General features: G+C 38.9%; 13 protein-coding genes and 1 pseudogene across 18 annotated transcripts in view; 3 read left to right on the forward strand and 11 right to left on the reverse strand.

Annotated features, from left to right (window-relative positions):
- LOC146377481 (protein spire homolog 1-like) overlaps window positions 1-4,689 on the reverse strand; it is a 39,451-nt gene extending 34,762 nt beyond the window's left edge. For 3 of the 5 annotated variants that reach the window (XM_084942928.1, XM_084942927.1, XM_084942929.1), the window contains exons 1-2: window positions 4,070-4,688; window positions 89-117 (exon numbers count right to left, since the gene is read on the reverse strand). In XM_084942928.1, the coding sequence (XP_084799054.1) occupies window positions 89-117; window positions 4,070-4,412 (372 nt within the window). In that variant the 5' untranslated portion in view covers window positions 4,413-4,688. Of the gene's footprint in view, window positions 1-88; window positions 118-4,069 lie in introns of all 5 variants that reach the window. The other 2 variants (XM_084942926.1, XM_084942925.1) reach the window with 1 other exon arrangement.
- A 3,426-nt stretch (window positions 4,690-8,115) lies between these two features.
- LOC146377482 (chemerin-like receptor 1) lies at window positions 8,116-9,171 on the reverse strand. Its single transcript, XM_084944899.1, has one exon. The coding sequence runs from the start codon at window positions 9,169-9,171 to the stop codon at window positions 8,116-8,118; it is 1,056 nt and encodes a 351-aa protein (XP_084801025.1).
- An 8,249-nt stretch (window positions 9,172-17,420) lies between these two features.
- Window positions 17,421-23,605, reverse strand: LOC146377483 (N-formyl peptide receptor 3-like). 2 transcript variants are annotated; one of them, XM_084944641.1, is made up of 3 exons: window positions 23,520-23,599; window positions 19,277-19,305; window positions 17,421-18,376 (listed from the first exon to the last, which is right to left on the reverse strand). In XM_084944641.1, the coding sequence occupies exons 1-3, from the start codon at window positions 23,597-23,599 to the stop codon at window positions 17,421-17,423; spliced, it is 1,065 nt and encodes a 354-aa protein (XP_084800767.1). The 2 variants fall into 2 exon arrangements, with proteins under 2 accessions (XP_084800767.1, XP_084800766.1); XM_084944640.1 differs by lacking the exon at window positions 19,277-19,305 and having other exon boundaries at window positions 17,421-18,397; window positions 23,500-23,605.
- Window positions 23,606-30,785: 7,180 nt separating this feature from the next.
- On the reverse strand, window positions 30,786-34,957 carry LOC146377484 (chemerin-like receptor 1). The gene is made up of 2 exons (XM_084944353.1): window positions 34,646-34,957; window positions 30,786-31,927 (listed from the first exon to the last, which is right to left on the reverse strand). The coding sequence occupies exons 1-2, from the start codon at window positions 34,755-34,757 to the stop codon at window positions 30,816-30,818; spliced, it is 1,224 nt and encodes a 407-aa protein (XP_084800479.1). The 5' UTR covers window positions 34,758-34,957; the 3' UTR covers window positions 30,786-30,815.
- Window positions 34,958-44,410: 9,453 nt separating this feature from the next.
- On the forward strand, window positions 44,411-46,060 carry LOC146377485 (uncharacterized). Its single transcript, XM_084944538.1, has 3 exons — window positions 44,411-44,673; window positions 44,925-45,207; window positions 45,443-46,060. Exons 1-3 carry the CDS (start codon window positions 44,411-44,413, stop codon window positions 46,058-46,060), a joined length of 1,164 nt encoding a protein of 387 aa, XP_084800664.1.
- A 4,421-nt stretch (window positions 46,061-50,481) lies between these two features.
- LOC146377486 (chemerin-like receptor 1) lies at window positions 50,482-51,546 on the reverse strand. The gene has a single exon (XM_084944642.1). The coding sequence runs from the start codon at window positions 51,541-51,543 to the stop codon at window positions 50,482-50,484; it is 1,062 nt and encodes a 353-aa protein (XP_084800768.1). The 5' UTR covers window positions 51,544-51,546.
- An 8,784-nt stretch (window positions 51,547-60,330) lies between these two features.
- LOC146377487 (uncharacterized) lies at window positions 60,331-62,824 on the reverse strand. Its single transcript, XM_084942607.1, has 3 exons — window positions 61,966-62,824; window positions 61,763-61,880; window positions 60,331-61,631 (listed from the first exon to the last, which is right to left on the reverse strand). The coding sequence occupies exons 1-3, from the start codon at window positions 62,011-62,013 to the stop codon at window positions 61,348-61,350; spliced, it is 450 nt and encodes a 149-aa protein (XP_084798733.1). The 5' UTR covers window positions 62,014-62,824; the 3' UTR covers window positions 60,331-61,347.
- A 5,380-nt stretch (window positions 62,825-68,204) lies between these two features.
- Window positions 68,205-73,128, reverse strand: LOC146377488 (chemerin-like receptor 1). Its single transcript, XM_084944539.1, has 3 exons — window positions 73,047-73,128; window positions 69,373-70,399; window positions 68,205-68,343 (listed from the first exon to the last, which is right to left on the reverse strand). Exons 1-3 carry the CDS (start codon window positions 73,126-73,128, stop codon window positions 68,205-68,207), a joined length of 1,248 nt encoding a protein of 415 aa, XP_084800665.1.
- Window positions 73,129-83,947: 10,819 nt separating this feature from the next.
- Window positions 83,948-85,040, reverse strand: LOC146377489 (chemerin-like receptor 1; annotated as a pseudogene).
- A 1,253-nt stretch (window positions 85,041-86,293) lies between these two features.
- LOC146377490 (chemerin-like receptor 1) lies at window positions 86,294-90,848 on the reverse strand. Its single transcript, XM_084944135.1, has 2 exons — window positions 90,254-90,848; window positions 86,294-87,478 (listed from the first exon to the last, which is right to left on the reverse strand). The coding sequence occupies exon 2, from the start codon at window positions 87,456-87,458 to the stop codon at window positions 86,373-86,375; it is 1,086 nt and encodes a 361-aa protein (XP_084800261.1). The 5' UTR covers window positions 87,459-87,478; window positions 90,254-90,848; the 3' UTR covers window positions 86,294-86,372.
- A 4,170-nt stretch (window positions 90,849-95,018) lies between these two features.
- Window positions 95,019-99,831, reverse strand: fpr1 (formyl peptide receptor 1). Its single transcript, XM_084943653.1, has 2 exons — window positions 99,737-99,831; window positions 95,019-98,990 (listed from the first exon to the last, which is right to left on the reverse strand). Exon 2 carries the CDS (start codon window positions 98,977-98,979, stop codon window positions 97,843-97,845), a length of 1,137 nt encoding a protein of 378 aa, XP_084799779.1. The 5' UTR covers window positions 98,980-98,990; window positions 99,737-99,831; the 3' UTR covers window positions 95,019-97,842.
- A 5,764-nt stretch (window positions 99,832-105,595) lies between these two features.
- LOC146377492 (trypsin-3-like) lies at window positions 105,596-106,902 on the forward strand. The gene is made up of 5 exons (XM_084943654.1): window positions 105,596-105,685; window positions 105,819-105,972; window positions 106,073-106,335; window positions 106,437-106,573; window positions 106,652-106,902. The coding sequence occupies exons 1-5, from the start codon at window positions 105,646-105,648 to the stop codon at window positions 106,799-106,801; spliced, it is 744 nt and encodes a 247-aa protein (XP_084799780.1). The 5' UTR covers window positions 105,596-105,645; the 3' UTR covers window positions 106,802-106,902.
- A 2,902-nt stretch (window positions 106,903-109,804) lies between these two features.
- has1 (hyaluronan synthase 1) lies at window positions 109,805-114,556 on the forward strand. The gene is made up of 5 exons (XM_084945055.1): window positions 109,805-109,870; window positions 110,578-111,282; window positions 111,380-111,605; window positions 111,721-111,853; window positions 111,986-114,556. Exons 2-5 carry the CDS (start codon window positions 110,587-110,589, stop codon window positions 112,659-112,661), a joined length of 1,731 nt encoding a protein of 576 aa, XP_084801181.1. The 5' UTR covers window positions 109,805-109,870; window positions 110,578-110,586; the 3' UTR covers window positions 112,662-114,556.
- Window positions 114,557-128,871: 14,315 nt separating this feature from the next.
- On the reverse strand, window positions 128,872-135,004 carry spaca6 (sperm acrosome associated 6). Its single transcript, XM_084943922.1, has 9 exons — window positions 134,298-135,004; window positions 134,120-134,206; window positions 133,864-133,935; window positions 133,614-133,637; window positions 133,430-133,507; window positions 132,837-132,940; window positions 132,293-132,449; window positions 130,008-130,188; window positions 128,872-129,849 (listed from the first exon to the last, which is right to left on the reverse strand). The coding sequence occupies exons 1-9, from the start codon at window positions 134,509-134,511 to the stop codon at window positions 129,771-129,773; spliced, it is 996 nt and encodes a 331-aa protein (XP_084800048.1). The 5' UTR covers window positions 134,512-135,004; the 3' UTR covers window positions 128,872-129,770.
- Window positions 135,005-142,947: the final 7,943 nt, after the last annotated feature.

Below are 142,947 nucleotides of genomic sequence, written 5' to 3' on the forward strand. Positions count from 1 at the left end.
AAGTAAATACATCCACATACAAAACATGTGCAAGTGTGTGATGATGAAATAAAAATAACAACAGCAGTATTAGAGTGCAGTTACTCACCTCTGTTGTTGTGCAAGGGCTGTATTTACCTGCAGATTAAAAAAAGAAAGCACTGTTATCATGAGCAGCAAAGAAGCATGAGGTACTCGAACTTTGATGCATAAATAAAAGGTAGCATATTATTCAGCTACAAATCACCGGTTCAGCTACAAAAGTTCTTTTTGTAGGAATAAAACAGCACTGACAGGACTTCCAACCAACTACGAAAACTGATTTACGTCTTTAATATCAAGGATGAGAAATTCTCAGAGAACATAATATTACTGGTACAGTGGTGTAGTTGTTAGTGCTCTTATCTCACAGTGCTTCATTCATCCATCCATCCATCCATTCATCCATCCATTCATCTATCCATCCATCCATCATCCATCCATCCATCCATCCATCCATCCATCCATCCATCCATCCATTCATCTATCCAGCCATCCATCCATCCATTCATCTATCCATCCATCCATCCATCCATCTTCTTCCGCTTTATCCGGGGCCGGGTCACGGGGGCAGCAGCCTAAGCAGAGAAGCCCAGACCTCCCTCTCCCCAGCCACCTCCTCTAGCTTATCCGGGGAAACACCAAGGCGTTCCCAGGCCAGCTGAGAGATATAATTTCTCCAGCGTGTCCTGGGTTTGCCCCAGGGCCTCCTCCCGGTGGGACATGTCCGGAACACCTCACCCAGGAGGCATCCTTGTCAGATGCCCAAACCACCTCAGCTGGCTCCTTTCGATGTGGAGGAGCAGCGGCTCTACTCTGAGCTCTTCCCGGATGGCAGAACTTCTCACCCTATCTCTAAGGGAGAGGCCATCCACCCTTTGGAGGAAGCTCATTTCCGCCGCTTGTATCCGTGATCTTCCACATTCTGATGCTTAGTTTGAACTTCAGCAGGCTGTCTTGACCATATCTACATGTCTAAATACTTTAGATTGCTGACTAGTGATTGACTGATTAGATACGTGCATTACAGTTTTCTCCATCCCTATGATGGACTGGCAAACTGTCCAAGCATCAGGTGAGATGAGATGTTAGTCTGCTTGACAATAATATTAATTCATCTGTCTTACTCTTATTTGTTGTATAGATTTGGGGCATAATAATTACCAGTGTTATTGTTTCATAAGTCACATTTTACAGTAGAGTAAAGTATCATCACAGGATTTTTAATATGTAGCACTTGGGACTTATATGCAGTTCCTCTGTGGTCAAGCACCTCCTATTTATCAGTGATAACAAGTTTGATTTCTCAATAAACTGATTTTGGCCCTCTTTGTTCTTGCCATCATTATGCAAGCTGGAATCAATTTCAACAAAATCTCTAAGCTGTAACTTATTTATCACTTTGAGTATCATGAACAGTGACGACAAAATTCTCCAGTCGAGAACCCGCGTTGGATGAATGCGCTCCCTTCAAAAGGAAGAATGTAGCATTTCTCCAGGCTACATCAGCAGAGCTTTTACATCATGAGTAAACAGCCTGCAAACAGATGACCCTCTAAACAAACCCCTGTTTTGTATTGTAATACGCAGGAATGCAACATCATGGCACCACTGACATCAGCCCACAACTTTAACTCGCATCAGTAGATTTGAATGCCGTGCTGCTGAGGTGAAGATGTGTTAACTGCATCTAAAATGAGCAGACAATCAAATGTGCCTTCAAGATGAGTCAGTCAAGGAGAGTACTGGCATGAAATTCCATCTATTTCTAACAGGCATGAGCAAAAACATTTACAGTCATTGAGATGTAATAAAAAGTGTCAGATGGCCTGGTTAAATGCTGTATTACATAGCAGACATGATGTGGGTTTAAACGGCAACAGAGTCTAAAACAAACTGTGTTAGGATTTAACTTGAAGCCATGTTAGCAGATGATAGCTTCAAAAGTCCTTAACCTTTAAAACCTTTACCACACATTTATCTCATTATTTACATGAATGGCTTTGATTATTAAGCTTGTGCATTAGGAAGACAAAAGCACAGCACTTAGTACAACAGTTTAGCTCTATTAATCAATAAACATGCAAACACATTCCCAAAATTACAGAATATAATGGATAACTGAATGAAAATCCCAACTATGACTCCAAACAGTAGAGGTTGAGTAGAAGTAGAATGCTGAATACTGTATAGCCTACATTAACCATTTAAAACTGTTTAACAACTGTTACATAATAATATTTATGCGATTGCACTCGATAAGTTCAAAATCCGTTCATATGAAAGCATTTGGTGTGTTATGTATGTAGGTGGGGCCAATAAAGCAGTCTGGGGATCATCTGAAGAACCATAGGGGTATATATTTAAAAAAATAACCCTCTACTTTTCTCTGACAAACTTAAAAAATAGTACAATGACAAACAAATGCAAAAAACATATTGATATGCAGCCGCTATTTGCAGCATGATGTCACAGTACACAGGCAACAGAGGAATAAAGGCTAGGATGACTCCCCTCTCCAGTGGTTGCATCCATGTTCCTAAAAATAACCCATTCATTCTATAACCATATAGACATACAGGCCAAAACCAGCATGAGGATCACAGCTGAGCCTCTCAGATTTGCTCAAAGACAAAGCAGGATGTGAAATGTATTGAATCAAAGGCCATAACACTGACTCAGCAGGGTTGTGTAACAGTGCGTGTACGTTGGAGCTGAGTTGAGAGCACTTCCCTCAGGCCCTCAGGTAGTCAATTACAAAGACAGAGATGGATAGGCATTAAGTCAGTCTGCTCTGCACTCTTTGGGCAAATGTAAATATAGACGAACATGAACACGCCAGCTCTTAGTCTAACAACATCAGGTGCTTAGTTTAAGCAAATGTTCACAGACGCACCCACAGAATAAGGCAACACAAATATCACATAGCATGCAGTGTCACCTGTTTTGTTTTGGTTGGATTCCAGGCTTATCCCTCAATTTAAAAGCTCGACCGTGCTAGAAAAAATATCCACAAACACTAATTCTGCCTCATGTTACACATGACCTACCATAAAGTACAATAACATCAGGATTACAACACTATAGACACACTTTAAAGGCCCGTAGGGGTAGCTTGAGAATATTACAGCGGTTTTTCAGTTGGCACACTGCTACTACTCTCTCTCTGACTCTGTTATATTTCCAGCATGGCACTAAAAACACTGCTATAACTCTAACTAGCTCTTTTTGTTTTATTGCCTCTCATTAATTGTAGCCAATGAATGAGGCTCCCACAGGTAGAAGTAACAGCTAAATATAACCAAGACCTAAATGAAAAAAAAACAAGGGTGATGCATCACTAATTGTCCCTGTTCTGTTCAGGCACAAGCAGGGCAACAGTCCACGCCTTGATCTGATCAGTGCCCGCATTTCGGCTCGTAATCACATGCTTTAATCAGATGAAGCGGAATGAACAGCCTGATCTGATACGAGGTGACAAAACAGCCTGACGGGCTCTTCATAAAAAAATAAATAAAAGAGATGAAACCACATGATGCCCACACACGTGTGTTTGCTGAGGAGGAAACAGTGAAAATGAGCGGAGACGCATGAAGCCATGTGAGGGAGAGAGCGGCGGGGGTTTGTGATGGTATGTCTTTGTGTAGATGAGATCAGGTCATGGAGCCTTAAGTACTGGTTGTTTTGGTGCTGCATGATGCAGATTATGGACTAATCCTGACATGCAAACTGAGCACCTGGTCAGGAAAACACACACACACACACACACACACACACACACACACACACACACACACACACACACACACACACACACACACACTTATGAATCTTTCACGTGTGAGCTCAAAAACATGTGCGGAGCTATTTACAGGATATTTTTGCATCGCACCTCTATAATAGTCTCACTGGGGCCCTTTCTTTTAGGTCTAATGTTAACATTATACGAGAACGTGTTGGAACAACACACGTATATTATTTAAAAGACCAGTGATGGTTTGGCCTAGATCTGAGTAGCTGTAGGCACAATCACACTTATATAATATTTTACCTTCACAGCCCTGGTGGTCCACCCTCACAGACCCGTCCTTCTGTATCCTAACACCCCCCGGTCCGGATATCCTCCTCGGTGTAGCCGCTGATGATGCTCCGGTGGCGGCAGCGCCCCGGTGCTCCTTCGCCAGTGTTCTGCAGCACTGGTAGCACACCGCCCATGCCTGTTCCTCGTTGATGGGCTGGTTATAAAGCCTCAGTATCTCCTCCAGAGACAGATCATCCGCTCCCGCTTCTTCCGGCGAGTTCATCGTGTTGTGATGCTGCTCCTCATCCCGGCGAGTCGCTGCAGCAGCATCCTTCAGCCCTCTGTTGTCCCCGCCGCATCGTCGTCCATCCATCCTTTCATTATCTCAGTGCAGGAGGCCCGATGGCGAGAACAGGTCCAGTCTCATGAGCGAATACTGACTCGGAGGCATCGATGCTTCCCTCTTGCCTCCCCAGGTAACAGCAGCAGCAGCCAGTCAATCAGCACAGCACTGGATCTGGATCTTTCCCCGCCCGCCTGGTGTTCAGGCTTTGCTACCAGCAGTCATAAGATACGGTGTGTTTATGCGATTAAGCCCGGCTCGGTGTGTGTGGGTTTGTCTCACATCGCAATTCAGCAAGCTTGGCTCAGTCATTTGTCACATGATCTCTCTCTCTCTCTCTCTCTCTCTCTCTTTCTCTCGCTTTCTTTTTCTCTCAAAGTCCTGCGTGTGCACTGGCATCAAGTTAAAGAACTGTGGCCCCTGTAACACAGTAAGTTGTTTGGTATTTTGAGTAATCGCAAAAGGTCTGCAATATAAACTAATGTCTGCTCTCCGTTATTACCTGTTCACACGTGTTCACACGTGTCCCTGTAGAATCTGAGGTCTAATAGTCCTTTCTGAAGTTGGTCTCTGTGACTGATGTAAACATAAAATGTACCTACTCTGCTCGTTTACTGCTGCTTCTTCTTTCTTAATATCCTTTTTGGAGTAGACTCCCAGTTCATAACTTTCTTCTGCTTGGCCTGAACAGAACGTTTGAACGCATATCTGCCATTTCCCCCCCAGCTATTTATACATCTAACAGTGTATAAATAGCAGTGCTTTTATACACCATTTATACAACAGTTTAAAAGGGGAAAACTGAAATGCAGAAATGCAGGTGGAGAGTGAGTTTGTCATGGGCACTAGGTTTTATGCCTAAGTTTTGAATCGTTGCTGATTGTTTGGTGTTTATGGTGTTTTGTTTTCTAGTTGATATTCCCTGTTTGGTTCACCATGTTTATATACACGGGTTTTCTTTTAAATTCTGTCCCTTTTTGCTGTCTAGTTTCATTTTGTACCTAATTCCACGAGTTTTGTGATATCCTTTCTCCCCTGTATTTTCCCACTTTTAAGGTTTTGTTGTTTCTTTCAATGCCATTTCCTCATGTTATGTTTACTTTTTTATCCAAGTTCCCTGTTTAATTATTGCCATTCATTTCCTGTTTTAGTTTGCTAGTTAGTTGTCTCCTGTGTTTGGTATTTACTTTGTCACCTGCTATTTGAATTGTGTGCACCAGTGTCTAATTCCCATCCTTCTTCAGTGTGTGTGTGTGTGTGTGTGTGCGTGTGCATGTGTGTGTGTGTGTATAAGCCCACTCAGTCCTTTAACAGTGCTTCTCTTTATCCTTTTAGTGTGTCTAGCATGGCTTAGTTCCTTTTATTTCTACTTCTAACCAAAAAGGTGGATAATGTCCAGTTAAGGAACATTTTGACATGCTATCGCCTACTAATAACATAAATCATTCTCAGAGAGGATGGGTAGATGTGTGTGTGTGTGTGTGTCTGTTTGTGTATTTATATTAAACATACACATATGGGTATTCTACAAGTGATACATCATTACATATCCACTGGAGTCCACATGTATTATCAGAGCAGGGCTGCTGTAAATCGAATGAGCAGCAGGTGTCAGTACTGTGCTGTTGAACCGGGGTTCATGTGATCTGCCTTTTGGTGAAGCAATTGGCTGGAAAGATTCAACACCTTCATTCAAACATAAGTCTTTGTTTCCCTTTCGAAGTGTATCCACTGCTCTTATTTTAGTTGGATTAGCAGTCTATGATTACCGTCTTATAGTTATTTGTGTAAAAGGCCCTACTTATAGCTGTTGTGTATCATCTCAGGTTTTTTTTTCCCTTGTCTGATTAGCCCTCTCATTAGAATCGAACAGGCACTTGCACTTCTAGGTTGCGCTAGACTGTTTACTGCTCCCTTCACTATGGCTTACTTCATGCAGTGGCAGTTTTTGATATGGGCGACATGGGTTGTTGATCAGGGTGGCATTGTGGTGGGCATTAGCAAAAAAAAAGTTGCTCGCACCCATGCTGCCCAGACATCAAGCCAGCGCATTTTGGGGATTGCATAGGCACCGATCGATTGCATAGGCACCGATCGGTTTTCTAATAAGAGCTCCCTCCATTTGCGAGGAGCTCTTGCCGTGCAGGGAGGAGAGGGGCGAAGCGGCCAGGGATTCTCTGGCTGGCCGAAGTGGCATCTAAAAACCAGCTCGCAAAATAAAAGGAAATAAAAACAAACCACCAAACACAAAAATAACAGACATTATGATATAGACTTATAATTGGCACCGATGTGTTTTCTAAATTCTATCACACACATATACGCGAAAAGTAAATGTGAGATCCCTCGGTGCGCCTTCTTGCTACTGCTGTGCTTAAGTCTCACACACAACCTGCCAAAAGGGGAGGGGGCGGGCTGCTTCCAAATAGAGCACATTTCATTCATAATATTCGAATGGAAGATGGACAAGAAAAGGTCAAAGCCAACAGGTCCTCAGTTTAGAAAAAAAGAAAAGAAGAGGAGGAAAAACGAGCAAAAGATAGAGTTAAGCAGATGTGTCATTGGATAATGGCACTTATTATGCATCCTGAAACAAGAGAACATTCATTAGTAGGGATAGTGATAAAACTTCTGTTTACCTTTAGCCACTTGGCTATGATAACAGTAAACTGACAGTAGCCACTGAGATGTGGCTTATTGAATCTTTTGGACTATGTTCAGCATAATATTAATTAGCCATTAACTGGAAGAGGTGTGTTGTTGATGTGTCTCCTATTCTCAATATATCACAAATTATAATTGTAATGTCTGTTAGCTGTTTGCATATGATTAAATATTGTTATTATTATCCAATGTTTGGTGTGTTCAGTTAATACTACTGATACACATATCAGAGTATATTTATAACACAACACAAGAACAGTGATTATATGAGCAAGAATGATCACTACTGTCATTATTTACTGACATTCTTGGGGTTAAAAAAAGTTGAAAGACAGAAAGAAGCTATTAGAGAGACTGTTTAGCATAGTAACATCATGATAATTATATACTAATCACATATAATAATAATAATGAATAGAGTGAACTGTACACAGCAAAATCTCCAGTGTTAAATTAACACTAGAGAGTGTCTATATGGGTCCACACCTCTGAGTGTTAAATACAACACTGTTGAGTGTTAAATTAACACTTTTGACAGTGTTATATGTTTAAAAGTAACCTAGTCAGTTTTGAAGATTAACAATGGCTAACACTGAGCAGTGCTGATTTTCTAACACTGGAATATTCTAACATTTTGAGTTATTTTCCAGTGTTAGAAAATCAGCACTGCTCAGTGTTAGCCATTGTTAATCTTCAAAACTGACTAGGTTACTTTTAAACATATAACACTGTCAAAAGTGTTAATTTAACACTCAACAGTGTTGTATTTAACACTCAGAGGTGTGGACCCATATAGACACTCTCTAGTGTTAATTTAACACTGGAGATTTTGCTGTGTAGGAATGCCAAATATTTAATATAAAATGTAAATGTTTACATAATATTGGTAAGAACTCAGTGGTGAGCTCATAATAAGTTATTAACAAAACACAGTGATTATTAATAGCTAGAAGTGAATGGTAGACTTTGTGAGTTAGTTAAAGTAAAATAATCCATCCATCTTCATCCACTTTTCCAGGGCTGGATAAGTAGTACAGAATACAGTAACCAAAATACATCATATACAGCCTTATACCTCAGTAATCAAATCTGACTTCTCTCTGCTCAGCCTGGTGTTCACTGACTTCATGACACTGGGAGAGAGTGTCTCCTCTTCTTGGAAGGCACTCTCCAGCACATTCAGGATGGATTTTTGTATTTCAGCCTTAAAATCTTGTCTCAAGAAGACATACAGCAGTGGATTCAAGCAGCAGTGAAGAATGACCAAATTCTCGGCGACATACAACACAATTCGAAAGGCATAGCGAAATGTTTCATTTGGTGGAATAAATACCACCAGCTGAATTAGATCAATGATGTAATAGGGCCCCCAGCACAGAAAAAAAGTGATGATAATGGAAGCAATAACTTTAACGGGGCGACTTGATTGGCTGGCCAGGTTGTGGTTTGTCCTGAGACGATGGATGATGACAGCATAACAAGAGACAATGACAGTGAAGGGGACTGCAAATCCTAAAAGGAAGTGGGTGACTGAAATGGTATGAAAGACAGATGGTGTTGCATATTTAAAATCCTCAACACTGCTGAAGCAGTAAGTTGTGTTTTTAGACACTTCCTCTGTGTGCATGAAAAAAAAATATTGAATGTTGACAATCAAAGCCAACACCCAAACACACAGACTCACATAGAATGCGTTGCGTACATTTCGGTGGTTCTGAGCCCAGACAGGACACACCACAGACACGCACCTGTCCACACTGATCACCACCAGAATGTAGACACTGGCAAACATGTTCAGAGAGATTGTAGTGGCGTCCAGCTTGCACATGAAATTACCGAAAGGCCAGTGAAACCGCAAAGCCAGGAATGTTACACTAAAGGGCAGAAACGCTGCAAAGATGAAGTCAGCCACAGCAAGGTGGAGGTACCAAACTGTGTTAACAGTTTTCTTCATCCTGAACCCGGTCACCCAGATAACCACTCCATTCCCGACCACACCGAGGAGCGAGACCAGGGAGAAAACAGCGATAGATATGATGTTGAAAGACTGACGCAAGTTATCCAAAGACTCATCTACATCAGGTGCGGCACTTGTATTGCTTGGACTGAAATTTTCTGGGGTCATTGCAGTCATTGCTTTGAGACCTGCAGCAACAGAACAAAAACAAAACAAGTGAACAAGTGTGTTTTAAATTTCTGCTTGAGTCTAGTACAGCTGAAGTTATGACACAACTGAAGACTGTCCATATCAGACCTTAGAGTTAAATCAACATGAACAGTAATGAATTCACTTACAGATTTAAACGTTAAGGCAGAGTAAGGTCTAGATTTCAGGTGAGCCAAGAAGTAATTGAAGAAATTTAAGAGCAGTCATGAAAAAAAAAGAGGTATACCAACCAATTTATTATTAGCAATTTGTTATAAGATTGCATATCTCAAACTAAATTATAATTATGATACAGGGCTTACAAAAAAAGTAATGGGGATGACTGGGACATGCTTGTTTTTAACTCAAGTTATCAATAAAAGGTGCAGGAAAATAATCAGTAGTGTAAATAAACAAAAATCCACAGATGATGGATTTTCATGAAGCAGCATGACACAAATGAATCCCCATCTGTTCTTGTAATGAACTGTAATGACCTTTGTGTTTGGTTTGAATACACCTTAAACGGTACACCTGCATTTTTTCAACTATTAGGCAGAAAAACATACACACTGTCACTCTCTGAGAGTTTGTAGACAAGTTATAACTATGAAAGAAATGCAGTACTTTATTAGTACTCAATTCTATGTCACTGTAAGATAGTCTGACTCGAGTGATAAGGAAAGTGGTATGAGCAATATATTTACAGTGACCTCCATCATATGTGAAACTTGCTAAAACCCCTCATAATTAACTCAATTAACAAAAATCAAACGCACATGGATTGACACCTACAAAGCGCACACTGACATGACCCACACACACACACACTCCTACAGTACAGACAGGAACACACATACATTGCAGGCAGAGACATGTACATCACACACACACATGCACAATTAAGAAAGGGGTTAAAGATAGGGCAAGACCTTAAAAGGAAAGGTAGAAGACGAGAGATGAGGAAGAAGTTGTTTTGATCGAAACTGTGTATGACGTATAGGTGAACGTGATAACAGAATAACAGGAAAGGTGGGAGGTAAATAAGGAACTTTGGAATAGTATAGATGTACCCATGTATCTACATGGGTACATGTGACAGACAGGAGACATGGAATGAACACGAAGGGGGGGGGGCAGAAAAGGGCTACATGCATTTAACCCTTGTATGGTGTTCGGGTCTGTGAGACCCGTTTTCAGTTTTTTTCAAAAGAAAAATTAAACAACTTATTATTTTTTCAACCTGAAATTCATTGGCTTTGGCTTATTTTCTGTGAAGAACATAAATCCGAACTAATTTTCAATGACCTCATACTGTACCTCCCCCCACGCATTTACATTACATACAAAGTGTTCGGGTCCACTGGACCCAGGTCTAATAAAAGTGTTGAAAGTGTAGGTCCTGTTTTCCCATACTCTGTCTTCCTCCTTTCTGGTGCTGCTGATAGTGTTTTTTTCCCCTCCCGCTCCCGCACAAAGTTGCAACATTGTTGAAAATTCAACTATCAACACCGTCTGCTCTTACATTCCCACACATTTTACCCTCTTTCTTGAGGGATCCAAATTTTATTTTCTCATACCCTGTCCCACCTGCAAATTAGGGGAATAATACTATAAATAAGACTTTGCCAGTGTGGTTCTTTATCACAACTGATCAAGATGGCAAAAGATTATCTGCTGCGAGGGCCATCCAATTGATTTTGGAAGAGAGAGGGGCTTTGGATGATGATGTTGACAAAGAGGGTTCAGAATATTTCACATTTCTGAAAATTCAGAGTCTGACAGTGACTTTGAAGAAGAGGATGAGGTTGAGCACCATTTAGTAACAAAACGAAGACGAGTACCCCATCAGCAGACAGCTCCAAAACCAGAACAAGCCCACCAGACAGCAAGTGAAGAAATATGGATGTCAATAACTGGTGACATTGAATGGTCTTCTTGCCCAAGAAATGAGCCACCCTGCAGAGCTGTTACTGTGATAAGCCAGGGCCAACAAGCCATGACAGTTACTCATGTGCAGGACATCAAGTCTTCATTTTAGCTTTTCATCCCAGATTCCATCCAGAAAATTATTCTGGATTGCAGTAATCTAGAAGGAAGGTGTATTTTTGGAGAGAGGTGGAAGGAGATGGACCAAATTCATCTAAGAACTCCAAAGGCCTACTTTGGGGTTCTTATCCTTGCAGGAGTTTTCAGGTCCAAAGGGAATCCACAGAATCCCTGTGGTATGCAGAAACCTGCAAGAACCATTCCATGCATCAATGTCTCTGGAAACCTTCCACAAAATTTCCAGGATTATCCGTTTTGATAACCGAGACGACAGACCAGCTCGACTGCAGAGAGACAAGCTAGCTGCCATCAGGACAGCGTGGGATAAGTGTGTGCACCACCTCCCCCGTTTTATAACTCTGGGCCTAATGTCACCATGATGAGCAGCTGATCCCATTTAGTTGTGAAACATATTGCTTCACGTGTAAATGTGTTGTGTCTTTCACTCCACTTGATTATAACTGATTTATTTTTTTTTATAACATTTTATAAAAAACAAAAACAAAAAAACGAGAAGCACATTAATTCATAAATGTGGTCTAACAAAGGTAAAGGGAAAAATTAACCATGTTTGCTGTTCATATGGCTTGTAATTGGGATGAAGTAAACATCTGTTGAGTAATTTAACATAAAATTGTTTGATAGTGTTAATTTTGAAAGCCAAAACTCTAGCGGGTCCACCAGACCCATGAACACTGGCTGAGTAACAAAAATATGAACACCACACAAGGGTTAAACACACAGGGAGCCTACATAGACAAGGAGAAAACATATGACAAACAGGACTCATAAGCAAGAAGACATGGATGATAACATAAACTAGACCACACTCAACTACGACAAACTAATAAAAATACTAGAACTTAACATTACCACAATATATCATAAGGCACAACGGATTACAAGGTGCATTAAGCAAAACAAAACAGTCAGATAAGTCAAACTTTAATCAACACATTCTTTTTGTGAACTGATGAAGACACTTGGATATAGTGATGGGAATTCCATCTCTTTTTAGAGAACCAGCTCCTTGGGCTCCGCTCACTGAAAAGAGCCGGCTCTTTCGGCTCCCAACCGGCTCTGCAGGTTGTTTTGTTGCTTTAATTAATTTATTATCAACACCAATATAAAATTATGCACAAAAGAAATGACTAATGTTAAAAAAAAACCCGTGGTTTTATTTATATATGTTTATATATAAATATATACCGTGGTACGGTGGCCCCTAGAGACAAAGCACGTACAAACTCCAAAACACTTGCAAACTCCAAAACACATGCAAACTCCAAAACTCTTGCAAACTCCAAAACACTTGCAAAATCCAAAACACTTGCAAACTCCAAAACACTTGCAAACTCCAAAACACTTGCAAAATCCAAAACACTTGCAAACTCCAAAACACATGCAAATTCCAAAACACAACGGAAGTGCTCCAGGACGCTAGGGGCAGTGTTGAGCTCGATTTGCAAAATAAACGGCAAGTTTGTCTGTATGGGACGGTCTAGTCTCCGTCTCGCTTCCCAGGTTGCCTAGCAACCATGATACTAACCGCTGGAAACGTGTCATACAACTTTGTTTGACAGAAATGAAGGAGAACATATTTTGTTAATTTGTTTGTTTGTTTCTACAAGAGCTTTGTGTGATTTGATAAGTATCTGAGGCTGAGACCACAGGACAGTAAAACATGATTTTTGGGCTTCATTTCTGTACTGAACAGTCATTTAAGTTAGTTAGTAAATAACAATTAGCTAATGTTGTTCATGAGACTAAAGTCATATCACTTTGGTAATGTAAATATAATATGGCCAATATTATAGTTATTATATTAATCATTATTAGCTATTACAGCAGTGAACATGAACTCTGTGTCAAATACTGAGCCTCAGTACAGATTCAAGTTGCAGTTATTTATATGTCTTATCACCTTAAATCTTCACTCAAAGACAAGTGTCTTTGACAGTGTATATATAGGTGTATCATATATAAGAGACAAATGTTGTTCCTTCAGTATGTTAGCATTACTAAATTTGGCTCATTGCTTACATATATTTATAAAAAGAAAATGTACAAGCTGTGATAACTGTTTCTGATAAAATGAAGAGTAGACTGATATATTGAATATTCCTTTATTGGGTGAGAAAATCAGACCATGTCATAACTGCTTTAAGTCATACAGAATAGATATCAGAGCCTTAAACAGGCTGACTTCTGCTAAATGGGTCAAACTGGGCAGAAAGTATACAAACACATAACATCCTTATAAAATATGATGTAACACTATAGATCAACTTACCTCAGAATATATAAAGAATATAAACAATTACAGCAATATGATGCAACAAACACAGCAGTGCTACTAATGCAAAATACTCAAAGCTTCATAGAACTAAAACAAACATTTATTTTTAGGTCCATTCTGCTGCTGATACATACTTTAGGTTTCTGAATTTTAAACTTGTTGCTGCCTTTCATAGTGTGTAACTTGAAGGCCCTGAGTACTTTCTCCCACACTGAAAACACTGGGAGGATAAAATTATTTGAACATTACCTAATAAGACTGATTCAGGACAGACAATTAGTTATTCTAAACTTTTCTAGCAGTCCTTCACAAACAGGGAACAGTCTGTCTATTCTCTCCATCTGTCAGCTGCTACTGGCTCTTCCTCCTCCTCTTCCTCACACACTGCTGAGTTTGTCCTGGTGGATCATCAGGGATGCAAAGCCTCACAGATGATGTACAGCAGTGGGTCCCTCAGTCTGTCCTCACTCTGGACACTTGCAGTTGTCACACATGGAAATCAAATGTGTGATAAGCTGCAGGATTCAAACACAAGTGTAACTTATAAATGAATGTTCATACTTTTATTACACAATCAGAGAGAAAGAAACAGAGAGAGAGAGTGCAGGACAGACAGACAGACAGGTGACAGTCTCAGGTGTACACACTGCTACAAAACAGCACAAAAGAAGGAGGATTTAGTTTGTGTTATTACGAAACAAAAAGAGTTCCCAGATGGTACAGTGGACACGTGTGACTCCTGTGATTAAAGCATCTTTCTTTCAGCTTAACGAGTGAACCGTCAGCTCGTTCAAACACACGTTAAAGTCCGTTTGGCTCGACACCACCGAACAGAGGCAGCAATATAACACAGCTAACATTAACAGTGCAGTGAATCCTGCTTGTGCCGTGATATTCAGGACTGCAAACCGAGCAGCATCACTTACTTTCAGCTTGTTGTGTTTGTGGATATATGACTGACTTTATTTATCCATAAAATCATCACATTCTCTGTAAGATTAAAGTCAACTATTGAACGGCGTATATTTTGAAGTAAAGGCTTTAAAACTAAGTTAGTACAAACATCGCTAATGTCACATAACTTTCCCGACATGTGGCCAACAGTAATGTTTTAATGTTCTTCATTATAAAAACATTTGCGCATAAATAAGTGACATAATATTCAGTACTTACTTCTGAAAGTTTACTCTTCGGCGGCTCCGCTTCCGCCGTTTTTTTCGGCAAAATTATCCACACCACCGCTGCGCTATGAAATCTGGGATATGTTGGGCCCATCCTTAAAATTCAGGGAAATTAAGGACGCATTTGAGGGCCGCATTTCGAGCAGCCTTTGAATTGGGACAGCCTTCGTCGTGTCGCTGTGACGTAATTGGCCTTAAAATGCGGCCTTTAAGGCTGCAGACCCTGAATTGGGATACAGCCCAAATCCGGTCATTGGTACTTCCTGGCTTGTGTAGTTACTAGGTAACAAAAGCTCAACACTGCCGCTAGCGTCCTGGAGCACTTCCGTTGTGTTTTGGAATTTGCATGTGTTTTGGGGTTGGCAAGTGTTTTGGATTTTGCAAGTGTTTTGGAGTTTGCAAGTGTTTTGTATTTTGCAAGTGTTTTGGATTTTGCAAGTGTTTTGTATTTTGCAAGTGTTTTGGAGTTTGCAAGTGTTTTGGAGTTTGCAAGTGTTTTGGATTTTGCAAGTGTTTTGGAGTTTGCAAGTGTTTTGGATTTTGCAAGTGTTTTGGAGTTTGCAAGTGTTTTGGATTTTGCAAGTGTTTTGTATTTTGCAAGTGTTTTGGAGTTTGCAAGTGTTTTGGATTTTGCAAGTGTTTTGGAGTTTGCATGTGCTTTGTATTTTGCAAGTGTTTTGGAGTTTGCAAGTGTTTTGTATTTTGCAAGTGTTTTGTATTTTGCAAGTGTTTTGGAGTTTGCAAGTGTTTTGGAGTTTGCATGTGTTTTGGAGTTTGCATGTGTTTTGGATTTTGCAAGTGTTTTGGAGTTTGCAAGTGTTTTGGAGTTTGTACGTGCTTTGTCTCCAGGGGCCACCGTACCGTGGCCCCTAGAGACAAAGCACGTACAAACTCCAAAACACGTACAAATTCCAAAGCACGTACAAAGCTACCTAGATCACTTAAATTACATAATTGAAAGCATATGTGTATTGTCTGTGTATTTATACACAAACTAAACAGCAGTGACTTTTGTAGGGTCACTGACGTTGGGCTAGCTGGTATATAATAATGTGCTAGGTGATCGCTAGTGACATAGCTATTGCGGTTTGTGTATCTATACACAAACAATCATATATATTCAAATCATTTTAAAAAAAGTTCATTTACCTGTTACTACCACACACCAAATCCTGTCGTTGGTACTTCCTGGCTTGTGTAGCCACTAGGTAACAAAAACTCAACACTGCCCCTAACCTGCTATGAGGGGATAGTGGCTGCAACTGAACCTGTGTAAACCATAGTTTTTTTATTTGTTTAACTCTGATACAAGTGCTCCATTGAGTTGGAGCTTGGCACAATCTTGTTAGAGGAGGGCGCTCTTTCACCTCTCACTCTTTTGTTCCAGTGGAGCCGTAGGTTGAAAGGGCAGAGCAGGTCGTACACCATTGTTGTCTTCTTCAGCGTCAATGTGGAAATCTTTTCACCCTTTGGGTTATTACTGTGTTTGTGGAATCTTCTTGCAATGGCTGGCATGAACCCAAGTGGCTCGACCTTCGACCTAAACTGCTGTCTGGGTAGTCAGCTGTACCTGGAATGGTCCCTGCTTCAAGCTGGTCTGATCAGCACCTGGTCTCCCAGTCTGGGAATTCCCCACCTTGGGAGGATTTGAGCATTCACCATGTTATACTCACACATAAGGCCAAGTGTTGGAATTTAATAATCTTTAATACAAATATACCTCATTGTTATGTATCTCACAACTGCTTAATATTTAGCATCACGCACTTGTTTATGCTTTATTTCACACGGTTAAGTATTGTAAAGTTTTTTTCACAACTTGGCTGATAAATAAATATAATATTTATTCACCTAGATAATCCTACATTATTTATTTTTAAAAGTGATTATTATTATCCAATGTTTGATTATTTGTTCAGTTAATACTACTGATACACAGTTTATTTGTAAAACAACACAGGAACAGTGATTACAAGAATGATCACAGTTGTCATTATTTATTGGGTTAAAAAGCTTTTAAAGAGCAAAAGAAGAAGAATAAGAATCTGTGAGAGTGTTTGGCATCATAATATCATGATAATTATATAATGATCTTATATTATAATAATGAATACACTGAACTGTAGGAATGTCAAATATTTAAAATAAAATATTAAATTTTGCATGATATTGGTAAGAAGAAGTCATCTTACAATAAGACCTCAACATTACACACTGTTTATTAATACATGGAAATAAATGGCAGGCTGAGTGAATGAATTATTCTTACAGTATGTTTTAACTGCCCAATCCATGCTTATCTAAGATGGCATCTGTGGGAGCTGTCATGTCCTGTCAACTAAATTTACCTGGTACTGGTTTCACAAAGTGAACTGGACACAAAAGTAATACTGATTTTGATTTTGCTGACTGGTTCTTCTTCTAGGAAGTAACATTGTTATAATCACATACTACTACTACTAATAATAATAATAATGGCACAAAGATAATGTAGAGGCAGGAAAAGCAATACAGTGAAGAAATAAACCATCACAGCACCATTTAAACAATTAGTTGTTTCCATTAGATTCATTTTATAAGCACATAATTTGATAAAAGTTTATAAAAATTTAATCTGCAGTTATATTTACAGCTGGTAAAAAGTCACCCAAATTTTTCAATCAAAGATTTTAACATGTTTATTAATCTCATATACAGCTTTATACCTCAGTCATCAAATCTGACTTCTCTCTGCTCTGCCTGGTGTTCACTGACTTCATGTTGCTGGCAGAGTGTTTTTCCTGTTCCTTCAAGGCACTCTCCAGCACATTCAGGATTGATTTTCGTACTTCATCTTTAAAATCTTGTCTCAAGAAGACATACAGCAGTGGATTCAGGCAGCAGTGAAGAACCATCAAATTTGAGGCGACCTTCGACACAATTAGAAAGGCATAGCGAAATGTTTCATTTGGTGGAATAAATACCACCAGCTGAATAAGATCAATGATGTAATAGGGAGCCAAGCACAGAAAAAAGGCAACAATAATGGAAGTGATAACTTTAAAGGGGCGACTTGATTGGCTGGCCAGGCTGTGGTTTCTCCTGAGACGATGGATGATGACACCATAACAAGAGACAATGACAGTGAAGGGGACTGCAAATCCGAGAAGGAAGTGGGTGATAACAATGGTCTGAATGACAGTTGGTGTTGCTTTTTCAAAAAAACCGATGTTGGAGCAGTAAGTTGTGTTTTCAGTTTCTTTCTTTGTGTCCATGTAAAAATAATGTTGAATGTTGACAATCAAAGCCAACACCCAAACACACAGACTAACATAGGTTGCACTGCGTACATTTCGGTGGTTCTGAGCCCAGACAGGCCACACCACAGACACACATCTGTCCACACTGATCACCACCATAATGTAGACACTGGCAAACAAGTTTATAATGATTAGAGTGCCGCACAGCTTGCACATGAAATTGCCAAAGGGCCAGTGAAACCGCAAAGCCAGGGATGTTGCTCTAAGGGCTAGAAACACTGCAAAGATGAAGTCAGCCACAGCAATGTGGAGGTACCAAACTGTGTTAACAGTTTTCTTCATCCTGAACCCGGTCACCCAGATAACCACTCCATTCCCGAGCATACCGAGGAGAGAGACCAGGGAGAAAACAACAACAGCCCCGGTGGTAAGAGACCAAAACAAGTCAACCCAAGAATCGTTTAGATCAGGTGCAGCAGTTGTATTGATTAGACTGAAATTGATTCTGGCCATCTCCATTATTGTTTATCAAGAAACCTGTAATATCAAGAAAACAAAAAGAACAGAAAAGAGACATCAGGGTCTGTATGAATGTATGCAAAGTAATCTTTAATTTTCCTAATCTTTTAGATTTCTGCTTGAGTAGAGCTGAAGTTATGACACAACTGAAGACTGTCCATATTAGACCTGAGAGTTTAAACAACATGATCAGTAATGAATTCATTTACAGATTTAGCTGTTAAGGCAGATTAAGGTCTAGATTTCACAAGTGATAAGCCAAGAAGGAAATGAAGAAATTTCAAAGTGAATTTAAGAGATGAACTAATCAATTTAAGCAATTTTTAAAATAAGATATTGTGTCTCAAGATGAATAAGTTTTACAACAAAGTAATGGGTATAACAGGGACATGCTTGTTGTTGACACAGTAACTCATGAAGTTGCTGAAATTATCAATAAAAGGTGCAGGAAAATAAGGGGGTGTTTTTGTCTGACCTTTGATTTATGTAACAATTAGACACAAGGATGAAAAAAAGAACAAAATTTGGTGACAAAAGGTTTGATAAAATCTTTTAAATGATTTTAAACGAAGTAATCTTAAAAAGCAGCACTTATTGTGAAGCAAAAATATTTAAGATCATTCAAACTATGCTATTTTAATCTATTCAATGAGTGGTGCATATATGTAAAAATAAATCCATAGATGATGGTTTTCATGAACCAGCAGCCTTTTTCAGAAGTTGAAATATTTTGCCACAAAGGCAGATTCCCCTCTGTTCATGTTGCCCAGTGCAATTTCACATCAGTTGTAATTAAAGACTTTTTATGTTTATGTAATGAGGAGAACTGTAATGACCTTCGTGTTTGGCTTGAATACACCTTAATACAGCAAAGCGTTTTTTACAACAATTAGAAACAGACAGAAAAACATACGCACGATCACTGTCTGAGAAACAAGTTATAATATGACAGAAAACAATTACTTCAAGAGTTCTCATCAAAGCAGTGCTCTCTCTTAAATGCAACAGCTTAGCTTGTTTGCTTAATTTTAATAAATGATCTTATTGTATTATGTAAATACCAGGGTCAGTCTATTCCTGCATAGCAAATATGTGATGATTTTACAAACTTACAAAAGGAAAATATCAAAGATCATTTACCTTTAGGGAAGCTCTCTTGTTGGTTGTTGATGAATGCAATGCAGAAAAATGCCAGGTTAATATATGTGAGGTAAGACGTCACTGCCCACAAAGAAAGAAATTGAGAGAGAGCGAGAGGGAGAGAGAGAGCGCAAAAGATGTCTAAAATCTAAAATATAGTGTGCCACCAGTATAGCTCTGTTATCAGCATCCTGTTTTGCAAGCTTGGTCAGCTTTTGTATTTACTCTGAAAGCTGCCATTTTTGCCCTTACATTTATCTAATTTATTCTTTCTCTTTCTGTCTTAACGTTTACAGTGTTCAAAGAATTAAAGGGACACTTTGAAAATACATCAGACCTTAATGGAAAAACAATTATGCTGGATATCTATATTCATATGGACTGAGTAATGTGATAGGAATGACAGGACGCCACACTATTTGATGGAACTGAAAATTATCAACCTACACAAGGCTTAATTCAAAGGCACTTTGAAAATCAAAGTACGGCCAAAATTTCATTGCAGCAACTTAAAATGGTTCTCAGTAGTTTGTGTGGCTCCCTTGTGCTTTTCTGCATGCCTGAAAACATGAGAGGACAGATGATGTCCTGGGCGACCAGATTTTCCCAGATCTGGACCCAGGCATCACTGAGCTCCTGGATGGTCTGAGGTGCAGCCTGACAGCGTCAGATGGACTGAAAATTAATATCCCAGATGTTCTATTGGATTTAGGTCAGGTGAATGTGGTAGCCCCTGTCAGAGTTGGCAAAAGTACAGATATTCTGTACTTAAGCAGAAGTACAAAAGCTACTGTTAAAAATACTTCAGTAAAAGTTGAAGTACTGATTCAACTTCTTTACTAGTAAAAAAGTACAAACTCTGAAAAGTACTCAAAGTAAGAAAGTAAAAAGTTGCTCTTTGGTGGATGTTTCTACTTTTGTGCAAAGCTAATCGAACCTTTTGGTATATTAACATAATAATAAAATAATATCAGTAGACGGAAACAAAAACTACTGTGCAGGACCCTCAAGCTCCCAGGCCTCTGGTAGAGGACCCGAGCTTGAAGGACAGACTGCCCGCAGAGGCGAGAGGGGAATTTAAAAAAAATATTGTAGGAGGTGACTTTGCCTCTAAACAGGAAAATATGTACAGTCGGGGGTCAAAGTGGGTTCAGCAGGTGGGGAAACAATGACTCTCTTCTCTTTTTGCTTCTCTCTCTTTGCTTTTTGTTAAAGCAAAAATAATAACTTTGAAAATGGAAAATTAGAAAGAACAGATATTTATTTAAAATGTAGGGACCGTCACTCACCAGGAGAAATGCAGGACTAAGTGGACGATGGGCAGTGAACAATTTCATTACAATATCTAATGGCAGTCAGGGTGCTGTTACCTTGCCTAGAGGTGTGTGCATTACTTCAAAGATTAGCAGTACCCAGTAGAGGAGGCACCGGAAGCAATGTGAGAGAAGTGGGGCAAGCCTATTAGGCCACCTATTAGGTAATTCAATTACTTATTATTGCCAATGATTGCTCACTAGATCACAAAATATACCACATACTTTTAGGAACCACAAAGGTGAGGGACCGCTGTGTTTTCAATAAGTCTTGGACTCTGTCATTCAGCTAGCTGGGTTAACAAGCTACCGCACCAACTGAGCCTTAAGTTAAGACTCATGGCGGGGAAGTGTGTGTTTACATCATTGACACTTGGTGCTAAAGTGCTACTGTTGTGCACAAACGCTGTCCTCCACTGGCAGAGTTTATTATCATTGAGAAGAAAGGCAAGACCATCAGACCCTGCGTAGAATATATTGCATTTGTTCACATCTCCTTTTGAGTTATTACAGGGAGCAACCATCTTCAGTAAACATGACATGCAGAATACTTACCATCTGGTAAGAGTAAAGGAAGTGGATGAGTGGATGAATACCTCCACCAGGAAGACGAACTCAGCCGGCCTCACCTCTGCCATTTTGAGTATCTGGTGATACCTTTTGGTCTTTCGAATGTCCCCTCTGTGTTTCAGTCCCTCGTGAATAACATCCTCCAGGACTTCATTAATCGCTTTGTCTTCGTCTACATGCTTATCTTTTTGAAATCAGCCCAAGAACATGAAACCCACGTCAGGCAAGTGCTACAATGTTTGTTGGGGAATAAACTTTTTGTAAATAGAAAAAAATATGAATTTCACATTGACACAGCTTCCTTCTTGTGCTACAGAGTAGAGAAAGGCAACCTCAAACCAGAGCCTGCAAAAGTGAGGTAGTAGTAGACTTGCCAGTCCATCTAACCACATGCATCTCCAATGTTTCCAGAGTTTTGCTAGCTTGTATCGCTGTTTCATCGGAGATTTCAGCAAAATGGCCTTACTCTTAACACATCTAACCTCTCCAAAAGTCTCTTTTAGTGGTGTGCGGATCGATTTTGAAATATCGATTCTTCCGATACCAGTAATTTATGTTCTAGAATCGATTCTCATATTAAAATATTGATATTTTAGTACTTTGGGGTAAATTTTTAGTTTTTCATTAACAGGAACGCAGTGGAAAGAAACTATATCATTCGAATTGGAAGGAACTACTTCCTCTTACGCCTTTCATAGTCATGTGCGAAATACGGCTGTATAAATGTGTCGGAGCCCCTGGCGTGCGCACTCACAACAATGGCTGAGCGTAAACAGAGTCATGTGTGAACGTATTTTACCTCCACAAACAGTCAAGACGCGGTTTGCGATACATGTGGCAAGACAGTGAGGTGTTGTGGCAACAGCACTAACCTCGTCAAACACCTCAGAGTAAATCATATCACAGAATATGACGAGCTTATGTTGAGACAAACTGAAGAGGAGGACAGGGACAGGTGCTGCCAGGGCGAGACAGACGTCTCTCGCGGAGTCCTTTAGTGCTGCAGGCAGGCAACATGCTCAAATAGTGCACAACTTCAGGTTTTTTATTTCTGTATGATAATTCTGCATTATTAAGCAATGAGAACAAGTAGTCTGTTGTCCTGTAATCATTATGAAGCTATATTATTATATTCTCATTACAATTTCATAATACAATTATATATTGTATTATGAAATACAATAAAACATTAAGTTTTTGTACAGAGTATCGGTATCGGATCAGTATCATCGATACCACCCTGAATTTTAGTTGGTATCGGATCGGAAAGGAAATCAGTGGTATCGCACATCACTAGTCTCTTTCCAGTGGAATCCTTCAGCGTAGTCAGTGTTTGATCTCCTGAAGAAATGTTTCGCCACCACTCCAGTCCTGTCCCAGCCTGATATTAACTGCTAATTTATCATCGAAGTGGATGCCTCAGACTCTGATATAAGAGCAGTCCTCTCTCAGTAACGGGAAACTGCATCCATGTGCTAATTTATCCTAGTTGTCTCCTTGATTGCAGTGGGTATGCCGATCGCAACAGAACCCTTGCACCAACTTACACCAAAGGCCAGAAGGTTTGGTTCTCTACTCAGTAATTGGGAGTACACTCTCCCAGTTGGACCATGTGAAATAGAGTCTATGGCCAACCCGGTTTTGTGCATCTGAAGCTGCTTCTCAATATGCAAACTCATAATGCGTTCCATGTATCTCAACTAAAACCTGTCCACTCCACATTCTGGTGAAATCACTGTAAAGTGCACTAAACTGTGATTCATTTCCACACTGATCACTAGAATGTAGACCATGACAAATGTGTTCATATAGACCATATTTATGGTGTATCACACTCAGGGGTAGAGATGTTGCAAAGAAGAAGTCAGCTACAGCAAGGTTGAGGTACTGAAATGTATTGACTGTTTTCTTCATCTTGATCGTGGTCACTCAGATATCCACTTGATTCCAGAGCACGCCAAGGCAAGAGCCCAGGGAGAAAACAACAATACGGATGTTGGTGAGAGACTGAAACAACTCAGCATACACAGAGCCATTTGGATCAGGTGCAGCAGTTATATTGATTTGACTGAAAGAGTTAATTGTCATATCCATCATAGTCTTGAGACCAGTGAAGATGATATAAAGAAACAATATAAATGTATGTAAATCTTTAATATTTCTACTGTAATGCTTGCAGAGTAGAGATTTTCTATATGAGCACAGATTTAGGCACTGAAAGTTGTCTAGGCCTTCATACTGTGGAGCTAAGAAAGAAGCAAAGAAGAGTAAAAATTATCATAAATTAATGACATTAATGACAAAATAACAAAATTCAGAAAACCAGAATTTTTCACTCTTGAGATGAAAAATAACAATACAGGAGTGTGCCACGAAGTGATTTACATGTGTGGGAAATGTGGGGACAGTGTTAAAACAGTGACGTATGATATTACTGAAGTCATCTTTGAGTGGAGTAAGAAAATAAAAACATGTACACTTTCTCTTTGTTTGTCCTCCTGTACAGCATGTCGGTGTAATTTCACAACATGTAGACACAAGCATTAAAATGCAAGTATGAAAACAAGTTGATGACCAAAAATTCAGAAAGCCTATTTTGTAAACATTTTAAATATTTTATAAGCACTCATATACCATAATATACAACCTTGATGAGTGTCACTGATGTCTGCAGTTAGATGCTGCCAAAACAATAAGAAAATGTTTGCATATATTCCTGGTTTGGATACAGCTCTTTTTATCACTATTCTGCATAGTTCTTTTTATTGCCATTGTTTTTGTGTTTTTTTTTTCAAAGGTACCTTTAGCCCTTTTCAAAAACTGATTGTCATTAACTTTCTATGACAAATTTCTAATAACCAATAAAGTATCCTTTATCAGTCTTTATGTAAATTGGTTTATGTATTTCATATGGATATTGTCATCCTTTGATTTTTTATGGTAAATGGTAAATGGCCTGTATTTGTATAGCGCTTTTACTAGTCCCCCCTAGGGACCCCAAAGCGCTTTACACACCCAGTCATCCACCCATTCACACACACATTCATACACTGGTGGAGGCAAGCTACAGTTGTAGCCACAGCTGCCCTGGGGCAGACTGACATGTTTATGTTGTTATGTTTTTATTCCTTTGCGAAAATCTTTTCACTCTTTTTAAAAAAGGGAGTATGTGATCACCCTCAACAACTCATATCCCTCAAAGTTTTCAAAAACTGTGAGAAATTCTCAGCTGCTCTAAAGAGACAGAGACAGAAAAACGATTGTTGTCATGTCATTAATATACCATGCAACTTGTTATAGCGAAAAATTTCCGCATCCTGTTTTGCCATCTTGCTTGAAATTTCTTGTTAACTCTTACAGTCATCAATGTTCTTCTTGTGCTGCCAGAGCTGGGATTGAGACAGTCAGAGGTGGCCGTGTACCACCCAGAAAGAGGCCAAGGAGCTACTTGTGGAAAAGGCCTGCTCCTTCATGAGCAAAGCTAGGTGACTGGAAGCAGCCAGGAACTCGCCTGTGTGTCAGGGTCCCCAGATCATACCTGCATCTGAATGGCCAGTTGTAAGAGTAAGACAGACAGGCCTGAATTGCCACGGCGCTGTGTAGCCCAGCTAGCATGGTGTCCATTACCCAAGCGTCTTGGCTAGGAAATGAGCGGGCGACCAGACGGGCCAGGGGCGGATTCACTGGGGGAAGCAAGCCCCAAGCAATCTGCTCTCGCCTAGGCATGCAAGGAAATCTCCTGCAGGCACGGGACCACTGGTGCAAGGCTGCAGGGGAGTCAAACTGCCTGCACACCAGGCCCATGGGCCTGGGCAGTCTGCCATTGCCTGTAAGCCATCCACCTTCCCTACCTTAGCCTTAGGTAGTGGTTCCCAAACTGTATTTGCTATGCCCCCCTGTGTTTTACAAGAAAAATGTTCACCCCCCCCCCCCCAACAACTCATATCCACTCAAAGTTTTCAAAAACTGTGAGAAATTCTCAGCTGCTCTAAAGAGACAGAGACAGAAAAATGATTGTTGTCTTGTCATTAATGTACCATGCAACTTGTTATAGCGAAAAATTTCCGCATCCTGTTTTGCCATCTTGCTTGAAATTTCTTGTTAACTCTTACAGTCATCAATGTTCTTCTTGTGCTTGGTCAGTGTTAAGTTTTGAAAGAAGTCTGAGGAAATTCAAGGTGTTTCAAGTGGCAGTAACACATAATGTGATAAAGTAATTGAAGTAAAAGGTACTGTCGTGTGACCGAGTGTGTGGCAGAGTGTGAACCCAGATACAGGACTCAGCTGACTGACATAACTCAAAGTCACAGCTTTACTTAATGCTGGTAAAAAAAAATAATTCCAGAACAAAAACTCAAAGTCCTGGGTCAAAAACTCACGACCATAAGATATACACAGTGTCGCTTATTCTCCTTCTGTTAATGTTTCTCTCACAGCAATTCTTTCAAGAAGAGCATCCACATCCAATTTTAACCAACTGATAAAATTCCCTGGTACTGTGAGGTTTCCTAATAAGGTGTATTGTTTAGATATCTCTGAACCTCCAAACGAACTGAACTCAGGTTAGTTTACAGTTTAGCTTTCACTAAAACAGTCATAAATAATTATGAATTAAAGTTTGCCTGTCTACGTTAATGTAAAGAGTAAGTGATCAACTTTCACATTTGGTCAGTTAGTTTGAATCTTATGTTTAGTCTTTGCTTAAACTGAAAAACATTTCCACACGCAAAGTCATACAGTGGTGCAATGCTGAATGGCAGTCTACTTCAGGAGTTCCTTTTCCAAAAGATTATTATTATTCTTATCAGAATTTTGGTTTCCCAAGCGGGATGTCCCAGGCTGATATACTCATTGCCATGCTTACATTGTTTAATGACAATAACACAGCTAGAGCCTAAAAATACCTAATTTCTTCAAGTTAAACTTAAAATGATCTGAAGACAATTATATATATAAAACAACAACAACAGGGAAATGGGGAATAAACTAACCACACACAAGCCAATGTGAAATCCAGTTCCATTTCTTTTCATTTTGTTATTGACTCAGGAGATAATGAGCTGGCAATGAAACTGACTGTTGAGCCACAAGACAGAGAGCGAGAGAGATCACGCAGTCTTACAGAGCAATAAAAAAAGAAAAAGATATATTTGTTACCCTTGATCGCTTAATGTAATGTTATGTAATATAGCTCCCTCTACTGGTTGTATGTGTTCTGTTACGACGTGTCTCGTGAGATTGCTTGCTTTTAATAAGAAATTGTGAAAATACTAAAGTCATTATCTTAATTTAGTCAGTAGATAATGAATTAACATTGCAATGCAGAAAAATGATCCTTCAAGTGCACTTAACCCCCCCCCCCCAAAAAAACCCCCCATCAAATTTCTCAATGTTTCTGTCTTCCAAAATAAAAATGCTTAAAGGAATAAAACTATTTTCTTGTTTTAAACTGGAAATAAAATATCCCAAGACTGCTGATAACTTTATACAACATATGCAACTAACATCATTTCAAATTTTCTGTAAAACCAGCAGTTATGGTCTGTACATAAGTGGCACTTGACCTGTGGTTTTTCTTTTTAATTGCTCACAGAAGGGAACATTTGATGCTGTTTTTCCAAATTCTTCAACAGAGAAAATATGTTCTGAAACTATGGGGTTCTCTCTTTTAAATAATTGTATGCCCCACCTGTTTCTGACCTCTTGCCTGTGACCTTCAAATCTGTCAAGGCCGATGTCAGAATAGACAAAATCACATGGAGGCACAGGTTAGCATGATAACACAACTTTATTGTACAAAGCACTAAACTGCAAGGAAAATTCGACCGTGAACTATGAACTGAGAATTACTACATTTGTAAATGCACAGTAGAGTGCATTTAGTGGCTGAGTCCATACGATCCAGAGGAGTTATTATCAAAGCAGGTTTGCCTTACAGTTTGCAGGTGGAGAACTGGCGACAGGGGAGGTAGGAGGTCCGGGTGAGGTGGCTGGGTTCCGAGAGCAGAGAATCTGTTGAATGCAATGAGGGCGGCCGGAGGGCAGGTTAGTTTAGCAGACCAGAGCTGAGGAGAACAGAGCTGCCAAGCCTAAGGCCAGCAACAGGAGAAAAGGTGAGTATTGTCTGGGATGTAGCGTGGAAATCGGCTGAGCAGCTGCAGAGAAAAACACGAGGTAAGTTTCTTTCTATGACAATCTCTCTTTAAGCAAAAGCTGTCACGGCCAGCACTAACTGTGGTTAGCAAAACACTTGGCAAAGAGTAGTGCTGAGTGCTAATCTTAAATGCTGGGAGCTCAATTGCCCGCAGGTGTGGAGACACGCCAGAGTTCACTTGCCAGCAAGTAAAGATTTGTTGATACTGTTAATAAAGTTTACGATGTATGAGAGGCACAGAAAGATGTAAACATAAACATTTGTGTGTCGATCCTAACAGTGTGTCACTCTGACTTTTGATTTAGACACAAACATGAAAAGAGAACACCAAAGGTTTTGAAATACTGGGCAGCATGTTGCCTCACAGCAAGAAAATGCTGTGTTCTAATCCACCGTGTGACCAGGACCTTGCTGTGTATAGTTTGCATGCTCTCCACATGTCTGCATGGTGCCATACATTACATTACTTAATATAGCCTAGCTTGTATTATTCAGAGTATTCCTTTGTGTTCTTAGTGTTAATATCTCATCTTTGTATATAGATTCACCCCGTCCCCCTGAGCCTGTATGTGAGTTTGCCTTACTAATATGGGGTGTGCGAGAAGGCGAGCAGGTTATTTCAAATATCACACGCTTTGGTTACCAGTGCACATGAATGGTCAAAAAAAAAGAAAGACTTCACTGAGTGAAAAAGGATAAAGATACAAGCTGGTGATGATCCAGTGTAGCTGGTCTCAGGTGATGAAGAAACAGCCTGATCACCTTCTCTACAAAATCAAGATGAGTTTAAAAACTAAATTTTAGTTTTTCAAGGTATGTATGCTACTTTATATTTAAAGTGCTCATATTTCAACTGAATGCTGTTATGTGTATGCATCTCTACACATATTATAGGAAAATTTATAATAATCCACAGCAGATCTGATCAAAAGCAAAACTTTGTTCTTTCTTGCTGTCTTTCAATGTTAAAGTATAAAACCCCATTTAATTCAATATATTTTCAAGTCATATTCCACCACAGTTTTCTCAGTATTACATTTTGAATTTTTATTTATTTTATTTTTAGCTTAAAAAGTAAAAAACACTAAGAAGTATTAAAGTATACTTTAACACTTCTTAGAAGGGGACCTAGTACAATACACACACTCACAGATTTGTGATTAGTTCAATTGTTTTATTTACAGTGTGCTGTCAGACTGCAATATTCATGTTTACTTTTCTGCTCAGCTTGCTCTGTCACTCAGCTCAGCTGCACCATTATTTCTCTTGTGCCAAGGCTGGGGGTGGGTGGTGGGGCATGATTAGACAATTGTCATATGCTGTGTCTACCAGCTTCCCCTGACAACTCACTGCCCCACTCTTCCCCTGCAGCTGAGCATTTGATATCAGTGTAACACACTGCCTAGAATACAGTTATGTGACATCATCATCAATGAATATGAACTAGATGGAAGCGATCATGGCTTTTAAATTTTTTGCTGACTTTGACTACATGTCTGCTTTTACTTATTTCTGTTGCGCTCTCTCTCTTTGCCATCTTCATCCAGCTTTCCCCCTTTCTCTCCCACACGATCCCCTGCTTCAGTCTTTCTACTGTCACCAAAAGTTAAATAGAACAGTGAAACACTATTTACAAACTAATAAAGTTATAAACTGTTCTGTTTCAATTCATAACAGTATTCAAACTGAATACAGGCTGCTCTTGGCCACTGACAGGCAGCAGTCTTTTGATTTGTTGTCACTTGGCTCTGTAACTGTACTGCAAACAAACGATGAAACCAAATTTGACCAGAATGGGAATAGAGAACTTTAACAAACTAAGACAATAACCTCTTGTGATAATGGCCCATACTGTTTTTCACACCATGGCTGATAAATAAATAAAATAAAATGTATGTAAGTAAATATAATACTTTTTGTTCAGCGAGATAACACTATATTATTTATTTTTAAAAATATAATTATCCAATATTTGATGTGTTCAGTTAATACTAATGATGCACGTATCAAAGTTGACTTATAAAACAATACAGGAACAGTGAATAAATGAGGATCACTATTGTCATTATTTATTGACGTCCCTGGGGTTAAAAAAACTTTAAAAGAGAGAAACTATCAGTGACATTATCTGATATAGTCATATATGTTACTAATGGAACTGTAGGAATGTCAAATATTTAATATAAAATGTAAATGTTTACATGAAAACTCAGTGGTGGTCAGCTCATAATAATATATTAACATAAAACATAACACGGATTATTAATACATGGAAATGAATGGCAGACTTCATGAGTTAGTTAAAGCAAAAATAAAAAATAAAATAAATAAATAATAATAATAATAATAGCACAAAGTTAATGCAGAGCTGTGAGCCAAAGAGGCAAGAAAAACAACACAGCACAGAAATAATACATCACAGTACCATTTGTACCATTAGCTGTTTCCATAATTTTATGAGCGGGGTTTATTTGAAATTTTGTTTATTTGAACAAAATTAAACAAAATTTCATTCATTAAAGGTTTATAAAGATTTATAAAGATTTACTCTGGAGTCATGTTTACAGCTAGTAAAAAGTCTCAAAGAAATTTCTATTAAAGGTTTTAACATGTTTATGTACCTCATATACAGCCTTATACCTTAGTAATCTAATCTGACTTCTCTCTGCTCTGCCTGGTGTTCACTAACTTCATGTCACTGGGAGAGCGTGTCTCCTCTTCCTGGAAGGCTCTCCAGCACATTCAGGGTGGATTTTCGTATTTCAGCCTTAAAATCTTGTCTCAAGAAGACATACAGCAGTGGATTCAAGCAGCAGTGAAGAACGACCAAATTTTTGGCAACAAAGATCCCAATTGAATGGCATAGTGAATTTTTTCATTTGGTGGAATAAATACTATCAGCTGAATGATAGGGAGTCCAGCCCAGAAAAAAGGCAACAATAATGGAAGCAATAACATTGTATAACTGCTTTTAGTTCTATAAAAAAGTAACCTGAATGGACTGCTGTGATTCATAGATTCATACAGTCATGTATCAGATTAATGCTATGGCTAGTAAAAAAGCCCCAAAGCATTTTGAGATATTTTTGAAACATTTAGAATCATTTTTAAGATAGTTGTCACAATTGTCTGCCATTTACAGTTTAATTATTGGGTTTCTTATACCTCAGTATTCAAATCTGAGCTATTTTTGCTTTGACTGGTGACAACTGACCCTGTGTAAGTGCAAGTGCGTGTCTCCTCTTCCTGGAAGACAGTCTCCAAAACATTTCGGATGGATTTGCGGACTTTGTCCTTAAAATCATGGCCCATGAACACATACAGCAGTGGATTGAAGCAGCTGTTGAGAAAGGCCAGACTGGTGGCCAGAGGCATCCCAACACCTGTGACAAGATCTAATGTGTTGCTCTGAGTAGCAGACGTGAATTTCACTAGTTCAATTACACCAATTATGTAAAAGGGAGCCCAACACAGGAAAAAAGTGACAATAACAGCAGTGACAATTTTAAACGTGCGTGTTGATTGGCTGGCCATGGTGCGGTTTCTCCTCAGATGATGGATTAGGACAGCATAACAGGAGACAATGACAGTGAAGGGAACTGCAAATCCCAGGAAGAGACGAGTGATAGTCATGGCTAGATGACGAAACTGAATCACAGATGGTGCTGTATAGTTATCAGAAAGAGCATAGTTGCTGAAACAGAGGATTTGGTTTTCAGACATTTTCTCAGTGTCCCTGAAGATGAAATATGGAGCACTGAGAATCAAAGCCACCACCCAAACACACAGACTCACATAGGATGCTTTGCGTACATTTCGGTGGTTCTGAGCCCAGATAGGCCACACCACAGACACACATCTGTCCACACTGATCACCACCAGAATGTAGACACTGGCAAACATGTTCAGAGAGCTGATGGTGGTGTTCAGCTTGCACATGAACTTGCCAAAAGGCCAGTGGAAACCTGAAGCTACGTAAGTCACACTGAGGGGAAGAAATGCAGTGAAGAGGAAGTCAGCCACAGCAAGGTTGAGGTACCAAACTGTGTTAACAGTTTTCTTCATCTTGAACCCGGTCACCCAGATAACCACTCCATTCCCGAGCACACCGAGGACAAAGGCCACGGAATAAAGGATTAGAGACATTGTGTTGAGAGACTGTTTCAGCCCATCATACTTGTTACCATACACAGAGTCATTTTTATCAGGTGCAGCAGTTGTATTAATTTGATCGAAAGAGTTGTTGGTCATCTCCATCAATGTCTTCAGATCTGCATAGAAAAAAACATGAATTTATGTAAAAGTCATTTTTGATATTGATAATAATTCTGTCTTCACATATTGCACAGAAATATAAATTAATTACTCTTAAATTAATGTTTAATTTATAGTTAGTTATGAATCTTAGACAATAAAGGCTCAAAATGAACAGCAAATATAATGCATTTAGCAGTGAAGGTCATCACTTGTAGTTCAGAGCGCTGTTTTCAGCTCAAATTAGATTATAATCCATCCAGTCAGTGTTAATGGCTACTTCAGTTCATGATTGCACTACTGTGGCAGCAACATTCACAATGTGATATGAAAATTCTTAACTGGCTGCTGAGCATAATGTATTCATGTACTAGTCACAGTTATCAGGAAACTGAAGAGTGTCCAAATCAGCAATGATGTTACAACACTAAAAGAGTATGTCACCGTAATTTCCCAACAATTGAACGCAAACATGAAAAAATAAATATCTGACCAAGAACTTCAGAAAAACTTAAATTATTCTTAAAATTTGCAGTCCTCAAAAAAAAAAAGTATAAATTTTTATTTGTTGGAACTGATTGCAACAGAATTAGAAGAAAAACAATTCAGACTTGTGGAATGCAAAGGAACAACAAATGCTATATTGATAAGCGTCACAGAAAAAGCAATTAAACTTCAAAAATATCTGTACTCATGTTTTATTGATGACATGAAAGCCTTCAGCACTATCAGCCATAAAAATCTAATAGTTATTATTAGTTCTGAACAATGGCAAAAAAGACCTATTATGAAGAACATGCACTTGGAACAAACTGTGGCAATCAAAAGTGACAAAAAAATTTTCACTTCTGGTTTCGAAATTTGTCAAACTCAGAAGTGGTGTAGGGCAAAGTTGTGTGTTGTCAGCTGATCTGTTTCCTCTATACAGTGATTATATCTTGCGAGATTAAAGGAGTGCCAGGCATTGTGGTTGATGGGCACCTCATTAATAACCTGAGATGTGCAGACGACACTGTAATCAATTCAACATCTACAGAAAACAAATAGTTATTGTATATAAGAAGAGTGAAGAAGTGGGATGGACATTAAGTCCCACATTCATTTTCTTGAATCTCAAGTAAACTTAGACAATGATCATTTCCAAAAAGAAAGACAATGTAGTGCAACATCATACTAAAGAATTCCACACAACAAGGCAATAAGTTTAAATATTTGGGTATTACTGTGAGTAATGAAGATTGTTACATAAAATCAAGATTTGGATTGCAAAAGGAAAGAAAGCTACCTCTGCAAAGATTACAGTTGATTGACAAATTTCCTTCAAGACAAGAAAGAGAGTCCTAGATGTCTACATCACACCTATCTTCATGTATAGAAGCAAAGAAAGACCGACTAATGAAGAGGTTTTAAAATGCGCACACACCAAAAGATCATTAAATAAAACATCAGAGAGAGACAAGCAAGACTCTCTGGGACAAGTACTGAGAAAAGGACAATTGGAATTAAATCTGGAAAAGATTGAAGGGACCAAAGACAAGGCAGAAGGCGAGAAACCGTCACTGGCAGAATACAAGACCGAAGGAAGAAAACACCAAATGAGTTGCTGGACTGTATGAGAGAGAGGGCATCTAGTCTAATCGCCAATGCCATCCAATAAGACACTTAAGAAGAAGAAGAAAATATGTATGGCTCTTCTGTCAGGTGTGGGTGGATGTGCAGTAGAAGAAAATCAGCACAAACTGTGACACATTAATACAACCTAGACTAAACTATGTGTATTTGCTTTTCAAAATTAAACTTAATATGCTCAATTAAAAAAGATCATTTAAATTATAGGTGATATTTTTCAGCTTTGTTGGCCACTTGTTGACTGACCCATGAAAAGTAGTTTCTCAGTTTACTAAATAAAATAACTATTAAAGGGTTTTTGACAATCCAATCACAGGTTTACCTAATCGTCCATTTGATGTACTAAACGTTGGGCAATTACATCCATCATAATGGTCATGATGGCTGTGTGGGTTTGGGTGAGAATGTGGACTTTAATACTCACTGTGCAGTTGTTGAGCAACATTATGTCAGTGGAATTGGAAAAAAAACCAAATTAAATTACAGCTTGTTTTTCTTCAGTGAAAAAGACCTTTACTTAACCTTTAGGTCTGACAGATGATAACAAACTTCTGCAGTTACTCTAACTGCTTGCACCATGCTATGTTTGGCTGCCTACATTTATGTCTGCTTGCAGTTTGGTTTAGATGTATTAGTCAACACATTTTGATGAATAAAGAGGTCAAAGAAGTTATAACTGTGCAAAGAACCTTACCGGCAATTACTTTAAAAGTCACTACCCTCATGAAAGTAATGCTGTCTCTTAAGTTCAGTGGTTTAACTTAATTTTAAGAAATTAGCCTATTTGATTATTTAACATTACACTTCCAGTGAATAACTATCCCAGCAGTCAGTGTTTCTACGTTATGCAATAGTGTAAAAAATGAATTTCCTTTTTTTTAATTTTTTTTTATATATGTATAAATATATATTCCATCCATTCATGCATGCATATAGATATTCAGGGAACTGAATTTTTGGGGGCGGAATCTTGAAAATGTATTAATCATGAGTGACTTAGTAATTAAAAACTGGGAAAGTCTTAAGTGTCAGAGGTTTATCTATTAAAAAGTAAATACATGATGATTTTACAATCGTACAACAGCAAAGTAACAAAGACGGCATACCTTTAGTAAAGCTCTCTTGTTGGTTGTTGAAGAATCTTCTGCAGATGAATGCCTCATCAAACTCTGACAGGTTATTATAACTGAGACTAATTTGTGGGTAGTATTTTGCCATTCATAACAAGGCAGATCCACCGGAAGTTTGCAAAAGTTTGCAGACAAATGAAAGAGAAAGAAAAAATGAGAGACAGCACTGTTGCATTGTCTTCAGCATGGCCTTAGTATCACTATCTTATTTTGCCATTTTCCTCCAGTTTCTTTCTTAACTCTCTAAGGCAGTGCTTCTCATACCTTTCACAATGAGTATCACCTCATGACATATATGGCTCTTGAAGTACCACTCTTATGACCGACATTAAAGTACAGCAGTACACCACATACAGTTCACACGAGATAATTTTATTTCTTATATAAATGTTATTTATTTTAACTGTCAAAAACAGGATGTAACAAGTGATAATACCACTTGTCACAGAGGGAGCTCACATACCACAGTGTACGTGTACCACAGCTTGAGAACCAGTGCTCTAAGGCAGCTGTGCTATGAAACAATCTGAGGAAAACCAAGGTATCTCCACAGTCAGTGGCATATATTATAAAACAGTACAGATTGTAAAACATGAACCTTTCAGCTCATTGTACCTACATTCCTAATGGGTTTCTTTCTTTCTTTCCTTGTTTTTACTCAAGAGCATTCACACTGAATTAGGTTACAGACGTGGGTTGCAGAATAATTATTACCTCTATAAAGTCACCACCTATAAAAAGTATTTAAATGTTATAAAGCATAAAGGAAAGACTTACCAGATCTCTAGGAAAGTACAACTGAATTGGGCAGAGAAAGAACAAGGTGTTTAATGAATCCGCTGGTGTTGAAGTACAGAAAAGTTTTCAAAGGAAGAGGTTGTTAGGTTGGCTCAGGTTTACTGATTTGGAGATAAAGTTAAGGAGGTGAGGCTGAGATGGTTTTAACACGTGCAGAGGAGGTGGAGGTGGATAACTAAAGGGACCAACAAAAGAAGAAAATCGAGCATTGAGCAACAGAAATCTGAACGAAAACTGTTTTTCCCTGTCTATCAACATCCTGTTTTGCAGTCTTGTTTAACTCTACTTCTTACTCTAAAAGTCAACTCTCCACTTCTTGTATTTTTTCATGTCATGGAATAATCCCATGACATTGCAAGGAAGTGTAAAACTGCTTGTGGAAACACCTTATGTGTTGTGATCAGAATGTAAACTGTAGACCTACAATATGAGTGGGAAAGCAGTTAAGCTAAAAATATGTTATTTATCGAAATGTTATTCACAAAAACAACTAAAAACATTTTGTCAAGTATTCATAAATAAGTTTAAATTATATGGTAATATAAAATATATACCAAAGCTGCTGAGTTTGTTATGATTTTGTGATTCATTATTTTGGATTCAATAGATTTTAGGACTATCAGCTGTGTACCAACCTGACTTCTGCACAACACAACTGATGGAGCTCATCATGAAGCTCATTGAGAGTAGACCAAGAGTTCACAGCACTGTCAACAAAGCAAAGAGTGGCTGCTTTGAGTAATCTAAAATATAAGACATATTTATCAATTTATTTATCATATATTTAATGTCTTCAGTGTGTATCTACAATGTAGAAAGTGAAAATAACGAATTACATGAGAAAGTTTGTTCAAACTAATGACTGGTAGTGTATATATGAAACAATCCAAGAAATATAAAGTCAAACACAAGCAAGCAGTATTCAGTATGACATGAAAACTAACCCAAACCCAATATGACAGGGAAAGTAAAACTACAAAAAAGACACAACAATCAAAGTAGAACAGAAAGTCACTGACAAACATTTAGAGAAGACTCTGGTACAATACAATTCTATTAGTACCTACTCAGATTGACTTGACATGGTTCACCATGGTTTTCAGGTTTTTCCATTAGGCCATAGAACCTGATACCAGGTACATTTTTAGGACCTGCTCGGCTGGGGTTCCAAGCGATCCGACCAGGTACTAAATTGTGATGTTGTCAGACTGCATGCCACCGATTGGCTGGCTAGTAGTTTTCACTCGATGAGTCATGAGAGCATTTCGTTCACAAAAATCAAAACTTTTTTTAAAGCCCATTTTTAAGTCTATTCATTGTCGTCGTAATTTCTGAGATCATTCCACAATTTATTGATATAGCCTTTTCTTTTCTTTGCCCATCTTTACTTCTTCTGCTTATTTAAGGTAATCTTGTCTCAGTCTTGTTACTGACTTGTTGCCAGTTAACCCAATTAGTTGCAAAATGTTTCCTCAAGCGGTTTCTTTTTAGAATGACTTACTTTTCCAGCCTTTTGTTGCCCCTGTCCCAACTTTTCTGTTGCTGCCCTCAAATAAAAAAAAACAACAACCAATTTTTGTCATGAATAGTAAAATGTCGCAATATAAACCTTTTACATACTTTCTGTCTTCCATTGCGAATAACATATGGCTTTATGAGATGTGCAGGTTGTTATGTTTTATTTTTATTTCATACAGCAACACATTTTTTTTTTTGCAGGTTTGAGGTTGCAGGTCTAGATTCCAGTTAAGAATGTGATGAAGAAGCAAACAGCTGTGATGATGGCGAATTTATGAGATAAACTAAACAATCTGAATCTGCAAAGTTATCATAAATTAATATCTCTAGAAAATTAAAACCGCCGCCCAAGCATACAGATCACTAATAATTATAGCTCACTAATGATTATTTACTTTCCTTGACCGCAAGTAAAGACATGTTGATTCATAGAGTTCATGGAATTTTACGATTCATGAGAGGCACGGAAAAATTAGAATATAAACAAGCGTGCTGATCCACACCCGTGTGCACACAGGTGTACACACGGGTGTTCACAGACACAAACTACACCCTTCTTGGCTGCTACGTCAAAGCACATTGTGCGTTGTCAATCTTGCGTACTGCACAATAACATGCAATATTTAGTATCTACTGTTATCTACTGTTAACTAGTTTATTGTGATGGTGCTGTATTTATTATGTTGCTCTTTTTTGTTTGTTTTTTCTTGTCTCCATACAGGTGATCCAGGTGTTTTGTTTTTCTTTTTTTTCTTCCCCCCTTTCTCACATCTCTTCTCTCCCTCTCATTCTTTCATTCTTTCTCCCTCTCCTATCACCCAGTCATGTCTGTCCCGTCTGTAACAACCGAAAATCAAATCAAATAAATGCATAATTATAATAAAGGTCAATCAAATGGACCAATATGGCAAGGCCATGATGATCCAATTGGTAAAGTAAATCCGCTTGGCATCTTTCTTAGCCTTCAGACAACAATTCTGATGGCTAAAGATCCAAACGGTACAGGAAAGAAAAGAAAAAAAAAAGAATATAAACACTTGTGTGCCGATCCTAATAGTGGTAACATATCTCACAGATGTCACTGTGACTTTCAATTTGGAAATAAACATTAAAAAGGAACACCAAAGGTTTCAGGAAATAACAGTTTTGAAATATGGGGTAGCATGATGGTTAACACTGTTGCCTCACAGCAAGAGAGTCCTGTTTTCAGATCGACTGTGTGACCGAGGCCCTTTCTGTGTGGAGTTGAACCATGAGAAGTTGGTATTCATAAAACTATTAGAAACAAAAATAAGACAATGCAGTTGTTTGTTTTCTTTTTAAAAAATGGGTTTTTAATAAAAATGGAAGTGTAACTGCCTGTCCTTTGACTTGAATGTGTACTCAAAGTTATGTGTATCATAATAGTTGTCGCTGCCCGGAGTTGGGTGAGAAAGTTCAGTCCAATAATCACTGTGTAGCTGCTGAGCAAATGTACTTTAATGAATGTAAAACTAAATTATGATTCCCATCAAATAAGAATTAAATAAAGAAACAAAATGCCCATTTCTTATCCACTAGGTCTTACAGAGTTCAACCAAAACCAAAACTATATCATGAACTACCACAGTTACTCAATACATGTGGCTTCTTGCTCCATGTTGGTTTGCATGTCTGTATTTATGTGTGTGTGCAAGTTAGTTTAGCCTGTATGAATTCCTTTCTCATAGTCACATGGATATGTAACCTTTTTTTTCCACTTGTTTACTTTACGAAGAACTTAGAACTCTCAGGTTTTGATTAATCCCCTATTCAACAAGTTTCCAGTCTGATTTATGTGCAAACTAGATAATGGGTGTTTTGTTATATATGTTTGAAATTACTATTGTAAGTAGTTATATATTTCTTGCCTTATCTATTTTTGAAGAGGTTTTTCAAGCAGCCATGCAAAACCTATCTATTTACACGAGACACTATTAGAAACACATTTCAGTGCAACTCCTTGGTGTGAAGGGGGGTGTTGAAGGTAGACTGGTACACCCTGACACTAACACAGAGCATAACCAAGGAGCGGCTGCCTTAGGAATGTGTGGGGGTTATGGGAGGATGGTGTTCCTGTATTTGTCATACCGCAGCAAGGTACAGACACTTTAAGGCTGACCCCACCCTAGAGGAAAACATGTAGAGATAAAACCTATCCATAACAACTGCAGAACTAGGGTGGACTTTTCTCATACAGAACAAGACCCCTGACTGGAGGACAGGTACGATTGCCATGCGGAAAGGCCACAAGGAGGACTAACCAGGGAGGGCTAAAGTTTAAACCATGGCCTCTCTCCATTGATAGCCAATCACAAGTATTTTCTGTTTTGAATATATCATTTTAGTTACGAATTGTACAGGACTTCTGGGTGTGCACACTGCTTGACACTGAGAAGTCCACAGTCCTGGGGTATCGAAAAACATGGGGAATTTGTTTATTTCACAGCTAGTTGCTAGTCAATACAATATGCTGCCAGATCCCAGAATACACGTGTATGTTACAGTCACAACTTTTCTTTAACAGTCTCAGCATTTTTCCTTCCTTGTTTTAATGGGTATTTCTCCAAAACATGCATTAATCATAATTGCTGATTCTCTGGTATATTTAATTATACCACTACTACTACTACTACTACTACTACTACTAATAATAATAATAATAATAATAACAACAATAATAATAATAATACTAATAATAAATCATTCTTGAGAATTCTGCATTGCTAGCAATGCAATGGATCATTATTTCACAGGGGAGTATTATCAAGATGTGACAATAGCAAAAGTGGCCAGTAGGTGTCACTGTCAAGCTTGGTTTCAGATTGTTTTGAAACTTTTGCACAACGGCTTTGAATGTGCCATTTTTTTCACAAAGCCTTGCTTTGCTCATTACTGGCAAACACTGAAGTTGCTCCAAGAACAGGTGCATGATCACTTACAGATAAGTGGGGAGCAGTGTTGGTCAAGTTACTTGAAAAAAGTAATCAGTAACTAATTATTGATTACTTCCCCCCAAAAGTAATCCCGTTACTTTACTGATTACTTATTTCCATGAGTAATTAGTTACTTAGTTACTTTTTAAAAACTTGATTTACAACCTGAATAGGTGATGAAGCGATAGATATTTCACCCCAGTTCTACTTTTTCTGCATAATCAATCATATAAAATGTAATCAAATGGAAAAGACTCTTTTTAAAATTTATTTTATTAGTTTTAATCTAAATAAATAAAATCAAAGACTAGCGGTCCTGTTGCTCTATTTTCACCTGTATAGCAGGAGTGGGGTAGGCGTAGGTTTGCCATGGTGCAGGTGTGCCGCAGGGGTCAGTGGAAGAATCCGCGAGTTTATCTGTGAATTTCCCATTACGTGGTAGCGTACTCGGTGCTTGCTCGGAAGTTAAGGGTTTTTTCTCTGTAAAAATAAGTTTTCTTCCCACGCAGCGGACACTAATGTTTTTGTCACTTTTTATGGAATCAAACCCAAAGTAAGGTCAGTATGTCCACGCTTTAAGCGCTGCACGCTCATACTCTCTCCCGCACTTGATATATTATCCATTCTTGATTTGCACACAGCTGTTGCCACCAACGTCGCACTCGCTTACGTCATTGTCATGAGACACTCACAAAAGAATCACGGGTTTAGTAACGCAGTAATGCAGCGTGCTTACGGGAAAGTAACGGTAATCTAATGACCTTTTTTGCAATAGTAATCCCTTACTTTACTTGTTACTTGAAAAAAGTAATCGGAATGCGTTACTGTAATGGGCAGTAACGCGTTAATCTCTGGTGGGGACCAAGGACAGGAATCCAGGATACACACACACACACACAGATATATATGCAGTGACATGTAAAACAATAACATACAGTAAAACATATACATATTCATTCCTTGTGTTTTTCTTTATATTTGCTTTGAAGAAAAAAGAAACATTTATGTCACAATAAAAACCTAAAAAAACCCAAAACCTTTAACCCTTTACAGTTTTTCTCAGTCGCTTTGGTGCGTTCCTCAGAACACCATTAACATTTGCACAGCAGTTAGTGCATTTCCCAAAACAATTAGTGCAAACTGCAAAACCTAGTGGATAGCCTGCAAAAGCACGTCACATGCACAGAATTGATTATCCATACCTCAAAAGCAAGTATCCATGTCAATGAAACTGTCAGTGCCATCAAAATGAAAAGTCTTGACACCATCTTTATGAACAAGATAGTCAAATGGCATTGTCATGTTTCCACTATGACAGTTTATAATTTCAGTGTTTCCCATTGCAAAAACAATTGGTGACACCTGAAAATGCTGACGACAGCACTATGGCCTACCTGTACAGCCATCTGAAATGTGCAGTAAAGTCACTGTAGATGTTATGGGAGTCTTGGGAGTAACTGAGACACTGAATACGTACGTTTCACATTTCCATTGTGTAGAAGTGTTTGTAATCCTACAGAATTGTGCAAAAGAAAAATATGCTACAGTCACTTGTTCACTGTAGAATACATGTAAACATAAAATCACCCATTTGGTAGAGCTGTGCACTAATGTCAACAATAAACAGCACATGTAACAGTACAGTAAATCATTCTGGCACATCCAGACGTTCCTGTCTGTCTGGCCACATATTTTCATCTACATCACAACAGATGTTATCCCTCGCAATGCAGCGAGGAAAGTATCTCCTGGAGTGGCGAATCCATCCTCTGCAGGACCCTGCTGTGATGTCGTCACATGCTGCATCCATGGCTGCTAGCAGGGCCATTTGCTCATGTGGATGCCGGTCATAAACTTTCCACCTCCAGGCAGAGAAAAACTCCTCTATTGGATTAAGGAATGGGGAATATGGAGGGAGATATTCAACCAGAAGTCTGTCATGTGCTGCAAACCACTCTCTGACCTGATGGGAGTGGTGAAAACGGACATTATCCCAGACAACAACATACTTGCTGAGTTGGCCTCCACCTCTCTCATTCTCAGGGACTAGGTCCCTGTAAAGAGTGTCTAAAAATGTCAGGAGATGTTGGGTATTGTATGGACCAAGAAGGGGGATATGGGTGAGGACGCCGTTGTCTGAGATGGCTGCACACATGGTAATATTCCCTCCGCGCTGACCAGGGACTTCAGTGGTTGCCCTCTGTCCAATGCGATTTCTTCCACGCCTTCTGCCTTTGGCCAGATTGAAACCTGCCTCATCAACATATATGAATGTGTGCAGTGTTTCCCTGGCTTCCAGCTCCAGTACACGCTTTAGAGAGAGACAGAAATGCAATGTCACAATATGCCTGTGTACAGTAACAAACAGTAATGCATGCATTTGGTAAAACACATTGTAGAGTATGTGCTGTGGAATTGCAAGTGTACTGCATGAAACTACGAAGTACTGTAAAACAGTTTGCAGTGCAGAACATAGAAGACCAGCTTTACCTGCACATACTGGTGACGGATCTCCTTCACCCTGTCACTGTTTCGTTCAAATGGCACCTTATACAATTGCTTCATGTGGATTTCATTTTTCTTGAGTACTCTGTCAATTGTTGAAATTGAAACAGATTCAATATTGCCAAATACCGTGTGATTCTCTATGACAGCGCTTTGTATTTCTCTCAGCTTTATTGCATTGTTTGCAATGACCATTGCACAAATGGCTTCTTCTTGCTGTGGGGTAAAAAGGGGCCCTCTTCCGCCTCCGCGAGGTTGTCTTACAATCCTATGTGGTGCAGAGTGAACTTTTTGTGAAATTGCAAATACAGTACAGTAACATGTGATGTGTCTGAGATGGCACAGTACAGTACAGTGTATTACTGTTTGCATACCTGTTTTCCCTACGGAATGTTTGGATGATTGAACTGACAGTAGTTCTTCCAATATTGGGTTGCACCCTTCGACCAGCCTCCTCCATGGTGAGGCCGTGATTGACAACATGGTCCACAATTGTAGCCCTTATTTCATTAGGAATCCGCCTATATCTGCCTCTTCTCCCTCTTCCCCTTCCCCTTCCTCCCCGCATCCTCACCCCTCTTCCACGGTGCTGACCTTCCATTTTGTGTCACAGAAGTGTAGAAATGGTACACACTAGCTCCTGCGCAGTTTATATATGCTTGCCAATTGGGGATTCACAGGATTCATCCATAATTGACAGTGAACAAGTTGTTTGTCATTGGTTACAACTAAACTTTCACACGCCTCCTCATGAGTGACAGCTGTGATTCACCTGAGATCAATTGTTCAATTTCGGAGACATTTCCAGGAAAAATGATACAGAAAGGTATAGGATTTGCTTGACAGATGGCCAATATTTGGCATGTGATAACTAGTTCAACAATTTTGTGTGTGATGACTCAAGCAATGGATGTATGACTATTAGTTTTATTGGGAACGACTATTCAGCATCCATAGGTATGATTACTTTTGACTGACATGACATAAGCAAATGGAAATGTCAGAAAGCAGCAGGGAAATGTATGGAAGCAACTGATTCATGTCCAAAATCATTTGCAGTTTGTTCAGAGAGAGGAGAAATTGCTACTATGATGTGCACAAATGACTGAGTGTTGTGGAGGTTGAACTAATAGTTATGAGAATTTCAATTCTGATCTGAGAAACGCACCAAAGCGACTGAGAAAAACTGTAAAAAAATTCTGAAGTAGCTCCAGTTTGAAATTGAGCTGCAATGACAATGATCTCAAACACACTGACATTGCAGTAAAAGCATACCTGTGTTTTGTGATGCAAATATATGGTCACAAATATAATTTGTTTTACCAGGTAGTTGGTGAAGAGGTCTTCCTTACTTTAGTATTACAGTTTTTCTCGATTGGTTTGGCTCATTTCTTGAAACCGAGATGACATTCCCAAAATAACATGGACAAATCTCCAAACCACCTTGCAATTGTTCACAACAGAATGTCATTTTTCATTGGTTTTATCAAATTGCAAATGCTTTAGTACATGTCTCAAGTGACTCTGTGCTTCTTTTCAAATGATTATGTACAAGTAGCTACAGTTAGCACAATGAGCCCACATTTAGCACATTTTCCAAATAAATAGATCTTGGCGATCTAAACTGATTAGTTGATTTTTCAGTGAAATGGTTACTCACTCCAAAACATATCAGCATGGTTTCATTGTGTAAGTCATCATATGCACAATTGTCTGTTCAACTGTCAAAATTAGTCAAAGATATAATACCATGAAAGAATATCGTGGAACATTTGATAAAGTTATGACAGTACTTGACAATCAATCAGGTGAAATTAGAACTAACGAAGGAGCAGTTTCCCACATCTCAGATGACCAATCAAACAGGTTGTTTAGATACCTGACAGGTGTTGTCTATGATTATGACTTCTGCCAAAAGTATATAGACAGAGCTTGGCCCGGGGCCAGTTTCATTTGCAGTGTGAACATGGAAGCACCTCGCCAAGTACAACAGCAACTTCCTGCTCGAGGAAGAAGAAGAGGAGGAGGAGTGAGAATGCGTGGAGGAATAGGGGGAAGAGGCCGAGGAGCACGGAGGCACCATGATGTCCCAGATGAAATCCGGGCCACCCTTATTGACCACGTTATAAACCATCGCCTCACAATGGCAGAGGCAGGTCGCCGAGTGCAGCCTAATGTGCCTCGGTCTACAGTCTCCTCCATCATCCAAACCTTTCGCAGGGAAAACAGGTACAGAACTATGCTATTGAACTATTCAGTGTTGGTGTGTGTGTAGGCCTAGAGTACTGTAATATCTTCATGTGATGTTATATGATACTATAAAAATGACAAAGAAAAAAAAATGGAGAAAATACTGTGAATAGTATTCCAGTCACTGTGCAGTGCATCACACTTTTAGTACCATAAAACAGCAGTACAATTACATTGGTAACTCATTTTGTAACAAATTTACAGTGTTGACCTTTGACTTGTATGTCTAGGATTGGACAACAGCCTCAAGTGGGTGGCAGAAGAAAACTTCTAAATGAACAACAAGAACGAGAAATATGCAACATGGTCATTGCAAATAATGCCATCACACTGAGACAGATTTGTAATGCAATCCTGCTAGACAATGTAATGTTCCAAAATATAAACTCTATCAGCATCTCCACAATAGACCGGGTATTGAAGAAACATCAGATGACCATGAAACAGATTTACAGGGTACCATTTGAGAGAAACTCTGACAGAGTGAAAGGGCTGCGGTACCAGTATGTGCATGTAAGTCAACTACTGGTTGTCTATCATTGTAACACTATTACAGTAAGACATGGTTACCACTGTTTTTTTGTTTTGCGTTATCCTTTTTACCTTCAGAATCCAGCTTTGTGTGACTAGAGCATTTTGCCTAGAAATTGTCTTCAGTTTTCCACTCCCTGTTTTTACAGTACTTTAGATCTTCCCTGCAGTATCTGTCTCTACTTGACTGATTAGATATATTTCTATTCTATTGTAGAGAATAATGGCATTAGAAGGCAACGAAACCCCTCACATCCTAGTGTTCGTTGATGAAGCTGGCTTCAACCTGGCCAAAGGTCGAAGGCGTGGCCGTAACATCATTGGCCACCGAGCCACTGTGGATGTCCCAGGCCAGCGAGGAGCAAATATAACAATGTGTGCCGCTATATCAGAAAGAGGTGTGGCCACACACATTCCCAGTTTAGGGCCCTACAATACACAAAAGCTCCTCAATTTTTTGGACCACCTTTATACTGATCTGATCCCAGAAAATGAGAGAGGTGAAGAAGGACCTCAGCTACCACATTATGTCATTGTGTGGGATAATGTGAACTTCCACTGCGGCCCACGCATCAGAACCTGGTTCACCACCCATCCCCGGATGCTAATGGAGTTTCTTCCACCTTACTCTCCTTTCCTAAATCCAATTGAGGATTTTTTTTCAGCTTGGAGGTGGAGGGTGTATGAGCATCAGGCTCAAGACCAGAGGGCCCTGCTGCATGCAATGGATGCTGCATGTGAGGACATCACAGGGGATCAATGTAGGGGATGGTTGAGACATTCACGCCGTTTCTTCCCTCGCTGCATCGCAAGAGAAAATATCCGATGTGGATGAGAATTTATGGCCTGACAGAGAGCAGCGCGTCGATGGCCAAGGGGATGAGGATGGTGGCCAGGAAAGAGAGGGTGACAATGGTGACCACTGAAAATATTACTGTACTATAGTTCTGAAACTTTATTTACAGTATGGTAGGCTAGAGGTTTTTTTGTTTTTTTTGTTTTTTGTTTGTGTTTATAACTGTTCACATTTACAGAATCCTGTATATGTTTTCTTTTCACAGTATGTTCTCTAATGTTAACATTTCTTTGTACGAATAAAAATGTTTACAGTTTCCTTGAGTATGAGTGGTTTATTGGAGGCTGATTTTACTGTAAAATCTTTTAGTTTTATTCATAGTGGTATTCTGTTGCTAGACCTGTGCCTCAGTGACAAAACGTCTAAGCATTTTGACTTGCAGTGCTTAAACAATGCCGAAGGTATAATGCATTTTGGGGGCATTGACTATTTATATGAGAAGGATATTTAGTTTTGACACATGGATAAACTCTTTTGGGAGAGATATGAGCTTTTGCAGGGGATCCATGGTGTTGTGCTAAACCATCCAGGTTATTTTGACAAAAGCACTAAATGAATGCACATGTGCCAAGGCAATTGAGAAGGATCTGTGCTATTATGACTGTACTGACCTTTTATATGGGAAAGGAATCTGCTTTTGAAGCATGGACGAAGAGTTTGGGGAAAGATATTTGATTTTGCTAGTGAGCTATAATGTTGGGCAGGACTGTAAGACTGTTTGGCCAAATGACCTTATGGTTTTGAGAATGTCATCTCGGTTTCAAGAAATGAGCCAAACCAATCGAGAAAAACTGTAAAAAGAATTTTACATGGGTTTATGGAAATGTAATTGTGCAGCTTTGCCACAAGGGGGAACTAAAGCTGGGTATGGTAGGCTGCTGACCTACCATTCCCTGACAACAGATGAGAAAGAGCCTGCAGACAGAATTATCTAATCCAAATGCAATTCTAAAGATTGAAAACCTTTGTATGTGTATCTTAAGATATATAGAAAAGGATTCAAAGCAAACTGATCAGAGTGTTAATGATACTACTCGGAAACTTTTTTGTAAAGGACTCTGTGAGATAACGCAGTTATTTTGTATATTTATAGACAGAAAACAAAGTAACCACGTGGGTTAACAGTGTGATTTGATGTTGTGGTTTTTGTTACGAGAAAATTGTGGAGAAAAAGATAAAAGAATGTGTACATGAGCATAAAGGATAAATACGGAAATTCTGTTTAACAAAATGAAATAAAGGAAGCAGAACTCATATCTCCCGTATCTACCTTTTGTATATAAATCAGAGCCACCTGAAGGCTTGTTACAGTTTTCCTCTTTAAACTGCTGCCCTTTAACACTGAAGCATTCATATAAAACAGCTCCCTCTGCTGGTATATGTAATGTGTTTTCTGTGATTTTAATGATTTCTCATCAAATGAGTTGTAGAACTAGCTGTTACGTTCCCCTAAAAGGGTCCAGGCGATTAGGGAAAGTAACAAAAAGTGTCCAGGTCGGAAAAAGGAGACAGAGAGGCAAAATGATTAAATGAAAGAGTTTTATTAAAGTTTCTATTAATAACTCAACTAAAAGAGATGGACAAGCCACTATCACCATTTAAAGAAACAAAACAAAACTCAAGCGTCGGTCAGTAAACTGAAAAGTAAGTCAGAAAAGGGTTAGTAACCAAACACACTCCTCTCCACCAAGCAGGAGCAAACAATCACAAGAGTCAGCTCACTAGCTGCAACCACCAAACACTCACACAGCTCACTAGGTAAAACCCCTCACATGGCACTCTGGCACCAGAGCTCACTCACCTTTCTCTGCCCTTAAATACCTTTAATTGCTGATGTGAGTCAGCTGTACAAAAGAAAAAGGTGGCACCTAAGGCAGGAGAGATGGTAGGACATGCTCACATAGGCAACTTCAGGAGGAGGCCTATTGAAATTCCTCTTGAAAAATTCATATTAGGAATAGGATTTTGTTTAGTTGACTCATGTGTGATTAAGATGGGAGCTGTAGCTCTGTATCCATATATATCTATATCCATCCATAGGCAAAAATTGTTTATTAATGTGTGACAAACGATACTACCAATGAAGCACCATCAGAACTAATGAAGCATCACTCTCATGTTTTGCAGGTGGGACGCAGATAGACTCAAAGGCAGGCTGACATAGACCGAATAAAAGAGACCAGGGAAACAAAGTCCATTCCGTGAAACAGCAAAGTAACCAGCAAGTTCCCAATAAAGGAGTAAGGGGGGGACAAGGAAGACCGCTGGAAAGAAAACACAGTTATATGCCAACAGTAAGGGGATAATCGGTGGGGGTGGGGGGCTGAACTGAATACCAGAAGGCACAAAAACTATCAAAATGAAACAGGAAGAAGACAAGAAACACAGAGACAACACAGAGTTCTGAAATTAGGAAGGTGAAAATAGGAGAGACAGGATAAACTTACAATTAATGAACAACCTTTGGACCAGAGATGGACCGATCCAATATTACGTATCGGTATCGGTCCGATACTGACCTAAATTACTGGATCGGATATCAGAGAGAAATAAAAAAATTTATCAGATCCATTAAATATCACAAAAGCACCTCAGAAAACTTGCGACATGGCGTAACTCAGCTCACAACCTTAGCACGTGGGAGCTGTATGCGTCACGCGAGTGCAAGACCTGTCGGTGGTTTGGTTGAGCATTTGAATCCTCACTACCAAACCAGCATTTCATCTCCGAGGAAGTTATCCCAGAGAGAAGTAAAGCAAGTGTTTACGTTCATCTCTGAATGTTTCTAAAGCATTCCCACGTTAAGCTTAACAACCGATATATGGAGCGACTGCCTCTTCTCTCCCCCTCCCTCTCCTGCTGCTACTTCAATCATGAAACTGATAAATGATCAGCTGATTGGGTCCCGTCTCTTGTTTGTTTTTGATCAACTTTGCGCCAGAACGAGGAAACCAGCTGCTAAACAACAGCAGCACGTTTAAGCTTGATAAGCTGTTGTTAGAATTTATTGACAGCTGGTAACTGTGCAGGGGCAGGTCTAGCAAAGTTTTGCCAGGGGGGCAGGTAGGGCATTAACAGGGAAGGGGGGGGGGGTTCACCATGAAAAATGAAGTGGAGATTGTCTCAGGGACTGAGACAATCTCATTTAAAATATCTAGCTTTTAATAAATAATTATCTGAATCTTACACCCAAAGTTTTAATCTCTTGTAAAATGTATAGAAGTCCATTACTGTATATAGTAACTATTAAGTCTAATATACTCTAGTAAGCTATAGTACTTTTTCCTTTAGGACAGTACCATCTGTGCAGTCTGTAGTTCTGTTGAAGAAAGATGTTGAATCTATTTAATTATTGTGGAAAAATAATTGATTTCTGTGAATTTTCTTTTACACGTGCATTAAATTAAAGTTGATTACGTCGATTAACGCATCACGAAGCGGAGGGTGGGGGTTGGTTCCCTATTTTTTTTGGTGGCAATCCTATTAGTTAGGTTGCTTAATATTTCTGCTAAGTACTGTTTAAAATACCAGAATAGGGGGGATCGTGTAGGTTACGTTTATTAGATTGATCAGTATTGCTGAACTATAAAATAGTTTTTGCATACAGGCATAACAGAATAGCTTTAGTGTTTTTTTTTTTTTACTTGAGTATGAACTTATACAAAATGCAGCAAGATATTTTATTGATTAAAAAATACACTATATTGGATTCATATAGGTATCGGCAGATATCCAAATTTATAATATCGGTATCGATATCGGACACAAAAAAGGGGTATCGTGCCATCTCTACTTTGGACACAGAGAAAACTAGGTTCTAAAATAAGTAAAACTAAGAAAACATAAACACAAAACTGAGACAACCAGAAAGAAAACAATCCATTTCCACAATTTGTAAATAAAAGTACAAAACCCAAAATAAATAAACACAAATACAAAAATTATTGCGAAAATAAAAACTTGGGCAAAAGATACAGGGACTGAGACAATCGCAGGTAGTATAGATGGATATATTAAGTTGCTCCTGTTTGTCACTTTTTATGTGTTTCTCACTTGTTTTTGGTACATATGGAGAATACTGTGCATAATAGGCATTGCATTATTTGTTTTTTGATTAAGAATGTTAAGAAGGTACACTAAAATATTTTAGCATTCCAAAGTGTTTCAAATGCCCCCAGAAATGTTAACTTGCTGTACAATATCACAGTAATAATATATAATATAGTTAAAAAAGAGAATGCTTTTGATCAACATTCCTAAAATTAATTAATTAATATTATTAAATCTTAAGAGATTAACTCTATAATTTGAGAGGATCCATGAATTTAAAGAAAAGGTAATTTGTTAGACACAGTTAAAGTCACTATGTACAGTACAATGTATTTATCTCTTTAATCGCATTACAACTGTGTGTCAGACTCTGACTTCTTATTGTTCTGAGTGGTTGCATTTGTATAGATATAAGAGCGAGGAACTTCTTCCTGGAAGGCAGTCTCCAAGATGTTGTGGATAGATTTGTGGACTTGATTCTTAAAATCCTGGCCCATGAACACATACAGCAGTGGATTCAGGCAGCTGTTGAGAAAGGCCATACTGGTGGCTATTGGTAACCCAATTATGGTGATATCATCTAATATCTCACTTGAATATTCTGGCATGTGATTTGCCATCTCAATTAGAGCCATGATGTGAAAGGGAGCCCAGCACAGAAATAAAGTGATGATAATGGCAGCGATGATCTTAAAGGGGCGACTTGACTGATTGGCCAGTGTGCGGTTTCTTTTGAGACGATGGATTATAACAGCATAACAGGAGACAATGACAGTAAAGGGCACAACAAATCCCAGTAGGAAACGCGTGATAATCATAGCCTGATGAGTCTCATTATATGTGTCCTCGTCACCAGAAAGAGCAAAGTTGTTGAAGCAGTTGATGATATCCTTATTGTGGTACGATGGTCCGACGTCCCTGAAGATGAAGTATGGAGCACTGAGAATCAAAGCCACCACCCAAACACACAGACTCACATAGGATGCTCTGCGTACATTTCGGTGGTTCTGAGCCCAGACGGGCCACACCACAGACACACATCTGTCCACACTGATCACCACCAGAATGTAGACACTGGCAAACATGTTCAGAAAGCTGATGGTGGTGTTCAGCTTGCACGTGAACTTGCCAAAAGGCCAGTGGAAATCCAAAGCTGTGTAAGTCACACTCAGGGGCAAAAATGCAGTGAAGAGGAAGTCAGCCACAGCAAGATTGAGGAACCAAACTGTGTTAACAGTTTTCTTTATCTTGAATCCGGTCACCCAGATAACCACTCCATTCCCGAGCACACCGAGGACAAAAGCCAGGGAGTACACAACGATAGACATGGTGTTCAGAGAATGTCTCAACTCAGCATACTGGTAAACAGGTGCAGCGGTTGTGTTGAATTGATGAAAAGATCTAGTGGTCATCTCTATCACTGCCTTGGGACCTGCAGTGGTATCACAAAAAAAAATATATATATATATAAATGCATTATGTAAAATTCATCTTTCATTTTTTTCTTTCTGTTATAACTAATTGCATTGAATGATACTCAGTTATTTTTTAAATTGCTACTTAATGTCTAGTTAGTTGTAAACAAATCTTAAACACTAACTGCTTCATTTAAACACTGACTGCATTTAGCAGTGAAGGGTCACTTGTAAGTCAGATAGCTCAGGTATAATCAAGGCTATGAAAGCAGCACATATGAAAAAAATTGTAGTTGGCTGTTGTGGTATAGATTATTTCTTGATAGAAGAGCACGAACAGTGACTAATTCATTTACAGATTTAGAAAATGAATTAGTTCTAGACTTCAGTAGTAATGAGTTAAGTAAAAGGAAGAATTAAAGAGTGAAGATAATACATTTACGAGACTATATAAAAAACAACAGCAAAGTTATCACAAAGATAATTTTTAATATATAAAAATGAAAACTACTGTACACTCCACACAGAATGTCATTTTTTTGTCTTGGTTGAAAAATTATATATTATTTCATGTACATTGTGTGCATAATAAATGTTGTATTTATATATCATATGTGTATATTTGCTGATTATATGTTATATCAAGGAAGACTTTCTGATTTTTAAACGACTACTTGGCATAGTGGCAAGGCAAGGCAAGTTTATTTATATAGCACAATTCAACAACAAGGTGATTCAAAGTGCTTTACAGACACATTAAAAAACAAAAACAAAAAAAAAGCATGATTTAAAATGGGGAAAAAAAGGAACAGTAGATAAAATCAGTAGTTAAAATGTAAGTTTTGAAGTTTAAGCTTAAAAGTAAAACAGTGTGGATTTGGTGCTTTATTCAAATGCACAGGCAGCCAGTGTAAAGACCTCTGAGCTGAGCTGATATAGTCCACTTTTTTGGTCTTAGTGAGGACTCGAGCAGCAGTTCCGAATGAGCTGTAGTGTCTGACTGATTTTTTAGGTAGACCTGTAAAGATGCTGTTACAGTAATCAAGCCTACTAAAGATGGCAGGTAGTGTTTTTTTATGACATATATACACTGGGATAGCATATTCAATGGTGTCACTATGTTAAGTATTTGACTAATAAGCTCAAGTTGTGTTTGACCTATATACACAGGTTAACTGTTGTCTACATTTATATCATATGTTAACTCTTGATGCACAGCCGTTGTTTTGCAGACTAATAATTCACATAAAGAGGTAGTTTAGATAGTTTTATGTTTGCTTTTGATAGGTTCATGACTTATACTTCTAAAAAGAGGACGATTTGTTGTTACTTTATTATTCCTATTAACATATACGAAATAAAACATTCAGTCAATCAAAACTAAGGGACATTGCCAGGATACAATTATAACTGAAAGTCACTAATGACGCTATCAGTCTGTGAGAGGTGTAGGAAAATGAGGTCATGGACATTTTGTATTTCTTTGTCTGCCATGATGTATCACTCATGAAGCAGCATCTATAACTTTGTCAGTTTTGTTGCTTTGTGTTGACTGACAACCATGAGAAGTCAGCGCTCAGTTAGCTAAAAGAATTAAGAATCATTGGGTGACTTTTTAAATAAAGATTAATTAGTGTCACCCTCTGTACTTTAACGTGAATATGTGCAAAATATGGCATTTGTAGGCAGTTACATACGTCATATTTTTAACACTATTGTTGGGTGATAAGGTGAGGTTTCAGACAGATTCAGAAGAAGCTGAGCAATTTGATTTCAATAAGTCAAAAACCTTGTTGCCTATCCATTATGTCTGACAGAGTGAAACCAAAAATTTTTTTTATTATTGACAATTTTACAGCAGCAAAATAATAAATATTATTTACCTTTAGTAAAGCTCTGTTGTTGGTTGTTGATGAATCCACTCCAGAAGAGTCACTGATCAAACTGTGACACCTTGATTATATATAAACCCATTCTGAGAAAAAGAAAACCTGCTAAATTTGGCTTTCAGAAAAAGTCTGAAACCAAAATGAGATCATCTGTATTTTCCAGTGGCTACCGTAGTGGTTTTCTGTCAGCATCCTGTTTTGTAATCTAAATGAAGTCTCTTTATTAGCTGTGAAAGACGGCTGTAGTGAAACAAGTTTGAAAAAACACCTTGTGTGTCTTCAAAAAGTAACATGTGACTAAAACATCAACAGCATCAAGGTTGGATTCTTGTGGAAACATAATGTGAGGATTGAAGCTAAACTTTAAAAAAAAAAAAAAAAAGATTTATTGAGAGAAACCTTTGCAAACAGATCAAAACCAGATTTGGACAAATGTGAAGGATTTCCCGTAATAATGTCAGTTTGCTTTTCTTTTTAATGCAACATTTCTAAAATACTCTATGATCTCACAGGATGACGTTCATCCTACATACTCTGCTTCACCAGAATTGGCTTTCACAACCACAGTTACTTTTAACATAATATTTAAGCCTGTGAGTTCTGAGCCATCATTGTTGAGGAATCTAACCCTACGCGAAGTTTTGCTTTTTCTAAATTGTTGCGTTGTCAGCAAAGAATGTAACGATTCCTACTAACATGCATCAAAAATGACATTTTCTCCAAAACATAAAGGTAATGGTTAGGGTTTAGGGTCATCGCCGATGCTGACTCATATATCTTTATATCTCTAAAGCAAAACATAATGTGGTGGCGCGAATCAGGGACCGTAGACACTGGCAAACATGTTCAGAAAGCTGATGGTGGTGTTCAGCTTTCACATGAAGTTGCTAAAAGGCCAGAGGAAACCTGAAGCTACGTATGTCACACTCAGGGGAAGAAATGCTACAAAGATGAAGTCAGCCACAGCAAGGTTGAGGAACCAAACTGTTAACAGTTTTCTTCATCTTGAACTGGGTCACCCAGATAACCACTCCATTCCTGAGCACACCACAGATAAAGGACAGGGAATAGAGTATGAGAGACATTGTGTTGTGTATCAGCCCAATATCATTGCCAAATATCAGGTGCAGTTGCAGTTGCAGTTGTACCGATTAGATCAAAGGAGTCGTTGGTCGTCTCCATCACTGTCTTAAGAATGACATAAAGAAACAACAAAATTAAATCATTTTGTAATGTCTGTTTTTCAAAGCTCTTCTTTCAGATGTGCATGCACACTATCAGTGAAAAGTTTGGACACACCTTCTCATTTAAAAGTTTTTCTTTATTTTTGTACTTTCTACATTGTAGATACATAGTGGGGACATCAATTACATGATGCAAGATATATGGAATTATGTAGCAAAGACAAAATGGATAAATAACTTTAAATATGTCGTATTTTTTAGATTCCTGAAAGTAGCCACCCTTTGTTGACAGCGCTGCAGTGTGATTGTGCCATTGTCTTAAGGTCATTGCCTTGTTGAAAAATAAATGATAGTCCAACTAAACGCAAACCAGATGTCATTGCAGAATGCTGTGGTAGCCATGCTGGTTCAGTGTACCTTTAATTTTGAATAAATCCATAAGATGAGCGGGTGAATTTTAAGACTGAAGTTGTTGAACAAGCTTATTTGACTGAAAAGAAACAAGATCCCTTTTTTAATTGTTAGAGATAATCTTTTATCAAACACTCAGATATAATGAAATAACACTCAGACACTTCAGCAGTTTAACGTGCACGGGTGAGAGCTCAACGGAGACTCACACCCTGCAGCTCTCTGCCTTTATTTATACACAGCATGAAGCATACAAAAAAGGAAATACTATGCTTATCTAGTCAAGCATGCAGGTGTGACTTCTCAAAACGTTGTGTTCTCTACAAGGTCGTTTCTTACTCTTGGGTGGCGGTTTCCTGTTGCTGACAGATAATATGACGGCACACAGTTTCCGTTATAGAGCAGAGAGCCAGCGGTTAACTATGCAGCTGGTTGAGTACAAACAGCTGCAGAGAGCCAGCGGTTAACTATGCAGCTGGTTGAGTACAAACAGAAATATAAACACTCTTAGCTGATTATTATATGAATAATAAAACCTTTAAAAGCAAAAATCCTTTGACATTAATCCACTAGGACAAAGAGTATTATCGAAACTAAAATTGTATAATGAAATACTAAAATAATCAAATTAAATAATCAATAATGAAAAGATTTTTTGACAGAAAAGCACTGAGATTTAAGACATGCAGAATGTAAGCTGATCGATTCACACAAGGCAAGCAAGAAAATCGTTTGACTTGAGCAATGATGTCAGCTCTGAGTTTTACCATGTGAGAAAGTGGAAATAATGTAAAGAATAGACAAGCAGGCATACAGCAAGACAGGTGAATAGAATTTCTCTTTATTGAACTTAACCATAAGCTTGATTTTGGTGTTTTGTTTTTGACGTTGCAGATAGATGGACGAAATCAGTCACAGTCTTAAAAACGAAACATACATTGACCAAACGGTTTATAGAAGCTACAAATATGCCAGGAACCTTACTGTGAATTACTTTAAGTCACTATCCTATCAATTGGGCCACCCTACTTAATTGTAATAATGCCAGTGACAACATATTCCAGAAATCAATGGCCAGGCCTGAGGCTTGGGGACGCCATGGGGACGCCATGAGCAGCTGCACTGTGGATTTTGAGCTGATATGTCCCCAGCTTCTCACAGGTAGACTGCAAAATGTGCGCAGCGACAAAGACTGTTGAGCAGATAGTCCAGTTCATATGCACACTTGAAAAAACTTCCTTTTTCAAAGTTCTGCACAATAAAATACCAACGTCACTGAAATAAAAAAGAACCATATATAATGCAAATGTTCTTTGAAACCTATTTAACACACTGTACTCCTTTTAAATGGAACTTCAAATTTTTTCTAAATATTATAAGCGTTATTAATTACATTTTAACATATATTATGGAACTCACTTTAACCACCAAAGAATTAAGAGAAGTTGTAATTCTGACAGCTATAATTTGAAATATGCTACAAAGTCATTGCCCTTACAAAAGCAACACTTTCTGTTAAACACAGTGGTTTAACTTATATAATCTTAATAAATAAGCCTATGTTATTATTTTGATCAGAGTTATGTCAGCATGATTTCACAATTCTCCAAGATCAAAACAGGAAATTATCAAAGAAAGATTACATAACTTTAGTAAAGCTCTGTTGTTGGTGTGGATGAAGCCACTTTTGAAGAATCCTGAAACAAAATATGAAAGGTTAATATAAGTCAAGCTAAACTGTATAAAAACAAAAAACAAAAGGAAAGGTGAAATAAGAGAGCAAAATAAGAGTCAATGTACCCATCACAAGCTAAAATTAAAAAAAATAAATAAATAAATAAATAAATAAAAAAAGCAGAATTTTACTGCAAGCAGAAGAGAGGGGAACAGTGTGGGGCTGCTAACATCCTGTTTTAGGACTAGGGATGGGTATCGTTTAGGTTTTATCCGATACCGGTGCCAAACAGGTACTTTTGAAACAGTGCTGGTGCTTAAACGGTGCTCAAACCGGTGCTTAAAGAATGGAGAACACAAAATTGGTCCAAAAACCTCTCATGTTCAGCTGTTTTTTTGTAAAAAGATAACAATGTTAGCCTTTTCTGCAGCTATGGGGCATATATAGTATCATTCTTGGCTGGAAGCAGTGCTTAAACAATGGAAAAAACACAAACTTTGTCCAAAAACCTCTCATGTTTAACTGTTTTCCACTTTTTCTTTGGTCATTTTAGCCTTTTTGGCCAGGGTGAAGGGAGTATCTGCCATCAAACAAGAAGACAGCCGCATGTAGCTATGATGATGTTTGCTAGTTCACCTTACGTGCATTAATGTAATAACGTGGTTAGCCTACTCAACGTAAATTAGACATGAACAACATTTAGCTACTCACGCAGAGAAGAACGGCTGCTGCTGCCATCATCATCCGTCATAATTTCTGCTACACTGGCAGGGCTAGGGGCCAGGACTCTACTCTTCGGTTTTTGGGGGATGTTGCAAACTCCGGGTCCGATAACAGGCAACCCACCCGCAGTAGATGTGCTCGGTGTGAGGTCTCGCAGCAAGCTATCAAATACGGTGCATTTCTCGGCTTTTAAAAAAAACGCTATGCGTCGCCAGGTGTTTCATCGGATTTGAGGTGTTACCTCCTTTGCACAGTATCACAGTATCAGCTTAAAGCACTTGTTGCAGGCTGCTGAGTTTGCATCTTTTGCTGTGAAGTACAGCCAGACTTTTGACCGCTTCGCCTTGGGCATTTTTAATCTGTAGCTCTGCTCTAAAAGAACGTACGTACCTGGACCTGCCTACTATCCTCGGAAACGTAAAATGATTGGCTAGAATCTAAAGTGTATCACAGCTCAGGAAAAAAAAAAGCACCGAAATAAAGCACCGAAATGTGCGCTGCTTTTCCGTCTGGTTACTACCGTTTATGTCAGAACCGGTGCCATGATGGCACCGGATACCGGATACCCATCCCTATTTAGGACAAAATCAATTTGAGGAAACCCACAACCAATAAGACATAATAGCATAGAGTAGAACATACCATTTAGCTTGTTCCATCTGTTCCTGATGTTTCTGCTATGAAGAGCATCCACATCAGATTTTAACTGACCAAAGATATTTCTCTGCCATCTAAAGCTTACTTGTGAGCTTTATTTTGATGTCCCTGAACTAAATTCACATCAGTTTAGATTTTACTAAATCATTAGTAAATTTAAAGAAGTTTGTCTGACTAGTGCAATGTAAAGACTATGATATACATGTAGGTTAAAACTGCTGGGTTAGTTTTAACCTTATTTTTAATCTTAATACAACTTTAATGTCATAGTATTTAGTGGATGAAGAAAATGAATGCGTGGATGGACAGTTTCCTATGTCAGACCAAAGCTAAACCCTTAGCAGTTTCCTCCTGTCCAAAGTGAAAGACCCAGGATGTTATGGCATGCCATCTCCAATACCAGAGAACCTCGGGGCTGTGTCCTGAGTCAGTTTCCCTTTTCCCTCCACACTAATGACTTGATCAGCCCTTCAACAATCACAGAATAGCTGATGTAGATGAAATGACCATAGTTGCACTGTTTAATCTGTTTAATGACAATAACTTAGTCACAGCCTAAACACACCTGAAGGTAATAGTTAGCTAAATGAAAACCAGCATTTCAATAAGGAGAGATGTAGAAAGAATGAACATGGTTTATTGATTAACAGAAATTAGAGGTGTTTGGCGGTTAGACTCCGATAGCCCCTCTCGATGGAATGGAACCTCAGCTGTGAAAGGGATTAGAGGGCGCCGAAGAAAGAAAGAAAGCGCGGCAGTTCTGGCCTGCACGTTAGGAGTAATGCATAGCACTGAGAGGCATAGCAAGCATAAGCACCAAGAAGAGTGAGAAACTGGGAAAGTCTGAATGGATCTCGAACAAGACTAAAGGCGAGTCTGCTGGATTGGAGCATCAGCATGAATGTTGGGCTTGGTGGCCACCTTCCAGTGCCATTCGATCAGAAGATGTCAAGGCCAGGAGAGAAGTAGAGCTTGGGTTAAGGCACAGCGCTGCAGATGGCCAAGGGAGCAGAGAGCTGTGGAGGCTGAAAGATGCAGAAAGGAAATAAGAGCTTCAATGGTGTGGGGCCGCTGATGGCAGACAGAACAGAATACCTGCAGAAGGCTGAAATTGCAAGTGCAAGAGCCCAGCTTAGACTCAGGGCTGCTGATGGCATAGAGAGAGATAAGAAATCATGCACAGGCTTAAAATGTAACCCCACAGGTCCAAATGACTCCACAAAATCTCGCTCATGAACATTGATAAGCTAACAGGCAGTGAGTTATCCCTCTCCAGGGAAAGTTATTCCAAAGAGAATCTGCACAAACAAAGACAACGGGTAAGTATTCTTTCAAGTACAAGGTGAACAAGCAAGCATGCGAAGGAGCCAGGCTTCACTAACTGCATGTAGTACAATGATTCAGCAAAGACTGAAGATCAGTGCTTCTAAACAAGGACATCAGAGAGAGAAACACAATCACAACACATGCAGTGGCATGGACAAGTACAAATGTGTTGAATTGATTCTAACATTTACACTCCTAATGCCTGGAAATGTTAAATTAGCCAAAAGAGTGGTCATACAAGACAGATCTCATTGTAACATGCATTTGTATAATATACATCACCAAATTAGTCTGAAATGTTCTCTTTGAGTAAAAAAACTGTTCTAGATAGCATACTTCATTTGCCAAACAGCGGCACTTCTTGCTCTTTTTTCCTGTCATTCACTAAAGACTCACAGCTTGCAGCAGATGAATTGGAGGAACTGGAATTTGATGGGAAATGAACACACACTTATCACATTACTTTTCCATTTCTGGTGTTTTCTTTTTCCTCCTGCTGTCTTTACTGTTGGTGAAGCTGAGTCATTGAGATGAGTATCCAGGGAGTGTTTGTTATCTTAAAATAAATTATTTAAAAAGCAAAAATGTATTTAATATGAAGGCAATATGAGCAGAGAGTACAAGCATGTTGAGGGACTGGCCGTGTTAGTTCAGTGAGAGAGTTATTTGTAAAGAAAACAATTTTCACTAGCAGTCAAAACCAATGTATCCACTTAGGTCTACATTTTTATTTTATTAAATATGAACAAAATTATAGCAGAAGTGCTGCCATGAGAGAGACAGTACCATTTTGTTTATTTGGTAGTTCAATGAAAGGTTTCAGTTGTCATAGGCTGGGTAAGTGGCTGCTTTTTTCCTTGTTTTCACTCACAGTCCCACCTTTTGGGCAAGGCTCTCATCAAGGCAGCTGGTAGGCTCACCTGACGGCAATCCAGGGATTACCAGCCAGCAGTATTTAAGGCCAGCGGCTTCATTTGGTCTCCACCGGTTTGTCTGCTAACCACCGTTACTACAGGTCCCTCTTGTTCATGCATTCTATGCTTTTTGTGTCTCATCTTGATTCTTTCCGTGTAACATAAACCAAGCAGCCAGGAACACACAGGTATAAATGTAAACTTCAAAAAATGGGTTTTATTATATCCCAAAAAGGACAAGATGATTATAAAAATTCAAAATGACAAAAATAAACTTTTTTTAAGAACCAAGTGGGCCCATAAAAGAGGTTAACTTAACAAAACTACTCAAAAGTTACTTAACAAAACATAACACAACAAACTGACCTGCCCAAATGAGAAACAGCTCCAGTTATATAGCAAATGAATAAACCATTATATACACCAAAGGTGAAAACTAGAGAGATAACAGCTAACCATCATTCAAGAAGAACCCCATTCCCCCTACATGATCACAATAGATGGTCCAGTCCATTTGATTGGCTTCTGCATTTAAACCAGCTCCACCCTCAGCCTCCTCTTTCAGCCAAACCAGGAAGGACTGGAGCGGAGGCCAGGTAACTCAGAAAGAACAGAAATATAATTAATATAACATATACCCATATAAAATACCAAACAATGCAAAACAGAGTCTATGCCACCATTTGAACTATAGCTTAGTGCTGTCATGCATTACAGGTTAACTCAAAATTAGTGATGGGCAGATGAAGCTTCATGAAGCACTGAAGCTTTTCATCCAATTGGTTCACCCCAGCACAAAGCGTCTTGAAGCTTCATTTGCTCTAGTAGGACACCTACTGGATGTAAAAATATTAGTTGGCATGAATTTGAAGAGTGTGGCCTTTTGCACACAGCCTGTAAATGTCATCAACAAAAGGAGTGTGTAAAACATGTATATTGTAGTGATGGCAGTATACTGTGTATATTTATACTGGCAGTATGGAAAATGATCATTTGGAAATGCTTAAAATGGAAGTGATCATTTACTGTGAGGTGAGGTGTGGTTGGGGTGTGGACAGTGGTTGTGCTTTTGTAACGTTGAGGTATGGACAGCTGCACACTGAGGCTTTGAGCCTCAGTCCTGCCCACATTTTATTCTGTAAAAACGAAATTTTCACTGCTTTTATGACCTTTTTAGGGGGGAGAACATAGGTAGGATTTAATGATTTAACAAATCTTTTAAATCCTTTGTCCTCCACAATGCTAAATGGCTGGTAGTCCTCAATCACCATGCTAACCAGGTCTTCATCAATTTGAGATTGTTCTCCTGAGGAAAGACAATAAAGACAAAGCACAAATATAAATATCACACACGTAACTTATTACAGTTGTATAATATTGTTATATCATTTAGTAACATTACTGCATGCTATATTATCATGGCATTTGATGGCTCACCTGGTCTTGCTCCACAATCGGTGTTCCCCTTATTCTCATGCAAAGCTCTGTAGTGCCTAAGCATGGATGAGGTGTTGTTGTTATATCCCAGCTCCCTGGCACATAGCAAACACTTCACCTTGTACAAAAGTAAAGCCGCTTAACATAAATTGTATTGCACCATCAGTATTATGAAAATACATCTTCTGTAGAAATTTACATACCTTGTTGGGAGGAATAAAATCAAAATGTTCCCACACAGGGGAGGACATCCTCCTCTTCTTAGCTGGCTCTATTCTCTTCTGACTTTCTCTCCTCACTCTCCTAAACCTCCAAACTCTCTCCAAACTGTCTCCACTAATCGCAACTCTCCATCACCCACATCTTGAATGAAGTCTGAGGGGTTTATATCGCTGTCATAGCTCGCGGCAAAGTTCGAACCACTTCATGAACCAGTCACGTGGTACAGCCGGGCAGCGAGGCTTCGGACGTCATCATTTTCAGCTCCTCCCATAAATGCGCATCGCGGAAACGCCCCCTCCATTACTCGACACAAGCTTTGAAGCCTCGATACAGAACGTCACATCACTACTTTAGAGCATAATGTAAAAATAAGACAAAAAGATCAAATGAATATTACCCAAGTATTTCAATTGTGTGGTTGCATGCAGCCATCACACTGTGCCTCCAGTGTCGCTACGGATCAGTCATACTCGACATTCGCCGTAAGCCTTTCTGATCTGAGCACTGGCCTTTCTGGATATTTGAATTCTGGACACACATTCAGTTTCACTCCACTCACCTGCCTGCCCTCTCACCTCTCTCACCTTGGACCGTCGGACATTCTCAGGTCAATCTTTCAGCTTCCCCCACAGCTGTCAATGATGCTCACCCAGACACCTGCAGCTCTCCGCCTGCCTATAAAAAGACCTACAACTGTGTGACCTGTTTTCCTCCCTCCTGTGAATATTTTAGGCATTTGAGTTCTGTCCTGCACATACATTTCCCTGTGAGACTTGTAAATAAAATCTATGTTTTGCCTCTCAGTCTGTTCGTGTCTGCTTCTGTCTCTTTGGGTCCACGTTCTGCATGCTGGGAACTCAAGAAGGGATTACCCTAGAACTCAGGTAAGTAAGGAACACAAGAAGCAACTAAACTGGACCAGGTCACTACTCTAAAAGGCAGATAATCTATCAGATAATCTAGAGGAGTGTCAGTTTTGGCCGGCGGTCATAGGTTCTGTCCAATAATATGACGCGAGACTGGAGTAAAAGACATCCATGGATTGGCACTTTATTAAAGAAGGAGCATAACAACAGCACAAACACTAACTCCAACTAAACAAAATGGCTTCCTTTTATACTCTACCTTTTCAGGTGAGCATCCGGAATAGCCCAAGTATGGGGGTTAACTAATCAAAATGAACACATAACCCTCCACACAAACAAACATACAATAACATTAAAGCACATCACAAACATATACATATTTCCAACACGTACTATAAACAAACCAATAACATAAGCTTCACCCATTTCTATCTAAATTAAAACCCTCTTTAACCATACTCCCTAACCTGGCACACTGGTCTGCTCCAAGAGCTCTTAAACAGGTGATTGAGCCGCTTTCACTCTTTTGCTCCACATCCTGCAAGAAGCAACCAGGACAGGTGAGTACCTTTACAAGTTCTCATTTCACATATGTTTAGGTTATTGATAAATGATTAACTGCAAGCAGCTCTAACTTTGGCTCTTCTCCGACACAGGTAGGATGGCCAGTCCCACTGTCTCTTTTCCGTTACAAGCTGTCAATTTAATCGTATGTCAAATAACCTAATAAAAGACTCCATAAGAACTAATGTGTTTTCTTTATTACCCTATTTTAAATTCCTAATCCAACAATTAATCACTAACAATACCAACCAGGTAATGGAACCCCTGGTTTCCATTACAAGGAGACTGGATGGTAGCGCTGGTCCATTTGTACTGCTGAGGATGATGAGACCCAGGTGATCTAGCCAGGGTTTGAAAAGGCCCAAACTCAACCCAAAGGGGTGGAGAGCACCTTCCCAACCCATCATGGCTCAGAGGATGAGAAAAAACACTTCATTGTTGGGTCATTGCTAATTGCTAAGGACTTAGGAAAAAGGTGGATAGGGGTAAAGACCCCTACAGAGAAACCCCAACAATCAGACAGCCCTCTATGAACAAGCACTTGGGTAACAGTGGGAAGGAAAAAGTCCCTTTGAACAGTAAGGAACCTCTGGCAGAATGAAGCTTAGGGAAGGGAAGGCCATTTGACATGACCAATTGGGGGTGAGGGACCACTGCCGTGCTGTTTTCAGAGTGTTGTGGAATTTTTCCATTAAATAAAGCCTGCAGACGAGCAGTGAGCGGTAGCTAACATTCTTTAATCCAAACACACAAAGACAACAGACAACCAAGCTTGATGGAGAGCCTACATGACCACGGGGCAGGGTCAGCAGAGTCTCACTGAGCCTAGCATGGCTCTCAGTTAAATACCTTCTTCAGGAACAAAAGGCAGTACACAGCTGTTTCACACCTTAAGGTTCACACTCCCTTGCTACTTCCCAGAGTCCTCGAAGAGACAAAAGACTGGTCCTCTGGAGTTCCTGTTTCCCCCAACATCCTTACTACACCCCCTACCATTTGTCTTAAGTATGAGTGTCAGACATGTTAAAATCCAGTGGCACCAAGGCATTACAATAACGTGATTAATACATAAGTGAAAGAAATTCCTATACAAGAGAGAAACACCTACGTGAAACCTGAGCCCACACTGGATTTTCTAGCCATTAATCTGCACTCCTGTTACTGGCTGTGTGTTTCTATAAATATCATATAAAGTTAATAGATTTTTAAAATTTTACTGCTGGGATCCTGTGTAATTCCTTTCCTCCTGTTGTTAAGGATTTGACCTTAAAGGTTTCAATGACAGCAATAAAATTCACTCCAACCATCACTTATCCTAGCTGACCTGTACTCATTTTAAAAATTAATCCTAAATACTGCAGTACAACAAAGGACTTTACTAATGAACACTGATCATAATCTTTAGCTGATATAGCATTCTCCGTTCGTTATCAAGGGAAGCAATTCAACAAGACGCAGATTTTATTCCAGCAGTGTGGTGAATTTAACAAACTGCATTTGTTAAATTTATAAAAGCTATAAATATATCAGGAGGTTATGGCGTGGAATGGAAAATACACCTACAATAAACATTTATATGATCTGCTCAACTTTGTTTCTCATCTTAATTGTTTGCATGAATAGTTGCTGGCTACTTCTTTACTTAGTATTTGGAAAATTGGAACAGCTCTTATAATGGCTGCCACACAGATACTTCCAGCTCTAAGTTAGGGACCTTACTCAGCAAAATGGATAATTGGAAAGCACCCACAGACCAGTGGGAGAAGGGTGCACAATAGTACAGGTCACCTTAACATTGACAAATGTTCTGTCAATACTTTACTGCTGCCACTGCTGTTATACAGTATATTTTTAAGCGACTTTGAAAGCCATGCTGGATATTGTATTGTTTCGAGATGCAGAAGTATACCAATATATATGTGACCAATGGAGTTAGAACCTTTCATATTTATAGAAAGATAAGCAAAAATCTCACTGTACCTCTTCTTACTTGAGGCACATTGAGTGTCTCCGAGGAAATAATATATTAATAATAATAACAATAACAGATTGCAAAAGGTTGATGATTCAGAATGATTTGGCTTCACTGAATCATAAAATTACATAAGTTTGAAGTAAGAACAAAACTGTCACAATTATGTGTGTGTATAAACTCTTGATTTACTGCTTAGGTGAAGTTTAGAAGTTGCAATTCTGGGCTGATTTTTACTTGACAGGACTGAGGTCTGTTATTTGTAGAATGTTTAGCATATAAACAGCTCCCTCTGCTGGTCAGTACTATTAGTGCGTGTTATGTTATTGGATAATTAGAAATTATTATCTGGTGTATTATCTCGATTTTTCATCAGTTTCAATCCTTTATCAGTTCTTTCATCAATTCCAATAAATTGTCATTTAACCAAGGAATACATTTCTAATTCAAACGTTATAGAAAAAATATCAGTAGTATTCTCTTGTGGTCTGGAAAAATTTGGGCTGCATTCATCCAAATCAACTCCTAGTAACAAATTATCCTAAGTAATTTTCTAAATGGCATTTTGGAAGCATTCTTACTCCATTTGGGGGATTCCAGATAATTCTTCTAATTTTCAGTATCAGGTTATGATCAGACAATCCAGCAATCAGGTTTAAATACAAATCCAAAGTGTGTACTTGCCAAAGTAATAATTCCTCTAGGTCCTTTAATTGCTTACATCAGATGAAATTGATCAGTTATTTGTTCAATCTTTCTTTCTAGCTATACTGTCTCTCCAGTTTATATTCAAATCATATATTATAATGTTTTTCTTAGAATTATATTATTTTTTAACATAGTTTCAATTCAATTATATTGAATTCATTTTTTCAATATAGCACCAGATCACAACAACAGTCACCTTTAGTTGTGATCTCGATCCCCAGCAATCAGCCAGCTCAGCTACCTTTGAGCAAAGATTTGGCAACAGTAGTTTGCACGCCTGCATGGCTTAAGCCAGAAGAAAACAATCTGCAAATACCAGTAAAAACTGCTGGACATAGGTTCATGTGGTCTTATAATGATGGAGCCATGGCAGTTTCTTTTCCAGTAACTTTTAATAATAATAAAAATAATAATAATAAAAACAGAAATATGCCAAATAACTTCGAACATAAATGATTATACTGAATGCTGGATAAACTCAACATCAAGAACAGGAAAAAACGTCTTAAATGTGTGGTGATGATTAAGATGGGGCACAGAACAAAATCAAAAACGATAATAATTACAGTTTCAATTAAACAAAATACTAACGTAAGCAAGCAAATTTGTCTCCTTTTCACAATATAGTTTTTGGTAAACATTTAGAAGTTAACTCGGAATTTCATAGGGCATACACGGTGGATGGACACATTCTCTCTAAAACCTAATAAGACATGACATTTTACTTCATTTTATGACAGTCAATACAAAGGTGATTATTAGTTCTCAAGAAAACCAACAACTGGAACGTAATGGAACGGAACGTCTAATAAAACGTGGCTTCCTCTTATCAGGTTAAGAGATTGTGTGAATGACTTTTTGGAAAGTCTGTAATAGGAACTCCTGTGGTTTATGCAGGTATTCCATAAACCACAGACTCAAAATCAATAAGCTTCACCATTAGCTAGGTTTGTTACAGAGTGGAGACTGCAGTTTTTAGGGACATCAGACATAAAGAAAAGGTGACATAGGACAATATTGTCAGGTCTGCACTGGCAGACCGCATAGAAAGGAGAGAGTGGACCCAAATGCAGACTAAGGAGACGGAGTAGAACAAAAAACAAGCCTTTTATTTTTGGCTGCATAAAATACAAACTCAAAGAAAAGGGAGACAAAGAATAAACTAACAAAACCAAAACTGGGAAACAACTAAACACTAAGTACATGGAACATGAAGGTGAGACACAAAGGGAAACTTACACTATAAATACACAGCAGGATGATCAGGGAAGATGAGGCAGCTGGGGAACACAGGAGGAACTAAACATAACAGGGCATTGGAAGCAAAATTGAACACAATGAACACAGGATGAGAGAGTGTCAACACAAAACAGGAAGCACGACAAACACGGGGACAAAAACAAAGGAAAGAAACAGACAAGGGGACATAAGTGACTGGGGAGACAGAAAGGGAACACGGATGATGGAGACTAAAGTAACTAAACAAGAAACCTGGAACACAGGGAAGCCACAGTGACAGAAAACTAAAGATAGTAACTATAAATATAACATAAGCAGAAAACAACTAAGAGAACCAAAACAATGAATGACACCAGATCAAAGAATATTAATAAAACCCCAAAACACATAGACATTGACCATGACAAATATGGGGCAACAAAATTACCAATCATTATCACATCCACTAAAAAATAACTGTATGTAACATGATGACACCTTTTCCATTCCTCTAAAATATGCTAAAGTTAATAAGTACTTCAAGTTACTGACATATACTATGTTTTTTCTTTCCTTTAAAAATTTGAATTGATGCTTTGTTATTATAGTGTAAGTACTGGTAATCAATCAAAGTTTTTAGATAATTTAAGTTACAAATTAAATTAAGAATAAAGGGGTCTGGGTTTTATGGTGCTTCACTTCCTTCTTAGAGATGAGCACAGCGACCCCTTGGACTAACCCATCCTCTTTTATCAGGTTCTGCTGCATGAAAGTGGTTTCCGTGGGTCATTTTATTGAATACATGCTGATCTCAAGAAGTGCAGAAAAGACAATGACTCCAAGACCACCTATGGCTTGGATGGCTCAGAATGATGTAATTCCTTAATGGTACCTAAGTATCTTGGTATGTCAGCTTGGCAGCTTTCAACCCAGTGTCAGGTGATCTCAGTATCTGGCCTTTATAGTGCCTTGTTCCAATACTTTGGATGCGTATATATTTGTAAGTACTTCTTGTGGTAATAGGCACATTGCTGAGTGTACATGGGAGCCATATGCTGGTGGTGATGTCTCTTTCAAACATAACTGCCATGCCACAAGAACCTTAGCTACAATGTAAAAACATTAACTCTGAGATGAGGGGAACACATGCTCTTTTTGTTGCCAAAAGACACCTAAAGAAAGAGGACTAAACTCTAAGCCAGTACCATGGTAACTAGGACACTAAATGTTTATCTTTAGACAAAAAATTCCTCGAATTCCTCAGACTGTATTAGTCTCATTGTACCCAACAGCACAGCCATAGTGTTAATCTTGGAACCCAGAAACTTTGGTTCAACCTCCCTGTCCTATATAATAGTAAATATTTTATAATAAATGTAAATATAAGAAGAGATTCATGTGAGGAGAGGAACTGAAGACATGACATTTGATTTAAGTTATATATAAGAATATGCCTATATAAAACTAAAGACTAAATAATTATACAAAGCTGCTGTTTTGTTAAACGTAACATCATATCATTTATCTTATACAGTACATTAATAGGAGATAAGCTGTTATGCTAAATAATTACTATAAAATCGAATTATTCACATGGTGTTGTTGTAAATGTACATACAGACCAAATAGGTTATACTCACTGATAGTGTTTAAAGTGTCACTTTCCACTTAACCAAATCATACTTGTTAAAGGTTAAAAGAACCAGTAAAATGAACAGGAAACAGAAACATATGTAATACTTATTTTGAAATTACTGACTCGATCTTTTTTTTCCCAGGAAGTGGCATTTTACAATCAGTTTCAGCTCTGTAATGGTACAAACTTAATGCAAACTTAATGTATGACTTAAGAAACAAACGACATTAGCCATTTCCATTAAATTAACATTATAAGAGCAGTAAAATGGGCATAAATATTTATTAAACCTTTTCATATATTTCAAACAACACAGGTCTAGAAAGATTTTCTCTGAAGTAATATTGTTTCCTTATGGTTCTTTGTGTCATTAACAGCCTTACACATCAGTTTTCAAAGCTGAAATGTATTTGTGCTAACTGACTTAGTATAACTCTGAGAGCGTTTCTCCTCTTCCTGGAAGGCAGTCTCCATTGCAGCTAGAATGGATTTGCAGACTTCTTTCTTAAAATCTTTGCCCACAAACACATACAGCAGTGGATTCAGGCAGCTGTTGAGAAAGGCCAAATTGGTGGCCAAAGGGATCCCAATGACACCACTTGAAGTGTCCATTTCTTTCGCCAGCACAATTAGATCCATAATATAAATGGGAGACCAGCACAGAAAAAATGTGATGATAATGGCAACAATGATCTTAAAGGGGCGACCTGATTTCCTTGCCAGTGTGTGGTTTCTTCTGAGATGATGGATTATTACAGCGTTACAGGAGACAATGATAGAGAATGGGACTGCAAAAAGCACAAGGAAGCGGGCGATGATAATCGGTGGATAACGAAATTGTCGCAGTATATTGGGAGATTCTGCATTATAGTCATCAGAAATAGCGTAGCTGTTTAAGCAGAGAGTTTTGTTTTCATTCTCACACGCTTGCTCTGTGTCCATGATGATGGAATATGGAAAGCCGATCATCAAAGCCACCCCCCAAACACCCAGAGTCACAAACAAGGCCTTACGTACATTTCGGTTGTTCTGAGCCCAGACAGGCCACACCACAGACACACATCTGTCTGCACTAATCACCACCAGAATGTAGACACTGGCAAACATGTTCAGAATAAGTACCATGGTGTTGAGCTTGCACATGAAGTTGCCAAAAGGCCAGTGGAAGTCTAAAGCAAGGTTTATTACATTGAGGGGTAGAAATGCTACAAAGATGAAGTCGGCCACAGCAAGGTTGAGGTACCAAACTGTGTTTACTGTTTTCTTCATCTTTAGCCCAGTCACCCAGATAACCAGTCCATTCCCGAGCACACCAAGGAGAAATATCAGGAAGTGAAAAATGATAGACACAGTGATGAGAGACTTTCGAATCTCAGGAGTAGTTGTACTGATGTGAATGCAAGAGTTGCTGGTTGAGTTACTGTTGGTCACCTCCATCATTTTCTTGAGACCTGCGGTATTAACATAAAGAAAGAACAGTATTAATGTATGTCAAAGTCAGTTTTAGTTTTTATACTCAATTTAATTACTCTTACATCACAACTTGATGTCAAATGCAAATTACAAAGAAAATGAATCCTGTTGATATGAGCACTTAAAACATATTTTGCTAAAACAACACAAATAATGTTGAGTGTTTAGATTGAGGTACTAAAGTGGATGTAGATTACAATACTGATGAGCCCAAAAGAACCTCAAGAAGAGCAGGGATGATTTCAATTCATGAGTTGATGTAAACAATTAAAATCAGTTAAGTTATCTAATGTACTCTCTCATCTGTTGTCTCTCTCTGCAGTACAGTATCACTTCCTAATACAACGCCTAGTGGTGCTATTCTGTAGTTTATCTGTGTAAGCCATTCGATGAAAACCTTTGACAGGGAGTGCAGAATTATTAGGCAAGTTGTATTTTTGAGGAATAATTTTATTATTGAACAACAACCATGTTCTCAATGAACCCCAAAAACTCATTAATAGCAAAGCTGAATGTTTTTGGAAGTAGTTTTTAGTTTGTTTTTAGTTTTAGCTATTTTAGGGGGATATCTGTGTGTGCAGGTGACTATTACTGTGCATAATTATTAGGCAACTTAACAAAAAACAAATATATACCCATTTCAATCATTTATTTTTACCAGTGAAACCAATATAACATCTCCACATTCACAAATATACATTTCTGACATTCAAAAACAAAACAAAAACAAATCAGCGACCAATATAGCCACCTTTCTTTGCAAGAACACTCAAAAGCCTGCCATCCATGGATTCTGTCAGTGTTTTGATCTGTTCACCATCAACATTGCGTGCAGCAGCAACCACAGCCTCCCAGACACTGTTCAGAGAGGTGTACTGTTTTCCCTCCTTGTAAATCTCACATTTGATGATGGACCACAGGTTCTCAATGGGGTTCAGATCAGGTGAACAAGGAGGCCATGTCATTAGTTTTTCTTCTTTTATACCCTTTCTTGCCAGCCACGCTGTGGAGTACTTGGACGCGTGTGATGGAGCATTGTCCTGCATGAAAATCATGTTTTTCTTGAAGGATGCAGACTTCTTCCTGTACCACTGCTTGAAGAAGGTGTCTTCCAGAAACTGGCAGTAGGACTGGGAGTTGAGCTTGACTCCATCCTCAACCCGAAAAGGCCCCACAAGCTCATCTTTGATGATACCAGCCCAAACCAGTACTCCACCTTGCTGGCGTCTGAGTCGGACTGGAGCTCTCTGCCCTTTACCAATCCAGCCACAGGCCCATCCATCTGGCCCATCAAGACTCACTCTCATTTCATCAGTCCATCAAACCTTAGAAAAATCAGTCTTGAGATATTTCTTGGCCCAGTCTTGACGTTTCAGCTTGTGTGTCTTGTTCAGTGGTGGTCGTTTTTCAGCCTTTCTTACCTTGGCCATGTCTCTGAGTATTGCACACCTTGTGCTTTTGGGCACTCCAGTGATGTTGCAGCTCTGAAATATGGCCAAACTGGTGGCAAGTGGCATCTTGGCAACTGCACGCTTGACTTTTCTCAGTTCATGGGCAGTTATTTTGCGCCTTGGTTTTTCCACACGCTTCTTGCGACCCTGTTGACTATTTTGAATGAAACGCTTGATTGTTCGATGATCACGCTTCAGAAGCTTTGCAATTTTGAGACTGCTGCATCCCTCTGCAAGATATCTCACTATTTTTTACTTTTCTGAGCCTGTCAAGTCCTTCTTTTGACCCATTTTGCCAAAGGAAAGGAAGTTGCCTAATAATTATGCACACCTGATATAGGGTGTTGATGTCATTAGACCACACCCCTTCTCATTACAGCGATGCACATCACCTAATATGCTTAATTGGTAGTAGGCTTTCGAGCCTATACAGCTTGGAGTAAGACAACATGCATGAAGAGGATGATGTGGACAAAATACTCATTTGCCTAATAATTCTGCACTCCCTGTAGATAATGCCTTATTTTATGCTGTCAACTTCATGTGCTTTATTCATTCATGTAAATATTGAAAATGACAGCTTCAGCCTGGCATTTAATCTATTATTAGACCCAATTGGCTTCTCTCAAAATGTAAAAGAACTCACCCACCGCTTTAACATCACTCTGGATCCTTTTCTGACATATGACATAGAAACTTAACATTTAACTGTAACTGTAACTTCTTTAAACCCTCCTTTTGTCAGATCGTTTCCTAGTAACATTTAAATTTACGATAATGGATTACAGTTCATAAGGGAATACATTTCATCAAATAGATGTCTTTCTAAGGGTCAGGTGCAGTGTGTGCTCGACAGTGGCCAGAGGTGTACACCCTGGTGGACTGAACCTCAGCAAGACTAACAATTGGGACATGGAGTGTCAACTCTCTGGTGGGGAAGGAGCCTTAATCCCACTGAGTTGGTGTGCGAAGTTGAGAGGTACCGGCTCTATAGTCAGGCCCACTTCAACGCACGGCTTGGGCTCTGGAACCAGTCTCCTAGAGAGGGGCTGGACTCTGTCTCAGTCTGGAGCTTCCCTTAATGAGAGGCAACAGACTGGGGTGGTTATCCTAGTATCTGCTCGGCTTGCTGCCATACATTGGGGTTTTTCCAAGTGGAAGAGAGGGTTTGTACCCTGCACCTTCAGGTCTGGGAATGGATCCTGATTGTTGTCTGCGCTTATAGCCCAAATGACCCGGCCTTCTTGGAGTCCCATGACGGGGTGCGATTGGGAGGAACGGCTTGCAAGAATTTAACTCGTGTGGTGTTCTGTTACTGGACTTCTGTGCCAACCACAGGTTACCCATAACAAACACTATGTTCGAACATAAGGGTGTCCATAAGTGCACATGGCACCAGGACACTCTAGGCCACAGGTCGATGATTGACTTTGTAATCGTGTCATCAGATTTGCAGCCGTACGTTCTGGACACTCAGGTGTGGAGGTGCTGAGCTGTCAACTGATAACCACCTGGTGGTGAGTTAAATCAAGTGGCTGGGGAGGATGCTGGAAAGACCTAGCATCCCTGAAAATAGAGTGAGAATGCATTGGGAATGCCTGACAGAGACCCCGGTCTGCGAGCTTTCAACTCCCACTTCTGGCAGAGCTGTAAGAGCATTACGGAGGAGACTGGGGACATTGAGTCTGAATGGACAATTTTCAGATACACCTTTTCAAATACAAACAAAAGTAAATCATAAAACATTTGATGATGAACTTATGACAAGGTGAACTGGAAATCAGGGGAGGGACAGATGCTGCTGGGGCGGGACAAACATCACTTTTCTGGTGCTGCAGGCAGGCAGGCACTATCCAGGTACAGAGAGAGAAAGTGTGGAGCTGTTGGTGATGTGTAGCATTGTTGCTGAATTTTTGAACTCACATATGCTTAGGTTATGTTTATTTGTTTAAGTGAGGGAAATTCCCCGCATCCTTTAAACTACATTGTTCAAATTGTAGAGCATTTCAAGGGGATTATATAGACTAGGTATCTTTAAAATAGACAGCGTACTTGCAATACATTTTTGGCTTAAAATAATACATCTCAAAATATTTCATGCATAACATAGATAATAACATGCATCTATAAAATGTTTCTCAGAGTTATTATTTTTAATCAGTCACATTTGATGTTGATTGTTAATTGAATCTTTCTAAATTTAGATAGTGAATTTTCATGTTCATTACTTTTATATATTCCTCATAATTAAACAATAAGACCAAATACTCGGATGTCTTGTATTTATTATGAAGGTATAGTTTGAAACTGTCACGGTCTTGGGTCTCCTGACCCAGCGTTTTTAGTTCTTTGTGATTTTTGTATTATTGTACTTGTGTGTGATCCATCCTGTTTTACTTTGAAGGTCCGTGTCTTATGGGAATGTGTCCTGCTTTGCTTGTCTCATCGGTCCTGATTTCTCCCAGCTGTGCCCTCCTTCTGTGTCTCATTCCCCTCGTTATTTCCCAGTGTATTTAAACCCCGTGTTTCTCTGAGTCAGGGTCGCGTCGTCCCTCATGCTGTGTGTGATTCTCCCCGTGTCTTCTGGTATGTGTTATAATTAGCTTTTCCCAGTTTAGTTTTGTATTGCTTGTGTTCTATTACCAGCCAATAAAGCTGTGATTTTGAGTTCATCGTCTGAGTCCTGCATTTTGGGTCCAACTCCTGCCTGCCGCACAGCGTTTCATGACAGAAATATAATACTTTTGATTTTGATTTTCCAAACACATTACGTTTTTGTACAAAGTATCAGTATCGGGTCAGTATCGCCGATAGCAGACTGAATTTTACTTCAGATTAATTTAGATCGTAAAGGAAATCAGTGGTATTGCACATCACTACCACAGATGCTGGAGTTTTTCCGCATCGTTAAATGCAGTTTGTCCGACAAATCAACTATGACAGCTTATAGGTGCAGACGTCCCGGGCTTGAGCTCCAAACGGAGCATTTACGTAGGGCCCAGTCTCTGACATTTTATATTCATTTTACAGTGAAACAGCTTTGAAACCCCCCCCCCCCCCCCCCCCCCCAAAAAAAAAAAAAAAAAAAACAGTGTTGGGAGTGGAAACCCGAAAGAATTTAAAAAGTCAATGAAATTCACTCTGTGTGCGCACACTGCCGAGAAAAAAATGGAGAGGTGCTTTCATTTTGTTATAATCGCTGCATAGAAATATGACTAAAAGCACGACTCTAAACCATCTGGTCACTCTAAAAAAAGAAAATTGGCGGTCTGTGAAGCAACCACAACTTTGTATGCGTCGTGTATCGGGATTCTTCCTGTCCCGCTGATGCTCCAAATTCAATTATATTCTGTCCTGTTTCAGAGAAATACCTGTATTATTAAGTTTCATAAATATGTAGGGTCTTATCTAAAATCCATGGTGAGGAAGGTCTACGGATAAGAGCCAAAGATAAGACTGTGCGCTCACAGCTTTGAGCCATCCACGCACGTCAATTACGCACTACTTCTTAAAGCGTAAAACATAAATGAACACTCATAACAGCAACTATCACAAACGCAAGAGACACAGAATAAGTTTTGCTTTTTCAGAATTAATTCTAACACAATTTGCAGTAAATTGCTTCTGTTAATCAGGCAAATCGCGTTTGTGTGATATGCCCTTCTTTCAGTTCGATAGCTTTTTTTAACTTAAGTGATTGAAATGTATTTACCTCAGCAGCCCGAGATACCTGATGTCTTCATCTTCCGTCTGTTAATTAACTAATCAGTGCTCCGTCTTGATGATCAGAAGCCCGCACTGCTAAGCTTTATAAAGCCATTCACTTCTTACGTTACCACTGACCACTGTAACTTTTGCTGGGAATCTAACTTCCTCCGGGGCAGTGTATGTTGAAGTTAAAAGATGAATAGCTATGAAATCACCGCCCACTAGCTAATCAGTTCTCCAGAAAATAGCGCATCTATGGAAAATTCCTCTGACGTCCGTGCGCTGATGGGGTCTAAAGTTTTTCTGTTTCCCTCGTGAATACTGCTATAGTTTCTTACATGGTTCACTGCTACAGACATTCGCTACTGTTTTGGTGCACGTCTCATCTAAATCTCACAACTCATCAAGACAAGTTGTAATTTTTTCAGTCAGTGCCAGAGGTGCACAAAGAATAAGCGTTCTTTACCTAAGTAGAAGTACAGATTTTACATATACTGCATACATTTCTACCAGCTTTTGTGTGCAAAGTAACTGAATCTGTTTACTATATTAATATGATAAAAAATTCACATTGTAATCCACACAAACCTGTTTATTTTGCTCAGAATTGCCACAACTGCTGAGTAGTTTCATGCAAACTTTGAAGAGCACGCAGTATACACCTCAATTTGTATTGCAAGGCGTTTCACAATATGAAAGAAAAACATAACACCATATACTAATCTGATCTAATATGATTTTAAAATGAGGACTTATGTAAACTTTAAGTTTCCACTTTATCACATGTCACTGAGGAGTTCTTATCTTTCAAAATAACCTCTTTTCTCCTGTCTTTCTTACATCTTTCTCCATCTTTGGGTGAAGTTATCTTGCACTTTTCTCTCCCTGGGAAATGCAGCAGCTGGATCTTTGACTTGCACTATATGACAAATGGCATAACAGTTGTTTGCTTGCTGATATTGTTAAGCTGATAAAATGTTGCATTTGAAAGTACAGGACACTTAAAAACATTGCTCATAATGTGAGTTGGGTACAGTCTGACCAGCTTCAGTGGCACAATGATATGATCTTTGCACAAATGCTGTCCTCTTTATTAAGTTTTTTCTTAAGCTGTGTGAAGTAATTTCAGCTGGTGGGCAGGTTGTTTACTGCCTTCTCTGCATAAATGTTTGTGTCTTCCATTAAACCTTTGTCACTGTTCTTGGCTTACTGGTGTGTGACAGTGTGTCTGCTGTTATCAGGGGAGTGTAAAATAAAGTAACTGTTAGTGGTATGTAATTCCACAATTTTTGGTGTCAATCTGATTTCAAGTAAGTAAAAGTGATAGTGGTGTGTTATGATTTATGTGATATATAAGTAATTTGCCAAGCTTGAACACATTTTAATAACCTCTAAATCACTGTGGTTTTTACTTTCCAAAATAAGTAGTGAACCCAAAACAATATATAATATATGATTTCCGAATATCATGGTTATTTTTTAGGGCTCTATCAGTGGTATTCACTTATAGTGTTTTGCTCACAGGAGTTGCCCACAGCATTTGTTTGCGGTGAATTGCTTCAGACAGCTCACTGAACTGTCTGCTTGTAAAGTTGCCTGGCTATAGCAGCTGTGTGTGGGTCTTTGCCCAGGATTGTCCTGGGGGCTCAGGCTGCCACAAGAAGTGTGGTCTGTCATTCCCTCTATGGCGGCTTTTTGTTTTTTTGTGGCAGCCTTATCTCAAACAAGCTTTATTATTTCTGCCCTAATCAGAGACATAAAGGTAATTTGGTTTGATGGTTGTGGGCAGCTTTTTCCTGTTTTCATGTCTCATGCTAAAGAACAATTTAAATCCAGTTTCTGTATGTATGACAACCACCTGTTTGACTGTGGGCAGCACTGTCCTGGTTTCACCTTTCATACTACATAAATAAGCAGTTTCAGTTTCAGTGTATTTGAAATTGAATTGATAAAGACAGTTTCAGCGATATAATCATATACAGCTGCAAAAAAGTATCACTTAACCTACATTGTGGCCATAAAATATAGAAGTTACAATCCCCATCATTTTGAAAAGAAAGTCCATGTGGTCTGTTTGCCCACACCCCCACAAATGTGGCATAAATAGAAAGCCCAGGATGACCCATTGACAGTACAGCATTACTCATATAGATTGCATAAATGCTGCTTGATAGTTTCAGACGTATGTCCCTGAGATAAGACAAAAATTTATTGCTGGGTCTTAGGAGGATAAACATATTTTTAGTGGCCAACACGGATGGGATTGTTTACAATGCATGTACAAAAACACCAAGTCATGAAGATACTTGCAAAACAGGTATTTTTAATTTTACATAACCCTTTAATAAATACAGCTGAGTAGTCTACGAATATAAGCAAATATATAACAGCTAAAAACAAACAGAAATCACTATTTGGCAGCTGAACACTTTTTGGAACAAACCCTGGTACACTGGTACATCTATAATTGTAATTCATTTGACTCATGTAACATCCAGGGGAAACCCCAGGTTAACTTAGCAAATTAATAACCAGCTTAATGTGACCGCTTATCCTGACTGCCAATATTAGAGAAAAGGAAATATATCCCTGGTATGCTAAACTCATATCACAGTTGAGGGTTACAGTAACAGAGCCTAAAGAACTTAACATGTGAATGAATCAGAATCAGAATATTTCATTAATCCCTGAGGGAACTATGTGAGATTTTATACGTGTATAATGTCCGCTTATAGTTTGCGAGCTATTCCAACCAGCTGATGTGCAGAATTTTAAATTCTTAATAGTTTGAAGTAAATGTTTCATGTGCTGATTCATTTTCTAACATTTATCTGGTCCTCAAGATAATAATTCATAAATTGTTTAAACATTTTTCTATTGGGACGTCACCATGAGTGGTAATTTGGATTTGATACAAATAAATATAGTATATAAGTAGTCCATTTAAATAGCTTTATACTTTAAACACTTAACTATTTTTTTTTCAAACTGTAAACAACCTACTTATTTACCTTCAAGAGCAGAGTTTCCTTTTGTGGTGTTCCCCTATTGGTCTTTCTCAGTGACACATGAACAAAGATTTTAGTGGGTAGCAAAGTTTGTGTTTTTACTTTTGATTTATATTTCACCAATGTAGTGTTACTGGTCCATTTGTAGAATTCTTTTTCCTGACGAACAATCGTAACATTAGAAATGATTTGTTAGCTTTGTGCATCTCTGTAATACTTCTTCTGAGATTCTGTGAAGGCTGGTAGGACTGAGGCATAGTTCACAGCAGAGCTGGTCAGAGAAAGAGAAGTGGTACAACCCACACTTTCAGTCTTATTTGCTTAACTTTGGTCTGAGGGACCCAGGGTCCTTGACTGAACTATTGCCGGTCATTCGTACACATTTACTGTATTATATAAAATATATAAACTAAATCTCTTTGAAACCTATAGAATCTAGTGTTTTAGTTTCTTTTCTTTCTTTTTTTTTACATAGCGCTTTATCAAACTGTTGTCTGCTACAGAGTTACAAGTATTATATTAGTAGTAATATAGCATCCACCATCTCCTGCTTGCTTATTTCTGAAAACATCTTACTGGTGTAGATTGAGCCAGCCCTGCAAACACTGTGGATGGACGATGCAGTGGACAGTGGGAGGAAGCATCCTAAAGCTCTCTTTGCAGACAACCCTGTGTGATTCTCCACTCTATCTTATTCAGTCCCCAAAAATCTATGCAAGGCCAAAGTGTCTTATCCTTCTTTTCAATAAAAAAGAACTCCGCACCCAAGGGCAACGTGGAGGGTCCAGTTATACCAGTCGCCAATGAATCAGTGATGTAATGTTCCATGGATTCTTGCTCAGGCTTGGAAATGTTGTAAAGCCGACTAGTGGGCAAGGGGACACCAGGGATCAGATCAATCCCACAGTCGTGCAGCTGGAGTGCGGGAGAAAGGAGGCCTTCTCTTTGCTGTATACCTGGGCCAGTATAATGCTAACATTGAGCTAACCATTAAATACCTAGGGCAAATAACCAAGGTTTCAGGATATGTTGATGTGTTTACGTGTGATGTACATGATAGTGTATGGCTTAGTGTTTAGTACTGTAAAGGCAAGTCATTTATAGCAGAAATGTAATATTTTGTTTTTCATTTCTGTATTACAGTTTTACAGTGCTTACAGTAACCATCTAAAACGTACCTGCTGACTCCTGGATGTTTATTGTGGACCTGTTATGCTATCTGCCAGTCTAGAAACCAGCTTTACACCCTAGTCAGGGCAGAATAACCCTTAATTCCCTAATTACATCCTTAGGTAAAAGAATGTACATGAAGAGAGATAAATGGAAAATTCAGTTTAAAAAAATAAAATGAGCAATAGTTTGTAGGCAGAGCATAACTCACATCTCCTGGCTTTACTTTTTCTGCATAAAACAACTGTAAAAGTTTATTCATCTCGTTAATAGCCTTACAACTCTTTGCACCCACTTCTGAGCATTGGGTTGGAAGGTATAGGAGGACCACGTCTCTTCCTGTATGGAAAATGTTTTGTCTGTTTTTTTGAATTCTCGTGGGAAACTGAACAGCTGGCAGTTGTTAAACAGAGCATCAACATTTTCTCTAAGTTTTTAATCGTTGTGTCTTTGGTGGAAATGCATTGGAAACTTGTCACTTTTCTGTCTTCTGGATCGGACTCTATTCCTTTGTTCAAAAGGAATTCCTCCTGCTTTTCGTGCTACGCTATGGTCATTTCACCTCAAGGTAAATGTGTTTCTCATAGAAATAAATGGGGACGAAGTAGCAGGTGGATATCATGCAGACTGCAGGACCTTAATGATTTTGAAAAATCAAGATGAAGTATTCCTGCTGCTTTTTACCTAATCTGACAGCAATAATGTGTGTGCGCTTATTTTGCCCACGGGCTAAGAACATTTCATCTTATAAACACTATAAATCTTGTTTCATTTGTTTACTTACTCTTGATAATATTTGGCTTTGGAAATCTGCCAAAAGTACTTATGCTTCAGAAATGACAAATGATTTCACCCTTGCCTGTGTAATTGTAATTGTAAGAGAGGGCAAATGTCAGAGGACACTGACTGTTGCAACTTAGTCATGTGCTGCTGTGTTTTGTATTATTAACATGTGTTCTGTTATTGGCTATTTGATAATAATCTTCTTGTGTTAGATGTATTACATATGGGATCAATTCATACACATTTGACACTTCATTTATAAATGCAGAATAACAAAAAAGATGGTTGTTTTGTGCATTCATGTAGTGATCATGAAATTTACATTATATGTGCATAGGCAATTAAGTCATAAAATACTCTGGCCATACTAATTTAATGATGGTAAGCAAAAAAATAAAAAAAATCACAATTGTCATTGTCAATAGGGAGTCAGTAGGGATATATATACACACACACACCTATCTATCTATCTATCTATCTATCTATCTATCTATCTATCTATCTATCTATCTATCTATCTATCTATCTATCTATCTATCTATATAATGTATATGTATATATATATATATATATATATATATATATATATATATATATATATATATATATATATATATATATATATATATATGTTCTGAATATACTTTTTAACATACACATACAGTCCCGATTGAAAAATAGCAAGAAATTATGTTTTGAATGGTTGGATCTTAACAAGGTTCCAAGTAGAACTTCAACATGCAACAAGAAGAAATGGGAGTGAGACAAAAAACATTTTTTGAGCATGCACTTTATTGAAAACAACACTTGAACTGAAACAGGCTTTTCAAAAGTTTAGGACCACACCCTCAAAAAAACCCCTGTAAACCCCCCCAAAGCAGAAATCAAAGTTCCAAACATGAACTTAGTAATGAGTAGCTCCACCGTTATTATTGATCACTTAAAAACTTTGTTGCGGCATGCTTGATGCAAGCATTTCCATGAAGTAAGTGGGAACATTTCTCCAAGTGGTGAAGATGGCCGCACAAAGGGCATCTACTGTCTGGAACTGTTGTCCATTTTTTTTAAACTTCCCTTGTCATCCATCCCCAAAGGTTCTCAGTTGGATTTAGATCAGGGGAACACACAGTATAGTCCAAAAGAGTAATCTTATTCTCCTGGAAGAAGTCCCTTCTCCTGCAGGCATTCTGTAATATAGCGTTGATCTGTTGAAAAACCCAGTCATTACCACACAGACGAGGGCCCTGAGTCATGAGGCGTTCTCTCTGCAACATCTGGACATAGCCAGCGGCCATTTGACGCTCCTGCACCTCCCCTCATCAAGCTCCATTGTTCCACTGAAAGAAAAAGCACCCCAGACCATTATGGCATCCCCTCCACTGTGGCACATAGAAAACATCTCAGGTGGGATCTACTTGTCATCCCAGTAACACTGGAAACCATCAGGACCATCAAGGTTACATTTTTTCTCATCAGAGAATAAAACTTTCTTCCACCTCTCAGTGTCCCATGTTTGGTGCTTTCTTGCAAAGACCAAACAGTCAGTTCTGTGGCGTTCAAGGAGACGAGGCCTTTGAAGACGTTTTTTGTTTCTGAAGCCCTTCAGTCTCTGATGGTTGTGGGGCTGCAGTCGGCACTAGTAATGCTCTTAATTTGTGTTGAAGATCGTTCAGTGTCTTGACGGACAGCCAGTTGGATCCTCAGACTCAGTGCTGGTGAAATTTCTTCAGGTCTTCCACTTGCCTTTTTCTTCCATAACCTGCAGGATTATTTAAGAAATTCCAAATGACTGTCTCACTCTCACTTGCATCCCACCTTAGCAGCAATGGTGCGCTGCGAGAGACTCTGCTTATTCAGTTCAACAACCCGACCACGTTCAAAAAGGGAATGTTCTTTTGCCTTTGCCATCAGAATGTCATGACAATGTGACTACCTGACAGAAAATGACAATGAATCCATGTTTTTGCACAGATTTGGCTTTTTAAAGGCTGTAAAACAGTTGATCAGCTGTAAAACAACCTGTTTCAGTTTAAGTGTTGTTTTCAGTAAATTGCATGCTCAAAATAATGTTTTGTCTCACTCCCATTTCTTCTTGTTGCATATTGAAGCTTGAACCTTGTTAAGATCCAACTATGCAAAATATGATTTTTTAGTTTTAGTTTTCAAGTACTCTTAAACTTTTGATCGGGACTGTATATATACTATCTTAGGTATGTCTTAGATAGATTTTTTCTGATTATAAATCAAACATTCAAGATGTGATAGAAGTGGAGACTATATAGACTTTATAACCTTATTTCTTTATTTGTAACAGGGACAATGCACTTTAATAAACATTGCTTTAAATGTACCAGATTTAGCTATGAGCCAATTTTTTATCTGTAGTTCCCAGACAGAAAGAAAATATAACAGAAACACAAGCAAAGGCTGCAGGGCATAGACCCTTATCGTGATGGAGCCAAGGCAGTTTGTTTTCAGTAATCTCTAATGAAAAAAGAAAATATAAACAAACATAAATGATTATGATACTGAATGCCTGATAAACATCTAAAACAGGAAACAAAGTCTTAAATGTTGTTGTGATCATAAAGATGGGATCAGATACTGAACAAAACTAAAAATAGATATATATTTAGTAAAACTAAATACTAACATATGCAAGCAAATATGCAAAATATTTTCTCTCTCTCTTTTTTTAAGATGACATTTTAGGCAAAAGAGGGAAATGTCACAATTAACAATGGTGGAAAAGACTAAGGTGAGAAGAGTGCAATTGAATTTAAGTTATACAGTATATAATAATATGTAAAAATAAAGAATAAATAATTATACAAAGCTGCAAATGTTAAACACAATAAAACACAACAACCATAACTCTTATGTCATATATTAACAGGGAATATGCCAGACTGCTGTTATGCTAAATAAGTAAGAAAAAATGTGAAAATTCACATGATGGTCTTACAAGGAACTCAGTGGTATTCCGGTCATAATAAATATATTGACTGAATGTGTTATCTTTATTATATAGTTAATAGTTTAAATGCCCACCTCTCTTACCTAATATGGCATTTGTGGGACAAGTCACATGTCCAAGTGTTGTGTTACACAAAGTCGACCAGAAACAAATGTAATACTTATTTTGGAATTACTGACTCATTCTATTTTCCAGGAAGTGGCATTTTACAACCACTTTTAGTTCCATAATCGTACAAACATAGCACAAACTGCAACTGTGAGTTAAAGAGACATGAACAACTTTAGCTACTGCCATCTAATTAACATTATAAGAACAGTTATATTTTTATACAATTCAAACAATCAGGTTTAGAATGATTTCCTCTGGAGTAATGTTTCTTTTGTTTCTTTGTTTCTTTAACTCATTGCAAGCCTTGAACATTAGCATTTAAAACTGAGTTGTATTTGTGTTTACTGACTTATTGTAAGTGTGAGAGTGTTTCTCCTCCTCCTGGAGGACAGTTTCGAATACATTCATAATGGATTTGCAGACTTCTTTCTTAAAATCTTATTCCATAAACACATGCAGCAGTGGATTCAGGCAGCTGTTGAGAAAGGCCATATTGGTGGCCAAAGGGATGCCAATGATACAATTTGAAGTATCCATTTTTTTTAGCTTTCACAATTTGATCCATAATATGAATAGGAGCCCAGCACAGAAAAAAAGCTGATGATAACAGCAATGGAACGACTCAACTGGGTGGCCAGTGGTTTCTTTTGAGATGATTGTTTTGATTGTGACAACATAAGAGGAGACAATGACAGTGGATGGGACTGCAAAAAGCACAAGGAAGCGGGCGATGATAATCGGTGGATGATGAAATTGTCGCAGTATTTTGGGAGATTCTGCATTAGAGTCATCAGAAACCGCGTAGCTGTTCAAGCAGAGAGTTTTGCTTTCATTCTTACACGCTTGCTCTGTGTCCATGATGATGGAATATGTAAAGCCGATCATCAAAGCCACCCCCCAAACACCCAGAGTCACAACCCTTACATACATTTTTTAATCACCACCACAATGTAGACACTATCAAACATGTTCAGAATAAGTACCATGGTGTTGTGCTTACACATGAGTTTGCCAAAAGGCCAGTGGAAGTCTAAAGCAAGATTTATTAAATTAAGGGGTATAAATGGTACAAAGTAAATGAAGTTGGCCACAGCAAGGTTGAGGTACCTAAATGTGTTTACTGTTTTCCTTATCTTGAATCCAGTCGTCCAGATAACCAGCACCATTCCTGAGCACACCAAAGAGAAATATCAGGAAGTGAAAAATGTCAGACACAGCAATGAAAGACTTTCTAATTTCACTAGTGGTTGTACTGGTGTTAATACAAGAGTTAATGGTTTGTTATTGTTGGTCTCCATCATTTTCTTGCCAAAGTCAGTTATAGTTTGGTTATACTCAATTAATTACCCCCAAATAATTACTTGATGTCAAATACAGTTGAAGTTACGAAGAAAATGAATTTTGTCGACATGAGCCCCCAGTGCTAAAACAACACAAATAGTGATCCGGATTAAGGCACTAAACTATGCCAAATTACAAAAATTACAGTAGTAATGAGTAATGAGTTCAAAGTTATCGAAAATTTATCTAGAGGCAAATTATAATACAAATATAGGGAGTTACTACAAAGTGAATCATTATATTCAAGGTTCATTCCATGTATTTGAGTTTTATTCAATATATTCAAAGTTCATTTTATTCCATTTATATTTATGTTTATTTGACTAGATTTTATCTTAATCTGAATAAATGTCTCTGAGAATATGCATTTGTATTTGCTTTCAGGTGCAACTGTGTGGCTGAAAAACAAAACTGTGCTGAAAACAAAACTGTTCAAAATGCATGTTTCATGAATCTTATATATTTGTTTGTGTTGTGTGTTTATTTATTTATTTACACAGGATAATTACATGTCATCTTATAAACACTGTATTCTCTTAATTCACCCTTTATTTCACTTGTTTGCCTACTTTTAGTAAATAGTTTTGGCATAAGAAGTGCACCAAAAATGATTATGCTTATAAATGGCAGATTTAACCATGCACTTCCTGTCTAGTCAACACATAAGAGAAACAAAGCGCATTTTGTCTGATTTTCTTAATTTAGTTATTAGAAGTTGCAACTCAATCATGTGTGGCGGTGCCATGACGTTTTAGTATGCAAACAGCTCCCTCTACTGGTTGATGTTATAATAATCAGTGTTTTCTGTTACTTGTTTTTTGATAGTGATAAGCTGCTGTCATTAGATGCTTCTTATTAGATGTTGGATTAATTGATACACATATGAGGATTTATTTATAGATATACAATGCAATACAATATATATATTTATATATCTTGAGCCCACATGTGGTGATTATAGGATGTATAAGTGGAGAAACAGTTAAGTCCAAATATACTCTCAAAATTTAAATGATGGTATGAAAGAATGATCATCATTGTCAACTTTTATTGATGCCACCATAGCTGAGAAGAAGTGAAAAGGTGGAAAAGTACATATGTATTATATTCTTTACATAGACATAGAAGCTTTTACAAAGAGTTCATTTTGTTAAAAGTTTAGAAAAATATTATACAAAGCAGATGAGCGTAAGAATATAATAATGATGACATATAGTGAAAAAGGAATTTTACAATTCCTTTGAATTTCAAAAACAAGCAGCCTGAATGCACAGCTGTGAATCAAAGAAACCAACAGCAAGTCTGCATAGCACAACTGCATCAGTCACATATCTGAATCATACGGTAGTAAAAAGCCCATAAGCAATTTGACATATGCTTTACAGCTTAATTATTTTGTTTCTTATACCTCAGTATTCAAATCTGAACTCTCTTGGTTCTGACTGGTGTCCACTGACTTTGTGTAAGTGTAATTGCGTGTCTCCTCTTCCTGGAAGGCACTCTCCAGCACAATCAGGATGGATTTGCGGACTTTATCTTTAAAATCTTGGCCCATGAACACATACAGCAGTGGATTCAAGCAGCTGTTGAGAAAGGCCAGGCTGGTGGCTATTGGTAACCCAATTGTGATGATATCATCTAACATCTCACTTGAATATTCTGGCATGTAATTTGCCATCTCAATTAGACCCATGATGTGAAAGGGAGCCCAGCACAGAAAGAAAGTGATGATAATGGCAGCGATGATCTTAAAGGGGCGACTTGACTGATTGGCCAGTGTGCGGTTTCTTCTGAGACGATGGATTATGACAGCATAACACAAGACAATGAAAGTGAAAGGCACAGCAAATCCTAGGAGGACGCGTGTGATAGTCATGGCCTGATGACGAAATTTCCTTAACTTTTTCACCGATGGTGTTTCATAGTCATCAGAAAGAGCATAGTTGTCAAAGCAAATCATTTTGTTAGAGTCTTGTTCAGTGTCCCTGAAGATGAAGTATGGAGCACTGAGAATCAAAGCCACCACCCAAACACACAGACTCACATAGGATGCTCTGCGTACATTTCGGTGGTTCTGAGCCCAGACGGGCCACACCACAGACACACATCTATGCACACTGATCACCACCAGAATGCAGACACTGGCAAACATGTTCAGAAAGCTGATGGTGGTGTTCAGCTTGCACGTGAACTTGCCAAAAGGCCAGTGGAAATCCAAAGCTGTGTAAGTCACACTCAGGGGCAAAAATGCAGTGAAGATGAAGTCAGCCACAGCAAGGTTGAGGTACCAAACTATGTTAACAGTTTTCTTCATCTTGAACCCGGTCACCCAGATAACCACTCCATTCCCGAGCACACCGAGGACAAAAGCCAGGGAATAAATTATGAGAGACATGATGTTAAGCCCACCATTACTGTCACTATTCTTGGAGCCATTTCCATTAGGTGCAGCAGTTGTATTGATTGGATTGAAAGAGTTAGTGGTCATCTCCCTCACTGACTTTAGACCTGCAAAGAAAAATAATAAGTAAAAAGTTCAGCTCCCAGTCAAAGTTAATAGGAAACTGAAACTGAAGCTATGCTGACATTCAGTCTAAGGCAGTATGTCAGCATAGCTCCCGGACAATTAGACAAACATGAAAGGACATTATCTCAAAATTTGAAATCCTCAAAAAAGCACACCTTTTCTGTAATCAAGTGTTGTAAGTAAAGTTGTAAAGTGTGATTTCGTTTTTCTTCTTTTCTCTGCTGTACCCTTTAAGGGTCACCAGAGTGGATCATTTGCCTTCGTGTGACATTATCCCACATAGCAGAAGTGTTGGGCAAGTTACTTTGAAAAAGAAATTAATTATAGTTACTAGTTACTTCTTCAAAAAAGTAACTGAGTTAGTAACTGAGTTACAAGATTCTAAAAGAAATTAATTACTTGAAAAGTAACTAAGCGTTACTTAAAAAAAAAAAAAAAAGTGGGGTCCAGGGTATGATTGGCCATTTTTAACTAATTTTCATGTTTCCTCTACATTTCACCTTTAAAAACTATTTACTTTACCTTGTTTGGTATCATCCTTTTCAGCACAACCTCACGTGTCTGAATTTACAGTTATGTTTTCATTTTGACATACTGTATTAACACAATTGATCTAAATTGAGACAAAAAGCATAAAATCCGAGTAGGAAAAGTTATATTTTTTACTGCAAATAACCATTTCAAACTATTTACATAACAATCAGGTGTTCTGCATTCAATAAGATGCCACACAAATTATTTGTGCCACTCCAAATATTTCTGTCCACTATAAAGGAGAACATCACAGCCTGATACCTGCAGGTCTGACATCAGAAGGTGTACCACTGCTGGTTTCTATCTGGAGACAGCAGTCGCCTCATTGTTCGGACATACAACACAAAACTATCCACAACACTACACAAGACAACACACTGATTACACACTGGCTACACAATCCAAACACGCTAAACGTCACAAATCTCTCACATCTCAAAACTCGCTCTCTCTTTTTCTGCTCTCTCTCTCTCACTCCTAAAACTTCCACCTCTTCCTAAACAACCAAATGTCATTTTGCCATATCATTTTTGATTGGTCGACGTGGTACATTTTCCCACCAACACAAAGGGCTGTTTTTGTCTTGTTTTTTTTACATTTTTGGTCATAAGCAGAGAGTGCTTGCTAGCACTGTCCTTAGACAGTAAACGTGACGAAAGTATTCATGAAAAAAACAAGCGTATATATTGTTCATCATGACTGTGGTTTTATGTGGCCTATCAACACAATTTAAAAACTGGTATATATCACCTTGCTGCTTTGTCATCTTGAAGTGGTCATGTGATTGGCTTTCCACTACTTTATTCTTTCACAGTCAAACAGCAGCACTCATTCGATTGTTTTGCCCCCTAGCAACAGGTGTTGTGCCAAAAAGTGATCGTCTGCCAGAAAGTGATTGCCGCCCGTGGGAGCGCGCGCAGCACCTAGATTACTTACAGCTACTTCCGTGCAACTGATATATGATGCGGTAAGCTGAAGACAGCTTCAACCATCTGTTTGTTGACAAATAGTAACGCGTGTTGCATTTTCTGGCACATGTTGTTATTACATGGCTTGATTAAGGTACACATTAGGTTGACATCTGGGGCCAGAGCTGAAACTGTTCTGGGCCAGCACAGGGCCAGCAGTGTGCCTGCAACTGGCCTTGTGCTGGCCCATGTGTGGGCCACCTCTGGCAAACCAGATCTGGGCCACCAAAGGGCCGTCATTCTTTGCGGTATGTGGGCCATGTGTAAGCACATTGTGTGGGTCAGATCTGGGCCATACTAATTTTACTATGTGGGATGCTGAGCATAATCCTCAGTCACACAAACCTTCTGCATGTTCATGTTATAAGACATACAGTACATCTAGGAACTTTGACTAAGATTTTGTTTTTTCCCCCATCTTACACTTCCTTTGTCCAATATATATCCATTATCCCTCTGCACATGTCAAAACCATCACAGTCTTGCCTCTAATGTTCACCTGAGGTGTTCCTCTGAAGGACTCATTTCTAATTTATGTACTCAAAATGGTATTGTTTTTGCCACCCCATCTGAATCCCATGCCACTCACAAGCCACGCTAACAAAATTTCTCTAGATTTCCCTGCTACTCTGTCAATACCGTCACCTCTTCAGGTTCTCTTCCACCTGCTCAGTCCTCTCACTAAAGAACACAATGTCATCACAGTCCACAAAGACGCCTTGCTGACCTCATCTGTCAACCTAATGTTGCAAACAAGAAGGGGCTCAGAGCCGATCCCTGATGTAATCCCACCCTCACCTTGGATCCATCTGCCACTCCTACTGTCTCGTTGTTCTCATACATGTCCAGCACCACCATCACATACTTCTCTGCTGCTCCTGTATGAATTCTGACCTTCTTTATACTTTGCATCTACATTCTCAAGGCAAACATTACATCTGCAGTGCTCTTTCTTGGCATGAAGCCATAATGCTGCTTATCAAACATCGCCTCCCTTCTTAACCTGACTTCAGAAACTCTTTCACATATCCTCATGGTATGGCAACAACTTTATCCCTCTGTAGTTTAGATACAGCTTTGCACATCACCCCTGTTCTTGAAAACTAGCACTAGTCCTGTGAAATAACACTAAATTAGTGTTTTTACATCATGTGACAGTGTAAGAAAATGAATTTCCTGGTTTTTTATGCACATATACATATTTAGAGCAATATTCCTGGGAAATCTTTGGTTGGTGAAAAATGAAGTAAATACCTTGTGAAGCTGTCTTGTTGGCTGTTAATGAATCCTCTGCAGAAGAATGTTTGATCCAACTCTGACAGCTTAGCTGAGACTCGTGTGGGGTGTATGTCGCTGCTGATAAACATGCAAATCCACAGGAAGTTTGTAAAAGTTAAAACATGAGAGAGCATTCTATGATGGTTGGGAGCATGAGGGTTTGCAATGCCCTCATGCAAATTGCAAAATTTGGACTGCAACATATTGCATCAAGAATGCAGCATTATCTTTCTAAAAGCAAAAGACATGTAATATTAGAACATATATATTCTTGTGAGAGGGCCACAGTGTAACACGGCTAACAGCTGGCTGTTTTGCTATTTAACACCATTATCTTTCTGTTGCAACCTTGGGTTTGGTGAGTATAAAGTCATGAAATATTCTGAGGACAACCAACCTGTTTCCATAATCAGTAGCATATAATATAATTCAGTAAATAAAAGAAAAATATGCACTTTCTAACTTATTGTCCCTATGCCTTGGGTGTTTATTTTGTTTTTGTTTTTATTTGCAAGAAACATAAAAAATACTTTATGTTCATGATTAGTGATTTTTAAAGTTCTTCAGGTTTATAGAAAAATATCTGATGTATCTGGAGTTCTACAAATATGTTATTTAGTAATTTAGCAAAGCTCTTTTTTGTGGATGAATTCACTGAAGATTAATGAAACAGTTTATGGATGATGTCACCCCTTATAAAGAACTAGATCTACAGGAAGTTTGCACAACATTTAAAATGAGAATGTTTCTATTCCTTTTCAGTGATGCAGTATGGGGCTCTTATCAGCATCCGGTTTTGCAATCTTGATAAAATACTTCTTACGCTGAAGGCCAGCTGTCCTTTTCTTGTGTCTGCACAATATTCTCATGAAAAAAAGACAAAAAAAACTCCATGTGGAAATGTAACCAATATGTCAACTTCTCAAGGAATAGCAGCTGAAACAGCATCTGTAACAACAGAGGATAATTTATTTAGGGTCTGACAGCAGTTTACCATCCGTGTCCAGATGCTCATACCTTTTTTCTGGACTGTACATTCTTAACAGCTTCAGATCATCATCATCATCACCCTTCTTATATCTGCCCTGCATTTGGGATTTGAAGGAAACTTAACTCACTCTAACAATTACCAAAATTTGACCCTTTGAGCGAGTATGGTGAAATCTGATTTTCTGTTCCTTTTAACTTATGATCAGAATTGAAACAGAGAATTTTTTTTGCATCAGTTACAACACCTCTACTGATGTTGTATTACAACTCATTTCTGCTTAACCCTGAAATATGTGCATATGTTCTTTAAGTCGTTGAGTCCTTTTCCACTCCATGAAAAACAAAACTATAACGTCTTCATAGCAAGAGGATGTCACTAAATTGACCCTGTGCACGAGAAAATGCTAACTTCCTGGTTTGAGACCGGATGTGGGGTTGTACATTTCCGGTAGCTTTACTTTGCAGTCAATCGCTACTGCAAAGATATACTCCAAAATCATGTCCAAAACTCGAAAACGGAAAGATCGCGGTAAGTTACAAAGAGCAGAAGGTGGGAACACTCACCACTGTTGTGTCATAAAAAATCTAATGATCAATTTTGACGTTTAAAGAGTTTAGATCGATCAGTTGTTTACATCACTCAACACAAGCAGAACTGCATTACTGCATGCAGAAGACACATCGTCCACATTCAGAAGCACATCTCTGTATAGTGACTGGTCTTATGATTTAAACAGGCAACCGTTCAGCATTCAAACTACAGGTGAAGAATAGTCAAACCAGATGTTTCCCCCATTATTGTCGAGATCAGCTAGTCAAGTACACACCTACACAGCATGTTACCAAACCGTGAAAAAAGCCACACAAAAAATGAATGATTGCTGGAAAGGGTTTCTATACATTAGTATTTACGAAGAGTATGTTGTGACTTACCTTAAAAATTACAGCGGTCCCTCGCTAATAACGCGGTTCACCTTTCACCTCGCTGTTTCGCAGATTTTTTTAGTGCAAGTTTGCATGCTTATTTTTTTTTTATGTCACATTGTGTCCTGCGTCCTGATCGCTGCAGACGATCTCCTCCGTGACGTCTCTCCTGCACAGTACAGAATCGCTGCATCAATCGCTAGCAGTGTGACTCTGAAGTGCAGTACTGTATGTCCACGATGTCCACGAAACGTTTTGCACCGTCAAAAAATAAAATTGGCTACTTGATTTCACCTATCGCTGGTTATTTTTAGAACATAACACCCGCGATAAACGCGGGACAGCTGAGAAATATAACATTTGAATCCCTTTTCTCTTTTGCCCTGAGGTGCGGGGAAAAAATATCAACAAGTCGATGAACATCATTTACAGATATATTGGGTAAATGCCCAAGACATCTATAGAAATGTAAATCGCCGCTTGATTCATTCATTTGCTTAACTTGTTTTGGACCATAAACCAGGCGCGAATAGGACACCGGAAACAAAGCTCCCCACAGGAGTTTCCGCACCGGAAGTAGCATATGCTAACGTGCACACAGTCAATACTCCTTGAAATAAAAATGTAGAAGCTAACCAGCAAACCTAAAAAAAAAGAAAGTGTTTCTATATAGAGTGCTATATGAAATGTATCTGTGAGTACTTTGAGCCAAACACTCAGTGGTCCAGAAGAAGATGGAGCAGCTGCTGCTCACCCTCCGACATGATAGCAGGACAGCATTACACTACTTGTCTTGAAGACCCAAAAGGAAAGTCTCCTCACTAGCAGGAGATTTAATAATAGTGTCATTAAGGCTATCAGGTGTAAAATTTACACTGTTGGCTCACACAAGCTCTGCCAAAGCTCCAGACCACATGAGCTCATAGCCCATGAAACAGTCAGGCATGAAACAGTTATAAATCGACAATATAATAATACTTTAAAGTAAAAGTAGAGCATATTTTCTGGAACTGAATGTAACTGCAGTTTCATTACAACATGACACAGTTATACAAATAATAATAATAATAATAATAATAATAATAATAATAATAATAATAATAATAATGAAGCGCACTCTCTGGACTATTCTCTTTTAAGTGAATAGTATTGCATTTGGTATATAAAGTAAGTAATGAATAATTTGCTTCTAATCTGTGGAAGAAAAAACATTCACTGATTCTAATCAACAAGAATGATTCCCCTGCCACCTACAGCTCAATTTGAGGTATATTGTATTGATATCCCTGGAGCTACAAAGGAGTTTATTCTATGTGAGTTTGCAGTTTAACTTTGAGTGGGACATTTACATGATAATCCGTCCATCCATTTTCTTAACCAGTTCTCAATCAGTGGACAAGGAAAGAAATGAAGAAAGATTATATATATATTTTCCATAAATCATGAAGGTTGGGGTTAGGATTCAGAGCTACAGTTAAGGTCATCGCTGATGTTGACTTAGATGTCAGAGGGTTGACCTTTGCCTATCTCCGTTTTATTAACTGAATAATAGTCTTTGACACCTGATTTCTATGAGATTCAGACCAAAAGTGCTTTTCTTTATGACGCATAAAGCAACTAAGCTCATTTAAAAAAGATGGAAGAGTGAAGAAAAAAGAAGGAAAAAGAGGAAAATATGTAAAAGATACTAGTAGTAACTGACTTTTATTATATAAAATAGCTTATCAAACTCCATTTATTTACCAGCAGCCTGACTTCTTGACCAGAATACACTTACAGTGACAAAAAGATGGGGGTTTACTGGCTGATTTGTACCCAAGCATGTTGCTGCAATTACATCATTAAAAACTGCAAATCAGCCTGTCTGTGCTCATGTCTTCTTCTCAAGACTGCTGCACTATATCAGTAAAGCAAAAGCGTAAAGAGTCCCTCTGCTGGACAGATATATACAGTGCAATGAAAAAAGCATTCGCACACTTCCTGATTTGGAAAGAAAAGCAACTGGACTTCTTTAAGTTGCTTGAAGACGTTTCACCTCTCATCCAAGAAGCTTCTTCAGTTCTAAAGGGTCAAATGGTGGAGAGTCCCAGATTTAAACCCAGTGGGGGTATCCTCCCAAAGAGGGATAAAGGACCCCCTGATGATCCTCTACCTAATCACACTAGCCACGGTGTGAAAACGGATGTTTATTGGGGTGTTTTTTGCATTCATATCTTTTAGTTACTTAAGATTTGTGGGTATAGGTTAATTGGATAATCCAAATTGCCACTAGGTGTGAATGTGCGAGTGAATGTGAGTGTGAATGGTTGTCTGTCCTTGTGTGTTAGCCCTGCGACAGACTGGCGACCTGTCCAGGGTGTACCCCGCCTCTCGCCCTATGACAGCTGGGATTGGCTCCAGCACCCCCCGCGACCCTGAAAAGGATAAGCGGTAGTGAATGGATGGATGGAAGATTACCAATTGTTCATCTAAATTTCTGTCATGGATTACTGTATTGCAGGAATTACTATACAAAAACAATACAAAAGCAGGAGCCAGGAACTAACAATCCAGGAAGGATCAGAGAAAACACAGCTTTGAGGTAGAACGTGACAAAGAACACAGGGAGGCTTAGACAATAAATACACAGCAGGTAATGAGGCTAAGGGAAAATAGGTGGGAAACATAACACACATGGGCAAATAGACTTAACTATGACAGTCCTGGGTCAGTTTACCCAGTGTATATATTTTGGGCAGAGGTTTTATTTATTTAATTATTTATTATTTTTAAATATATTTTTGTTATTATTTATTTTATTTTATTATTTTTTTTATTTATCCATTGTGATCCCTGGTTTGTTAAAGGTTTATATTCACTTCATGTGTTCTTTAGTGTTTTTAGGTTTGCTCCTAGTTCTCAGTTGGTTTAGAGTTTAGCTCTTTTCCCAGTGTTTCATCCTCCGCAAAGTCCATTCACATGTCTGCGGTTTCCCTATTTAGTTCTGTCACTTCCTGTTTTATTTTGGAGGTTGTGTTCCTTTTTCATTGTCTTAAATTTTTCTACCTTTCTCTGGTCTGTTATTCTCTATTCTGTTCTATTTGTTATCTTCACTGCTATAATCACCCTTTTAAGTATATATAGTTATTGTCTTCTCCTTGGTCTTTTTCAGAGTGTCAGTTCATTTCCCCCTCTTATTTTCCTTTGCCTAGTATTAGTTCTCAGTTTAGGTTTCAGTTTCTTTTTTTCCTTTAGTTCCTTTTTTGTACTTTGGTCATCAGCCAGTTTTTTGTTTACTCCATCTACCTGTGAGTCTGAGTCAAAAAGCTCAAATAATCTCAAACAGCATTATTAAACATGACAGTGTATTAGATGACCTCCACAGTCACCAGATCGCTCCAACAGAGCACCTTTGGGTTTTACATAATGGATGTGCAACCAACAAATGTGTAGCAACTGTGTGATGCAATCATGTCAATATCCTCCGGAGAAACAGAATATTCATTTATGTCCTATTTGAACTACCCTGTTAAGGCCTCCTCTACTAAATAGAGGACATCCTGGGCTTTCCATTGACAGCTTGTGTGTTTGGGTGGCTTCTTTTAGCTCCAAAGAGGAAGGAAGTCTTAGGAAAAAGTTCAATGAGTAGATTCTTTTTGATATGGATCAAAATTTCCAATGTTTTATCCACTGCCTGACAACTTCACTGTAACACACTAAAGGGGGGAAACAGATTGGAGCCTACTGACTGATTTAAGGCCTTTAATTGTGCAAAGTGGTTTAAGGCAGTAATCACTCGATTAAAAGCTACAAATCAGTCAGCATGAGCTCATCTTTATCTTTCAACACTGCTGCGATACTTCTCATCAAAGGTATAGCAAAATAATGTTATTTTAATAACTACTGTGTTTCTCAGTATCACAAATCATCCTTTAACCCTCTCAGGCTCAAATTAAACTTTTTGTTGCTAATGCACAACCAAGTCCTGCAGTGGTACTTCTGAGTAAAAAAAACCTCATAAAATATGTATGTGGGGTAATCAGGTTGTTAGTTTTTAACTGTTGCAAATCAGCAACACCTGCCTTGAGAGGGTTAAATATTCAGTAGAGGGAAATAAGTTGTTTTCTGCATTCATGTTTTGATAATGAAATGAGATGTAGGTCGACATTATCAGTGGGAAAGCATTAAAGCCAAAAATGTTTTATTGATGCAAATAATGTTGACAGAAATATTCACAATAGTAATACAATACTTATAGACATTTAAAGACAAGTAGATTTGGCCATTTGGGATAAAAAAAAATTTAAAAATACATTTTTTTCTTATAGTGGAATCAAGATTTCATAATGTTGACGACATGCTTACCAAACTCATAACATTTTTACTGATTGGATGATTATTAATTTGATAGATCGAGGACTGGCAACAAGGCTGATAACTGTTCCTTCTAGTTTAGTTGTTGAGGGAAACCTCCAAAAGGCTGATTTTATCTCTGAAATTTAAAAAAATGTAGATTTGTAGTCTTTTTGGTTACAAACAGAATTAATTAATATTTGAAGAATTATAGCAATACTTATGGAGGCCACAGACATTGACCTCTCACTCCCTATCAGCTTTCCAGTGGTTCTATAGTCAGTATGTATCCATTAGATCTGTTGTTCATTATACTCAAATAAATAAATACTAGAATAGATTTCTGTCAAATGAGAATTTGATTACAGGGTTACACATTTTACTTTCATATGTACCTAAAGGTGCCATTTGTTTTCAATATTGTGAGCCAGTTTTGTCATTTACAATCATAATTGTTATCAGTTAGTTCAGTGGTTCAAAACTTTTATTTCAAACTCCACCATTTATACTGGGCAGAATCAGTTTTGTAGATTCATCTAATTTAAATTCTGTTGTATTTATGTAGTGACAAATCATAACAAGGGTCACCTCTAGGTGCTTATTTACAGGGTAAAATTTGATAGGTTAATTAACAGGACAATGTATTGTCTAGCAAGAAGCACAGTCTTTATTACTATGTCGGTGATCAGTAAAACCAGAAGTTAAGGCCTATTCTTGAACTGGTAATGCACTTTTAATCTGGTTTCTTTTATGTCTCATGCAGAGAAGAAGAAATTTACTGGAGTGTGAACAAAAGATGCTTCCTTCCTACAGATGATACATTGGTATTGCTTGTGTTGCATGAATTCAACCACAAACAAAACACCAATTCTGAAACTAGTTTCTCTTCTCCAAAAATTTGCAGATTTTTTTATACCCTGAGTCTGAGAAAGTGTGACAGCAAAACTAATAAAACACCACACCTACCACAGATCGATACATTTAACTCAGATTGTGAACACCTTAGAAGTAACATGCATCTCATTTCAGGTGTTGCTATAAATACTAAATAGTTGCCACTGAAACAATTTTAACCATCCTCAATGCTTTAACACATAAATGAATTACAAGCTTATTGTACAGTATCACTAAAACAAAGTCTAAGAGGCTGTAGCTGAGAAATACTCTGCTGTCACAACAACAAGATAAAGAGGAAATCCTCCTGTACACCTGACAGATTAACTCTTTTGATTAAGAGAACTTTTGATTAAAAGTTGTTTAAAAGTGATTTGTTATACAGTTATTTCTACTCAGAAAGTTTATTCATGTCTTTAACAGCCTTATAACTCAGCATCAGAAAATGACTTATCTTTGCTGCGAGTGGTGACCATTGAGTTTGTATAGGTGTATGAGCGAGAAACCTCTTCCTGGAAGGCACTCTCCAGCACAATCAGGATGGATTTGCGGACTTTATCTTTAAAATCTTGGCCCATGAACACATACAGCAGCGGATTCAGGCAGCTGTTGAGAAAGGCCATACTGGTGGCTATTGGTAACCCAATTATGGTGATATCATCTAATATCTCACTTGAATATTCTGGCATGTAATTTGCCATCTCAATTAGACCCATGATGTGAAAGGGAGCCCAGCACAGAAAGAAAGTGATGATAATGGCAGCGATGATCTTAAAGGGGCGACTTGACTGATTGGCCAGTGTGCGGTTTCTTCTGAGACGATGGATTATAACAGCATAACAGGAGACAATGACAGTAAAGGGCACAACAAATCCCAGTAGGAAGCGTGTGAAAATCATGGCCTGATGACGAAACAACTGAGTCTCATCGTATGTGTCTTCATCATCAGAAAGAGCAAAGTTGTTGAAGCAGTTGATGATATCCTTATTGTGGTACGATGGCCCGATGTCCCTGAAGATGAAGTATGGAGCACTGAGAATCAAAGCCACCACCCAAACACACAGACTCACATAGGATGCCTTGCGTACATTTCGGTGGTTCTGAGCCCAGACGGGCCACACCACAGACACGCATCTGTCCACACTGATCACCACCAGAATGTAGACACTGGCAAACATGTTCAGAAAGCTGATGGTGGTGTTCAGCTTGCACATGAACTTGCCAAAAGGCCAGTGGAAATCCAAAGCTGTGTAAGTCACACTCAGGGGCAAAAACGCAGTGAAGAGGAAGTCAGCCACAGCAAGGTTGAGGAACCAAACTGTGTTAACAGTTTTCTTCATCTTGAACCCGGTCACCCAGATAACCACTCCATTCCCGAGCACACCGAGGACAAAAGCCAGGGAGTACACAACGATAGACATGGTGTTCAGAGAATGCCTCAAATCGGCGTGCTCGTTCCTGTAGTCATACTCTGTGCTTTCATCATACATAGAGCCATTACTTCCAAAGTCATCTGTTCCATTAAAGAGATTTGGAGGGGTGCCAGTCATTAACTCCATCATTGTCTTTGAACCTACAACACAAACAAACATGAATATTAACCTTTTTAGATTTTCCTGAGATTACTAATGACCAACAAAGCAAAACTCTTTAAATTGAAACATAGAAAGCAGTTCAGTCAAATAAAAAGAAAGAAAGGTTGCCTTTATTTCATTCCCCCCAAAATCATACCAAAACATGACATAACTCCAACATCCCCTAAACAGGGCAACTCCATTATCCACCCATTTAGTGCTCCCTAAAAGTAATTAGAGCAAATATTAAAAGCATTTTAATAAAGTTTACTTCTGCATGCTTTTTAAAGTTTAATTTAAAAAAGCTCAAACCTCCTCACGTTTTGTGCAGCGTGCATGTGCAAATTTCCCACTGTGTTAAAATCACATGAACGTAAGTTGGTTTTTTTTTTTAAAAAAGGAGAGAAAAATACGGAAGAGGGTTTAAGGTTTAACCACAGAGAACTACATGCAAGAAACAGTTCCCACGTATGAAAATATGACTATACGTAATAATACTTACATTTAATACATATAATACTTTGCTAATTGCATAATGTTTATATAGTTCATGGCTCTACAAAACAATTAAAAAGCCCAGTTCCCGACGTTTTTCCAAAAAGAAAAAAAAAAAAGCCCAACCATTCTAATGTGAGATGCTTCCCAGAAACACTGTATATTTCTTACATTTAATTTTCTTTTCCTACTTTTTTCCCCCTTATTTTTCTTCGTCTGAATAACAAAGCAGAAAAAACTACAATCCTACCTCTCTCGGCGACCCACTCAGATCTCTTATGTCGAACACCCGCCCTTTACCTCCGACTGGGCTTTGAAAAAGCTGGAGCTCAGATCGCGGAGTCGTTAAATATGTGACGTCAAATCTGTGACGGGGGGGTGCTGAGGTCCCGCCCTCCAACTACCATAACTCTCACCGACAATGAACTTAAATTAACGTCTCGAACTTTTGATTTCCATGCATCGCAACATATTCTAATGCACAGTGCTAAACCAGCAGTTTGTCAGTGATGACTTATTAAATCTGTCCACACAGAGTGGAGATTTAAGTGTGTGTTTAAATGTGTTGCCTGCACACATTAAATCCAACCCCACAGTGAAAATGATGCTCTAATCCGCAAGAACTGCGCTAGTGCTTCACTAAAACTCCTGCCTCTGCAAGATTTTCTTCAAATGTCTGCCAAAATTGTCTTCATTTTTCTTCGGGAAACTTCAAAAGTGAAAACCCTGAGTAACCAAACAACTAAATGTATAAATTGTGGGTTGCTGAAATGACTACCTGAGAAGAAGTGGAGCCTGGACTTCTCATACGCCCACCTGGGCTCCTGCTGCGTAATGTGTTTTTCTCTGCGTGGGTTGAGCTCATGTTTGCTTGTGGTTAAGTGTAATTGCTCTGTGTTGTTGACTGATTTGACATCTTTGCATGTTGGTATATGCATCTCCAGCCTTCTAGCATCTGTCAGTATCTGTTGTGCTTCTGTAGATAACCCGCAAAAAAAACCCAAAACCCAGATCTGGAGGAAGTCTTAGCAACACATTTATTTTAAATCTAAGTTGATACTGGAAGCATTTTAGATATTTCAGTTGTAAACTTGTTAGAATCAAATAAGCAAACTTTTACTTGTTAAGTAGACTTCAGTTTGTTGACCTGTAAATTTTGGATGGACTTTCAAGTTAAACACACTGGGATATGATGCAACACTTTTGGTCACTCATCACTGAAATCCATGTATTTCTGAGGCATTTTACATTTAGTGTATATGCCAAAAAAGAGAGAATGGGACCAGCAATCAACTCTAGACCTGACCACATGCCTTAAAGAAAGAGGAATTCACACAACTACCCTGGAGCAAACCTAAACTGTAATCCAGAGCAATTTCATCCATGACATCTATCTGGCACGTTCCTCTTCTTTGCACTTTATGTGTTTTCTCTTGTACTTTACGTGACTCTTGAGCTTCAAGAACTGAGAACTCATCAACAGTCATTCTTTAAATCAGTTTACCTTATTTTCTATGCTTACATCAACCACATCTGGACCATCAAACTGAATTATGACAATATCCAATTAATCAAGTTTCAGGAAGAAGAGGGCTGAATAGTAGATATATATAATAAGTTCAAGATGGTGGATCTAGGGAACTTTTAGCCATAGACAATGAAAATCAGTCTCACATCCCCCGAGTAAAGCCCTACCTTTCACTTTGGGGGGGGGGGGGGGAATGTTCATCTGAGCTTAAATTCATACTCATATTTCCTCCCACATGGGCTCCCGCTACTCTTGGTTTTGTTGTTCTGCTATCCACACATTTCTACATCTGTGTTTTATGTTTAGGAGCTTATCGTGTGAGCATCAATACTTTGTCTCTTCACCTTTCACATGGCCTAACTCTAAGGTTGCAGCTATACCGTTTTCTAAATTGGCTGCTAGTGGATTTTAATCCTCTGAATCAACCTGAAATACCCTCCCAAAATATCAGTCTCTAAAACAAATATTTGTAGCACCAAAAGAAACTCTGATGATACTAATAATTCAGGAAAACATCAAGCTAGACAATGGCGGTTATAATAAGTGAACTTGTTATCACAGTAAAACACAACGAGTTTTAACTCCTCCACCGATCAGATTCACACAGTTCAAGCTTCTGCTAGAACCTGCCCAACCCAGAAACTGGGTCCCCCTCTAATGTACACACATCACACAGGAACTGGGTCCTGCCAGAAGTCCAGATGTGAGGGGGAGGAAGAAATGAAAGAAAGTTGTGGGAGGGACAGAGGGAGGAAGAAACACTACATGTGTGCGTGTATGTGAAGATGTATGTGCTCTCAGTCTCTGCGTGTGTTCAGAACAACACCCTGATTTGAGTGTGTGGGAGGACCCATGAGTCTATTTTCTTTTCTTTTTGTCTTTTTCTAGCAGAGTGTATAAATATTTAGCAAGTAAAAAAAAAATCCCCAGTGAGCGATACCTGATGCTCGGACCAAACTCATTCCATTAGCTACAGGAAACTGCTCGCATCTTTTCATCTCCCTTAAACACGACATTAAGCTGTTCAGCTCCAAAACTAAAGTACATGCCTGTTTTAGCTGAAGTCTAGACAGCGTTTAATTTTATCACGGTTCTCTTGAGCAATACATCCACTATTTTTCTGCAAAAATGTGTGTGTGTGTGTGTGTGTGTGTGTGTTTTTTCCCCATTTTTCTGCTGTGCTGTTTTGTTACAGAACTTAAAGGCAAAGCATTTTGCTAGAGTCTGTAGAGGATATTAATAGCTATCTCAGGGCTATAGTTTGAGGGAAGCTTTCAGAGCCCAAGGCTTGATTTACCAACCAAACCTGCAATTATGTGTATGCCACACAAATACCAATTTGGGTGTGTAGAACAACCAGTGGAGGTTTAAAGAGAATATAGATTTAGCAGAGTGTGATGCACACTGCTGAAGTTTGGGGGGGGGGGGGGGGGGAGTTATTATTTAATACAGCAGCTGTGAGCAACTGTTCTGGAAGGCACACCAAACATATATGTAAATTTATACATGTATCTTTCCCTGTCTGTGCATGTGTGCGCCTTTGTGTGGGATAGTGAAGTACTAATGACATACTGCAGCTTCCAGCGTCACTGTAATACACCCAGTATTTTGCTTTTGAGTGCAAAACAGTGTGACCTTGCAACTTTTCTAAACTCTAAAAAGGAATGTGTAAATTCCCGAGTCGTTTCACGGGGGAGCATAAGTGTTGAAACTTCTCCACCTCTATTGCACTGCCATAAAGTCACAAACAGTGGAATTCTGCTGTGTCTTGCAACCTCAAAGGTTTGTTGATCTTATTGCGGTGCTGACTGGAAATCAAACCCTCATCTCACTTGTGCGGAGAGGTCAGGAATTTTGTTTTTTGAGTCAAAACCCGTGCCAACTGTTTTTGCTCATAAGAGTAGGAAATGTTATTTTTTTTCCACAAATAAACCACACACAGGGAAAAAAGCTGCACCTCAGTAACCCAAACCACTTCCTTACATTCGTCCCCACTTTAAACCGCAGTCCCCCTCAGCAGACCTAGTGAATATGAAAACTCAACCTCAGCTCTGTCTGACAGAAAACAAGCATGGCACTGCATAAGTCATACAGATCTGACACAGTGCTCTCTGTCTTGTCCGTCTGAGAGTATTTTGAGGTAAATTGGAACGGGATTAGGGGAACTGGAAGTGGTTATGCAGGCAGTGCCAGATGGTGAAATAAATGGAAGTTTTTATGCTTTCCATATAGCGTTAGGGTAGCAAATGTGGAAAAACAGATGCTGCGGTGTTGGAAATAACTGGAGGTCAATGACAGTCTTAGGCTGCAGAGAAAGCAGCAGTGAACATTTTTTTTCCTTTCTTAATTACTTAATTCATCCAGCTGATCACATCCTGAATGATGTCTTGCAGATGTGCAACTAAACAGGCATCTGGCTATCATATGTGAGACTGTCACAAATTTGAAACTTTCCAACAGTTAAATCAGCGACTTTGCGACTTAGTCTAATAAATACCACTGTGGGTTGCTGTGATGTCTTGCAGTGTTGTAACTTCTTTTGATATTGCGATGAAATTTGTCAGCAGGTCTTGTAAAATCTAGACCGAGAAGAGGTAAAGTGCTGCTCATATCGGGGAACAGATAAGCAGCCTGATGTGTTTTTGACTTTGGTGAGTAAGTCCAGTAAGTCTACCAGCAGAACCAAGAAGCTGTTTCCAGTCAGAAAAAGAAGAAACGAAGATACAGGTTGGAGGAGGAGTGAAGCAGACTATGCGAGTGTCTCATAGCAATGACAGGGTAAAGAACTTGCCTGTGCTGGATGGGAATGCGTTATATTTTAACCTTAAGTGTATAATCACAGGGTTTGGGTAAATGGGCCCTAACATTTCAATGTTTTCCTGTCTGGTGCTGATAAACACCTACGCTCACACATGAGTAACAGAGCTTTGTGCTTTTCAGTATATCTCTATTGTGAAATTATGACTCAGCAATAATTTAGCAGTGTTGGCTTAATATTTTTGTTTAATATTTTAAACTGGACAGATTAAAATGATTTCCCAAGGTACCAGACAGACTGTGTATCAAGAGCTTAATACTCCAGAAGCACTTGTAGTTGTGTCTCTTGATGGAAGTACGTGAAGTTGTGCCAGAAAATTCTACTCTGTACAGTTTCAAGACAGGATTACTTTACGTTTTCTAGATTTACTTCTTTAATTTGCTGTGTTAGTAGATATTACTAAAAAGAACCAATGAAAGGAATACTTTCAAGGTCAAAAGGTGACATTTCAGTCCTTCTTCTACTTGTTCTTCTTCCTTTTTCCCTTTAGGGGCCATCTGCCAACATTACACCCGATCGCTAGAATCTTTCTCTGTCCACCAACCTTCTGCATGTCCTCCTTCACTACCAACATTGGGGTAGTGAAGTAGTGAAGAGGGGTTTTATCATCATTCAATAAAAAGTTGTGTATTACACATTCCTTATACTTCTCTTAAAAGTAATGGAGTTTTTTGCTTAATTGCTCCCCAGAGAAAGTTACTTGGTACACTACCTATTAGATTACTTTTACCTTCTGTATTCTGTAACATTCTGTAACAACAACCTGAAATGCATTGTAACATAATAACCAGTCCCACAAACAAAACACAAATCCGTTTTCTAATGAGGACACACCTTTGATCTTTATTGGGGATCTATGTGTGACCACAAAACTGACAAAAAAACCCAACCAAAGTTGAAAAGCAGCTCAAAGGGACTTCAAAGTGATTGTCACTGTGATGCTAGTGTGGAAACGTCTGCGTACACTCAGTTTCTTCAGTTGTGACACCAGCACCACACACCATGGGTCCTTTGCTAACTTTGTGTTAGCGTGCTGTCTGTCCAGATGTTTGCAAAGATCTGAAACTCTGCTAGCAGGATAATGCAGTTCTTTCTGTCCTATATGCAGCTATTATCCTTAGATGCAATAATAATATCACTACCATCTTGTAAACCTTCCCTTTCTCTTTTGCTGCTGTCATTCAGTCACAAATCACTCCTGACACTCATCTCCAGGCAACAACTTTCTTATTCTACCTTAAATGAAAAAGGCTAACATTTATAGGTTAAATATTGCCACCTTAGTTCTCTTTAAATGCATTTTTTGCTGTCTTTGTGCTGAAAAATGGTACGTGAGCATCTGTAACCACATGAGCTTCACCCACATGCATAGTCATAACTTCCATTGACGTCACTCTGTGGGTCACTTGAAGGCAGTGCATGTCATGTAAAGTATTCAATTTTATGATAAACCTGCAATAAAAAGTATAATGTCACATGACTGTTCTGTGAAGAAAATGTATTTAGGCAAAAGTGAGCTTTAAACGTGCTCACATAATGCAGCACAAAGGAAATAAACAAGAATGCAGACTGTAAAGTGTAGCACTCACATCGTTTCCTAATCCAAGCTATGTTCTAACTTGTTATTGAACTGCTGTTTTGTTTCTCCTATATAGTGTACTTCAAGCACAGTATCACTGGGGAAATGTAACACCTGTTTAGTGTCTGAGGTGTGCCTCTGGTGGCCTTGAGAAAAGACAGATAAGAGGGACTGAAATGCCTGAAACCAGGAGAATTAGGGTACATTGATCTGCCAGTGAGAAAAACAGAAGGCATGAAGCTTTTCCTTCTCCTGATTCTCTCTGGAGGGGCAGGTATAAAATCTAATTTATAGATTCAAATGACGAACACTCAAGCGCCACCATTGGTTAAGGATAGGATGCTGATTCACTGATAAAATAATTTTCTGATTTTGCCACTTATTTAATTTTATTTTTTACTCTACAGTTGCGCTGGAAGGAGATGACAAGATTGTTGGAGGATATGAGTGCCCCAAGAACTCTGTGCCCTACCAAGTGTCACTCTTCACTGGGTACAACTTCTGTGGGGGGGTTCTTATCTCTGATGAGTGGGTGCTCTCTGCTGCACACTGCAAACCAAAGTAAGGCACACAATCCCCATCAAGCCTGAATCCAAGCAGCTTTAAACTTTAAAATGAAGTCGGGTGTAACAAACTCTCAAAGTGGGCTTTGTTCTTTCAGCTCAAATCTAGAAATTCGTCTGGGGGAGCACAACATCTGGGAACCTGACGGGACTGAACAGCACATCATGTCTGCTGAGTTTATTCGCCACCCTGACTACGATTCCCGTACACAGGACAGTGACATCATGCTGATCAAACTGAGTCAACCTGCCGCTCTGAGCAGCTACGTGCGTCCTGCTGTGCTTCCTTCAAGGTGTGCCAGTGAGGGGACAGTGTGCCAGGTCTCAGGATGGGGGAATCTTCGTCCCAGCGATGAGGGCTGTAAGTTAAACTGTGCTATACGGCCTATCTGTGTTAGATTGCTTGAACAGGCAGTCAACTCAGGTATTTTTAAAGATATTGATCTGTTTGTGTCTTTGCAGCAAGATACCCAGATAAGCTGCAGTGCCTGGAGGTCCCTCTCCTGAGTGATGACACCTGCTTTAACGCATATCCTTTCCAAATTACTGAAAACATGATCTGTGCTGGATATCTGGAGGGAGGGAAGGACTCCTGCCAGGTAAGATCAAAACAGGAAATGTTTATGCACCGTGATAAAAAGGTTGAACCACTGAAAAATCATTTATTTTAACTCCAGGGTGACTCAGGGGGCCCATTGATGTGCGACGGAGAGCTCCAGGGAGTTGTGTCATGGGGGCACGGCTGTGCACAGAGGAACAAGCCTGGAGTGTACACAAAAGTTTGCAATTATGTTTCCTGGATTAAGAACACAATGGCATCTGGATGAACAGAAAAGATTCATGCCAGCTGGTTAACTTGAGTAAAGTCATCTACATGATGTGTGGTGTGTACATACATGTCTGTTTGTGCGTCATTTGAAGTTTCTAAAAAGAGAACACGTGTCTGCCTTGTGCTTAATATTTTCCCACACATACGAGTTCTCTTTTAGACCTTACCTAGCAGTAAAGTGACAGGCAATGTGCTAAAACAAGTGTGTCCAAAGTATTTGGCTTTGAAAAGCCCACTTGTGTGTAATTCAAACTTTAGTATGTAAGACCGTAAATCAAGATGTCACGCAGGAATTTTATGCAGTGTGTGACACATCTAGCAGCCTCACATGCCGTCACAGCATTTGCAGTTACAAGCCCTGATTCAAAATGGCTTTACAATGAATAGGCATCCAAGTTTCATGCTCAGGGATGTCTTAGTAGTTAAGAAGCAAACCGAGCACTTAAAGTCAGGCAACAATAAATCACAAAGAGCAAAATACGCCGCCACACTCCTCTCTGTGGGTTGAAACTGTAAAGCATGTTGCACACAGGGCGACTCTCCATAATCACTGATTATAGTAGAGTGCTGCTGCAAATGTGGTACAGTCAGTTTCATGATGTATCGGTTTAGCGTTAATGTTAAGCTATCAACTAAAGAAGTAAGCATCTGTCACAGCAGCACAGCATCAGGTGCACACATGGGAATGCTCGATTAGAAAATCCTGAAATGATTTAAGTGGATTTTGGTTTCCTGGGTGTGGCGCAGAGCAGCTGAGTGAGTCACCAGGCACTTGCTTGACCACCACATAAAGACCGGGACCTAACAAGGTTTCTGAGGACTTTAATCCTCCTCGTAGCCCCCCCCCCCCTCCCCCCCCTTAAAACAAATGCTGTATGGCATGTGGGGGCTGGCATGTTTTTTAGAAAACATGATCCTGGTCGATATGTTTATTCTGGCAACACAGCTGTCTGTGTTTTGAATCCATCTGGAACTCCAGAAACCATGTTTATGAGCTACTTAGAGGTTATGGCAGGTTGGTAAAGGCATCTTCATCCTTCTGCAGTGCGCTTTAGAGGACACATTCTTGATGTGGCCACAAACTAATGCAGTTTAACCATCAGTAACTGTAAGGATTAGTCAGGCATATGATAGAAGAAACCACCAGTTTAGCCATGATCTTTTCAAATAAGCTCGGTTATGAAAAGGGATGGGAAGCAAAGGAAAAAAACTGAGGAGCTGAGTGGAATAAAAGTAACATGTGAAAAGCTTTCATGAACACTAAATGTGTCCATCTTAATATATAATAACAAAAACATTTAATAGAGATGATAAATTGAACTGACAAAACCATAAAAGCACAGCTTAATGTATACACTGATATCATAAATCAGTATCATATGAGACATTGGCACACAAGTATTGCCATATACAGCTGGACTTTAGGAGAAGTTTAAATCAGGAGCATTGTTTGAAGAAGTTTCTGTTTGAACCAATAAATCTGCAGCACATTGTTGGAAAGATTCAAAAACATAACCATTAAGTGAAGCTTGTTCACCAGCCCTAAGCACGCATGGGCTCCCTGCGTGACATCAACGTCCCTGTGGCTGCTATTTGGGCATGTTGATGGCTACGGCCAGCTCAGAGGGTGTGGACCATCATGAGTGGTCAACAGAGTTCCCTTAAAGAAACTCTCCAGGGATGTGATCATGTTTAAATCAAGAGTTGTAGGCAGCTGTGGAATAAATCATCTGTGAGAGTTTTCTTCTTCAGAGAGGGCAGACTGTTTTCAGTTGTGACACCAGCACCATAGTGGTGGTGTCACATAGTGTGTGTGTATAGTGTGTGTATAGTGTGTGTGTGTGTGTGTGTGTGTGTGTGTGTGTGTGTGTGTGTGTGCGAGTGTATACACACACACACACACACACACACACACACACACACACACACACACACACACAGAGGAGTGAGAGCCGGCAGCATTTACCAAAATTAGACATCCTCACCTTGGAGCCTCATTTTAAAGGCAGGTCAATATGACATGTTGCAAATATTCATCATTAGCAGTCTTGTTAAAGCAAACAGCAACTGTATTTTTATGATCCCATATGCTGTTTTCTTTACTTTCTTTACTTTGTTTGTTTTGTTTTTTAGTATTTTAGGTTCTTTTAATATGAAAACATAGCGCAATGTAACTGGTATCATATACATTGTTTTTTTTAAATCACAGCCTCAACCCTTTTTTTTAAACTTGACGTGTGGAGTTTCAGAAAAGAGCCACAAGAGGGCAACATCTAACTGTGAACAAACCCTTAAATGAGCGAAAATGCTGCACACACGGTAACAACAGCTTCTGTAAAACATAAAAACATAAAAAGGATTTTCAGCTTCAATACTTACAGCTTCGAACAGCCTGATATGGTTTTTACACTGTTAGTGGATGGAAAGCTTATATCTGCAAGCTGCAGATCATTGTAAAATGAATTGTCATTGTAACTGAAGTTAAGATCGGTCTCATTGATAGGCTTTGACTGATTACATTTATCAGTTGATTTTCACCAACAATAAAACGCCTAGAGATTTTTCATACATTAGATTTATGACATTTTGGATTACACTTATAACACATTAACAATTAAAAAAAAAAGAGTTAAATATATATTTTAAAAAACAACAACAACAATAAGTAAACAGATAAATAATGTTCGGAACTCCGCGACCAAACGTCGGTTCTTTGCTCCGCAGAGCATCTGTGAAAAGCTCCTATAATGGGAAGCTTGGGAACTCCCTTCTTTACAGCAAACGGCAGCATGGTCGGAGGTCACTCTCTACACATCTCCATGGTAAAGAAAGAAAACAAAACAGCTGTATGCAATCTGCACAGTGATGCCCTCACGTTAAATGGACCACCGCCTTGCTCCTGACGCACGACTGACTCAGCGAGGTTGCGTGAGCGTGAAAAAAAAGGAGGTCCCCCTCCTCTCCTACACTACACTTTAAAACTCATGCATTTCAAACCAAGTTCTGAGACAAAGAGAACTCCGGGTGGATATCACATAATTCTACATGAAGCCAGTGTTAACATCAGGTAGGGTTAAAAATATGTGGTTTCATTATTTTATTCATGCTCTTATTATTATAAATTGTTTTAGCCTATTCATGCATGGCCAAAATGTATTATTATTATTAATATTATTATTATTATTTGTTTTTGCTTGGAAACTAACATTCGACTTAAGTGGTATAATAATAGTATATAGTATTATCCTATATTGAAAGTTTTATATATAAAATAGAATTAGATACATTAAAATTAAACAAAAATTATGATCAGTTACTTCAGCAAATTGTTATTTCTATATACATATATATGTTGTATCACTTTTTTCCGTATGCTTTCGCACAATAGGGCACAGTTCTTGCGACAACACCTTCTAGGATTATCAGCCATGATAACTTGATCACTGGTTAATACAGTGCAATTATAGATAAATTCTGTGGTGTATTTCACCCCTGACTGTAGATTGGTAATGAGTCCCACAAACGTTTTGCATAAAACAGTTGTTTTCACTGAATTCTTTTTCTCCCAGTCTGAGTGTCTGTGTATATTCCAATGGATAAATTTAAAGGTATGACAAAGAGATCTGCTCAGAAAAGTTTCAGTCTTTAACCGATTTTTGTCATGTGCTGCTAAACAGAAAACACCTTTCACTGCAATGTGTAGACATTTTGACTGACAAGCTTTCTTGACTGTATTTAAAACTTTACTGATATGTGTTGTCTGTGTCTCCTTAGGTGAAATAAATGGAGCTAAAACCTTTATTGAAGAAGCTGGGTTCAATAATCCGCGCCATCCTCACTTTTGTCTTTGCTTTGGCCGTCCTGGGTGTGATGGTGTGGGCCTACGTTCAGGGCTATCAGCTGGTGTCGTCCATGTATGGAATCATCTCCTTTGGCATTTATGGACTCCTACTCTCACTCCATGTGTTGGTCCAGAGCTTTTTTGCCTTTGTTGAGCACCAGCGAATGAAATCTCGAACAAAACCATGCTCCTATACCAAAACAATCGGTTTTACTATATCGGCTTACCAAGAGGACCCTGTTTATCTCAGAGAGTGCTTGAACTCAGTCAGGGCCCTCAAGTATCCCCCTGAGCTGCTGCGCATCATCATGGTGATAGATGGGAATTCAGATGATGACCAGTATATGATGGACATGTTCAAAGAGGTGTTTGCAGACCAGGATCCGGGCTACTATGTATGGAATAACAACTATCATACCTGGGATCCCACCCAGGTCCAACATGATGAAGAAAATGGCTCAGCAATGGGCATAGAAGGCGGTGCTGATTATGTGGTAGTAGAGGATCCACAGAGAAAAGAAGTAGAGCGCCTGATCCAGACCAAGAGATGTGTGTGCATCATGCAGAAGTGGGGAGGCAAGCGGGAGGTGATGTACACAGCATTTAAAGCCCTGGGGTCATCGGTTGATTACATACAGGTATCTACTTTTACTTAAGTGTTTTCTTTCTTATTTTTTTATGAAAATAAAAATGAAATGTTTCCAATTTTCAATGACGTTATGTCTCATTTCTCAGGTGTGTGATTCAGATACGAAGCTGGACCCTTTGGCCACGGTGGAATTGTGCAAGGTATTGGAGAGTAATCCCAAGTATGGGGCTGTAGGAGGGGATGTGATGATCCTCAACCTTAAAGACTCTTACATCAGCTTCATGAGCAGTCTCAGGTACTGGATGGCTTTCAACATCGAAAGGTCCTGCCAGTCCTTCTTCAACTGTGTGTCCTGCATTAGTGGCCCTTTAGGTAAGGGAACTCTTTTCTAGCTAAATAGTATTATATTAAAGGCTTAAAAGCGTTGATGTAACTCATTGTAACCAACATCTTTTGAATTTGTCATTTCTTGTACTTGTTCATGCAGGTCTGTATAGAAATGATATCCTTCAGCAGTTTCTGGAATCGTGGTACAATCAAATGTTTCTGGGAACTCATTGTACATTTGGTGATGACAGGCATCTCACCAACCGTATGCTGAGCATGGGCTATGCCACTAAGTATGTTTTCTAGATATTATTAGGCACAGAAATTACATAATAGGACTCAACAAAGCTCAGTAGCTACAATAATGATCCTACAACATCAAACAGGCAGGTTCTAAAGGTCTATTTTTTACCCCCTTTCTTCAGATACACTGCTCGCTCAAAATGCTACACAGAAACACCCGCTCAGTTCCTTCGCTGGCTCAACCAACAGACTCGCTGGACAAAATCTTACTTCCGGGAGTGGCTCTACAATGCAATGTGGTGGCACAAGCACCATCTCTGGATGACCTATGAGTCCATCGTGTCAGGTATTTTCCCCTTCTTTGTCACGGCCACCATAATCCAGCTGTTTTGGACAGGCACTCTGTGGGACATCCTCTGGGTTCTGTGCTGTATCCAGCTTATCGGGCTGGTGAAAGCAGCCTACGCCTGCATCCTGCGGAGAAACATGGTGATGGTGTTTATGTCACTTTACTCAGCTCTCTACATGACCAGTTTGCTGCCTGCTAAGTACTTTGCCATTCTCACGATGAACAAAAGCAGCTGGGGAACATCGGGCAGGCGTAAGATGGTTGGTAACTACATTCCACTCCTTCCCCTGTCGGTGTGGGCTGCCATTTTATTAAGTGGACTCGGTTACACCATCTACAAAGAGAGCAAAGAGGACTGGTCAACTGAGGCTAAAAAAATGGAAACTAGATTTCTTATTTATGGCTGTGTAGCCTACGTATGCTACTGGGTTCTTATGATGTTCCTCTATTTTGTGTGGTTCCACAGAGCATGTAGAAAGCGTTCTGGAAGTTACAAAGTGAACGTATAAAGCTGGGCATACACTGTGTGTTATTCAGCTCCTGCTCAAACTGAATCGCAGGGGTTAGAAGTTTGTAGGTCACGATGCAGGGTCTCACACTATAAGGCCCGATGCTGTGATGCGACCTGAGTGCTCACACTGTGCGTCCATAACATGAAGCGATAATATGAAGGTTATAACACAAAGTCTGTCTCTCGCTGTCTGTCTTTCACTCACACAGACACATACACCACCATCAACTTTTCTAAACTGCTAATGACAACATTGACCAGGCTGCTGCAATTGAGCAGCAATGTCCATCCAACTATGTCCATCCAACTTGGGGCGATCGTGGTTCAAGCCCCGGCTTGGACAGTCTCAGTCGTTGTGTCCTTGGGCAAGACACTTCACCCGTTGCCTACTGGTGGTGGTCAGAGGGCCCGGTGGCGCCAGTGTCCGGCAGCCTCGCCTCTGTCAGTGCGCCCCAGGGTGCAATGTAGCTTGCCATCACCAGTATGTGAATGGGTGGATGACTGGATGTGTAAAGCGCTTTAGGGTCCTTAGGGACTAGTAAAGCGCTATACGAATAAACAAGCCATTTACCATTTTCATGGTTGTTGTGGTCATAATAATTTTGTGAGGCCACATCAAAAAGGCTCAGATGAGCTTGCCAAAGTTGGGCATCCATCGCTTGTGTCCAGATCACACACTCTACTGCCATGCTACTCTGTCATTTTCACTTCCATTTCTGTGTTTGCGCGTGCGGAGTGTGAGAGGTTGCGTGAAATCGACTCGTGGCACTGCTTCAACAGTGCAATACCCTCACAAGGCGCGACAGGATTTCAAACAGGTTTGATTTTCTTGTGACCATACGATTGCTGATTGGGAGCTGGTCGTGTTAGTCGTGTTACTCGCTTTTCGTTTACTACATGATGCATGACACACGATTAAGAAGAAAATTGGGCTGATCCCCAAAATGGTCGCACGACTGAAAAGTCGTCTCAAAATGGGGCCAAAAATCACACAGTGTATGTTCAGCTTAAGTCTGAAGAGCAAAAGTAATTTATTCAAATTCAAACCTGACTATGTGTATTTATTTTGTGTCACATTACTGAAGGACAGGGATGTTCTACAACGCTGCTAAAGAAATAAACTGAAAACTCTTTTGAGAGTCAAAAAAAGAAGAAGAACAGTATTGTTTCTAAGATTGGGGAAACCTGCAGTCAGCTGAGACTGGAGAAGTCTCTTGGATGAGGGACGAAACGTTTCTCCCACTGAAGACGCTACGTCCAGATGAACCGAATCAACTTTTGCAGAAAAAGAAAATATTAAAAATCTGTATATAGAGACAAACAATTTTTTATATGGAGATGGTGTTACGTATTCTTTTTTTAAATTACACTGAGATGTTTTGTTGTCTGAGGTTCTCTTTGAGGTTAATGGAGGAGATGCGTTTGCATAATATTTATTTTTCAGAATTGTGTTTTTTTTGAATGTTTGTGTATGTCTATGCTGATAATTTAATTTAATTTTAATTTTACCAACACAACAAGTTCAAAGGTGTGTAAGGTTTCTACAGCATTGTTGGTGTCATTGCACTGGATCCTGGATGCAACTTTCTGCAGCACTGCAAGCTTACTTGAAAATAAATGTTATAATATACTGCAGTATGAAATTAAAACAAGCAGAAAACTGTTAAATTACTGCGACATGAATCAAGAAGGACTTAAATAATGTATCACATTGTTTGCTGTATCAAGAAAAGTGAAGTAGGGATGTATTTTGTACAGTGCACTTTATTCAATGCTTTGTTGGAAAGAAAATTTGAGAAAACATATGTATTTTTTATGAATCATCTTAGCAATTGTTTGTAATGGTGGGATTTTTAGGAAAATGTGAAAAAGAAATGACGAAATAAATTTGTTTTATCATGGACACTTTTGTCTCCGGTCAAATCATGTTACCAATGGAAAACTATGGAAATGCTGACTTGGTAAATGAAAGAAAAGTGGACACAAAGTTACATAACACAAGAACATTTCTAACATTCCCACATAATTCACAAAGCACAAAACCAAAGTCTTCAAATGTCTGTGCTGGAAATGCATGAATTCAGGGGACAAAAATCAGTCATTCGCACAGTGATAGATTATGGTGCAAAGTACATTTAGGAATATAAATCAAACAAAGTTTTTCCACATATGGCTAGGTAGTATATATATTTTTTCACATATTAACAGATTATCGTGGTGACTATTCCCGGACTGGAAATTAGATTAGCAGTGTACACTACAAGTCTGGAAACACCCCTTGTTTCTTTATATTTTGCTTCCAAGGAGACAGTCTTTCTTGTAATTTTTAAAGTGGTCTTAAGCAGTAGGTCTCCAGGCTTTCTGAAGGTATTTCAGTGCTTTTCTTTGGACATTGGCTACTTTATTTTAAATTCAATGGTCTAGTCCTATTCATGACCATTTTTGTTTGTTGGTGGTCTGTAGGATCACTCTGGAATTCATGAAAAGGAAGCGACAGACAAAGATAAAAACATGGAAGTTAAATAAGGAAGAATAAGGAAAAATGTTGCACAGGGTTCAGGGAGAAGTTGGGACAGGGTCTGTGTGGTAGGGAAGAGTTACTATAAATAACTGGAAAAGTACAGCTGTAGTGTTGTTGCACGAAGGTGTTTGGTGTAAACTCTGAACAGAGGAAAAAGGACAGGAAGTACGGGAAAGTATTCAAAGAAAAAGTGGGAGAGGCAAAGTACTGGAAGGCTAAGTGTATGGCAAAGAGAGAGGTAACAAAAAAAAAAGAAAGGCTTAGAGTGAGTTGTTTGTGAGACTGGAAACTGAGGAAGGAGAACAGGGCTTGTATCAGATGGCTAGGCAGAGAAATGGAGCTGGAGAGTGAAACAGGTGTGTCAGTAAGATGCAAGGATTAGATGTAGTGAACGTAGATGAGAAAATACTGTAAAAACGACTCAAAGTGCAGTTTAATTAATCTCTGCACCTATTTTTCAAATATTAAGAAATGAAGGGTGGCTCAAGACCTTTGCACAGCACCATAAACACTGACGTAAACACCAAATCAGAGGTGAAACTCATTAAAACGGACAACAAAAGGTGTGTAGCTGTGATAAAGTATGAATGACATTACAGGCTTTATTACTGGAAAACATCCTCAAAGGAAGGGAAGCTATATTTGCATGACATTGTAAATTTTAGTGGTAAAGTTAGATAGAAATGCTTTATTGCTAAACATAAATCCCATATGAAAATAACAAAATGTTTATTCATGGGGCTTAAAATGTTAAAATAAGTCAATATTCTTTTCAAATAGTATTATAAAACCATTTTTTTGTTTTTGTTTTTTAAGACATTGTGCTTAGTAGCAGTTTGTAAGAGCGTGACCTGCTCCTCACCCATTAGCTTGCACAGGCTCCAGCCTGAAGGACAGATGGATGGATAACTTTATGGCTTTATATCTGTTTATTTACAAAGCAGAAACATTGCTCAATATCACTTAGTCCCTATAGTATCCAGTCTACTCTTGATTCCAGCATTTCAAGAATTATATAACTTGAGAAATTCATTCTCAAGTTATATAATTCATTCAAACTGACATATTGACAGATGACTTGTTTTACATAACATTCAGGGTGGGATACAGTACCTGTTTATTCTTTTTAAAGAACATGAGGATTGTGACCTGTCACTCAGTTCTGAAGTGGTGAATTATCCTATTGATGATCAACACTTGGGATGAAGTAAACAGGCGATTCTTTGTGTTTAGTAGAAGAGAAACATCATAAAGGTAGGTGTTTCTCCTTGTACAAATATGAAAACGCTATTGACAAATGAACACACAAATAGCATGAGTAATATCAGGTGCACCTTTATCACTCTGTGCCTTCTGACGGTGGGTGTGGATAAGTGGGATTCTCTTTACACAACCGCTCATGTACACAGTGACACATGCAAAACCTGTGTTTATTCTGGATATTTAATGCAAGAGGTTGTATTTTCTATTATTACTAACTACATGAACAAATTTATCATAATAAATAGAGCAACATAATAAGAAAGATTTGTAACAGAGAACTTGGGGCAACACCACATTATGTCGTTTCAATTTGAAGTGATTAAAAGAAGGTGTTCACCGACAAATCTCTGTCACTATCTGAAAGGCAGGAGGAAAAAATAAATCAAAAGTGACCCCCTCATTGCCTGTGTGAGTGATTAGACTGGAAAGCCCCTGATAAGAAATGCACAGGGTAATGTGGGAGGAAGCATGTAGTTTTAAGCTTAACAGATACTCAATATTATTTTCTCTGGCAATATTATCTCCACAAACAACATTTTTGGACATTGAATCTTTGTAAAAAGATGATGTCCTATGTTGTATCATTAATTCTCAGAGAAGAGCTGCTTTTGTGAAAGAAACAATTTGTAAGATTTTTAGCAGAAAACATTCAAAAGTGAACTCAGTGGGAAGATATAGTAATAGTGACAGTCTCTGTGTTGCTTTGTATATTAAACAAAATAGATAAACAAAAAATTAAAGTTAGTATGCTAACTGAGCCTGTCCATATGTTATTTACCACTTAGTCCCTATAGCATTCAGTCTGCTCTTGATTCCAGCATTAATGAAGAAGACAAATTATAGTGTAGCTCTGCCTAGAGATCATACTTTTATTTTATACATCTTGGATTCTAACCTCTCGTAAGTCATGCTGAAGGGCAGGCAGGCAGTGAATTGAACAGTAACATCTGAAACACGTGCTAAGTAACCAGGGAGAACTGGTAAGCTAGGATTCATTTTTATCTAATAGCGCTTTTCCACTAGTACCTACTCAGGTCAGCTTGGCACAGCTCAACTCGATTCTTAGTGCTTTCTATTAGATACCTATTAGATACCTGGTATCGGGTACTTTTTTTTTTAGTATGTACACAGCTGGGGTTCAAAGTGATTGAAGACAATCTTAAAATGTGATGTCAATGGACTTCTTGCCACCGACTGGCTATTCAGTGATGTCACTCGATAAATCATGAGATACAAATCAGCTCTGTGTCGTTACGAATAGGGCCTAATTTTGACATCATGGTGCACAGAGCACATAAGGAGGGCAAGGACATCAGTAATGAATAGCAATGAAAGCCTGGTCAACTTAAAAAATAAAAAAACACATGTAGAATAGAATAGAATAATCCTTTAATTGTCCCACAAAGGGAAATTTGGTTGTAACAGCAGCAGAAGAAAAGCACATATACAAACAGAACACGACACAGGACAGAAACACACACAATTTTTACATTAAAAAAAACATTTACATCATGGACAATAGTATGTAGTAGTAGTAATGTAGACTAAACGCCCCACTTCTGTTTCATTTGGAGCTATCTCACAGAGAGAATAAAACTGCGTCACAGATTTGACGTCAAAGAAACGCACCTGGTGTATTGCCAGGATGTTTCAGCAGATGCTATCCAGGGCCAGTGGTTGCAGACTAAGGCATTTTCTCATGCTTGGTAGATGTGACTAGAGATCCCACTGCGTTAGTCATTAGAGTTTGTGAAGATATGGTGGTCTCCAGCCAATGTGGGAATTAGAGCCGTGAGGTGATTTACTGGAGGAAATCACTTTTAGTTTGGCTGGAGTTTTAATGAGTCAGAGAAAGGAGAAGGAGAGAAAGAAATGTAGAAGCATGACGAAGCCAAACATCACTTCCCTTCACGTCTGTTTTTAATTAACTTGTCCACCCCCACCCTGTCTCAGCTTCCCTCCCGTCTGTCTGAAATGGGAGCCATAAGTCGCGTTTCACAACCTGGTCTCATTCCATCTGAGCAGGTCACGTTGCTTTAGAGGAAGCTGTCCCATCAACCTTTCTCACCACTGCTGTAGCTTTGAAAATCAGCATGGTGATCATGATTAGTGTAACCTCCAACGTGGCTGATACACTGAAATCATATAATCCATACAAGGTTTGTACAGAAAATCAGGAAAGGGACTGATGTGAATGACATCAGTAATATATATAGCAGGCACACTGATATAACGTTGATTAACGTTATGTTACATTGTTACAACATGATTACTTTCCTTACTACAATAAGATGATAAAGTAAAACCCAGAAATTGGTTTTTATGTTTTTGTTTGGTGTGGCTTGTACTTGCAATTACCATTGTAATATTTTCCACATTAACTCGATTTCCTCCAGTTCTTTACCATACTAGTCTTTCCTGTTTAAAAAAAAAAGGAAAAAAGAAAGAAAACAAAAAGTAGATGGGCTGGGAGGAAAGAACCGTTATTTCGAACAAGAATGGACAACTCTGTTAGCTCATTTAGTTATTTCTGGCTCACAGTATATGAACAAATTAAACTGAGGGTGTTTCCCCATCTGCAGAGACAGCTTTAATCTGTCAACATGCAGTGGGCATACTCATGCTGGTGGAGCAGCCGTCACGTACTGGAAACTACGCAAAAACACATAGTTTGAAGCAGCATACCATGAAACACCAATGAGTGCCCACAATTGTTCCTAAAACTTTTCAAGTTACTGGAGCAGTGAATTTTTTAAAAAAAGCCTCTTTTCATGATGACACAAACAGTGTAATGACTAGTCTGAGGTCTTTAGAGTCATTTGTCACGCTGGGTCATCAAAAAACAAGCAAACGAAAGACTAACAAAATTCTGATGAAGTAAGACAGCACAGTGATTGCTTCACAGCAAAAGGTCCCGCGTTTGAATCCACCATCTGGCTGTGGACTTTCTGTGGAGCACGTTCTCTCACGGTGTGTTTCAGCTTCCTCCTGTGGCAGCTGGGATAGGCTCCAGCTCAACCTGATTTGAATAACCAGAAGAATATGGATGGATGATGAAATATACTTTGGGAAGGTACAGTTGTATATCAGTTTGCCAGAAAGTTAGTCCCAGCTCCACTGTGAAGGTTTGGATTCATGGCGCAACTGGTTAGAGCCAGAAATTTCCTTCTGTCAAACAACAGTTAAATTAACCTTTTAGTATATAAAATTGTTGCTACCCCTTTTTTAAAAAACAGCAAAACAGAGAGATATCAACAGGAAGTTTTAAAAGAAAGAAGAAACAAAAATATAGTTTTAGAAGAGAAAGCAGACACAAATTTTACTGTAAGTAATTTTTGTATGTAAAGACTACCTTGTGTATTTTGAACTAGATTAAAAAGATTCTAACTTTTATTGTAATTGCTTAATTCATTAAGGCGCAGACAGGAAGATGCCTTGGTAATTTAGTTCTATAGAGAGAGATAGAAAGGGTGCAGTGCATTTGGCTTATATGGAAAATATTCCTGGTTAAAGACTGGGATGAGACATAAAATCAGCCTTAGCCTCAAGCCTGGATAAATGGGACGGTAGCTTTATTTAGGAGGGACAACGCTGATGACATAAGCTTCAAACCAAAATAGGTTTGCAAAGACTAAGGAAACAAAATGAACAGAAGTATTCACCAGCTACACCAGCAACATCAACTTTTCATTGCTGAGGATAAAAATGGATGCCAAACAACAAGGACACACACACACACACACACACACACACACACACACACACACCAAATACCTTGTATAACTACTGCTAAAATCAAAGTGAAAAACAAGGACAGGCAACTTTGTGTTAAATTACCTTCAAATTTCCTTGCTATGACACTGTTTCAATTCAGTTTTGTTTTAAGGTATGACATATACACCTTCAACCTTTCTCACTGAGAGAGCTTGCCAGAGCTCTTCCCTTTGGAACCTACCTCTTCTTCTGTAAACTCAGCTAAAGTGTATCACAGCTTGTATTTCAAAAATAATGTGTAATTACAATGTAAGAAGGGAATATTAGGCTACTCTACAATAAAGCTTGGACCTTAAATAAATGAATATTGCAATGCAAACAGGAGAGATTATAAAAATCTCTAATACAGTCCCCAGTATTGTGTAATTAAAATGTAAAAAGCAGAATGTCTTTTTCCTTAATTCCAGGGTGCTTATTAAATTAAAATGCTTACACTATCATTTGTTTCTTCTTTTTCTCTAAAATGTTTTATGTGCTTCTTCTGTTGTATCTATCTGTAACCAAAGTTATTGTCATCATCAAAATTAATCCATATCTACCAGTGATACGGTGCATACAAATATGCCAAAGGCAGCAAATTGCAACAAGCTAATGGTTAAGTAATTATATTTGCCAAAGGTCAGCTGCAGTCAAAAAAACACTTCTATGTAATAGCTTATTTACTTATTTACAAAGTGATGATAAATTTCAAATAAGATAGCCTTTTTGTTTCTGAGTATTATTATGAGTGCAATGTAAACATAAATCCTCAAATATTCAAAGTGAGAAGTTAACAAAAGGAGTTATACTTAACACTTTATTCACAGAAAATCCATCCATTTTCTTCCACTTATCCATTTCAGGGTCACAAGGAGGCTGGAGCCTATTGTATGCCCTGAACTGGTCACTAGTCTGTCGCAAAGTCACCAAGTTATAAAAATATTATACAAGAAAATAAAGTTTTATGGTTCTGTCAACAGTGAGATCTGCCTAAGGAGCTTTTACGATAGCTGAAGGAAATTTCAGCCTTAATAATGCATTTAACTTCATTGCCACTCCTGTATGTGACCTTTAGTGGCCACATACAGGACTGGATGATAGGAGATGATAGGAGAAGTGAGTTGGAGTCTAAAATGCTCAAACAACCACACGACTCTGACAAAAGATATGATTCACTTTGGGGTCAAAAGGAAAAAGATAATCCAGAAATGGCTGAGCCCATTCCACGGCAAATGCATTTTCTCTCATGATCTGGCATAAGTATCAAAATACAGTACTGTGCAAAAGTCTTGAGTCAAATGAGAAATAGATGCAGTGATTTAATGAAAAATATGTAAATGTGCATATACAGTATGTAAGGCAAAAACAGAGTTGGTACAATTTTAACAAGCTCGAAAGTCAATATTTGGTGTGACCATCTTTATTCTTCTACACAACTTGAACTCTTATTGGTAGCTTTCTTGTCACTTCTTTAAGTCGTCTTCAGGAATAGTTCTCCAGGCTTCTGAGAGGATCTCACATTGCTTCATTTATGTTGATTCTGAGGAGGAAAATCCATGACTGAGTGTGTTCCACTGTATGTTTTTCTATCCAGGTATGTTTTTGCTGCACTGCCATTGTGTTTAGAATCACTGGAACACTGAAAAATGAAGCTGATGCCAATCAGATATTTTCCAGATGGCATTGCATGGTTGATATAAAACCGGACAAGATCACCAAAACCACAGACCGAAGTGCAACCCCAAACGGATCAATTGAGTTTCTTTGCAGGATTCTTTTCCCCTCTTTCCCCTCTTCAGATACTGTTTATGTTGTGTAGATAGATTTTAGGCCAGCCACTTCATTCTACTTGTTTTTTATTTTGTTTCCTCAGACTTTTATATTTGTGTTTTAAGGAACACATTGCACACCTTGTGCGTGTACCATGTGTTTGTGTTATTTTTGTGTTATTTTTTTCATAGATTAAACCAGAGGAATGGAAACAAATTGCGCTGTTTTGCAATGCACTGGTATTAGTAGAGTGCCTGAACATACAATTTAAAAATTGGTTCTTTGCTAAGTTGTCTGTATAGAGACAAAAAGGTTCTTTAAGTTGGGGCCTTTTTTCTTTTCTTCTTTTTTTTCTTAGATAGATATGTGTTAAGTGTTGCAACAAACAAACAAAAAATCCTCTGAAAATGGTGACGTACAAGGACTGGACTAAAACTGAGTAAAGAAATTTAAAAAAAAATGTAAGAGTATAAGAACATCTGGACAACTATTGCTAAAGCCCAAATTGCAAAGAAATCTTGTTCCTTGGAACTAAAATATTAAGATTTCAGAGGTGACTAAGGCCTTTTTTTTGCACAGTACTGTAAAAACGTATGTTCTCATTTTGATTGCATCAAATGTTGGCCTGGCAACATGGCAAGCAAGTGGAAAAATACAAGTGAGCTGACTGTTAGATGACATGATGAATGTTGAGTCATGTGTGACTAAATTTAGAATCGCCACAAGAGCTTTATAAGGGTTAGAGATTGCAGGCTGTCTTCATATTGTCTTTCTCCACCAACAGGACACTATTCATGTCAGGAAAATACAGACACTCAACAGATTTATTTCTCTTTTGGACCAATTGTTATAATCTTACAATTAGATTTAATAACATTCCTCTAGCTTTCTCTCAAAGCAATTAACCAAAAAAAAAAAAAAAAGAATTAACAGAATAAAAGTAAAAAGTGTGTTATAGAACATTTTAAACAACAACAGGTCTTTTAAACGTCATGTTAAAGTCCTGTTTCTGACATAAAGTATTTTATCTGAATTTTTAGAGAATAATGATAATGAGTTTCAAATTCATCCTTTTATCCAACAGGATAACAAAACAGGAAGTAATTTTTGAAGATCCGTGTTGATCCTGACCTTTGGTCCTTGATTTTGAAAGTTTAGCTTTACTTACAAAGGTAAGTCTGTAGGGAGGTGGGGGGCTTGACTTGAGACATGGCAGTAAAAGAATCCTGAATTAAAATTTGTGGCTGAATTCTGTAAAGATGGAGCAAAAAGTGTGGCTGTGACTTGTGCAGTTAGAGAATAATGTCCTAAAATTGAGTAGCATGATCTTTAGTGCAGTGGTTCTAAATTGCTGAAGCTGTACAAGCATTAAACTATTTTTATATCAGTGTGATCTAGCCATCAGGTTAACTCCAACTAAATTACAGTCATTAAAGATAAGTTGTTACTAGGTTACAGCACTGTTTGGCTAAATGATCACTGCCAAAAAAAGATTTGGCGTTGCTAGAAAGAGATTCAGAAGTTGATTCTCAGTGAATCTGTTTAGGGAGCACATGTAAACACAAAAAAGACAAAAATCTCTTCAATGTAAGATCGGATCTTTTTATATTATAATGAGCCTTTAAAATGTCAGAAAATATTTGCCTTCACATTAAAAAATTATCTTCCCCATTATTTTCCTCTCTCTGAACAAACTCTGTGTAAACACTCTTGGTATCAAAATAAAGCGAACACTTGTGAGTGTAAATATTACAGCAGGTGTTACTGTGTCAAAGTTACTGAGGCTGGAACACAGAAAAAGTAAGCAGATTTATTCCTCGCTTAATTAATGAATTAAATTTTTTTTGAGCATATAACCCCTTTAAAAATATGCTTTAGTTCACATTTTAAATCAAAAAATCATTAAACAACATATATACACATCACCTGTGCAAAGATTTATGCTTCTGAAGTGAAATAGTGAAAAGTGTCTGCACTTTCAATAAATAAATATTCAGGTGTGCAATGTGTCCAAATCTGGCACACACTGCACACCATATATGAGTTGAATTTTTCAGGTATGAACAGCAGAAATTATTTAATTTAATTTACGTGCCTAGAAATGCTTGTTTTTTTATATTTTTGAAGAATTACCCATACACTCATGTCCAGTGGGCCCATTCTCCCTTGTGTCATATATGGTATAAATGAACTCTGGCGCTTTAATCTACAAATGTGTGATTTTTGTACTCACAAATGCGTGCTTTGACTAATAAGTAACATTCACTAATAAGTAAAAAGCCATTTGAGGACATGTACATCTAATATCATATAAATATATTTTGTATATCTTTGAACTTGAATATTTATCATTTGCACAGAAACGTAAAATTTTTTGGTTCCACAAATCTGATCCTTTTTATGTTCAAAGAGCTTTGTGCACGTAAAAATATCATAAAAAAGATGGTTAAATGCGCATGCACGGATCACCTGCTGTGGACAAATGTCATGTTTTGCATGCAGGTTTTGAGACTCATCGACAGCAATAAAGGATATGTGCAGCCACAGTTTATGAATTCTGACACATGAAGATGTGCAATTTCTCCATCTCGATCCGGATGAGTTGAAACTGATGTTACGAGTGAAGGGTGGATCTCCCTGTTAAATTATGTGTGGAAGTTTGCTTAGGAGGAGTAAAAAATAAAGTTCAATTCAGTTTTATTTATATAGCAACAAATCACAACAACAAGGCGCTTCATTGTTTTTCTTTTTTAGACTCCTTTTAAAAAAAAAAAAAAAATTAACTAAAGTGAGTGACTGGGCCCATAAACCCGTTAGCAAAATGTAATGAGGTCAAGTCCGGTGGCCATTTTTAAGACTTCTATAGAACAAGAAGCCTTCATATTCACTATACATTCATCTTTTATACCAGACCTACCCAAAGTGTGGGAAAAGGGGGGGGCACTGCTAGCACAGGGTGCCTACAGAAATGCAAAGCAGGAGATGAAGCATCGCTGAATATGTTTCCAAACCAACTTCATTCTAAGCCAAAGACTAGAAAATATGGTGAAGCATATCTTCCCTTTGGTTTCACCTGCACAAGTGCCAAGGTAGGTCTCCCCTGCATAATTGGTTTTCCCTTTGTCGGGAGCAGCACTGGGCTGTTCAAATCACTGACAAACAGTATCCCACATTCTTGATTTTTAGTTCACAAACACTTGTTGTAATGACTAACTACTCCTGACATTTTGGAGATGTTAGCTCTTTATACAGTAAAGTTACAGCGGGATACAAATAATATCAGGCTGATCCTGCCACGATTTGTCCCCGGTTCAAATCACGGACAACCAGTATCCCAGAGTTGTTTATGTTTTTAAACCCATTTTGCACAGAGAGGCATTTTTTGATTTGATAGCAATGTTGAATATTATTACACAGGGGGAAAAAACAACTACACACTACACAAATAATCACACCGTGATGCCTCTGCCTTTCTAAATGGAGGGACAGTAACTGCGTGTATATATGTAAGCTGTAAAAACTGAAGATAGTCAGATTAACAGAAACGGTATTTTGTCTCTATCTGCCATTCTGCAATTCATCTCATGTAAACAATAACGTGGCGCACAGCGTGACCTGAAAAAGGGCACACACCTTTGACGTTGCGTGAAGAACTCTGTATTCCTCGTCCACACTTAAACGCAAAAAAGGAGTTTTAAAAAAATCGTTTTCGGTGATTCGAAACGCCGTTTACGTGTGGACAAAATAGCTGCGTTTTCAAAAATACCCGTGTAGTTGCGGACGTAGCGTAAAAGAGTTAGTAGTTTATTTCCTTACTACCTGTAATTTATTGCAGATTACTTGTATTTGCTTAATAGAGATTGACAGACCACGTGACTTTCGCGCATTGCATGCCGGGAACTCGTGGCAAAACAATCCAAGTACCTGCATCAAATGCAAGCATTTGCAGCACCGCAAAACGTTCATTCTTCGGTTCCAATAAATTCTTGCTTTTTCTTTGCCCCCCAAAAAGGTATGTACAAAACGAAGGAGAACAATGCCGGTCCGTACAAAGACAGACTTGATGAAAAGTCAAAGAAAAGATACGAGGAAAAAAATCAAACCAGTGAAAGGGTTAGACCCTTATGAGCACACAGAGGGACAAAATACATTAGCGTGCTGCCCAACTTTCACCACGCTCATATTTATAATTATACGGTTCTTGGAGTGAGTGCATACACTCGTGAAGTTTAGTAACTTCAGGTCACTGCAACAAGCCCAGGTACAGTTTACCGACGGATGGGTACAGGACCTTGAAATGCACCGTGTAGAAAGTAAAGACCATCGTACATATCATAAGTTTACCAGTCTCACAAATCGTCTTCATAAATACACATTCGTTAACCGTTTATTAATAGGACCTTTGAGCTCAATGGTAATTAATTAGTAGTGGAAATAATTTCTGGTACGCATCACAGAAATGTAGCAGTGACAATAATATTGTATGCTGTAATCGTACTGGGCAATTAGTGATACAAAACAACTGTTTTATCCTGTGAATAAAAGTATATGTTTTTGTCAATGTACCATGGTAATAACAGAAGCGAAACACAATATTGTGTCAGGACAATTTACTATTTATGCACAATAAACAAAGGAGCATAGCGCGACAATTTCTGTTCAGCGCCAGACTTGCTTGTAACCTATATCACCAATTATGTTAAGAAAAATGACGCATTAACTACAACAGCAGACTGACCTTTGTGGAAATGCTTGGAGCAGACTAACCTGTGAGCTGGAGTGTTCTGGGACGTTATATTTTGTCTTTGAATGGCTGCAATCCAGTCGCCTCTTTGTTACTTCGGAAACATGGCTCGAACAATTTCTCTTCAACGACGTAATCCGATAACAACCGATCTCTTTACCCGTCGGCTTTCCGTGGCTGTCATGCGACTATTGCAGTTAATAATACAACAGCTTCTTGCCATTTTTTGTGTTTCTTTTTATCGCTGTATAACTGATTTCAATTGAAAGCCTGCGTGCGCTAGTACCTCTTGCCACGAGTTCCCAGAATTCTTTGCGGTTTTACCCCTGAGTGACGTCACATTTTCAATCTCTATTGCTTATGTTTGAGGTGTGAAATAAACCGCAATGGAGCAAAATATGGGTGTGTGTGGTTGGAGGATGCGTGCGTGCGTGCGCGCGCGCGTGCGTGCGCGCGCGCACGCGGGGGGCGCAAACATTTTTCTTGTAAAACAAAGGGGGGCCCAGCAAAAAAAGTTTGGGAACCACTGTTTTATACTATCATTGGACTCCTTTTACATGGAAAAATCCTCAAAGTGTCAAGAATTGCAAAATGTCGACCTAAGTGGAGACTGCCAGGCAGACAAACAACAAAACAAAAGAAATGCTGGTCAGTGCTACCCTCAGCTTTCAGAAGACACACCTGCGTCATCAGTTTCAAAATCTTGCGTCACATTGTTCTCAAGTTATTGATTTCTCAAAATTTTCAGAAAGCTTACTCTGACCATGAGCTTAAGATTGCTGAGATTGAAAGTCATTCAAGATTTTTAGTAGATACATCCATGGTATGAATTTGAGAGTTATCGCATTCACAAGATTTTTATAAGACTTGATCTTAGACCTTGAGGTCAAACTCACTGAGATTTGAACTCATCCAAGATTTTTAGTAGCTGTACTGACAGTATTAATTTAAAGCTCCCATGTCAGCTCATTCTTGAGATATCACATTCACAAACCTCGGTGTCCACACACCTAAGAACAGCTTTATCTTTATTGTCATCATATAAAGAAATGCATCTTAATTGGATCGAGGTCACTGGTTATATTGTTGTCATGTGCGTTTATGTCTGTGTGCATAAAACTGAGGGCAGGTGTGGCTTTTTTGAAGAACAAAACAAAAAATATAGTTACTAAAATAATTAAATGCTGATTTTTTATTGATAGTCTTTTATCATCATAGGCTATTGGTGATTTATAACATTTATCCATCATAAGACATGTCTGCATACTAGTCAAAGTACAGTATAGGCTGAATTGGTTACATGCTAAATGACATCAGTTATACTGCCGTGGTCCTTCCTTGCTGGCTAACCTGTCATTTCTTCTTTTGTTTTTTCTTCCACCTCTAGCTCTTTCTCTGCCTCCTGTATGTGTGTATATGTTTGTATGCATGTGTTCTTGTCTTTGTGCAGCATAGGGACCTTGAAGAAGTTCCTGCTCTTGAGCCACACATCTGCTGATAATCCACACTTGCCTTGATCTTGACGCCATCAAGGGTCACTTTAGTAGAGTGGCTGAGCTTCAGTCAACGCTGGATCGTTGATTAACAATAGCCATTGGAACCCTGCCTCATGCAAAGAATTGAACTTGTTCAAAGTTCAAAGAATTTAACTTGTCATGTTTTTCTGAGTGAAGGAAATTAACCCTCTGTCCTCTCTGTGTCCAGCAAATCTGTGGAGAGTTTTGGAGAGAGCACTAAGGCTTTTGTAAATATTTTGGAAGGAACTATGGAGTTTTTTTTTTTCTTTCTAGGAATCGCCGCACACACCGGGAGCTGGGACTATCACCACTGAGGAAATCACATCTTGTTGGAACTGTTTTGCACTTAGTTTTTTCACTGTAAATAAACTCACTGTAACTGTGCATAAAGTCCTGCGACTGGGTCCTGTTCCTCTGCCATTCAACAAACCTGAGCTATACATTCCTGTGCAAACCATAATGACACACTTTGACATCAAAAGCTTTTGATTGGGGTTTTCAGATTTGAGGATTGGTTCCAGCATATGAGCGACTTTTGTAAAACAGTGTGTTTTGTAACAGAATTTCTTCATCATATGATATGTGATTCAGCCTTTGATGGTGTTGGGGGGGGGGGGGGGGGGGGGGGTGTGATTTATCTTTTGCTGTCGTTTACGCAACCAAATATTTCTTGGCCCACAACAGTAATGTGACACTGTGTCAATGTAATTGCAAAGTTCAATGCAAATTCCTGCTGAATATATTTAAACATGTCAAGACTTACTACTTCTCGTGGTTTCATTCAGACTGACTGTAGTCGGTAGCTTGTTGCTACCTCTGTCTTTCTCTGTCCTCTCTGTTTCTGTGTTCTGCTTGTGGATGATGAAACAAAGGATTTTCCTTTTACCCTTTTGACTGCACAACTGTCTGGACAGAACTGAGTCCATCAGCCACTCAGAGTGTAATCATGGTCACAATGTCTGCACATGACCTGTTTTACCTCATAACTTTTCCTTACAGTATTTCTCAACTCATACTAGATATCGGGTCCTTCTGTGTTGATAGTTAATAAATTTTGTCTTGGCAAAATGTTCTGTCAGGATGCCTCGACTGTGTAAATATTTTGCTCAGCTTCATCTCTCTGATTTTAAGCTCAGCTGCCTTCTGGAGTAGCCAAAGAATCTAACCCTAACCCTCAAAGTCAAAGTGCCCTTAAAGTACCTTAAAGTGACCCGCTAAGGTCAGTTTAAAGTGGTTCCTTCTTCATGACGAGTGATGAGGACCATTTTTCTTTTTCATACAAGGACACACACACACACACACACACACACACACACACACACACACACACACACACACACACACACAAATATGAAAGCAAGCCCAGCTACTCTACACTATGTGGTGGTAAAATGTTTACTCAGTACTACTACTAATAAAGAGGTGGATCCTGCCCTCTAGTGGTGGAAGGAGTGACACACATGTTGTCTGGACTATGACGTATCACTCTGCAGACTTGATGAAATGCCTTTGTTGCTTCACATACATCTTCCAAACACTCTAGAATAAACCTAAATCTTCAGCCTGATGTGTTTCTTCAGCATGACTTTGCTCTTGTATGGATGACCAATGCAGAACCCTGAAACAACCAAAGAAAAAGAAAAGAAAAACATGAATACCACCTCATCTGTGCGCCCTGGAGCATCATGTATTCATATGACAGGTGTGAATGTCTAAATGACTTTGCGGTTAAAATCTGTTAAAGCTGATATTGTGCAAATAATAGTTCTGTTTTACCCCAGGGAGAGACACAGCAGCAGCAGTAAAGCGGTTAAACAGGCAGCGAGAAGCGGTAACAATGAGGCGAGGAAGGAGCGGGGAGAGTCACCAGACGCGGGGAAAAACTGCCCTCCTGGGAGCAGAGACAGGTCAAATGTCTCCTGCAGCTCTGTGTGGCCTGCCACAACCTGGGGGGTCACTAAGACAGACACGAAGGGATGAAGACAGGGAATATAGAGGAGAACCGACGATGAATGAAGTGAAAGAGGTTGGTTGAGGAAGTCTGGAGTTTTAATTGTATTTGCTTAGTAGGAGTTTCCTCATTTATTAAGCACAAATACAGAGTTAGTTAGTCTTCTGTACACAGTAGTTGACATGTATCATTAGTGGGTTATAACCCACCAATTCAACAGTTGTATAATTTAAGAAAAAATGTGCTAACCCAGAAAACTAAAATAATTATTCAACTAATCATATAATGTTCAGGAGGTGAGATGCACATAATATTATACCCATATACATAATTACACATGCTAAGCTGTGTAAAAATGCATAATCATGAATGCTAATAGATGCATTCATATAGTCAAACAGTTATTTTTGTTCTTTCCTCCTTTCTAAAATCCCCTTTAACTCCACTTTTCAGTAAAACACAATCTGTACACAGGGAATTGTCTGCACAGGGCTCATTTACATTCTGATATATTCTTCCACATTTCTTTAAATGTGTTAACAACTTTGCTACCAAAGGCATACATCCAGCAGGCCTGATTTATTTCCCTGTAAGAAGAATTTGGCTATAAAAAGCAAGGGTATAGTCAAACTGGATGTGCTTTAGATTAGTTAGTATTCAGTGTTAGTTATTAGTGCTTTAGATGGGTTAGCCTTTAGATTAGTTAATATGTTCCTCTTTTGTTTTCATGCATATCACTCCCTCTTGACTCCAAACAGCCAGCGCTTGCTTTGCCAGCCAACAGCTGTATTAAGATACCTGCGGCAGCACGTCCTCGCAGCAACACACTTTCCAAATATATTTTATTTGCAAGGTCACTCAGTAGTAGTGGAATAGTGTTTAGAAACCTTGGGTTCATCATAATTATAATTTTATTTTACTGGATGTGAACATGTTTGGAAGCGCACCTGAGCAGTAGACTCAGAAATAACAAGCTTCTCAGCAGCTCAACAGTCCAGTCTCTTTTTATTCCCTTTTTCTTCAGTGGATTAGTGTGCTGGATCTACATTGCAGACTGGTTAGACAAACTGAAGAAAAATCAAACTAAGAAAAAATATTTTTTTCGAGAAAACAAAACAGCTAGTGTTTTCAACTTAAATATTATATTTCAAAACTAAATCAACCTTCTAAGGAACAATTCTGCAACAGGCTAAATCCATTATCAGTGGGACCTTACAGCCCTCTGACCTGCTCAGCATCACAGACTGACATGCAACAATCCCTGAGAGAAACTCCTGGCTATATAGTTAATAACTTCTCTCATCCCAGGAAATAATACTTAAATACCAATAAATATTAAACTTATAGCAGTGCACAGTGTCTCAGTCAAACACAATGGTAAAAAGTTAAGTTTAAAAAAATAAAAGTAGATATATTTATCTATCATCTATTTATTTCTTAAACTTCAGACTAAAGTCCCCCTCCTTCATACCACACTTCCAGAAAGGTGACCATAAAAAGCAGTTCCAAAGTGCCTGGACATGCACAGCACAATGAAAATATAAACACTGTGGAGTATGTTTGGAGGTCACAGGCCTCCCTGTGACACACAGTAGCCAGCTTATTTAGAAAGGTGCGTGGCTAATTTACAGTGATTTTCCAGAGGATGCTAATTTTGGACAGAGAAGGCTTTCAATTAAATGCACTTACTGGAGACTTTAGAGACTTTCTAGCCAACTACTTAGAGTGTCTCTGAGCGCAATCAAGTGGTGAACAAGACAAACAGGAGCCAGCACTCACGTCTCTGGAAATTTATGGGAGAAGATTTGACTGGTGATGGCGAATTTAGAAAAGAATATGAAAGTTCAATGTACCCTCAAAAACATTTCTAAGCTGTTCTTTCTCATTTAAAAAAGTAAAACTACAATGTAAATAATATAATATCTTTAAAATAGTTTCAATACATGTCAAAGTTTGGACCTATTTACTTATTTCATCAAGTGTTCAAACATTTCTCTGGTACAAAGTAATGTTGCTTTAAATGTGAAGAAGTTGCCTTTTTCCTGGTACAACGACTCTCCCCTTGATCAGTTAAAATTTCCAAATATCCTTCTAAAGTCAGCTGTTTTACCTGAGACATAGTAGTATACTCGGATAAAGGAGAGCTGGCCCGAGTACACCTCACACTGGTAGGTGCCCTGATGCTTCAAAGTCACTGAGGGGATGGAGTAGAGCCTGTCAACGCCCACAGTCACTTCTTTAAACTGATCCAATTGCTGCGTTTCAACCTGAAGGATTAAAATGTTCTCAGTTTTTGTCTGCTTCACACAAACAAACAACAAAGTGTTAATAATAACAGCTCAGCATTTTATATTTATTAAATCTGTTGTCACAAAAAGTCAACTCTGTTCATGTGGTTATAAATTTGCAAAAATTTGTAGGCAACTGAGCAAAATCACGCACTGACAAACACACCTGTTATTAGGAGACATCTTTAAGTCTGTAGTGCAGAGCTAACTGTCTTCCAGCTCCAGCCTCAAATTTCAAAGATTTGAAATCACGTTGCTCATTTCGTCTAACTCTAACTCGAGTAAGCTAGCGTGTGTATTTTGCAAAAATGTTGAACTGTTACTTTTAACAGTGACCCTGAATGATTCACCATATGCTGAGCGTACCTCCTCTGCGAACCTCCAGATCACTTCAATATCAGTTGGCAAGGCAAATGGCACGTCGCACCACATTCGAATCCTGCTGTTTTCCATAACTTTAATTTCTTCCACTGAAATAAACATATAGCCACCCACATGCACACAGACAAATGCACACACTCAGATAACATTCGCACAGGGGCAGCTCTTGCAGCCTGAGCTCTCCTTAATGATAATATTTAAGCCCAGTCTCAGAGGAGTCGAGTAAAAGTGATGATATGCTGAAGAGTGGCGGTGCTGTAAAGGCTTGATACGAATACCATGTGTGTGGGAGTCAACTGTCACCTTGCATAAAGAAACCAAGGACTTAAAGAGTACCTCGGGGGCTCTGTGCAAAAGATATAATGTGTGGAAATAAAACCTTTCCTCTGTCTCTCTTTCAAATCCTCACTTTTTGCTAAGAGCATTTCAAGGATCAAGAGTGGATGCTTATGGAGGTGAAAATACGGCTATTTAAGGATATGTCACATCTGGATTAGTACTTATTTCTTTAGTTGGAAATTGTGACATAACAGAATCAGTGATGTGTTAGAGGTAATAATATGAATATCAGTGCTCACCTGGGCAGTCGAGAGGAAATTCACAGGAGTCGTACTGGCAGGTAACACAGTCGTACACTGCACCTGCACTCTGAAAACCTGATGGGTGAATGAAACCGATACTGATGCCAATATTATTTGGTTTCTAAAAGCAATGATTGTTATGTTGTAGAGTAAAAAAAAATACAATAAAATCAAGACAAACCACATGGAGGGATACATCCAGAGACTGTGAAGAGAATAAAAAACTTTGATTAATAAATATTACTGATACAGCATCCAGGAGTGAAAGCCAGTTAAAGCAAACCACCTTCTGGATCCTTCATGGTATTTTAAAGACTCTAAAAATGTAACTGGCATCTTAGAGAGAGTACAGAGATCACTGTAAGATGTGATGACCTAATATAAGTTATTATGGACAGAAAGATGGAGGAAAAGGGAAGTCCGTGGCTCACCTCTAGGCAGTTTGGAGGCAGATGAGATGAAATTGTCTGCTGCTGTCTGCAACCTTTGCTCGTACACAGTGTCTGATAGATGGAGGGGAGGAGGGGGAAGACAGAAATATTTGGCTCAATTCATACTGGGGAATTGTGTGGCTGGGGGCATCGTTTTTTGTTTTTTCTAACTTCTCTTTTTCTGACCTCACTTAGCAAATGTATTACTCTTTTATCGATGCAGCTATACAGTCTGCTTAAACAGGTGTTTAGCTACCGTTATTCAGCTTTTGGTCAAACTCTTCCAACAGCGGGAGGACCTCTGCATCCAGAATTTCCTTCAGTTGGATGTCATAGCCTTTACCTAAAAAAAATCAAGAAATTACATATCACCTAGATTTTTACATGCTGTCACAAACTGTTCCTAAATTGGCAAAGAAGAAACTCTTTCGCACCTACTCTACCAGCTTCAATCACTGTCTCATTATTATTGAATATGCGGTCCAGCTTCTCGAAGCAGGCGTCAACGTTTCTCACATTGTACTCGGTCAAAACGTGACCCCAGCACAGACGGAGACTGTCTTCCACATCCACAAAACACTGATAGCAGCTTTGAGACAGGCACAACAGCAGGCTCACACACACAAGCCGCAAAGCAGATGTGTGCATCTTTCAATATGAGCTTTAAAAACTCAACTGATGTTTCTCTGTAGGTGTTTTGATTCGAATCCTGGTCTCATAGTGACTAAAAATGTGCAAATTCTAAGGTTTTTGTTTTCTTTTTTCTTCAGGGCTTGATGAATTAGAGCCCTGTATTTATGTTCACATCCCACACGGGGATAAAAGTAAAGTCTTGAAAGTGTATCACGCTCATCTTTTCTTGACACGACAGGAGAGCATCACAGACTCCTCTCTGTATTTCCCACCATTCTATTGTCTCTAGTCCCCATTTCCTGCTACCTCAATGCACCAGTTTTACTGCAGAGCACAGAGATGAAGCGAGCCAAGGAGGGAGGTGGCGGCAGCGAGAGGGAGAGGGGCAGATGAAGATGGAGTTAAATGCTTGTGTACGTGTAGGGGATGGAGTGGGAAGGGTGCCGACGTGAAAACCCAAGAGAAATATATAATATGCGATAAATGAAAGTCTACCCGGCGGTGTGGGGTGGGGGTGGGGGGTGGACGGCGAGACGGAGAATGAAAAAAAGCCAAATATGAAAATAAAGAACAAAAGGGACAACAAAATCGATGGGGTAGCAGAGATAGAGAAGGAGTCAGTGCACATTATTGATGATGAAGTTTAGAAAAAATAGAATTGGTGAAAAACAAAAACGTGAGAGAAACAGAAACAAAGAAAAGACAAGAGGAGGTAAAGGAGGACACGCAAGTGACAGGCAGAGGCAGGCAGAGAGGGAGCGGGACTACAAATCAAGTCGACTGCCTCATCGCATCCTGTATCCCCCTCTCGTCTCCCATCCTCCTCATCCCCTCCACCACCACCCCTTCTCCCTTGTCCCTCACTCCTGGTGCATCTCCATGGCAACCAGACAGGGTGCCTAATACATGAACTTAATATATTTCCAGTGGCAGGGTGAGCTGGGTACTAATGCATTCATCTGTCTCCACACAGACAGGCCAATCAATATTAGGCAAGAGTGTGCTCCAGGACTGCCAAAGTCAGACAGCTAGTCAGATGGTTGGAGATGGAAAATCCCAAATGAATGTGTGTGTGTGTGTTTGAGGGCATTTAATTGTGTCTAGTGACAAGGACACTTTGATCATTTTTGCTGCTACATATCCAAACTCACTCAGAGCTTTCAAAATGTCTGGCTGTGAGAAAAGATGACTTTATGTATATGGAAGATTTGACACTTAAAACAAACAAAAAAAAGAAGAAAAAAAAGGAAATAGTGCAGGATCAGAGAATTCCCTAATCTCAGAGACTGTCTAGATAACATTAGGGGAAAGCTGGGATACAGTACATTTAGTGCTTTTTTGTTCATCATCCAATAACATGTTTGATTAAAAAAAAAAAAAAAAAGAAATACACAGAGTACGTTTTCACATTTTATTAACATACAATTGTTAAAAACAAACAGGAAAGTATGAAAACTTGTACATGATCAAAAACAAATGATGCCATAGATTTTTGAAGGTGTCATATATGCCGGGGTCACAACCCTTGGCTGTCTTCTTATTTTGCCCCCCAACTGGGGTCTGTAACACAAAGTCAGCCAGAAGGGTTGGCTCCCTGAGACGGTCTGTGCTGCAGGACAAGCAGCCGTTCTCTTCTTCAACCTGAAAAGTCTTGACGGTCACTTACAGATACTGAGATGCATGAAATCCGGAAGAAACAGTGACAGGTATCGCCTGTCACTTTTCTTGCACTTAAAGTCCTTTTAAACATACCACTTTAACTGCAAGTGGTATCAAATATACTTTGTAGAAGAGACGGAGTGTATCATGTCGAATATATTGCTAAAATGATCCCCTCCTCTACAGGATGTTGAAACTGAATGCAGCCCTGTTCCCGAGGACCTCACCTGTGACCTGCTTTGACCTCACAGGTTAAGGGTCTCAGGGACAGAGGGGCATACTGTAAAATTAAAATACACTGAGAAGGTGTAAAGACGGATCCAGTTATTATACAAAAATGCCAAAGCAGAGTTTCAATGAGTTTAAACTCATTCGAGTTAAATGAGAGAACTGCAGAGTCACTGCACCGAGACAAAGAAATGACCTCATCTGACATTTGGATTCTGCGGCACCAACCGGTCTCCTGGTTTGCTGCAGATTAGAAGCAAAGTTGATCAGTTCAATTAAAACATAATCGGTGCATAATCATGACAGATTTGTCCACGTTTTATCCACGCTAATCTTTTTGTTCTGCAGTTCATCAAATCAGATATAAAGTAACATTTTTAACAGCAGGCACACATACTCTCAGAAACGCAGCCGCTGAGAGCTCATTGCGGAGGAGACACAATTAATTTAGAGGAAACAATTAATTATAAACTGTTGGTAAATGCCACAGGAGTTTTGAACATAATTTCTTAGCTAGCATGGACAAATTACAGTTTCTAATAGCTTTTCTGAGCCCACTGAGCTGAAGAGGTTTTATAAATCAATTTGTGCTCATGTAAAATACGTTACTAGACCATTTCACACGCTGGAACTTAACACACATACACTGAAATCTTAAAGTTGTCAAAGCTGACAAATAATTATTTAAATATGTAAGCATACTTTGCATAGGTCGCATTTTCTTTTTGTTCTCTAGTAACTGTGGCGATACGACTGTTAAATTTTCCACAACTCGCTGTAAAGAGGACTTCAGATTACTCCATCCAATCTGAGACTTTTTCATTTCAAAGCATCTTTCAGGATCGACGGTGTCTCCGTGCAGTTCTTATCATTATGGTGTCGCACTGTGCTTTGTCCGTCCACTTCTGAACGCAGGGCAGCATGTGTCTTCTGACTTACCAGCAAAAGAGGAAATTAGTTTTCAAACATTATGAAGAAAAAAGAAGAACCCGAGCAGGACACAGGCGGCATGCAAATTATCAATCCACCTGTAGATGACATAACATTATTACACTGCTTGGTCACTTAAACTATGGTGATATCACTATAAAACACTTCAAAGAAATAAATAAATGTCATTGCGTAGAAGTATTAGAAGGCAACGCCACCCACTGGTAGACAGACAGAATGACTGGAGAAGACTGCATATGACCATACATTTAAAAAATAAAATGGAAATATTTGTATTTCATAGCTCATCTGTGGCGAAATAATGTTTCATCTTGTTTTAATACATTCGCATTAATTTGAATAAAATGAGACGCATTGTGTCCACATCAGTTTGCTGCATTAAACTGAACTCCATTAATGCATATTAATGCATCACGAAAAACCTACAGGTTAACTTTATAAACGTCAGGCCTTCACATTTTGGGACACAGAGGTGCGATTTTTGAGGTTTTCTTTGTTAACAGTTGCAGCTGGGGCAGACCACAGGGAACAGCCGAAATGACTGGAATAACGGCAAAAGAGGTGGAAATGAACGTTTGTTTAAATCTTGTCAGTATCCAGAGAACAAAACTCTGAGTTAATTACACAGCTCACAGAAATGATTATATCCAGGTTAATTAAAATGCGTGTCATTTTATTGCCTGTCATAACACTGAAATTCATTGACAGCTGTGAAAGGGAATAAATTAAAAAAGAGATGCACGAATGAGGTGCAAACAGAAAATGTGAATTAAAATGAAGGGCAACTTAGACACAAAATGCAGACATGACCTCGACAGCATGGAGCATGGATTCTAGACACTAATTGAAAGGCTATTCAGCATACGGCAACAAAGACAGAAGAGCAGAATAAATACCACAAATACAGGCACTTACAGGAGGGCTCTCATGCTTTTCCATGCACCATGTTTTATTACAGTCAAAGAGAAGAATGTGAAGTGAATTAGTGACGACAAAAGTTTCGTATTATAATGCATTTTAAAAGCGGCATAAAAAAATACCACTCTTACTCTACATTGAACTTGTGACATCAAATGCGTTTTAAAAAAAAGAAAAGAAAGAAATTCACCTTACACTCAGCCTCTTCTTTCCTTTTCTTCCCCCAGTCAGAGTGCGTCTGTGTTTCCTCTCAGCTCCCTCTCTTTCTGATGGTCTCTGCCGGGGCCAGACAGGGAGCCCGGTGGCAGGTAGGTTACAGACAATAGTATTGATTCCATTATTCTTCTTCTCACTGCCTACCTGCCTGACTAACAGCAGCACCTATACCACACTTCACCATTTGTCTCTGCAGGGCTGTTGTCACAAACACACAGAGCTGCAAACAAGGGGAAAATAAAGAAGAGAGAGGGGTGAAAAAAAAAAGAAGACAGCTCACTTACTTGTGCGCTCACATTCTCGTGTACGCACCAACCCGCCTGGTGCACATACTATCCAACAGTTAAAAATGACACACACACAGACACACGCACATTTACCCTCCATGCTGCATAAGTGGTCTCCAGCCATCTCTTTTTCCTTTCCCTCTATCCAAGTCTCCTCTCCTCCTTTTCTCTCTCCTTCTTTTACACTCTCTGGTCGTCATCCTTCCATCTCCCTCTTTTTCCTCACACGTATTTCCGAGTCTCGTACAAACCCGGTAACCTCCGCAACACGCTCGCAGGCACACACGCACACGCACACACGCTCGCACACACGCTCCAGTCTGCGAGCTCCATATATCTGTGTGAAAGTGTGAGTGAGGGAAGGAGAGAGGGAATGTGAGTGCCGCGAGTGCATGCAGGCGTGTGTGTGTGTGTACGAGACAAACTCCGTGTGTGTATATGTGTGTATATGTGTGAGGGGGGGGAGCAGGGAGGCTAGCAGAAAGTGGGGATGGAGGGGGAGGGTCAGAATCTCTAATAGGATGAGAATAGAGAGAAAATATGAAGCCCAGGAGTCTCATGAACCTGAGAGGCTGACATTACTGCCTCCTCATATGTGTACAGCAATCATACCGTCATCAAATTGATTACAGGATTTATGGTGTTGCTCCAACACTGCTGTAAATTGCAGCTGGAGTGACTTCAAACACACTAAATAAAGCCGTGGTGGAAAGCTCTGCTAATTGTAAAATGCGTCTTGATTATACAGCTTGACATCAGAGGTGAACAACATGCATTTAGCCATCCTGTACAGCCGAATTCATCCAAATGAGTCTGAAATGTGGGGAGCTGCTTAAGGAGGAATGAGGAAATAACATTAAACCTGCACCCGTGTTGCATGCATAAGTAACAAAACTGCAACAGCTTTGCACGTACGGACAAATACAATCAATATTTCCGCTCTTTGTTCAATCAGCTCACATCTCTTAAGGCAGTTTGATTCTAATATTTGAGCTCGTCTCCGGGAGGAAAGAGAGTTGCCATTGTGCTTGTTGGGTAACAGAATCATACAGCCCCCAGGGAAATTCAGAAATGAAAGTAAATCCAATTTGGACCCACTGATTGGCTGTCTCTTCAGCGAGAGCGAGCATAAACACTACACTTGATGGGTAAGCGTCATTAATGGCTCTAAAGTGTTCTGACCATGTTTTACAACAAAGCACATCACCAGTGCCTCACACATTTAGAGCAAATGGGGGTAAACTGACAACAAAAACACATTGCTTTTGGCCACAAAGTAGCTGCAGTGAGGAATTGATAAAAAACCTCAATGTAATGAAAGGCTAGTTAAGACCTTGGCAACTATAAAAATAAAATAGGCGAGGAGATAAAGAAAACAGCAGGAATAAATAGAAGCACACTGATTGCTTGTATCATTAGGTGAAAGTTTCAAAAGCCTTCTCACTAAAAAGCAAGAACTGACCAACAGCAAATGAAATGAATCCATCTTCACCTTATTTCAAAAGGGATTTTTTCATAAATACACAAAGCAGGAAAAAGCATTCATTAATAACACTTGGTTAATTAACCTGCATGCATATAGGCTATATAGTAGTCTGTGTCACTTTGCCGCTTGTATTCTATACATATACTCAATTTACACTCTTCAGACTTTTAACATCCTCCTCCATAGCTGCAATCATACTGTAATGGAAAGACACATAAATTTGCATAGAAACAGCACTACAGAACGTGTTTACACAATCTGCTGGGATGTGTGCATTCAGTGGTCGGCGCAATTCCTCTGCACCGAATGCGAGTTCCTCGTCTTGTGCAGCACATATAATCCACCTAATCCCGCTTTAATGTCACACAGACAAACGGCTGTGCGTTTATAACACACATATTCTGGCTGTGGATGGATTTCAGAGTGCAGGAGCCTTTGCCTGCTCTCCTCTGCCAGTAAACTAAAGCACCTCTTTCCAAGACAGAGGCAATGTGGGCGCCATTTTGGCAGAAGAACCAAGAAAAAGTCCCTCTCTAGCAGAACGGCAGTATCCGAACCCAAGTCACAAATGCATAACGTCACAGACAGGTGTGTGTGTGTCTGTGTGTGCCTGCAGCTGCACTCTGCAGTGCCGCTGACAGACAAAGCACTGGGAGTGCTCCACAGGGATGACATCATCAGTCTGGGATGATGTCTGCCTTGTCTGTCTTAGGATCAGGATGCTCTAGTTTGCCGATGCACCCCACGAGACTGCACATGGCACTGTTTGTGGCAGTGTCGATTTTCACAAAGTATCGCGCAAAGTCTGATGTAGGCAGAGTAATGTAAGAATTTCTGCCTGAGCGAGAGGGCGCTTCAAGGAGCTCGCAGCACTTCATATAGAGATTGTAGCATTTTACTCACAGTCCCAACAACTCCTGCAGGCGTTTTTGTAAGGAGCATATGCGCATGCGGATGTCATGAGAATATGTTCACATAACAATCTGTTCACACATATGCACAGTCTGCTGCATATGCAGAGATGGAAACCAGGTACAAAAGGTCGCGAACGCAAACAGTCTTTACTATGTCAGCATGTGACACAGACAGAACAACATGCGAGGTTAATCGCACTTCCTCCCATGCACATTATTATCACTGCTCCACACACCTAGCAGTTGTCTGATGTTCAACTGTCTGCTCAGGCAAGAGAGCAGTGTTGCGCGGTGGATGATAAAGAAGGCTACGACTGACAGTGCAGAATCAGCACATTTTTGATATATGCCCCCTATTTTCCACCCCTTCCAGGAGGCGCGTGGGGGGGGAGAGACTGTAACGCACTGCAGATGGCTGCTGTTTGAACCACCAGTCTGACTTGCTGAGGGGAAGAGGAGAGGGGGAGGAGGCAGGGAAGGTTTCAGGGTAATGAAACGGGTATAAGTACAACGGCAGACACGCAAGGCTTCTCAACCTGTGGTAGTATACAGCAGTCCGTGGATACTGTGAAATGGTGCAAAAATACAGGCAGGGAATTCATGAATGTCACAGTGAGGCTGTGTATGATGAATGTCACTTATGTGAGGTAACTGAAAGAGGGGGAGAGTAGTAGGTTATTTTCATTTAACGAGTGTAGTCTTACATTTTTATATTAATTAAAAGTCTTATTTCATCATTTGGAGCTTTAAAAACACCTAAAATAACCTGTGTGGTTATATGCGAACAGCTTGTTAAGCAGCCCCTTTCCTCACAATATAGGGCAGTTGGATTATTTTCTAGGGTTTTTCTTTCTTTACGTATTAGTTTCTACTCAAAGTCAGAGTCAGCTGCTTGATAAAAATGGACGTTCGCCGTCCTGTCTTAAGGGTATTTCTGCTGCAGTACGAGCCACTGATTGCTGTACAGCCAACAACCTGTCAAGCAGCGGGTAGTCATCCCAACAACTACAATCCAACTGCCACAAATATTGCCCATGAAATGACACAGACCCGGGAAAGAGACTTCATGAGGGTTTGCCCAAAGGAGAGAGCATCATGATAAAGACCTTGAGGGGATAAAAGGCGCTGCAGTTGAAAAGGACGTGCCGTGTCATTAAACACTAGGAGATCCGCTCACAGAGTAACAAAACATACTTACCTCTCTGCTGGTGGTACACTAGACGTGGCTAGAAGTGACTCCGCAGGGAAAGCTAGAAGGTTGTACAGTTATCTCCATGCTGTTTATTATGCGAAACCATACAACCAACTACCTCACACTGCAGAGCACAGACTGTAGAGACTCCAGACAAGATTTCAACAGCAGGACGTAGGCGTCTGTGTACATACTCACCTTTCTGCCTCCTACCCCATGCCCCGCTTTACTCTTTCAGCAATACATTCATAGTGTAAGTGCCCTCTTCACTACAGAATTCAGCAAGTGTTGAGACTGAGTCGCACAAACTCAAATGGGAATTTATCCTTTGATTTCCTTTTGTGCACTTTTCATTGTGCTATGGAACGTCTCTGTTTGCTCTTGGATTTGGGCAAAAAAATCGATTCACTGACATTACAAAGGGCTGTTTTTTGTGTGTGGGGGGGGTTCTATTGAGCTCTTTCAGTGGCGTGTTTTCTATTTCTTTTTTATGAATAGCAGGAAAAGAAGAATAAGAGATGCATGTTACTTCTGAGCAGTAATAAATGGGGACTGAACCTGCAATCATGATTGAAACGTGGGAACTGTAGGCGGCTGCAA

Source organism: Perissodus microlepis, chromosome 11 (assembly GCF_051167445.1).
Source record: "Perissodus microlepis isolate ML-2025 ecotype Zambia chromosome 11, ASM5116744v1, whole genome shotgun sequence".
In the NCBI taxonomy this organism is placed as follows: domain Eukaryota; kingdom Metazoa; phylum Chordata; class Actinopteri; order Cichliformes; family Cichlidae; genus Perissodus; species Perissodus microlepis.

What these genes read in the sequence shown, in the direction of transcription:
- LOC146377482 (XM_084944899.1), bottom strand. Translation starts at nt 9,171, where the DNA reads ATGACCCCAGAAAATTTCAGTCCAAGCAATACAAGTGCCGCACCTGAT.
- LOC146377483 (XM_084944640.1), bottom strand. Translation starts at nt 23,599, where the DNA reads ATGATGGATATGACAATTAACTCTTTCAGTCAAATCAATATAACTGCT. An exon ending in GTTGTTTCAGTCTCTCACCA is followed by an intron (nt 18,398 to 23,499) that starts ACATCCGTATTG and finishes TTGACTTGTTTT; the next exon opens with GGTCTCTTACCACCGGGGCT.
- LOC146377484 (XM_084944353.1), bottom strand. Translation starts at nt 34,757, where the DNA reads ATGGCAAAATACTACCCACAAATTAGTCTCAGTTATAATAACCTGTCA. An exon ending in ACAAGAGAGCTTTACTAAAG is followed by an intron (nt 31,928 to 34,645) that starts GTATGCCGTCTT and finishes TTTTCTATGCAG; the next exon opens with ATCTGAAGACATTGATGGAG.
- LOC146377485 (XM_084944538.1), top strand. Translation starts at nt 44,411, where the DNA reads ATGGAAGCACCTCGCCAAGTACAACAGCAACTTCCTGCTCGAGGAAGA. An exon ending in ACCTTTCGCAGGGAAAACAG is followed by an intron (nt 44,674 to 44,924) that starts GTACAGAACTAT and finishes TTGTATGTCTAG; the next exon opens with GATTGGACAACAGCCTCAAG. An exon ending in TGCGGTACCAGTATGTGCAT is followed by an intron (nt 45,208 to 45,442) that starts GTAAGTCAACTA and finishes ATTCTATTGTAG; the next exon opens with AGAATAATGGCATTAGAAGG.
- LOC146377486 (XM_084944642.1), bottom strand. Translation starts at nt 51,543, where the DNA reads ATGACCACTAGATCTTTTCATCAATTCAACACAACCGCTGCACCTGTT.
- LOC146377487 (XM_084942607.1), bottom strand. Translation starts at nt 62,013, where the DNA reads ATGTCCTCCCCTGTGTGGGAACATTTTGATTTTATTCCTCCCAACAAG. An exon ending in ATTTTATTCCTCCCAACAAG is followed by an intron (nt 61,881 to 61,965) that starts GTATGTAAATTT and finishes CTTTTGTACAAG; the next exon opens with GTGAAGTGTTTGCTATGTGC. An exon ending in CGATTGTGGAGCAAGACCAG is followed by an intron (nt 61,632 to 61,762) that starts GTGAGCCATCAA and finishes GTCTTTCCTCAG; the next exon opens with GAGAACAATCTCAAATTGAT.
- LOC146377488 (XM_084944539.1), bottom strand. Translation starts at nt 73,128, where the DNA reads ATGGGACTCCAAGAAGGCCGGGTCATTTGGGCTATAAGCGCAGACAAC. An exon ending in CCCAGACCTGAAGGTGCAGG is followed by an intron (nt 70,400 to 73,046) that starts GTACAAACCCTC and finishes TTAATACCGCAG; the next exon opens with GTCTCAAGAAAATGATGGAG. An exon ending in CGCTCTCAGAGTTATACTAA is followed by an intron (nt 68,344 to 69,372) that starts GTCAGTTAGCAC and finishes ATGTACACTCAG; the next exon opens with CAATGTGCCTATTACCACAA.
- LOC146377490 (XM_084944135.1), bottom strand. Translation starts at nt 87,458, where the DNA reads ATGACCACTAACTCTTTCAATCCAATCAATACAACTGCTGCACCTAAT.
- fpr1 (XM_084943653.1), bottom strand. Translation starts at nt 98,979, where the DNA reads ATGATGGAGTTAATGACTGGCACCCCTCCAAATCTCTTTAATGGAACA.
- LOC146377492 (XM_084943654.1), top strand. Translation starts at nt 105,646, where the DNA reads ATGAAGCTTTTCCTTCTCCTGATTCTCTCTGGAGGGGCAG. An exon ending in GATTCTCTCTGGAGGGGCAG is followed by an intron (nt 105,686 to 105,818) that starts GTATAAAATCTA and finishes TTTACTCTACAG; the next exon opens with TTGCGCTGGAAGGAGATGAC. An exon ending in TCGTCCCAGCGATGAGGGCT is followed by an intron (nt 106,336 to 106,436) that starts GTAAGTTAAACT and finishes GTGTCTTTGCAG; the next exon opens with CAAGATACCCAGATAAGCTG.
- has1 (XM_084945055.1), top strand. Translation starts at nt 110,587, where the DNA reads ATGGAGCTAAAACCTTTATTGAAGAAGCTGGGTTCAATAATCCGCGCC. An exon ending in CATCGGTTGATTACATACAG is followed by an intron (nt 111,283 to 111,379) that starts GTATCTACTTTT and finishes CTCATTTCTCAG; the next exon opens with GTGTGTGATTCAGATACGAA. An exon ending in AGCATGGGCTATGCCACTAA is followed by an intron (nt 111,854 to 111,985) that starts GTATGTTTTCTA and finishes CCCTTTCTTCAG; the next exon opens with ATACACTGCTCGCTCAAAAT.
- spaca6 (XM_084943922.1), bottom strand. Translation starts at nt 134,511, where the DNA reads ATGCACACATCTGCTTTGCGGCTTGTGTGTGTGAGCCTGCTGTTGTGC. An exon ending in ATTTCCTCTCGACTGCCCAG is followed by an intron (nt 132,941 to 133,429) that starts GTGAGCACTGAT and finishes TGTTTATTTCAG; the next exon opens with TGGAAGAAATTAAAGTTATG. An exon ending in AGTATACTACTATGTCTCAG is followed by an intron (nt 130,189 to 132,292) that starts GTAAAACAGCTG and finishes TGTCTGTCTTAG; the next exon opens with TGACCCCCCAGGTTGTGGCA.